The sequence below is a fragment of the Mytilus californianus genome, unplaced genomic scaffold, assembly GCF_021869535.1.
Source record: "Mytilus californianus isolate M0D057914Y unplaced genomic scaffold, xbMytCali1.0.p SCAF_2, whole genome shotgun sequence".
In the NCBI taxonomy this organism is placed as follows: Eukaryota; Metazoa; Mollusca; class Bivalvia; order Mytilida; family Mytilidae; genus Mytilus; species Mytilus californianus.
In genome coordinates, this window is record NW_026262668.1 from 49,384,544 (window position 1) to 49,528,722 (window position 144,179).

The window sequence follows — 144,179 nt, forward strand, 5'->3', positions numbered from 1 at the left end:
CGATAACTCTGCATGGGAGATTGAACGTTTTGCGGGAAAATATGAATGCCTACTCAAATCCAATCTATTAGAAAATCGAATTACAGAAGAATGTCCACCATGCACTTGCACTGCACTATTATTAATATAGTAGAATAGAATGATATACAAATGGATGAAAATTATATATAAATGTAACTGTAATATACAAATATTAATATAATATATAACAATAAACCAGAGTATACTGATTTGTATCACTATATGTCATTTATTTATCATCCACTCACGAACTTGTCTCAGAATTGTTTTTTTTATATTTGTACATTAACCTCACTTTCAGGTATAGAGATGTGATTTTTTTTTCTGAGACAAGTGATTGTGATCATCCACAAGAACTTGCGGTCATCCGATGTTCAGTACTTCAGTACTTTAATTAATTATATTTATGGTTATTCGGGCAGTATGTTCTTCCGCTTTTTTCCGGTCAGTAGTTTTGTTAAGAATAGCAAAAATAGATTTAAAGTTCTAACTTTTGATTTATGGGTCACGTAAAAGATATCTTGTCGTCGGTATAAGTTACTTATGTTCAGAATTAAGCTGTTCATGTAAGTACCTTGTTGTTGTAGTTTGATAACACTGAATTATCTATTATAATATACTGATGTATTTATCGTTCTACTAATGTGAAGGCGATCAGTAGATCATTTCAAAAGTTAGTTATGATGGTGTGAATTTAATATAGTAACAAGAAATTGTGTTACCCATCAAGTATTGATATTTATCAGTGACAGATATATATAATTTCATTTTCATTATGAATTATATGCACAATGTGTATTCCATTATGTTTGATATGTTTCCACCAACATGGCTGTATATAGGAGTAACTTTCATTTGACATTGACGTATTTCAACTGATCTTAGTATATAGTTTGTTCCTGTCATGTGCTGTAACTCCACTCTCCCAGGCCAAATGGGGGGGGGGGGGGGGACTTTCTTCAACATGTTTACCCCCGCCATAGTCTGTATGTTCCAGTCAGGAGCCTGTAGTTGGTTGTCGTTTATTTTATATTTGACAAATAATCTTTGTTTTTCGTTTATGGTTTTGTACATAAATCAGGCCGTATTTTTTTCGTTTGAATTGTCCTGCATTTGTCATGTCGGGTCCTTTTATAGACGACTATACGACTTGAGTTTTGTTCATTGTTGAAGGCCGTACACATCAGTTGGTCTCTGGTGGAAAGTTGTCTCAATGACGATTATAACACATCTTCTTATTTTTATATCAAACCTTATTCGCATTCTTTTTCTCTCTCGCAGGATTCTTTCACTCACGAAACTGAACCAAAAATCATAGCTTACATTGTAACACGAATTTTACAAAATTAAATTAATAAATCATTAATAAAATGCAAAAATCTGAAAGAAAAATGGTTGTTATTTGAAATATTTTTAAAATATTTGAATCTTTTTATTCAAATGTTGTTTTATATGCATGTTTAGAAGATAGGCTGATTTAAACTACATTATGTAAACAAATGGTACTCAGTTATACAACATAAAATAAGTAAATAAAATACTCCTTTTAAAATCTTGGCTATATCATTTTTTGTCAAATAACTAGATTTTTAAATAGGTATATATGTATTAAGATTCCATTGTAATTACGTCTTTGTGCTAAATATAATAATTCGTGATTTAAAGAAAATACGTAAACATGCTATAAAAAGAATGAAATAAATTTCAACCAATCGTTGCCTGATGAAAATTGTTATTCTTAGTAATCGAATGACAAGGAACAATACTTTTTGTTTTGTTATTTAGAGACTAAAAGAACATTAAATAGACCATGAAACATAAAATTTTTCAATATTTAGCCGATTAAATTCTTAATTTACGTGATTGAATTTCGTGAAGTACGAATGCTATAAAGAAATACAAATAACAATGCTTGACAAAAGGGACGATTTTTCTTTCCCTATTGTTAATTTTTCTTTTTTGGATGGTGATGTTCCTGGCACCATCTTACTTTTTTATCACAACTCGTTTGTTACGCCCTTGTCTGTAGTGACGTTTTCAATGAAAGTAATATATGTACTACTGGTAAATTATTGAGTCAAGGATTTCGTTACCACAAATTACTAAAAGCCTTTACTAAATTCTTCCATAGATATAAAGATTTGGTTTTGCAGTTCGGCTGTATCTGTAGAAGACTTATTTCAAACTGGACAATTCATCCTAATTTTTACGGAAATATCGTTTAGCGAGCCCGGAAATTTAGATACTATATATGGGTTAATTCATCGATCCTTTAAATAAACTTATTCTAAAAGGTCACCAATTCAACACTGTAATTTGATCGTTGAATACTGTTTTTATTGGTATAAATATTGATTTTGTTATCAGTAAATTAAAACCAAACTAATATTATTGTATATACATAAATAAATCGTTTAAATTGTTTTTTTGTTTTTTTTAATTTCGGGGCCTTTTATAGCTGACTTTGCGATATCGGTTTTGCTCATTGTTGAAGGCCGTACTGTGACGTATAGTTGTTAACTTCTACATCATTTAGTCTCTGGTGGAGAGTTGTCTAATTGGCAATCATACCACATCTTCTTATTATTGTAATTATTTGTTTGTTATGTAATTCTACTTCCGGATAACGGTCCGCATCATTTACCAGTTTCCCTGTCTCTGAAAACTGTTATTTTTGATTTTTGCAATTGACTATTAATAGCCATTTTATCATCAAAATTTGGAACGCATTCATGAAATTGAAAACATTATAACAATATAAATTTCCAAAAGTCCATATGACAGCTGTAAAAGACCGAGACTTTCCAAAGGAACGAAAACTTGCACATAATGAGACAGTCTGCAATAATCATGTGAATTGGAACAGTTTTATGGTTTAAAATATAAAACCCTTAATTGTCTATGCATGATTATTAAATAACATTTAAATAGCAAAGAAGCTGGAATAATTAATACTTAAACTGAATAACAGAGTTATTTAATTGTTATTCCTTAACCATAATTGATATACACACCCGTGAACAATGAACATTTAATGATAAACCTTAGACAACCCAAGACGGTCGATAAAATCAGGGTATATTATTATTTCCATACGGTGGATGTAGCCCTGTGTATAGACCGAAAGTAATTTGTAATATCCGGAAATGAAACTTTGAAAATGGGAGTCATATGAGAAATAGGTCTCCAAGCACATTCTATACACTTCCAATATATCATGTTCAACAAATCCTTGACGGCAACTTTTTAACTTTTTTTTCTGCATAAGATCCAGACTTGAAAGTTTCTAATACAGCAATTATGGACAGTTTTGCACTATAAATGTACCAATGAAGTCAACGTATTCAACACGTGCTCTTTAATACCGATACATGTAAATATCAGACACAGGAACCGCCTGGGTCTTTACCATTAGCAATCCCCGAGGGTGTCATCCGACAGGTATTACAATATTTCAGCACTGAAATGACAATAACATTATAATTTATTTTCGCAACTTATATTTTATGAAAAAAAGAGTCGAAGGGAAATTCAAACTCATAAGTCGAAAAATAAACTGACAACGCCATGGCGTATATTTTATGTACATATACAAATAAGTTATAGCTAAATTAAGTGACTACAGAGTCAATAATGTCTGCTTCATATCTAGAACTTTTACTTTAAAAAATGACGCTAATGGAACAAGCAACATGTGGAACAATCACCAACGCGATGATTTCAGTTTTCATATTGTTAACTTCCCATTCTTGAGACGTAACATACAACCTGTCCAATGCAATGGCGTTTACATATCTCAGTTGATTCGATTTATCCTGGATTATTATCGTTATTGCGATTTCACTTAACAGGTAAACTCTTACAAAAACAGTAATCAAGCATGTGTATGAAGAAAACCATAACATTTCACGTGTTCCATGGAAAAATTGGTTGAACTTTTGCATAACAACCATCGAGGACTTAAAAGCCTAAAAGAGGTAGATTTGATGATTAAAAAAACGCATTTTCGAATACGAAAATTAGAGAAAAAAGGCAATACGTCTTTTAAGGCATGCATTTTATTTAATAAAAAAATATGTAAACGTCTGAAATATATATACTAATTACTATCAAAATTCATTTTTACGTGTTATTGTATATGCATGCATAGAAGATACTGACTCTTACATTTCAAACCATATTCTGTAAACAAAGGAGTATGGCCACGAAGTCCCGATATTGGCCCTGTGAGGTGACAAAAAATAAAAGAGAAATAAGGTGGATCCATTATAGCTAAAACATATCTACGTATATTGTTATTTGTTATTATAGTATAAAATCATATTTTTGTGACGTCATTTATGTGACGTAATACCCGGAATCAAACCGGAACGCTCAAAATGTCCAAATTCTTAAAGAATTTCACACTTCCTGGTTAAATTTCGCATTGGCCACAGGCCTCGACCAAAGTAATTTTACTCTTATTTTGATTGTTTGACACTTTGACTCAGTTTGCAACAATATTTAGCGTGGTCGAGGCCTGTGGCCACATCGAAAATTTTAACTTTTGCAAACAAGCAAATCCTGATTCAACGCCGCCATTTCCGAGGTACGATAGATTCTGTGACGAAATAATTAACTGTACCAAGAACTTGTACAATTGCTACAAATAGAATAAATTCTATAATTTATTATTCTCTTATTTATAACAAACAAAAAAGAAGAAAATGGAATAACATGTCTTTTTTAGCGAAGCTTCGTTAACCGCCGATCTGGCGAGGTTTTTTACGTCCTCATAACTGATGTGATTTCCGAGTATTATCACTCAATACTAATACTTCTAATACAATGAAATGCTCCTAATTGTACTAACTTACCAAATATCCTATGATATGCTCTGGTAATATATTATTCGTTGCGTCCTTATTCCCGCCAATACGCCAACTCTCGTTACCTGGTAACTATCTGAGATCTTATCCTGAGCTGGGTAGTTTACCATGGATCATTCCGGGAACCGGGCTATGCGGTATATCTAACTACCGTACTATCTACATAGTAATGTCACGTCCATTATACCATATTACACAACACTCCCCCCCACTTTGAAAGGAGTGAGTTAACTTTCTATTCGAATATTCACTATCTTCATTTAGTCCACCCCGTCTGTTCGCACCACGGGGATACAAATAAATCTCCAAATATATCCAACGTTGACATTTCAACGACACACATATATTTTTCAAAATTCAACAATTGTTCCGTCTTCGCTCTGCGGAGTTATTTTAAAACTAACATATCATTCCTTGATATATATATATTACACACAATCTTCACTGTAATGTCCAATCAAAATTTACAACTGATTTCCTTCTGCTCTATATGTACATCATAGTATCCTGTCTTATATTTTAAATTACCTTGCGGTACTAGAGTCCTGGCACCGTGGACATCTAAACTTTACCATAGTGTCCGCCAGCTCTGGTGTCAAATCTACACAAGCTCCATGGTACCACTCATGACAAAAATCACACTGTATCATAAACAGTCCATCATCTGGTTTTCTGCACAAACAGTACAAGTCTGGGTTAGTCGCCTTGGTCACATCTTCACCGTCCTGTAACCGGTGCTGGCACTGTTTTAACCAGGGTGGTACTTCTCTGTCTTTACATGGCTTTAAACGGTCATGATTTATTGTCAGTACAGTTTTTTGTAATTTTATCTTGTACACATACGAAGATAATTTGGCACATACAAGTCCTGGACCTTTCCAAGGTGGGTCCAATTTCTTCGCTCTACCTTTAATTTTTGCCGTGTCTAAAACATAAACTAAATCTCCTATTTTGTATTCTCTCTCCAGAATACGTACATCATAATCACGTTTCATGGTATTCTGTGTAGTTTTTAGCGTGTTGCGCGCTATTTCATGTGCAGATGTTATGGCATCTCTGAGTCTTATCACATACTCATCTTGTGACTCGTCTGTTTTAGCACCAGGTACGCTGTACAATAAATCAACAGGCTGGTTAACCTCTCTCCCAAGCATCAGCATGTTTGGCGTAAAACCAGTACTTCTGTTCACCGACGATCGAACAGCTCCTGCCAACTGTGCCAAGTGTTCATCCCAATTGTCTTGTTGTTTAGACACGAAGCAACGGACGGCGTCCATTAAGGTTCTGTTGCAACGTTCTGCTTGTCCGTTTGATGATGGTCTGTACGGAGTAGTTCTCGCTTTGTGCATTTGCAAGATTTTACAGATGGATTTGAAAAGCTTACTTTCAAAATTGCGTCCTTGGTCTGTAAAAACCTGAAATGGGAATCCAAAACGAGAGAAAAACTCGTTCACAGCAGCTCTTGCTGTATGTTCTGCAGTTTGTGCTGGTAACGGAATACATTCCATCCATTTTGAAAACTGATCAACCATAACTAGTACATGTGCATTCCCAAATTTCGTCTCTGGCAGTGGTCCTAGAAAATCTAAGTGGACACGCTCCATTGGTGCACCTGCATGAAACTGGGTAAGCGGACATTTAGCCTTCCTGTTTGGCTTCTTGTGTAAATTGCATGTACTGCATGTTTTGACAAAGTCTCTTATTCGTTGTGTCATACCATACCATTGATATTTCGCCTTGATTCTTAGTGTGGTCCTATTCATACCTTGGTGACCTGCAGCAGGAATATCATGACATAATGATATCACTTGTTCTACAAGATCTCTTGGTACCACAAGTCTTGGTGTTCTGTCTTTCTTGTCCAAATTTCTCAATATTCCATTATCATCTAGATAGAACATATCTTTGTTTATCCAATATTTCTTGGCTATTGGACTGCATCTGAATATTGTAGCCTCTGATGGTTCTGTTTTGTCCCTGAACCATACCAGTATTAACTCCAAGTCTGGGTCTTTAGACTGATAATCTCGTAATTGCTCTGGTGAATAAGTACTAGCTTCTATACCTGTCTCAGTAATGGCATTTACATTTGGAAGGTCCAAATATGTCGCGTAAACTGACATACCAAGTGGTGTAGTGATTATTTCCACTGAACTGTGACAAACATTGTGGTTCTGGTTTACTGTATCTTGATTGGTACTGTCAAATACTTGTGGCTGGACCGGAGATGTACCTAAATTCTCATTCACGTGACTTGTCACGTTCTGGTCCCCGTCTTGGGATACTAGTATTGAACTATCTGGTCTAGCATTGTCCTCTATAATTACATTTGTATGTTGTGTAATGTCCTGTTTCATTAATTTGTTCTCAGAAATCAAAGAACTCGGTAGTACTGTAAGTGGTCCTGTATTGTATGGTTGCTCATAAGTTTTACAGTCTTGATGTGAAGCTAAAGGAATACCGTTATCTACGTCTTCTTGAAAACCAAGCCAACTTTGGTGAGCACGAGTACAATAATCGCATGCTCCACAGGGTAGATTGTGTTTTAGCACGTTCCCAGCTGCTAATCTATTCTGTGAACAAGCTAAATCTGGCAGACGTGATAATGCGTCCGCATTTTGGTGTCTTTTACCTGGCCTGTGCTTTACTGTCATGTGATACTGGCTTAGCTCCTCTAACCATCGAGCTAGTTGTCCTTGTGGCTCTTTAAAGTGCAATAACCACGTTAAACTACTATGGTCTGTACGGACTATAAACTCTCTTCCTAAAAGGTAATGTCTATAATGTCTGGTGAATTTCACTACTGCAAGCAATTCTTTCCGTGTCGTGCAGTATCGTTTTTGCTCATGGGTTAATGAAAAACTTCCGTAGGCAACGGGACGCTCTACACCATCTTGTACTTGTATTAATTCTGCGCCAATTGCGAAATTGGAAGCATCTGTGTCCAAAATAAACGGATCTTTATTGTTGGGTAATGCCAATAACGGAGTTGTTGTCAATGCCTCTACAAGTTTGTCAAAAGCCTCTTGCTCTGAATCTCCCCATTTGTACGGTTTCTTACCGGTCAATTGATACAAAGGGTAGGATAAATCCGCAAAATTCTTGATGAAAGTTCTATGATAATTAGCAAAGCCAAGAAATTGTTCAACCTCTCTTGTTGTCGTAGGTACTTTCCATTTCTTAACAACTTCAACATATTCACTGCCAATTGCCATACCATCGCTATTGATTGTTCTGCCTAAAAAGTCTATTTCCTTTTTAAAGAAATCACATTTCCTGGGTTTCAATTTGAGCCCATACTCTCTGAAACGTTCAAAAACTGATCTTAAATTCTGTAAATGGTCTTCAAATGTCTTTCCCATTACTAGAATATCGTCCAGGAAGGCGAGTACAACATTCCATGTTAAACCTCTGAGAACGAGATTCATTACTCGTGAATATGTTCCAGGGGCATTGCAAAGTCCAAAACTCATTCGGACAAAGTGGAATAATCCATATTTAGTGATGAAGGCAGTCTTTTCCTTGTCTGAGTCCTTCACTTTTATCTGATAATACGCACTATTTGCGTCCAATTTTGAAAACCATTCGTTTTCCGCCAAAGTGTCCAAACATTCGTCTATCAAGGGAAGCGGATAGACATCTTTTTTCGTCACGGAATTCAACTTCCGGTAATCAATGCACCAGCGCACGTTGCCATCGCGCTTGCGCACTAGTACTGGGGCAGATGCCCATTCTGATATAGATGGTTCTATTATACCTGCATCTAACATTTTCCTTAAATGGTTTTCTTCTTCGTGTGCAAAACACATGGGTGTTCGTCTTATTCGTTGTTTGATAGGGCGCGCATCACCTGTATCAATCTCGTGTTCAATGTGGTTAAATGTTCCCAAGTCAAAATCATCTAGTGCAAAAACATCAGCAAATTCATGAAGTAAATTTGCAACTTTGGACTTTTGGTCTTCAGCAAGTGTACTGGATTTATCCAATATGTTCTGCAACTGTTCCGGTAGTGTATTGTTATCTCTGGCTATTCCAGTTGTTGCTACTGACGGGGCTGGCCCCGTTTCAACAACGTCAGCTTCAATTGCTTCGCCTAATAGAGTTCCCTTTTGCAAAACTATCTTGTTGTTCGTTACATTAAGTAAACTGACACATGGCAAAGAACAAGCATTGTAATAACCACGTGGGATTAACAAATCTATCTCTTTGTTAGGTTCAATTATAAAATCAGCTAACTCTGCTGACAAATCTGACTCTAATTGTACAACTGAATTAGGAGGTATGACTGTTCTATGTTGAACGGTAATTTTAGCTACTCTTGCTATAACGTTCACAGGCGGTACCAGTCCAATATGTCCATGTACCATAGGTAGTGCCTCTCCATTGATGAAGAAGATTAATTTTCTGCAGTCTAAAATTACTTTTGCTTTGACTAGAAAATCAAGTCCTAATAGCATGTCATTATCAATAGGCGCAACATAAATATCTGTCCGATATGTTCTTTCACCAATTTGTAATTCAACTGGTCCCACTACAAATGCATCCATGTGCATACCACGCCCTGCTGCATGCATTGTTGTTTTTCTTTTCATGGGTGGTTTTTTGCTAAGAGATTCATAAACTTTGTCAGAAATGATTGTAACTTCTGCTGCGGTGTCTACTACCGAAATTACAGGCTGTCCATGCACTTTTAAAGTGAATCGAAGCATAGATGCTGAGCCTAACTGGCAAATAGTTCCCCCTAAGTGTACGGGATCTTGCAACTGAAGGTCAATTACTTTCTGTAAATCATTATCAGGCTCCGTTGTGTGCAATGATGAATTAGACAGAGTATCTGTGGATGTTGACATGTCACATGTTTTCAACGGGGTAATCCCCGAAACAGGTGTCTTGTTTCTTTCGTTTGAAATGGTGTTTAACGTTAGGCGGTTAGGTGTGGTCTGAGTCAGGGTTCCGCCCTTTAGCCCGACTCTTTCTAGTTTAAATGGTCTGTGTAATTTTTTCCTGTTGATGAATGCAAGTCAGGACAGTCCCGTTGTATATGGCCAAACTGGTGACAGAAATAGCAAGCCATATTTGCTAATTTTTTAGGTGGAATAGGTCCCCAGCGCCTTTTAAATTGTGATTGTCGCTGATTATCTTGCCTATTTTCCCTGTTACGCCATTGTTGGCGATTACCTTGATTTTGTTGGCTGAATGGTTGGGTTGCTGGCTGGACTTCATTTTGTGCAGGAAACTGTTTTGCCTGCTGTTGTTTTTGAAGCTGCTGTTTAATGTCTCCAATTTCCTGCTTATGAAATGCTTCCATAGCAGTCATTTTTTCTAGCAGTGTGTCCATTTGTTTAGACAATTCGGACTTTGTGTCCGTCTTACCCATAGCGTGAACAGCTAGGTCGCTATCATAATCACTTGGTTCATCCTGATTTGGTGTTGGGTCACGTCTACCAGTTGGTTTACCAAATATAGCTGTGTGGTTATGTTGGAACCATTTTATCTGGTCAATTGCTGCTTCAACAGATGTTGGTCTGGCTGTGGCTCCATGTTGACCAGCTTCTTTATCTGAGCATCCCTGGCATATTTTCCAGATAGCTTGTGTATACATATAACTGTCGGGAAGATTTCTAAAGGCTTTACAGGCTAACGAGAGAACTCGGTCTGCCCAATCTTCCAATTTCTCATTTGTATTTTGTCGTGCACTCATGAACTGAACTTGCAACGTCTCTGGTAAGTCTTGAAAATTGAACCTTTTCTCTAATTTGTGAATTAATTCAAAGTAATCTACACCTTGGTCTCTATCCAGTAAATTTGCGTAGTAATCACCTGCTTTACCATGTAAACACCAACACAGTTGGTCTTTTCGTTCCGTGGTAGTCCACGATAAACGATCAGCATACCTATGAAACTTGGTGTAAAACGTTTTCCAACTTGAGGAACCATCATACTTCAGTCCTTTAGGTATTTCTAGGTTCTTTGATTTTGGCTTTGCTGGAGGCATTAATTGCGGCGACTCCCCATAACTTAAATATGGTCTTGGAGGGTACATATTTCTGTTTATTGGAGAAGAGTATGTTGGATTTGGTGTTCTCAAGGAATATACTGGTTCCCTAAATATTTCTGGTGAAGGTATTCTGCGACGGATTTCAGGTGTAGGTAAATGTGATTCTACCTGTTGACGACGTCTTGGGACTGGAACTGGCCTTTCTGATCTAGGTTCATGCTCGTTGGGTCCTTGCTGCCATCCCAATTTTGATGTCTGCTGTTGTGTATGTTGGTTACGTGAATAATCACGTTTTTCAATGTGCTCATTGGGACCTTGCTGCCATCCCAATTGTGATGTCTGCTGCTGTGTATTTTGGTTACGTGAATAATCACGTTTTTCAATGTTTTCCTCAACATTTAATCTGATACTTGGTTTCGTGTACCCTAATTCATCTGTTCTATGAATTTTGTCTGGCTTAAACTGGCGATCAATTGAAAAATCTTGAACTTTATCCTGGTCATCATACTTGGTTTGTAGTGGTTTTCTTTCATCAGGTCTTGACAATTTTGTTGAATACTGGTGGTCCCCATACTGCAAAGTGTAATTTAATGGCTTGCTCATCGCTGAACTGGGACGTGATAACTCACGTTTGACTTCCTCAGGCTCAGGTTTAAGCAAACATTCATCAGAAGGTGCGTCAGAATCTGAAAAGTCATTGATTTCTGCTTCTCGTCTTGCATATTCCGAATGAAATCCAGATGTTTTAACTTCACCATAATCAACATAGTCTTGTAAATCATAACTTGACTGAGTCCGTGATTTGTATTCTTGTTGCTGTGTAACTGGTGAAAAATCTATCAAATCCATCAAGGCTTCAGTAATTCTTAGTCTTGGTATTTCAGAAAGATGCTCAGGCTGAATATTACCAAATGTCTCTCTCATAGACATAATCTTGTCAGCTATGACATTTCCCACACCAGGTAACAACCTTAATTCTTCATAAGAACAGCTGTTAATTTTTACACATTGCTGCTGAAAAGCTAATGTTGTCATAATGTTATATTAACACAAATACAATTCAATTTAATCACTGGTTGCTGAACCAGAAAAAAAAAAAATTAATGTGTATGTGCTATGTGGCTAACCACACAAAAAACGGCTAATTTTTCCGAAAGTGGCTAATTTTCTCCAAATTGCTCTGACAACGGCTAATTTGTCTAATTTCTACATAAAACGGCTAATTTTAGCAAAACGTAAAACAATTTTCGAAAATAAATTTGCAAACACTGTAATTAACGCAAGTTTTTATGCTTATATTATCTCCGTGTTCAAACACTTCATAATATACCAAATGTAGCAATATGAACTTCGCAATTACACGTGACGTACTCACTTCTGTGTCTCGATTCAAATCGTACTTTTTAACACAGGAAACCCTGCTCGCCAAGCGCCAGTGATGTGATTTCCGAGTATTATCACTCAATACTAATACTTCTAATACAATGAAATGCTCCTAATTGTACTAACTTACCAAATATCCTATGATATGCTCTGGTAATATATTATTCGTTGCGTCCTTATTCCCGCCAATACGCCAACTCTCGTTACCTGGTAACTATCTGAGATCTTATCCTGAGCTGGGTAGTTTACCATGGATCATTCCGGGAACCGGGCTATGCGGTATATCTAACTACCGTACTATCTACATAGTAATGTCACGTCCATTATACCATATTACACAACATAACTGTTTTTATTAGAAAACAAGACCAATTAGTGGAAATAAAAATTATGAATTTGCAAATTATTTTAAAGTTCATTTCCACGTTATTTTGTAATAATTAGCCCGGTCTGTGCTATGCAAACAAAAATATGACAGTTTTAAATTAGAGCAGTAGTTTTTTTCCGTAAAATTCTTCATCCAGCAGATCGACATGGGTGTCAACATAACAATTTAATACAAATTTCCTTTTAGATTCACGTATTTTGTTTTTTTAAAGATGAAATCGCCGAAATATAACCTCCGCCGAATGTAATCTCATGTTGACGCTTTGATGAATAGCTTTCTTTCACGTCCGCATTTTCTATCATGTATGGCATGCCAAGTTAACATTTTACATAATTACTACGGATGGTGTAAATAGATTACAGAACTTTGAACAATAACATACATAGAAAATCGTAGGACATAAGAAGAAACTACGTGAGAATTTTGATATCATATTGCACAGTGATTAAATAAGCTTTTCAATATTTCTTTAATTAAAATAAAAATTACGACGCCATGAGAGGGCATGGTGTATACTGTCCGTGACATTCAACCAGAACAAATATTTGTTTTCAATGAAAACTGAAATAAAGATGAAACAAAACTATCCGCACAATCATATAGCTTGGGTCACTTCAAATAAATATCTGATATTCACGCGGGATAGCGTGCATAATTGGTCAGAATGCATACAAGGAGCAATTGTTTATTTGGTCCCTTTTTGGTGGTTTCTTTTAAATTTGAGTGAGACTATGTTACAAGCGATCAACAAAAATGGCTGCTTACTATGAATGAATTATCTATGAGATAACTTTATATTTCTGATTTTTCGTTTCTTGTGGTGGCCCGAGGTTCGTGTTCAAACTGTAGTTACCTGTTTTTATATTTTTTTATTGCTGTTTTTTTTTTGTCGCCTCTATATATTCATGGTGTTGTATGATCTTATTAGTGTTATGATTCTTAATCCCCCCCTTTGGGGAATTTTCTCTTATGTTCAATGACAACACATGCAATTTCTTGTTTCCTGTTTGAAATAGATTCTCTAAATTGCTCTCCGTCATAAATATGCATGAAGTATTTGCCACTGGACGTTCGTCAAACAACTATCAATCATATCTCCTCTAAGATTACAGTACAATAATGACCTTTAACATAATTAAATAAAGATTAAAGATTTTAAAATCTTTTGAGAAGATATTTACGCATCTATTATTTCACTTTTTGGGAAAAAACCATTTTACTACACGAGTTGTTTGTTTCATGATGATGAATGACTGTTTAACGTCCAGCGGCAAGTTAGATGCATATTCTGGACGAGAACATGTAATTTGCGCACATCGCCTCTATACTCTGGTATCTAGGGTATACAAGACAAAATCTGGACATCACACATGGAGTCCAGAATTGATGAGCTTCTCATGAAGATGCAGCATTTATCCCACATACCATGGACGAAAGTGGCAGTGAGCAGAGTGTAGTTGAAGAATAGAATATTAATTTTATCATTGTTAGGTAGCTGTCACATTGACGTTTATCTCAGAATTCCTCTTGCTCATCTTTTTGAAACCTATTTGTTTATATCGTACTTTTTGCAACTAAGCAAACTTTTTGAAAACTCTTAAAACATTTTTGTTGAAAAATAGTTCACATTTCATTTCCCTTTAAAGAAAACAAACATTGTGGAGAGTTGTCTCATTGGCAATCATACCACATCTCCTTTTTATATAGAGACGAAAATAATTGATCTTGTATATTAATTATAGTTAGAGATAATACATTACTTGAATGGATGCAGCTTACATACACTTATATCGTTACAATCAACGCCAAATAAAAAAAAAACCCTGATATTCATGGATTTCTATTAGTTTTTAAATGAATCCATGCACATCATTCGGTATCTGGGTTGAAAGTTGTCTTCTTTGCAATAATATCACATCTTCTTTTTTTCATACGGATTGAGGCATGAATCTGTTTGATTTGACCAAATGATAATAAAATTAATAACAAAATTCACTCGAACTTTTTTCGAGATAAGAATGATAGTTGTATGTGGAATACCGGAACACTTTAACCACGAGCAAGACTAGTTAAGATTACAAGATAAAAGCTAATTAAGAATAAATTGACAATTGTGAAAACCTTAAAAAAGAATTTCAGTTTAAAACTTAAAGGGGCATTAGCTGTCAAATTCATGTTCACCGATTTGACTCATATTCGACTTATAACATACTTAAACGTATATCCAAATTAAAAAAAAGTATAGAATAAACAATTTACGGTGCATAGACTCGATAGTATGTCTCAGCATTTCGTGTGTATTTTAGTCTAGACGCCATCTAATTAACCATCGAGGCGACCTTCTGAAGACTGCCGACGGTCATCTTACCCGATATAAACATAAACAAAGATATAAATAGATAGCAAACTCGTGCAATTGGATTTTTCTAGGTCTGTTTGATTTGATATTATAGGTTAAATCAATATGTTAATAATCGTTTTTACCTGTATAAGAATAAGTTTTTGTAGATCGAATCAGTCAACCAAATGGTTTACCCTTGTTTCACTTCCAATGTTGACATTCTTTTTCTTTTAATACATGAACACGCCTATTTCATGCGTAATCCATCTCTAGCTAAGGGGTTCAATTGAACTTCACATGAATACGCATTTAATGAGGTCGAATTATCCACTTGCAAGTGAATAATTCATAAGCGATGTTTCTTTGCTTATTTTGACAAAACTGAACCTAGCAGCCTAAAAGCGAATTATTATTTCACTTTCATTAATGGAGGAAACAAACAAAAAATCTTTTTTTTCTGTATCTCGTAGCTAATGCCCCTTTAAAATATTTAACGAGAACACGAATCATAAAATAATAAAAGTATTTGTTCTTTTAAAACGTAATTGATAGAAACATGCATAAGTCGGATAGATTTAATTGAAAATAGCTAAATCGCTAAATGAAATCGTCCACAGCGGACAACTGAGAATGAGTATTCTGTCAAATTTTTTAGTTTTTTAAACTAGGCAGTGGCTATTTTGCCGCCGCCGGCAAAATAGAAAATATGCTATTTTGTCGTCTTTGATTAAAATATCTTAATTAAAACAAGCAAAATAGCATATTTCGATAGCAATGACTATTTTGCCGGCGCCGGCAATATAATGAATTTGTTATTTTGCCGGTTCTTTGTAAAGAGTGAATTTTAATATTTACTTGTGAAAAATACTACGAAAATGTGCATTGTCAACATAAAAGAATCAAACTATTATTCGACATATAGCTGAATAAGATAAATGTCACAATATTTGAGATACATATAATCGTTTATAAACATGTATGAGTCCAAGTGAAAATAAGAATTTGTAAAAAGGAATAAAAATAAAAACTATTGAGCATCCATTTGAAGCAATGAAATCATATAAAAAATGTAGTTGAAACTACTTCTAATATCAGTCTAATGCTACATATATGCATAAGAATAAAATCTGAGATTTTTAAACTATGCTGTAAAAAAATGAAAGACAAAATCTCATGGCATATCGGTTTGATAAAAACGTTATACAGTCTTTAAAAAAATCAATCACATAGCTTCAAAATCAAAAATGTTTAAATTTAACTTAGTTTTGAAATAATAGTCAGTTTTGAATTGCATATCTGTAAACATAATCTTTTTTACTGGCATGCTGGCTTCCACTTACCGAGAATGGCAAAATAGCATATTTTCAATTTTGGCGGCGCCGGCAAAATAGCCACTGCCTTTAAACTATTACTTTTTCTAGTAAAAAATGTTTATCTTTATCTGTGTTTTCATCTTTTACTTCTTTACTAGAAAATAAACTTTTCTGTGTTTAAGTGAATCACGGTTTTCTTTACATATACAAATAAGATGATGTGGTGTGATCAACTATCCTCATATTTTTTTACGACTGTACTTCGCTCGCCAAGATATTTTACAGCTGTCAATCTAAATTCCTTCTGCCCAATAGGAGACATTCATTGCTTATGTTTTAAAATCCTTTATGACTTTTAATTTAATCTATGCTATAGAATGATGTTTGTTTACATAGTCTCTGCAACTTCTATTTCGAGAATATCAATACAGAAAACGAGTATTCGGGCCACTTATAAAAAATTTAATTGAAGCGCTTATGTGCAGCTTAAGCCTTAATATTAGTAAATTTCTGTTAATAGAGTTAAAACAAAAACAAGATATATGGACGAGATTCAAGAAATAGTTTGGAAAACAATTCTTGTGGTAAAATGATTATAAAGTTACTAGAACGTTCATGAAACAATTTTAACGTTACGCGCAAATGGCTAAAGTACCATTGTACCATGGTCTTTTCTGGCGCCCTGGAAAATTATACAAACACAGTTACAAGTCTAATGGTTATCGTTTTATGAACTACACTAGTTAGTGATCCTTCTGCAGTAATTACGTCAATTTCTGAGTCAGGGCCGTTTTTAACCCTTCGTAGCCTTACTCCAAATCACACAGTTATACAACAAACAACTATTATTGGTAAAAAACACTATTTTGTTAAAGATCTTATCCACCCTATTATTATGCATATCATTTTAGCCAAATCGATAAAAATATCAAATAACTACATTTTTAAATAGGTAAATGTAATCAGATTGGAATTATATGTTAATGCTAAATTTTCATAGTAATATAAATAAAATTCTAAAAATTTTATCCCTGGAAATTATATCAAATCTCCCTCGTCTTCGTGCAACAGAGTTGTATAGTGATCGTTCGTCCGTCAGCGGATTCAGTCTGAAACTCCCATTAAATCAGTGACTGGTGTAAAAACAAACGTTGGAGAATATTTCGTACCTAATTACATTTTGCATCTACTATTCTATCTTTTGAAATGGATAGGCTTTAGTTTCCTATCCCGTATAATAATTTGCTTTCTATTTTATTAATTTAAAAGACGTTTGTGTAGAACTGCCACGTTTACTGAATATCATTTGAAAAAAAAAACATTAAGTGGTCCTATATAGAATTTAACTGATATATCAACAAATAAACAACATCCAAAGAATATGAATATGAACGCTGAACTGTCATTCAACTAGAAATAAATAAATAAACTAAAAATGTTCTATTTTCATAATAACATTTACGTCACGAGTTCAGAGTAATTAGGTCATTGACAGTTTCTGTATAGTATATTTCTGTAATGTATGGATCTCGGTATAGATAGACTAGTCATGGATGGAAATCTTTGTTTTAGTTTAAAACATCCTATTGCATGATTGAACAAAATAGGTTTAATGTTCGTATGCAACTTAATATATATATATTATCAAATAAATCAGTTACACATGCGATGTTTTCAATGTACTTTAAGTTTAATACTTGCAAAGTCATTCATACGTATGACATTCATAATATTCATTTGAAGCAGATTGATGTGATATTTGAATACGAGTACTGCGATGGATGTGAACCAGCAACATCGACAGATATTTCTGATCCTGTGCCTTTTTAGTTGCATGAAATTGTTTTATTCATCAAGTAAGTCATTATGTATTTATTTCCTTTTAGAGCTCCCAAAATAAGAGTTTTCATTCTTTTCCTTCTTATTTTTTTTAATATAATCTGATTGATAATAATACGAACATATTTTCTTTCGCTTGCATTTACGAAGGAACAACAAACCTTTTGCACACAAATTGTTGGACTTGGACCCACCTAATTATAATTGATTGTTGTTTGCTAAACATCCAGTGGCAAATATATCAAGCATATTCAGGACTAGAACAAGTTAGAAATAAATACAATATGGTAGGTTCTCTAGAGTTAGATGGCCGGGATGAAGGGCGGGAATTTTATAATGTCACTGGAGGGGAGCAGAAATTAATAATACCTCCCCATTTCGACAGGACATTGCTTCCTGTCTATTAATTACTCACAGACGAACGGATGCCCCTCCTTAACATGGGTTGTACTGCAGGTTTAGAGAAGACCTGGGCCCGTATGCATTAAGCTACTTAAGGTAAGATTTTCCTTAGTAAGCTCTAAGCTAAGGAAACTGCGCCTTATTCACCTAAGTGGTATGCATAAAAAATCTTGAACTAAGTATTTCCTCAGTAAAATCTTAGTTGGCTTAAGTTACGCTCACAAAACTTAAGTGGTATGCATAAAACCCCTTAAACTAAGAAAACGTCTAAGATTTTACTTAAATTAAATGTACCTGTAAAGCTACCCAAAAGTTTCATTTCATTCTTCACTTTGTCTCAATCTCGCTATTTGAGTATTCCGAAAAGTACTCTCAATTTTATCACGCATGGAAGTCATGCTATTATTTTTCTTTTAGTTCATCTGTTCGTCCATGCTTACATAAATAACATTGAATGTTTATATTGTTACAATATAAATCAGAGAATGAGGTTTTTAGTAAAGAAATGTCCCTGTTTTCATATGAATTTGTGGGAAATTTGTCCTCCCCCTTTTTGTTGTTGTAAGAGGTAAGTTATAAAAAAGTAAATCAAAATAGATTAAAAAAAATGAAAAATCTTTATTCTGTATTGTTCGATATGAAAAATATAGGGTTGTCTTTCGAAAAAAAAAACATGTCCCTCTATCCAGCAAGACCTATGAAAGATGATTGGTCGGTGCCTTAGAGATGGGACAAATCTGATGATTTGGAACTTTTTCACTAGATTTTACTAACATATACCATTCATCTGGATGATATGCTACAAGTTATGTTGAAAATCTTTTTAGCGACTCCTAATGCAAGTGATTAAAGTTTTGTTTGCTATTTGAAAAAATGCTAGTGGATGATTTTGAAATATTTAAAAATTTTACATTTATCACTCCATGCACGAACTGTCTCACTTCTTTTGAGTCTCTTCGTCATCTCTCCACGTGGAATTTTCTGTACTTATTATATTGTTACACATTTGTTATTTCCTTCCATCCCCAAGGGTGACTGGAAGTAGAAATACGGTCAATTTTGTCTTCTTCCTACCGGCAGTAAAAACCCTTGCTAAAGTAGGGCGTCCGTTTGGCTGTGCGGGATGTATAAGTACGCGACCACAACTGGTCATAATGGAGACGTGAAATCGGATGCCTCATGAAGAGAAAGTACGCGACCACAACTGGTCATAATGGAGACGTGAAATCGGATGCCTCATGAAGAGAGAGTGCCACGCACTCTGTACGTTTTAAACCATAGCAACAACTCTTTGAGGGGATCCGAAGGGGCCTTTTGTATCGCAAAATTTCTTTCCCTATCCAATATAACTTCATTCTTTAGTGGCAGTCCAAGTTTCCTTGACCTTCATCCCGAACAGCCTCTATAACAGTATAACAGGATATACCTATTGTATTTATTGTTAATTTTTTCTCGTCATGAACATGCATGAAATATTTGCCACTGGACGTAAAGCAACCATCAATTTGCATCCAAGCCCCGTTCATCTCTCCTGTTGCAACACGTGGGGGAAGTTTTGCATTACAAATATTGTTTTCTTCACATGCTTATCTTTCAAAACAACATTTTCTCTAATGCGCAAATATGGCATTTGTTTGGACATTTTGTTTAGTTAGTTACGTATTTTTAAATAGTTTTATACACCAACATCAATTTAACTCCAGTTCTGAATCAAATTTTGTATTGTTCAATCAATGTAAATAATCAAATTGAAAACAACCTTTTGCACGGATGAGTACATGCGATTAGCTAACATATATCATACGGTAATTAAAGAAAGGTTCCGACTTAAGTATTCCTTAGTTAAGAGAAGACTTAAGTAAGTTTATGCATACTACTAAAGAATTTTACTTAACTAGGACAATTCTTAGTGAAATATAAGTTTAAGGAGCACTTAAGTTAACTAAAGATGTTTTATGCATACGGACCCAGACGACCATATTTAAATACCTCTAGTCATGCCTTGGCGTTTCCAAATACTGGTATTGGAAACCAGGATATTTGAAACCCGGTAGTATCAAAAGCATTTTAATTGACAAATGTTTCTTTTTTTTATATCAATTTGAAATGTTTTTAATGTTAGTTCATTATAATAATTATAAACTCATCTAAGATGCAAGGCTCATATTTTAGCACGACAGAGGCGCGTTTCGTCTACGTATGGATCATCAATGGCGATCGTTTCAATCCAGTGTAAAGGCCAAATGAATTAGTCATTGAAAACCAAAAGTTCAAAAAAGTTTTGGCAAATATAAAAATAAGAAGATGTGGTATGATTGCCAATGAGACAACTATCCACAAGAGACCAAATGACACAGAAATTAACAACTATAGGTCACCGTACGGCCTTCAACAATGATCAAAAACCATACCGCATAGTCAGCTATAAAAGGCCCTGCAATGACAAATGTAAAACAATTCAAACGAGAAAACTAACGGCCTAATTTATGTACAAAATAATGATCGAAAAAAAAAATATGTTACACAGCAACAAACGACAACATTCGAACTACAGGCTCCTGACTTGGGATAGGCACATACAGAATGTGGCGGGGTTAAACTAGTTTGTTGGCATGTCAACACTGAATTTTGCTTTGGCAGTCAGAATATTGATACCCCTATATATTTGTTTGACTATTATGTTCACACTTATATATAGTTACATCAACTGAAAATATTATGAACTAAACTAATCTGTTTAAAAAAAAAAGGTTTATAATCCCTTTTAAAAACCAGTATCACTTTTTAACGAAAACTGTTTGATTTTAGTGGTAAAAGATCATCATTAAAAGTTATTTTGAATAAATAATGCGTCTTATAATTCTCAAGTTATTTACACAAGAACTAAGATGTCCATAAGTCCATACAAATCCAGAATAAGACAAACAAATACAAACGAAGACATGCCTTAATAACATACATTAGAATATAGCAAAGTGCTCTTGACCAATGAAAATGTAGTATTTGATGTTCCTTAATTGTTAAGAATGAATGTAAATCGTGTTCTTAGTAAGGAATTATCCTATTCTTTATGCCTATTTACAGTTCAAAACAAAAAAATCTATAAATGAGTTACAACTGCCTCGAAGAACATTTATCAGATTGAACGGATTATTGATTGAAAGCTGAATTTTGAAACAAACTCAAACATCAAAATGAGTATGAAGTATTGGTGCATTAAAATTGATACGTTTATGTTATTATGGGAATATTCAGAACTTTAAAATTATAAAAAAAATCAGTACCAAAGCAATTGCAAAAATGATGAAAAAAAAACATTTGAAATTAAATATAACATAAATCTTTAGCTTATACGCTTAAATAACTGTATCCGCAGTTAGTAAGCATAGTAATTTCCAATATACCGATACAGAAAATAGATTAACTTTAAAGCATTTTACTTGAACATTTTAATTTTAGGTGATTGAATGTTTTTGATGAAAAGAGGAGGAATACATTAACTGTGAAAAACTATTTAGTTGTAACTCAGATTTTGAATTAATTAAAATGAACTGTAAATAAACAAAATAATGATTCCCCACTAAAATATTTCATAATTTTACATGTCTAAAACACAATTTATCAAAATTTCCTAAATCATAAGTAAGTCCTTTCATTACTAAGTCTAAACCATAAATGAACTGCAAAAAAAAAAAGGATGTCATGCATTAATTATAAACATTGCACTTACAAAGAAAGGAATTTTTTATTAAACCCAATCAAAGAGGTCATTTGAACCTTGAGCACTTTACAATATTCTAAGTTTGTAAGAGAAAGATAATCTTTCTTCATGATAAGTACTCGCTAACGTTCGTACTTAAATATGAAGAAAGGGATTATCATTCTCTTACTCGCTAACGCTCGTACTTAATCATAAAGAAAGGGATTATCATTCTCTTACATATACTTTGTTCTGTTTCCGCCATTTCACTAAACTTGCTAAATTGATCTTTATAAAAGATTGAATAAGTCAAAGCTTGACTGGATATTGAAGTCCGTAAGGCATTACATACATGACATACATCCGATATTTATCTTCATTTGTATCAAAAAAAGTTACTCATCAAGATAAATACACGGATTTAAATTGGACATTTCTAGGTTATTATCACATAGGTATCATATCGCCTTTCTATAAACAAATGTGTCACTTTCGATTGCCTAATTACTATAAGCATGATGAATGATCCCAAAAAACAGTCATTTCTTGTGTGACATTGGACCTCCTGATGTAGTTTCGTTTGTTGTATCGTTTGGTTTATGTCTAATTGACCCCCCCCCCCAATTATTTATATTTGGTATCTGAACATTTGGAAGGAGAGTTGTCTCATTGGCACTAATACCACATCTTCTTATATCTATAAACTTTCATTTCCATATTTTTTGAATTTATTAACCGGATTGAAAATCAATAAAGTTGAAGTTTTTTCTGGCGCCATAATTTTTGAATAATTATGAAAAGTATATGTCACAATTGACCACATACATGTTCCATTTGTTATACCCACAATCCCGTCCTCCTTTTCCTAGGTTAGTGCGGAACTGCTGGAAATTGAACTGTACTACAGAAGACGTGACATGGGTATAGAAGAAAGTTCCTATGCAGCAGTAAACCCAACTCTTGTCAATTTGGATGTAGGATTTCTCGTATATTTACACAGACACGACTGGTCGGCGTAGAAACGTTACGGAATCATTACAATAACTGTTTGAGGTGTTCATGGGTGGCATTTTTCAATGCAAATTTTTTACCTCATCAAGTATACCCACAATTTTCAATGGCTATTAAGACTTCTTGTCCTTCATCCTTATCGGCCAACTTTGCAAAATCTGCAGATTGTTATAAATGTTAATTTGTACTTGAATATTCGACTCATGCCGATACAAATAAGTCTATCAATTAATTTTACCATTGTGAACTTTCCATTTCTATGTAGCAACATTCCAGCAGCACCTGCATCAGGAGTATATCACTCCAAGTTGAAACATCAATGATGAAAGATATATTTCAAAGAATTTATTTGAAAATAATATAATATTTGAGTTGATCACTAACTTTTGAGTTTGGGATCTGAAGAGACAATAAGATCTGCTTCTTGAAAATTGACACCTATGGAATAATTCAAACAAGGGTTTATTAAACAGTGATGGTTGTAGAGGAAAGTGAATGAATTTGAACTGAGTGATTACTTTTGGACATAATATTGTTACACGTGCCTTATATATTTTTATATGAGTCTTAAGAAAACAACCATCCTGCAACTTAATGGGTATCGGATCGGCGTAAACTGACGATAAAAGAATATTCAAGTCTAAATATTTGTCAAAGGTTCCGATAAAACATACGAATCAATATATAACGTATAATTAACAACAATTTGATTGTTATACTAGTACATAAATATAACGTCATATTTTTTGCCTTTCAGATGTGGTGATTAACGACCGAAATTGTATGACCAATAACAGTGTGTTTGTCAATAAAAGCAGCCCTTCAATCAATTTCAGTTCCAGCATATCTGCTACTTTACTTCGTTCGAGTTGTCTTATTCATATCCAATATACAGACTTCCAACCCATATTAAAATACAATGCTACAGTTAAACTAATCGGCAATAAAACATTGTATGGAATGATTGTTGTTCATGTGTTTGCTGGGCATCCGAATCTAAGTAAACCTGTTGAGGTAAATGTATTTTTTAGATAGAACATATTTCTCGTAATATGGGTGTAAATGAGATAACATAACTCAGAAGAAATGCAGAGTGGAATCCCTTTGTTATATAAACGTACACTACCGATCGTGTTTCTGGAATATCTTCTAAGAGTTCCTGCTGAAGGTAAATCCAGAAAATCGCTTTGGACGCATGAATTTTATAAAGTGTTGTTTTCATTTTTTGACTTGTACGCACAAAATCAAAAGTTGGGAAAGGCTAAATTATAAACTATGTTATAAATATGCACGGTTCTTCCATTTTTTCTTATTGATTGTCGTCTTTAATTGTGTCGATGTTTGCATCTTAAAAAACAAACTTGTTCCGATTTAATAGTGTCAAGGTATAAAATTACTCTGCTAAATATATATTGTCATAGTATTACTTGTCCAAGGAAGGTAACTTGATTACAAATTTACGAAACTGTTTGGAATTAATCATGGTTCTTAGTTTTAAACGATTATACATAATATAATCATTTTATATTGGTTGTGTTGTCTTATGATGTTGACCTTTGCATCTCAAAAGCATGCTTTTCCCTTTATCTTAGAGTATATAGGCTATGACATAACACTGGCTAAAACATGTTTAAATATTTTAATTTCAGACGTTTTATGCACCAAATAAAGAATGGTCTGGACATTTACCATCGAGTGATATGTATATAAAATTTGTCAGTCTCGTTAAGACAGAGTTTACTATCAGTATTTCTGTGAAAGAGTGTTTGAAAAACTGTTATGAGCTCAACATGCACAGTATTATACCCACAACTATTGGCAAGTAAAGTATGAGTTCATTGGAAGTAACTTAAGTTACACGTACTTGATTTTTATCTTTACTAAATCACAAGCAATCACATGAAACGATTGAAGTTGATAACTCATATTAGATTATAATTCGAAAACCACTTTACAATAAAAAAAAAAACACAGCATAATAACGAACTCTGTTACACAAAATTGATATAACTATAAAATGAACACCTAATTTGTTAACACATAGTTAAGGAAAACATTTCAAAATGGAAATTCTAGCATCAAAACTAAAAAATTGATTGTATGTGTGGAATTTCTTATGTCATGCCTCTAAATTTATTAATGCAAGGACCAGCACCAAAAGGGGTATAAGACGACAAAACACGAATGTTCTTCCCAATACCGGGTTAGAAATCATGTCGGTGTCGAAATAATTAAGACTTAACCCATCCAAGTACACAAAAGATATAAATATGAATAATCTCCTTTTAAAAAAAATACAAGTGATGTGGTAAGAATGGAGAAGGTTAATATATGTATACAAAGTTTGCCTCTTATTATCAAATCTGTCTTAAAGGGCATTTCAAATAGTTATTGTATTAAACACGACACATGAAAATCTCCTGAAGAAGGTTAATTATGTGGGATGTAGGAGTAAAAAAGTTGGATCTGGAAAAAAGAAAGAAAAAAGTGGAAGTTGGAAGGAAATTACAAAAAAGCGGGATTTTGGAAATAAGCACCCCTCACTGAATTGAGTATTATGAATTCTGTATTCAATATGTCGTTCTAATTACTACATATTAGCAGTCCTAGTATTGAAAAATACATTTTTCTTCCAAATCACTAAACTAATTGAAATAACACTTGATATGATTGATCCTTAGAGTGTCTGAATAATATTTGTAAAATGTGTTACGGTTCATCAACCAACATGACCGTAATGGGTAAAATGCTAAGAATAGAACATGAAGATAAGATGTAAGTACTTGTCTCAAATTTAAAAAAAAACCAACATTATTAGTACAGAAATATGACAAGACAAAATTGTTCAGAATGTCACTTTCTATATATGTACCCTTAATTCTCCAATAAATTACCAGACGACTCCTTGTGGGAGTATCTGCAGTTGAATGGCGATTTTTTACCACCTTTAGCGATTTTGTCTTTTATCTTGAAAACAATAGACGTTAGGCAAATTTTTAAAGAGACAAAAACGATAAAATAGATGGACACAAACTGATCAGTGTTATCAGAGGTACAGGTATACATGTATTATGTGAATGAACCTTTTAAGGGTCATTACACTTAAACCAGTCAATCCAAGCAATTGTACCTAATACAATAGTGAAAGTTTTTATAGATACAGTGCCCTTTAATGACAATGTTGTCTAGTTGTAGCTTTTTTGCATGTCATCTTGAAAACTTTATTAGATAGAAGCAGAAAGGGTCCGTAATACATGCTATTTACTTGTTTTTGTGTATTGTCTTTTTGATTGAGTTAAGCCATTTCAATTGATATTTTATTGTGTGTCTTTTTATGTTGTAATGTTATACCACTGTTTCAGGTTAGGGTGAAGGTTGGCGCCTGTTAAAACGTTTAAACAAGCTGCATTTTTATGCACCTGTCCTGAGTCAGGAGCCTGTTGTTAAGTGGTTGTTGTTTGTTGGTGTGGTTCATAAGTGTTTCTTGTTTTTTTATATAGATTAGACCGTTGGTTTTCCTGTTTGAATTGTTTTACCCTTGTCTTTTTGAGGTCCTTTATAGCTTGCTGTTCGACGTGAGCCAAGGCTTCGTGTTGAAGACCGTACTTTGAACTATAATTGTTTACTTTTTACACATTGTGACATGGATGGATAGTTGTCTCATTGGCACTCATACCACATCTTCTTATTTATATCTACAAGTTTGTTTCATGGCAAACAAATTTTTCACACGTAAACATATTGACTGTTTGTGAAACGTTTACATCGTTAAGTTAGACCAATATGTAGTGATAAATACAGCTAAGGTAATCTATTCCTGGGATAGAACATCTTTAGTATTTCGAAAAATTCAAAGTTTTGAAAACAGTTCATTCATAATTATGACCATGTCAATGATAATGCCTGACAACACGGAAGTGCTGACTACTGGGCTGGTATTTGTCGTTCTGTATGCAATTTAAAAACTTTTGCACTACAAGAAAAAATACAGCCCTTTACGATTACAATTGGGCGAACACACATTGTCTCGCTTTGTATAATATCTGCTTTTTAACTTCCTAACCACGTTAATAACACTAGTTAAATATCTTATGATTCATAAAAAAATGATTTTTACAGTTGAATTGCCAAGTCAATGCAGTACAACTCACTGTTTGGACAATTACGCTGTCAGCTATGTTATTAGAGCATCTTCACAGTTACATATAGAACCTTGCAACTTATATTTTCCGGTAACCAGCAACCCGACGATCTGTATAACAGTCAGTAGTTACTGTTGTGGAGATGCAAACAATTGTCATATTGCAACAATCAGTGTTGATCATGCGGTGTATTTTGTAAGTACAATTTACAATAAGTTTCTCTAATAATTTTTACTGAAAAAATAAAATAAAAATAAAAATAAAGTGTTCTTCCACATTGTAATTCGTAATAGTAAATAACTATTCTTTGTGTGTATGATATGCACTTTTTACGATTTATTCACTTAATATTGTGTGTCATTTTACTGACTCTGAAACATTTGCACTCTTTTACATAATAAAAAATAGCCATTTTGACAGTTAAAATTGTATTGTAGGTTTCAAATTTGTTTAATAACGGATAGCTTAAGTTACTTAATGGTTACACATGACTATTTTATAACCCATTTTATTCTTACAAGGATAAACGTGTAACATTTTTCTCGGATTAGTTATTACGTTTTCTGGTCTGTACGTTCAGTTGGCTGAACGTTGTCTCAATGGCAATCATACCACATCTCCTTTTTATATAGCAAACAAAATAAAAACGGGAAAAAAGACCGAAAAGACGAAAAAATGTGCCTATACGCTGCATAGAAAGTAAAAGATGAAGTAAAATAAACTCGACAAAAAATAATTATAATCGAAAAAAATTGGATACAAATAACCTTTGTTTCCTTTGAGTAAGAACTAATAACTTTTTTTTAATTCCATATGAATCGTATTTTACTATTGAAAAGTCTCTTTTTATACTAAGTTCTACTACCTAAATTTATTTTCTCGCCTAATCGTTATCGCCTTTAAACTTTTCTTTTTGGCCGACTTTGTGATTATTTATTTCCCCGATTTTTGAACTTTGCAACAACCATGTGGAGAAGGAACTGCTTACCTTTCCGGAGCACACGAGTCCATTCCCAGTTTTTTTTCGGTTCGTGTTGCTCAATCTTAAGTTTTCCGTGTAATGTTTTGTTATCATCGTTTGTCATTTCGACGTTTTTATTTTTCGCCATGCTGATGTCCGTTTTTATTGGATTATGATGATGGATGGCTGCTTAACGTCCAGCGGCAAATTAATATGCACATTCAGGACGAGAAAATTTTAATGTAATATGAATATAAGCCCTGCTTTGTAGTACTAGACCGACACGCTGAGTCGGATTTTTACCGTGCTAGTTCACAAGGTAACAGTCCGCAGGAAGACATGTCACCTTACCCGGACACATTATTCTGACTCCGCACCGACCAGTCTTTGCTCTTACGCCTTAATGCCGCGTGCTTAGCAAAGAAGCAGCAAATACCTATTTTATAGTCTTTGGTTTAACCCGGCCGGGGTTCTAACCTACGACCTCCCGCACTCTAGGCGAACAGGCTACCACGAGACTAACGAGGCGCTTTCGTTTTTATTGGACTTATGATTTCTCACACTCTTGGTTGATACATTTAAATGTGAGGAAATCCAAAATTAAAGTATTCTCAACGATTTAATTCGCATAATTTGCCTCCCTGTAAAAGTCGAGTAAATAATCGCTCGCCAAAATTAGTTGGTGTGCAATATTCAATCTTGTAAAATTAGTAGCAACTGCTGGTAGAATACACGACCCCATGAACATTCTTATGATGTGTTTTTTTTCTGATCTATTTCACCTTTTTTTCAAATCATTATGTTTTCATGCTTCACAGACTTTAGACAGGGAAATATTAAGACCTTGGTGTCTTCCTTGGACAATATCAGGAAGAACTTTAACATTTAACTGGAAAAATAAAGGTGTGATCGAGCACACCGTCTGCACTGTGACAATATACACAAACACAAGCAATCACGGGAAGTGCTCCTTAACAACAACGACAGTGTCCTCAAATAGTGAGTATTCTGTACAATGCATGCAGTTTTCATGAAATTTAAAGTCTTTGTTTCATCTTAATATATGTACCATAAGAAACAAGCAAACAACGAGCAAAAGTGCAAGAAGCAAAAAAATAACAAAAGTATACGTTAATAAAAGAGTTAAACAAGAGGCTGTCAGAGTGACAGCAAACCGGATTTTCCTGCATGAAAATGATATTTTCAAATCTGGACCCCCAAACAGGATCAAGTAAAAATTAAACATTAAACATTAACACACCCAACAAAAATAAAATACCACATAACAACTGTGACATCTACCTTCAAAACACACATGACTTAAAAAATAGCTATCAAGAAATTTTTGACAACTCCTGATTAGTGTGTGGTTGATTGTTGTCTCATTGGCAACTATACCACATATCCTAATTGATATAAAACTATGAATGTATTGATCACAATACATGTTTCTACAATGATTATCATTATGTTCGCTCGTTACAAACACTTTGGAAAGCCAAAAAAGTATGGATATAACAGTTAAAATCTTGTAAGGTCAGCTGCAACCTCAGTTTTAGCAGAATTTCACATTGCTGAGCAAACAGAAACCGTTTTTATCTTATAATCTAGATTATTTTTGACAATGCCGTTTAAATCAATGTGGTACCGAAGTTCTGGCTCCTGTTCGGATGAAATATTTGAATAAAAAACCGTAACCGACAGATGCTTTCACATTAATAATATTGTTTTCTTTTTACATAGGTGTTGGAAAAGAACATAATAGTGTGCTTATAGCCACAGTTGCTGTTGCAGTAGTAGCTATACTCGTCCTATCGACAATAATCGTAGGATACTTCATAATAAGCAATAGGCGTCAAACAGCTGAATCTGGACAAATTGTTAACTACTTCCACCATCAATCATCAGTTCAAGGTAAAAATTGCTCAGACATAAGTTAATAATTTGTTATAAAATATGATGTAGATTCAAGTTCAATTTTTATTATCATTAGGTCTTTCCACTTTTCGTGGAAAGACCTTTTGTTTTTCTTCTGATTATTTTGTTTTTCTTCTGCCGTCTGAGATGCATTTTTGTTTTTCAACATATCGAAAGGATTTTTTGGCCAATGATGTTGTACAGTAATGGGGATTTCAAAACTCACCCTGTGTAACTGAACACTAATTCTTATAGGAGGTATCTCCCCGCGTCCCCCTTTTCTTGTTATCTTTATATCTCTGAAACCGTAAAATATTTTAACAAACTGTTTTCCCCAAATTGTTTGTCTGCTCTTAAGAATGGTTTGGTTTAATTTAACTGATGTGATTGGATGACATCTTATGGGAGTTATTTCCCTTTGAAAATTTCACATAGGTGATATGTTGGATAAATTCATACATTATAAGTCACAGAGGCCTAAACTCTTTTGATATGAAGTCCTTGGTCCAATTGGAGGAAATTAAGGTCAAGGTCAAAGGTCAAGGTCATGTTCTAAATTTTAAAATTTGCTTGTTATCTTTATTCAAAAGAAACCGTTAAGGTTAATGATATGATGTGTTTGCCATGTAATTGTTTACAATAGGGCGCAACTTCAACCCGTTTAAGTCGAAGTGTTTTGGTCAACCCTTATAGGAGTTTTTCTCCCCTTATGTATTTGAAATCAGCATAACACATAAACCATACAAGTGAATGACCTGGGATCTTTCGATTTGAGATCACTGACTTATGACCTCGTAATTGAGATCAAGGTCAAAGGTCAAGGTCATGTTCTAAATTTTGGCTTGTTATCACTTATTTTCAGAAATCTTGTAAGATATCGACAAAATATTTTTTACAGAATTGTTAGTTGCGACAGTCGAACACATAAATTTTAGTTGAAAGGGTACGTAGACATTTGATGGGAGTTTACGCCCCTTTTATATCTAATATTAGTAGTATGGTAATATAACTCATTAGCAATATATAGTAGAGGCCTAGAGTCTTTTGATTTGAGACCCTTGTTTCATGACCTTGAAATTGGGGTCAAGGTCAAAGTTTGATTTGACGTTCTAGATTTTGACCTTCGCTTTAACTTTTGACTTATACATAATAAACTTATGGGACTTTGTGCATTAAGTTGCAAGTCATATGACCTTGATGAAATCAACTGGAAATGACCTTTTGTAAACCGGAAATAGCAATTTTTTGTACTTATTTAATGTAAAAGTACATAGAACCATATATTTTTGGAATCAGTGTCAAGTAAACTATCAGATGAGACCAAATTTGACATTTTTCAAACCGGAAGTAACAACTTATCTCCCTTATTTCAAACAAAAATGCGTAGAAACCATGTATTTATATATTCAACGTACAATAAGCTATCATTTGGCGTTGAAAATTACATTTCTAACCGAGTTTTATTATTTTTAATATCAAAATATATTGTATCGGGTGGAAAGACCTTCAATTTTTCTCTGAACAATTGGTTTTTAATTATTATTATTATTATTATTATTATTATTATTATTATTATTATTATTATTATTATTTATTAAAAGTAGTACACCGAAACCAATTTATTGCGCCATATGTGAGGTTCAAAAATTTAATTTTTGGTCAATGGTGATATAAATCAAATATTGACACCAATATTATGAGTCAAGCCCTTTCCAACTGATTTTTAAGGTTAGTTCTTATGATGTGCTGTTATGATTACTTCACTGTCCCAGATTAGGTGGATGGTTGAGCGTTTTTTTTTATAAACATGTTTAACCCCACCTCCAGTAATTGTCATTGGTTGCTCACTGCCATAACAGTTTTTTATTAGTTGTTTTTGCATACATTCTCTTTTGAATTGTTTTACATGTTGCAATACCGGAGCCTTCTACAGCTACTGTACGGTATGGGTTTTGCTCATTGCCAAAGGCCAACTGTGACTTGTAGCTGTTACACTCTCATCCTTTTGGTCACTGGCGGATAGGTGTCTCAATGACATCGATACCACATCTTCTTATTTGGTAATGATATCCTGTGGAATTTAAAGTCCACCATCGTGGTAAAAAAAAAAATGCGTACTGCCGAAATTTATGTGATATACCATGTCAGCAAAAAATGTCATTTGGGTTAGTTTATGAGGTTTTTTATTTGTCGTTGTGTTGATATCTCATTGATGTCTAACCCAAATCTTCTTTTCACCATACTCGTTGCTGTATATCGTATTTATTTCGTTTATTGTTTTATGCATAAATCAAACCGCTACTATTCTCGTTTGAATTGTTTTACATTAGTCATTTTGGGGGCCTTTATAGATTACTATGCGATATGGGTTTTGCTCATTGTGGAAGGCCGTATGGTGACCTAAAGTTGTTAACTTCAACGTCATTTGGTCCCTGGTGGAGAGTTGTCTCATAGGCAATCATGTCACATCTTCTTATTGTTATACATATTATGTAGTAACTACGTACTTGTTTTATTGTTTTCCATTTAGATTCTATAATTAACTATATTTATATATGTACTAAAAATCATTTATTCATCTTTAAAAAAAAACAAGAATTTAAAGCAAATATACAGTAAAAAAAATCTCCTTCTTTGAAGTATTGATTTTTTTTTTCATTTGCAACTTCTTGTGTCAAATACACATAAGAATCTAGCGCATCAATTAGGTTAGAGCTGACATGATATTTATGCATGCATAGCGGGAGGCGCTAATCCTGTCGACACACTTGCTCTCGTTCCTTTTAGTTCATGCGTCTTCCTCGGTTTTAGTGTTTACTCTGACTTGGATCTTTTTAAAAAACGTTAAACTATTGTGATCTCTAATTGATTGTCTTTTATCATATTTTCTTATAACTAATTATATATAAACCTTTGTAGGTCAACGAATAGTTTCCAGATGTACAAGTACGTCGGTTACTTTTTGTTTTGATTTATATATAGCGAAGCTAAATGTATTAACACATTAACCTCACAAATATTATTATGACAAACAAAACGAACTATTTATATTTTTTACTAATTAGGTCTTTCCACTTTTCCGTGGAAAGACCTATTGGTTTTCTTCTGATTATTATTATTATTTTTTTTCTTCCGCCTAATTTGTTTTCCTTCGCTGTTTTTTTGTTTCGCAAGATGTCGCTTAGACATATGGTATATGATATCGAACAGTTAATACGCTTTTGAAACTGACACCGCGTAACCAAAAACTTTTCGATGTAAGAGTTACCTCCCCGAACACTGTTTTTCTTGTTATTACTTATATGTCGCAACCGCATAAGAAACCGACTAATTTATTTTACCAAATTGCTCGTTATATCCTCAGAATGATTTGGTTAATTTTGACCGAAGCTATCCGGAGACTCCATATGAGAGTTATTTCCCCTTATGCATTTGATATAAGTGATGTGCATTTGTAACTGAAAAACCATAACTTATAGAGACCAGAGGTCTTTTAATTTGAGGTCCTCGGTCCAAAAAAAAAGAAAATAAGGTCAAGGTCAAAGGTCAAGGTCATATTCTAAATTTTGATTTTGGCTTGTTATCACTTATTTTCAGAGATTGTATAAGATATCGACAAAATATTTTTACAGAATTGTTAGTTGCGACATGTCGTAACACGTAAATTTTAGTTGAAAGGGTACGTATACATTTAATGGGAGTTTTCACCCCTTTTATATCTAATATTAGCTGTATGGTAATATAACTCATTAACAATATATAGTAGAGACCTAGAGTGTTTTGATTTGAGGCCCTTGTTTCATGACCTTGAAATTGGGGTCAAGGTCAAAGTTTGATTTGACGTTCTAGATTTTGACCTTTGCTTTAACTTTTAATGTATGCCTGATAAAGCTATGGTACTTTGTGCATTAAGTTGCAAGCCATATGACCTTGAAAATATCAACCGGAAATGACCTTTTGTAAACTGGAAGTAGCTATTTCTTGTCCATATTTAATGTAAAATTACATAGAACCATATATTTTTGGAATCAGTGTCAAGTAAACTATCAAATGATACCGGAAGTGACCTTTTTCAAACCGGAAGTAACAAATTATCTCCCTTATTTCAAACAAAAATGTATAGAAAACTGAAACCATATATTTTTAAATTCAGCGTATAATAAGCTATCATTTGCCGCTGAAAATTACATTTCTAACCAAGTTTTAATATTTTTTCACATCAAAATATATCGTTTCGGGTGGAAAGACCTTCAATTGTTCTCTGAACAATTGGTTTTTAATATATATAGGAATGCATTAAAACGTCTGACATGGCACTACTTTTAAATCTAAGGCGGGTTTTAGTGACGTTCGTGTTAAGTGCACGGCGCATTTTTATTTAGAAGAATCGATCAATGATAGAAACACACAACAGTTACCAATCAATTCAAAAGAAGGGGTATATATGAAACTAAGAAGATGTAGTATGATTGACAATGATACAACTATCCATCAGCGAATAATGATGTAGAAGTATAGCCTTTTATCAATGATAAATCAAATATTCTTCCATATCAAATATGATAGTACCAGCTTTTATGTTACTCTTTTTAAAAAAATTATATATCGTTCTCTGGCTTGTTGATTATTTTCAAATCGTTTGAATTCCACTTGGTAAATTGGAGATATCATTTTCACAACATTTAAACGGAAATATCAGATTTTAATTAATTGTTATATTAAATATACACTACTCAACAAATGCTCTCTGTTTAATGCTAAACAAGACTCAAAAGTATATTATAGTAATACAGTGGCAATACTTATCCGGTTGGCCAAATGAGCATACCCCCTAATCATTTTTTGCTATCCAAACTTTTGGTCCCGAGCGTGCCGTGGTGACACACGTGATGTGCGCACAGAAAACTACTTTTTACATTTAACTCCGAAACAGCGGTGACGTTGCTTTGGCTAACTTTCAATGTGGCGTAGTAAAGACGACAGTAACAAAAGACGACAGTAACACTGTTTCGGAGTTTGCTTTTACACAAAATGCACTAAATATACTTGGTTTTGAACAGAATTGAAGTAATGTAAATCCAAAAATTATTGCGATGTGTTAATTAATGCGAATAATGCGAATGAGTGGATATTGCAACAATGAGAACTCGCATTCTTTCACATATATCTGTATGTTGCTTTTCCAAAATTGGCAATATTTTATGTGGCATTTTTGTCCATTCCTCAAAAATCGCAATAACAAATGCACACAAACATTTCTGAATCTACTTCTTTTATAGTAGTTGTGGAACTTTAAATTTATTATCTTCAATAAAAATGATTATAGTCATGTCTTTCAGTGCTAATTGTAATGTTTTACTGTATATTACTTATTAAATACACTGTATACTTTTTTGTAGTTGTGACACCACCACCTTATAGCATTGCAATAAGAGATAGTCCTTTGTCCAATTCAAACGATACTAACAACAACCCTGCTGAATCGGGGTATGTTTCAGAAGTATCATTGACCAGAAGTGATCCATCAGAGAACATAATACGGAATATTGATGATTTAGATCCAGACATGGACTGCCCACCGCCTTATTGCGTGTCTTCAAACGACAACACAACATGATAGGAAATTTGATTGGTTTATATCTGATAATTATAAAGGTTTTATTCGAAAACTGGTAACTGATATCTCTCAAAAACAAGAAGAACGCAAATTTTGGGGGTAATTGCCTCAAAATTTTAGGAATTAGGGGCCACAAAGGGGAAAAAAAACCAAACATTTTTCTAGTTTCAGGACAATAACTTGTGTGTAAGTGTATGGATCTTTCTGAAATTGTACTACAAGGTTCCATATCACAAAGGGAAAGCTTGAATTGAGTTTGGGGGTAATTGCCCTAAACGTTTAGGAATAAGGGGCCAAAAATAAGCATTTTTATAGTTTCCAGACAATAACTTGTGTTCAAGTGTATGGATCGCTCTGAAATTGTACTGCAAGGTACAATACCACAAAGGGAAGGGTGGGATTGATTTTGGGGGTAATTGCCTCAAAATTTTAGGAATTAGGGGCCAAAAAGGAGCAAAAAACAAGCATTTTTCTAATTTGAGGACAATAACTTGTGTGTAAGTGTATGGATCTTTCTGAAATTGTACTACAAGGTTCCATATCACAAAGAAAAAGCTGGGTTTGAGTTTGGGAGTAATTGCCCTAAACGTTTAGGAATTTGGGGCCAAAAAGGGGCCTAAAAACAAGCATTTTTCTAGTTTCCAGACAATAACTTGTGTTCAAGTGTATGGATCTCTGAAATTGTACTGCAAGGTACCATACCACAAAGGGAAGGCTGGGATTGAGTTTGGGGGTGATGAATCATAAGGGGGTTCAAAAAATTTGGGGGAGGGATTTATTTTCCTTTTTTTTTTCTTTAAAATTTTCCATTTTAAATTGGTTATTTCTGATTTATATATAAAAGCAAATAATAATGATATGGTTTGAATAGGTAAATTAAAAATTTTTAAGTTCTTAGACCACATTCATTCTGTGTCAGAAACCTATGCTGTGTCAAATATTTAATCACAATTCAAATTCAGTGCTGTATCAAGCTTGAATGTTGTGTCCATACTTGCCCCAACTGTTCAGGGTTCGACCTCTGCGGTCGTATCAAGCTGCGCCCAGAGGAGCATTTTATTTTATTTCAATATGCTCTTAAACTTCGTAATTGATTTTTGCTTTTCAACTTTTTTGATTCGAGCGCCACTTATTAGTCTAATGTAGACTAAACGCACATATGGCTAACAAATTATAAACCTGGTATCTTTAATGAGTGGTTCTTACTATGTAAGAATCAACCTGGTTAAAGCGATATGCATCAAGATAAACTACGAGACATTAACATCACCTTAAGACTGTTTGAGATTGGATTATCAATTAAAAATACATAGCTGCTTATTTTATCAACTTAAACATGTAAACTGTACCTATTTATTTTTAAGCTGTCTCAAAAAATTTGTAGTTACTTCTAATTCACAACATTTGTAGTCACAGTCACAAACATTTGCCATGGCGTCAGTTTCTCTCGACTTATGAACGTGTCCATTACGTGTTTGTTATTTTTTTATTTCTACTGAAACATGTTCTTGTAACTTTTTTTCTTCAAGCTTTGAACAACAGTCCCTCCCAAAAAGAGATATCAATTATTGATTTTAACGATTGCATAAGCGGTATTTGACACAACTTTTGAAAATTATCAGTTTTGCATGCTCGTCAACTTCGTATTTGATTTGACCTTCCAACTGTTTGTATTCGAATATCACTGATGAGTCTGATATAGGCTAAATGCGCGTCTGGTGTACCAAATTGTAAGCCTGGTATCTTTGATTAGTTTTAAAACCATTTGTCAATGAATTATACATTAATGTATCATCAACAGTAAATGTTGGTGTCATATTTTAGTAATATAACTTCATATCGAGTAACATTATGTATCACGTATGCAAATTACTCTTGCTATGACTTTTTGTATCTTTTGTTTCATTACGTCATTGCAAATAAAGGGAGACGATCGATTTTTTTTTAATAATTGGTCTATGATTAATACAGTACTGTTCCATAAAACTTTTGATAGTGTCTGATATTGGTAAAGCATTATGTAATATGTATTTAAATTATGTAAGTTAATTTATTCTTGCCATAAAACATGAGTGAATAACATGATTTGATAGACATTAAGAGAGCGTTCACGAGAGAGAATAATAAGTGGGAAAATATTACTAGTAACCTACCTTTTTAAATAAATAAATAAATTTACTTAATATGTTATCTATTCGATTATCCGTATTTATTAAAAATAAACTTAACATTATATATTTATAGTTGTAAAATTGTGGTCGTACACTCACCAGGTTCTGAAAGCACTGGTTTTGATTGTAACTCATGCTTGCACATCAAAGGCAATACCTCCTGCTTATAACCAAACGCTACAGCCCACTCGCACACATCAACATTGAGAACAACAGGCTTATACAATCGATTGTCTTCACTATGTCATTTTACTAGAGATTCGAATAAATACCGTTTTCATTATTAACAATAGTGTATGATCATACGTGTCATCATTAATTAGACAGTATTATAAATTGGACCGTAATCTAATTCTGCATTTCGTAAAGATCATCTTCCAATCGTGTCACACCAAATGTAGTATTTGAAAGTACATCTTGATATATGACAAACCTTCCAAAGTATCCTCCTTTTGGTTAACCGAAACTAATGATTCTGTTATACAAAGTTAGTACTACTAGTAACTATATACATAAATGCAGAGACATATAATACAATGTATTATACGTCTCTGATAAATGGTATTTGATTTTGAAAGAATTATATTTTTAGTAATAGATAATCATAGTTAAAACTTAAGCGGATCTCCAAAAGACATCGTCGGGATTCATACTGCTGTGTCTAGGGATTTCGATAGTAGCAGCACCTGGATACAATTATGCGCTCTAAACAACATAAACCTAAGTCAGGAGCCTGTTGTTCAGTGGTTGTCGTTTGTTAGTGTGGTTCATAAGTGTTGCTCGTTTCTCGTTTTTAAATAGATTAGACCCTTAGTTTTCCTGTTTGAATTGTTTTACACTAGTTTTTTGGGGTCCTTTATAGCTTGCTGTTCGGTGTGAGCCAAGGCTCCGTGTTGAAGGCCGTACTTTGACCTATAATTGTTTACCTTTTACACATTGTGACTTGGAAGGATAGTTGTCTCATTGGCACTCATACCACATCTTCTTATTTATATAAACGTCGTGACTATCCTGTGTCATATAACTAGAGATGATAAACAATATACGATGCATTGTCATCATGAAGATCTTTGGTTTTATAACCCTTTATGTTCTCGTTCGTTGACGTCTGGATCGTTTTCTATGAACATAAAATTAGAAATGCACATCAAATGCAGTGAAATCTTACGTCTGACTTTGATTTATAACTACCACTGTGCCAATACCAATGTTTATTTCCGAAGTTCTCACTCGCTCAGAAATTAAAGTCTCGGTTTTGACCATGGTTGATTGTGTATATTTTCATAATTGGTAGTTTCTATCTTTGAATTTTCAACTAAAGTTAAGAACTCAAAGGCAAAATTGATCTGTAATTGTTTCTGCTATACTTTTCCGGATTAAATTTCATCAGCAGATTTCAAATCTAAACATTTGAAAGTCAGGGATGTAAAAATACGTAGAAACTTTAGGATCTATATGCCCAAAAGAGACCTAATAGCCAAATTCATTTAAGGTCATCTATTGTTCCCTGGTGCCATGTCGACTGGGAGCGTTCTGAATAAGGGTTAGCAAGGAAAGCACCCAACAGAGCAAACGAAGAATCTTTCTCTGATAGCACTTTTAAAGATTTATTTCTATTGATATTGACAATTGCGGTCTCGCTCTTCATTGTTCGTTCATTTGTTTAACGTGTTGTTTTTCAGTTTTTTGTAACTGAGCTTTTGAAATTTCAATAAATGTATACCAACTCCTTTTATATGGCGAGCATTTATACTTGAAAACCTGACGGTGATATCAAATTAGTTAAGTAGGCGATAGTAAATCCTATTCTCCTCTACAACATTGAGAAAAAAACCAGGTACAAGTAATTTATCTTTAAAGACACATACCTCTCTTTTGGTTCTTACAACCAATTGAAAACATGGATGATATTGCCGATGTTTGAATCTTTCTTTACATGAGTCAACCTAAATTTCTAAAACAGACGATTTTTCCAAAATATTTGCACAATTTGACTCTTTACTCAATTTCGTTGATATTTTACCGAAATTCTTTTTTTTTTTGCGTTTTCATAAGCTATATGGGTATACATATCAATGCATCTATTTGGATTGAATTTCAGTCACCTATAACATTTTTACTTATTTTTTATGCTTTTTTCTCTGGTGGTGAGTCTTACATTTAGCATTATTATTGGCCATATTGGGTTAACAGATCTAGTCATACATTTTGTAGTAAAATAATTCCACCCATTCAACGCATACTGGTCCTTAATTTATAAATTACAATCTTGTTAGAGGATTCACTATGAAAATGACAGAATATGTTTTTTACCACTGCTCACATACCGTTTTTCGTCCTCTTGAAATGGAATGTTACAAGTATCGTTCATTTGTTTGGTCATTACGCGTTTTTCGTCCTTCCGCACATTGTTTAGGAAATATCGTATTTAATGAGTAACTGGATTCCAAATGAATCTTTGTATTAACCAGAGTCGAAATACCGTTAGCCTTAATCCACAAACTTGAAACAAAAACAAAATATATTTGTGGATCCAATTGAGGATTATGCAAGACAATGATGTAAACGTGAACAGGAAGGTATAGATACATTTCTAAATGAATAAAGTCTGTAATGTCGTTGATACAAACCATAATTTTAAAAACTTAATGGGTTATATTAAGACTTATGCTACATTGATCTGCAAAGATCCGAATGTTGCTACACACAGAACCTTTTCATACCAAATATTGTATGTCCTGAACCCCTCCAATAATATCGGCTTTGTTTGTAAATATCATCGCATAAACTGCCTGCTTAGAGAATAACATATAGACAATTCACTTGCAAACCAAGAATATACTTCCATGACTGTTACCAAAGAGGAAATCCTGTACAAGTATAGATCTATGGTCCTTTGTAATTTCAACAAAATTTTAAGGACTTGTTCTTCCATTACTGTATTAAATACAAAATTAAATAAGAATCCTTACAAAACAACCTTATAATGCTGGGTATGCCTAATGCTCCATAACACCTTTCCAAATTATTAAAATCCATGTTATCAGCAATCAATCATGATAAAGTTATGGATAAAATACCTACTTTAGTATTGGTAAGAATCAGATATGGATTCTACTTTAAATCCGTTAGAGTAAAACCTATCCAAAAAAAAGTTAAAAAAAAACTATACCGAACTCCAAGGTATATTCATCCAATGAACCAGACAAATTCAAACATTAGTCTATATCAACCAACGGAACGAATAGAAAATAATTGTCATATTCCTGACTTGGTACAGACATTTTCCAAAAGAAAATGGTGATTTAAACATGGTTAAATAGCTAGCTAAACCTCCCACTTGTATGACAGCTGTATATAGTTCCGTTGTTGTGAACAAAGTGGGTGTGCAACCAAAACAGACATAATTGGATAATGTGACAATAACTGGGATCCAGCAGCATAAATTGTGCAAACATACTTAAAGAGAGACGAAACTAACCAAAGGGATATTCAAACTCGCAAGCCGAAAACAAACTGATAATGCCATGGAAAAAAAAGAAAAACCGTTTCAAAAAACGAACTACAATATAAAAGTACAACATTGAAAAGTAAAGACTAAGCAACACGAACCCCACAAAAACCGGTATTTCAGGTGATCAGGGTTGGTAAGCTGATTGGTTGGTATGTGGCACCGGAAGTGTTCTGATGTAAGTTCAAACCCGGTGATAAGTCAAATTCGATAGGTTACATTCGGTGAAAATAGGACGGTATTGTGGTTACGACGATTGGATTATATCCGTCGTAATCTGTGATACAGATATTCCATAACGGTCAACGAACTCTGATGGCGTTCGTAAACTTTTCTATGGGGTGATTTTGACTTCATATTTAGTAACTGTTAGATTAATGGCTTCCTTGTAAGCAGCAAACCTCTTTCAAGATAATCGTGATTGGAAATGCAAGCTCTAGAATATCGTATCAATTGGGAGATATATGCTCTTTTTGCAGGCGCTGCTAAAATGTGGCCAAATAGAAATAGATAGTTCACAATTGGGATCGAAATCATCTCTTTCGTCGTAAGTTTTGTTCTCAACCTACCCTCATTGTCCATTTTCTAGTTGTAAAAATCAAGATATGAGGCGTGACGTAAAAAGATAATGCTAGCTTCTTTTCATTCTTCATAAGAAATTCCTGTATGAAGTCAGCCTCATATGAATAAACAAGTCGACAAGAAGAGGAGCATAGATTGTTGGAATTCCGATTGTTGGTTGAAAAACACGTCAGAGATTTGTGATTTTTACCAAATACGATTTATGTTTTAGTTTGATATGGGAAGTACTTGTGTAAAGGGTAGAAAAGCCATATATTTAGTACTATTGCAAGAGTAAAGAGACTCAGATTGTATGTATTTTTTTAGCATCTACTTCTGAATCAATAATTTTGAAACCCAGCTTTGATTGCTGTTAAAAGTGATGTTAATAATTTAGAAAGATGTTTCATGGAGCACTTGGAAGATCCAGCCATATAACGTGGTTTATAAGAACACTTATGTAATTTAGGTATCCAATACAGTTAAGGAAGATCCAGTTCTTCATCTTTGGTTGAAATTCCACAGAACAGATTATTCAGGATATTCTCATTGGTTAATGTCGTAGGGGTATATGTTGAGTTTCCAAGTGAATTGTCCATACCTTATTCTTTTATCAAACAGTTTATGTAATGTGATTAACACAGAAAAACGATGTTGTTTGTGGCTTTATCTGTGGGGACAACAACATATTTTTCATTGAGGTAAGACAGGTGCTAAGTAGCATTTGGGTCTTTAAAGATCGACGTAGCTTGTGTATTCATAGACCCATTCAGTTTTTTAAAATTCTAATATGAATCCACGACCTTACAACCTTAACCCATTCGGAAAGAGAGTATACGCTTTCGTTCGTGCGTTTATCATATTGCCTGCAAAGTCCTCGATTGAATCAATCAGTATTTTGAAGTTGTGTTTCCAATTGAAGATTTCAGGATCACGATTTTTCGGGTCTTGGATAACACATTTTGCAGCGAAGTGTCATTGTTATAACAATGTTCATGTCATCATAACAAAAAGACTAACTGGATAATATATGAATGGGGAACGAACACAGGTGCAATTTAGAGGTTTAGACACGAAGTCGTCAATATTGATATCCTACTACACGTGTTTGTAAATTTAGTCGCAATTGGTTCGGTATAGGTGTAGGAGATGATATGTATAGTCTGACCATGAAATAGGTCGGTATTTTGAAAATAATAGATTTATGATGAAGGATATTCCCAAGTTGGTGGCATTGAGGTCTTTGTTGGCAAAGGAAACTTTACGAAATGATCTGTTCTTCTTTTCATCTTTTCCAGTGCGAACTGGTCTGAAAAGTCTGTGACTGGCAATACCCGAGATGATAGCTGTATTTTTTATTGGTTTGAATGGGGGTTGCTAGTGTGGCTTCAAAATATTAGATGTAGAGAGACTTGAGTTTTGAAAGGGATAGTGAATAAAGCTTTGTGTGCATGTAAGCGACGAATATAATGACGATAGCTATGACTGAATCTACGTCCAAGAGCAGACTTGAAAATAATTATCACATTTACCGAGCTACAAAAAGGACTAGACAGAATACCTATACCATCAATTGATCTTTCCTCGTGCAATAATTTGAAAAAAAAGTTTTGAAATCTCTACCCTTGCACGATATTACTAATTCTATAAGTTGACTTCTGAATTGACACAGGCATATAAAGAATTTGGCGGGATTAAACATGTTTGAAAGCGCAAGTTTAAACTATCTAAAATTGTATGGGTACTTCGGAGTATCATAAATTGACGTCGTTTTTTTGTGTGTGTGTGTGTTTTGTGTTTTTTTAATAGGGAAGACGAGGTTTCATTTGAATTTCGTACTTATTTCTTAGTTTTATTTATTTCAATTCGGATACATTGGGATTCAGTCACATTACATAATGTGCGACGTTTCCATGAACAGGCTTGTGAGGAAAAAATTAGCGTTATCCTGTATGAAGGTCACGAATAGGGGGATATAAAATGAAAATATAACTTTAAACTGTTCTTGATTAGTCTGACACGCGATACCATTACTTCTGAAATATTTTTATCCTGTGTAATTAATTAGACTGTTTCAGGTAGAAGTCCATTGAAACCGTTGACTTCATCGTGTTGCTTTGATTTAAAAAAAATTACGTGAACGTTTTAGACCCGTATACTTTTTGAAATTATTACATGATAGTTTAACATATTACTTATAACAAATAATTTCCTTATAACTATTTTGAGTCAGCACTGAGTAAATGAATCAGTGAACATTGTTATTTATATCTGGTTATTTGTTGTTTAACATCTATGCATACGAATCGTGTATTACTAATTGAGGTGGGGACACTTGCTATGTAGTGAGTGGTAGGGATAAGCCGCTAAAATTGGTCACCACTTTTTCAAGCTTCATGATGTTTTATGAGAAGGTTGAGAATTAAGGTGAAATGTATGACAAGGTTGCTTACTGGATCATATATATCTGACACTAATCAGATTTCCATTATTTTAGATGCGATTTAAACTGCAGTCATAACTGCATCAGATATTTGTCAAATCTATCTATCTCTATATTAAATAGCGTAAGCATGATAGCTATAGGTATATATCTTGTAAAAAATATATGATAGGGAATATATTAAAAAAACTCATTATAGATACCAGGATTAAAATATTGTATGCCAGACGCGCGTTTCGTTAACAGAAGACATTTGTGTTATTTAAGATATTTGAAACGGGTGGGGTAATCAATCTCTATGCTACTCAATCCTACCACTAAATGGTCAAAGTACCCAACCCCCTCTCTAGTCAGAGACATGGTTTTATAGGTTACTGATGGACCCGACGCGATAGCAATATTTGCAACGATCGGGTTTGAAATACTCATTCTGCTATCTTATTCAATCCCGATTCCGATCTTCTGAATTTCCTTTCGTCTCCTCTCCGTAACGTATTTCCAATTCAACCTCCTTCAGGCCAAGAAAAGATTAGCCAAATCATTAGAGCATCAATCAGAATAAACTTTTGTGAAGTAATAATTTCAAGATGGCAGGCATATGATATGAAAGTATTAGCTTCGCACCGGAGCAATTATTGAATTCAGGCCGCCAAATAACATCATTACAAAACTATGAAAACTTTAGCTGAATAATGAAAATCAGTTCATGGCTGGGGTCATTGTAAGACATTAATTCATTCATATTCTGTCTAATACAAATGCAAAACACAACATAGAAAACCAAAGACTGAGTAACACGAACACCACAAAAACCTTTTCATCTCAGGTGCTCCGGAAGGGTAGGCCGATCCTGCTCCACATGTGGCACCCGTCGTGTTGCTCATGTTAGTTCAAACGCGCTGATCAATCTAATTCGGTAGGTCACATTCCGTTGTCATCTGTGAAACAGATATTCCATGACGGTCAATTAACTCGTTGGCGTTCGTAAAATTTACGAAGGGATGCTTTCAACATCACCACTTGTAACTCTTGGTTTAATAGATTCCTTCTGAGCAGCTACCCTCTATCAAAAAAATCATGATAGGAAATACAAGCCCCTGGATTATCGTATCAACTGGAAAATATACTCTGTATGTAAGCACTACTGGAATGTTGCTACATAGACCTGGAAAGTTCACAATTGGGAAGCTGAAATCATCTCTTTTGTCGTAAAGTTATGTTTTCTAGATAGAAGTCAAGATGCATCGTCAATATAACGGAAAGCGTAATAAAAGGATACTACTAACTTCTTTTCTTTCTTCCTAAGAAGTTCCTGTATGAAGTCAACCTCATATGAATAAAGGAACACAGTTGGTTCCCATGGGAATGCCGATTCTTTGTTGAAAATCACGTCCTCCAAGCGTAAGAAATATGTTGTTAATCAAGAAATCAAGCATCTTGCTAATGTCAGTTTCAGAGAATTTTTTTGTTTTAATCAGAGTGATTTTTTACAAAATACGATTTATCCCTCCCTAAGACAAGATACTTGTAAACCTGAAATTCCTAATAACATGTATTTCACGAGTAAGGGCTTGGAATGAACTGTTTTTTCTAGTTTTATTAATGATGATGTCGTAATAAATAACAATTTTACTGATTTTGTAGTTGTTTTTTTTTAATTTGTTTTTGTTTGTTTGTTTGTTCAATGCGGTAATTCAATAAATAATTAAGGTTAACTTATACTACTCTTGAAATATTATCTTAATATCTCTTTTTCTAATAAAATTTATCTGACCATTATATTAAAACAAGTTTTATAGTTTTATTACCAAAAAAAAATCGATAAAAAATGATAGTAAGCCTGTTAGAACAATTTAATGAAATTCCCCTAAAATAAATTCCCTTGGTTTTTCGAAAACGACAATGCAATGTTGCTGAAGCGTAAGTAAGACAGTCACGTCTTCTTTATCTAAATATATATGCATCTAAATATATATATATATGTCAGTTATATATGGGTGCTCATGGGTGAAAATTTCGTATGCATTTCATTCATATATAATTACTTGCTATACATTGTATTATCTGTATCAGTTACGGATGCGACATTTTCTTAATATTTTCAAGTCATACAGACGTGTTAAATACAACACTTTATTATTTGCAGTACATTTATAAGGAAACGAAATAAAGTCGAACTTAAATGCGATTTTTATTCATTTTATGATAATGGATTCGCACAAGCAACATCAACAGATATATCTGATCATGTGTCTTATTAGTTTCATGAAGTTGTATGATTCCTCATGTAAGTCATACGTATTTATTTACTTTTTATATTATTTGAAATAGGTATTGTTAAACTTGACGTTCTTTATTCATCATCTATTTAGAACAATCAAGTTGAATATAAAACAATTTATCAAATATTTTTAAGCATTTACGAAAGTTGCACGACATGCTTTTCCTCTTAAAATATAATAAGCTTTTTGTAAATAATATTTTATACAATGTGTGTTTAAAAAAAGGAATTTAGAACTGATGGAATTCAGCCGATTATAATTTCAGTTATCAATATTCATAATTTGAATAATCGTATTTCTGGTAAGACAGAACTTTATCAAGAATTAAGAATACTTGTCAATGAATAGTTTTATACTCCCATTTACATAATAAAGCACAAATGGCGCAAATAACGCAATATAAAACAAAAACCAGAAATATCAATATTAATGCTCCACATTTCGATAATTTATTTTACATCAGCACGGATCAAAGACATTTTTTGAAAAATGAATTTAATCAGTAAACGACAAATTGGCAATTGTTACTTTCATAAAACATGGTATTCATATCTAATCAAACAGTTTGAAGTCTTGTGTTTGATAAAGTTTTGTTTTGGCAAATACAAATTATTGTTAAATTGAGTAATACTTTGTCAGGGAGTTACTTGTATTTACTATATCGTCGCTGGGCATCCAAATGTAGTAAATTACTAATTTTCCCACAACAAAAGAAATCTCGGAAAAAAGCACTGATAATTTGGTTAAAATGTTTGCTTCCAAAATGTCGTATGTGAATTTAGATATTTTTGTAAATTGCTGTGAAAGAAAAAATTGGATATTTCTGGATAACACAAAAACGGCAAAAAAATAACTTTATTTTCACAGAAATAAAGAAATGTATAAGTTTTTGATTCCCAAAGCCTTTATACAACTATTTTCAAGTTTACATACATCATTTTGAAGGAAAACTGTACAAACCACTGAGATTGACAATTTTATAACATGTCTTATTTCAAATATTTTAATTGGTCTAAATGTGTGATATTTTGGAAAATCAGAGATTTCCTCCCGCCAAACCGGTTTGTGTGAAAAAGAAGTTTTAGCAAAAAAAGTTTAATACGACACTTTGGAAGCCCAGCGACGATATCGTGACTATATCTTCTAATTATTTTTCTAAAATGTTGCTTTTACATTATTTGATAATATTTATATCTTATCTGCTTCTTCAAACTTGAAAAATGTTAGGATTTATTAAATTATAAAATCACTAAGCACCTTTCGATTAAACTTACAGTTTTTTTATGCTAAAACAAAGTATCATTTAAATAATCTTAATTTTAATAATGAGCACTTAAAGTGCGTTTTGGTATTTATAAAAGAACTCTTTAAATGTGCAACATAAGCGTATTAGCAATATTTCCAAATTTGTTACCGTCAGTAAACGTACAAAGATGATTTTTTTTACACCTTTAATCGTTTTTTTTTTCTGCTATGCAAATACCTGTGTGAAGAGTATGGTGAAAATAATAAAAACCAACATGTCAAAAGTCAATCCGGTAAATCTCGTATGAGACAAAAAAAAATGCACATAATGGCAGATATCAGTTATTTTTCACGGATACCATTACACTTGTTTTTGCTAAAATGATCATTATAAGAACAACCTTGTAATTAAGATTACATTGCCATTGATGTATTTAACCCAATACCTACATCAGATTTTTATCCACACGTATATCTCCATAAGTGTTTGAACGCATAACATATTTTTATTATTAAATGGAACAATTCTACTTAAGGTAGATGGGGGGTCTAAATTTAAATCCAAAGATTGTTTTAATAATTAGTCAAAATGTAGTTTATATTATGCTTTTTTTCAAAAATATAATAAAACGTATGGGTCACGGGGATTCTTTTCAAGCTACAGGTTGTGCAAAATTGTCAGATTTTATATAATTTATGCATGGAAACTCCTATTTTGTGTAATTAAAAGAAAACTAAACCATAGAATATAAAGATAAAATATAAGAAGATAGTTCTGATAATGTGCTTTCAGGAAATTAAAAAATAAATTGGGGTCACCGGACTCGTTTTCTTGCTACAAAATAAAATAGGTAAATTCATGACACATTCCTTTATAAAAGTAACTTTATTTGAGTTTTCTCCCCTTAAAAGGCAAGGTTGAAAAAATATGAATCAAACAAAATATATTCTGTATTTGAAGAAACAGTGGTAAACATATTATAAAACACATTAGTTTCCTAATTTAGTTGAAAATTTTACAAATGAATTACATCCTTCTCTTGAAATTTGCCCACTTCATTAAAGATCTAGACCGAGAGTTTGTTGTGTTTGATCTATTGATTTTGCCTTTGATAAGGGACTTTCCTTTTTGAATTTTCCTTGGAGTTAGGTATTTTTCATATTTTACTTTTTTTTTAAACTTCATACTTTATTTGGTCTTTTTTTGTGTGTGTCGAGCTTCACTGTTGAGTCTATTATAGACAAATTGCGCGTCTGGAGTTCATAATTTCTAATCCTGTTATCTATGATGAGCTAACCTTACTTATTTTGATAACATGGCTTTGCATCAAACTTTATTTATTACTTACTGATGAAACGTTAATTTTAAATTCAATTTTAAAAAATAAATCAGTAGTGAGAAATTTTTGTTTATAACTAAATCATGGAAACATACCATAATCTATCGGGGTATTGTTATAAAATCTATAAATATTTGCAATCAGAAAACTTGAGGCCCCGGGAACATGAATATTTTCAATTATTTTCGAACCTTAAAATGCAAATGATTCATTTTGGACCAAATTTAAAATAGGCAGTTGTTTCACATTCCAGGCTTATCCTTGATTTTGTTGTTGTCGATGGTTGATGTCTACTATAATTTTTATTGGTGTATTATGAATCAGGCCGTTGATTTTCTCTCGTGCATCGTTTTACACTTTTACATTCCGGGACCATGTGTCGGATCAAATACAACAAAATCATAGGTCAACTGTTATAACTTATCGCTCAACTATATGCATAATATGGATATATTCCAATTGTTTTAAAAATAAACTAAGCATTTCCTGAGACGGCCTTGTTTTTTTTTTTAACCACTATATTCTTTTTTAAAATATCAAAACAGTTCTTGTGTTGATTGTTCGTAGGTTTGATCTAATCAAATTATGAAATTACAATTAATCAAGGCAAAATCGAATTCCAATTGACCACGAGGTCTTCAAGAAGATTTCGGATATATTCAACGCTGAAACCAGAGTACGGACCCCGACTGAATGTATAATCGGATCTGGTGAAAGACTATTGATAAAGATTTTTTTCACCTTTTAAGATTCTTGAGGCAATCCCACTTTGCACATGTGACTGAAAGGTTGATGGCCTATTTGAAAAGGTCTTTCACAAAATAGTTCAAAATGCTATCAGGACAGCCTTTGTTTGTTATTTTATATTGGTTTTTTCTTTCTTTTTTTTTTGGGGGGGGGGGAGGGGGGGGGTAATCCTTATTTTTAGCTTTTAAAAAGGATTTATTTTTTGTTCTTGCTGCAAAATACATAGAAAAACAACTTATCAAAGATACCAGGATAAGCGGAGCTCTGATTTAAAGAAAACATAACGCAGTGTATGCTACTACTAACTTATATATACAGCTGATTTTGGAAAATTTGTTATAAGTCCATCAACATATATACATTTGTGCTGCAAACAGAAAGTAGACAAGTGATCATGGATTCTAAAAATGTATCATTATATCAGGAAACTCTGATTTGTAGTTGCTGAGAACAAAAACGACAAAAAATGTGTTACCGACGGACGGACGGACCCTCCAATGGGCGGACAGACGGAAGGAAAGAGATAAATCGTGTACCCTCCACCTTTGGAGCGGGTAATAAGAAAAATATGGAACAAAATATGTCTTAGTGCTTATCACATCTAAACCATTGAATTTGTAATCACTTTTGTTTTTAAACTTAAACGTTGTGCAAGTTGATGTCTGTTTTAAATAGAAAATATTTGTTCCTTATATAATACATTAAACATCAAATCTATTATACTGATATTTTTGTAGATAGAAACAGAAATTGAAATTCCCCTATTCGGACCTCTTTATATGTGCAAAAACATAGTCTTAGAACTTTTTGATCTTGGTCTATTGTATCAGACAAAATATACAGCTTTTATCTTTTTCATAAAAGGAAGATATCTAGTGAATTTATAAAAAAAAAAAAAACATCATCCCTTCGAAGGAATTTAAGTTGATCTCTTACCTAATAAAACAAAAATAGCATACACCTAGGGATACTGACCCTACTTTCATCCTTTTCTGCTTCCGTGAAAAACCGTTCTGGGGTTTCGAAGAGGAAGTAAACAATAACTTAAACAATGCTGAATGTGATAAAATAAACTTCCGTAATAAGGTCCGCTGTCACGAAGACATAACTTATCTTACTAATAACAAGAAATAAAGACGGCCAGTTTTCTTGTGTTTTATTGCAAATGCATATTGTGTTACTAAACAAGGTCTGTAAAAATGATACATAAATTACTGAAAGATGATCATTATGTCATGACACTGAAACAAATTGAAAGAACGAAACTGCACAGATCGATGTCAACGAAAGTATCTGTTACATTTTAATAGTGAAGCATTAATCCACACATTTTATAAGGTCAAAATATTGTTTTCAATAACTATACATGAAGTGTAAATAGCAGGACCACTGAGAGTGTTTGTATTAATTTCCTTCGCGGGAGAACGATTTCATTGTCGTTATGAACTTAAAATACAATATGTGTATACAATATCGCTATAATATAGAAACAATAAAAACCAACATATAAAAAGGTTATCATATAATCAAAAATATCAGCCTTCAAATCAAATATAAATCCAGAAATTGTACGGAGGATTTGCATAAAGAGCATCGTTGGATAGTTCAAAGGGCCCATAAACCACTTAACTATAGAACAGGTGCAACAAGAATCATTCTTTTTTTCATTTCTAATAATTCAATTACTCACACTCGACCAAACTATTCAACATCAATTTCAATTATATTTTTTTCTTCAAAATTTGAAGAAAAAATTATTTTATTGCTGTTGAAGTGCCTTTTTTGCAATAGTTATTCAAATGATATTTGATCTTGAGATCTAGCATTACTCTCCAGAAACTATTACTTTTTCTTAAATGTTCATGTTATAGTATAAAATTGCTTTTAAAATGTATATGATATCTTAACAATAAATCGTTGAATGTGCACTGACTAATATTTAGGTCTGTAAAAACCTGATTTATATAAAAGAGGGACGAAAGATACCAGAGGGACAGTCAAACTCATAGATCGAAAACAAACTGACAACGCAATGGCCAAAAATAAAAAGACAAACAGACAAATAATAGTACAGATGACACAACATAGAAAACCAAAGACTAAGCAACACGAACCCCACCAAAAACTGGGGGTGATCTCAGGTGCTCCGGAAGGATAAGCAGATCCTGCTCCACATGTGGCACCCGCCGTGTTGCTTATGTTATTACAAATACGGTTTATAGTCTAATTCGGTAAGTAACATTTAATTGTAATGAACCTTGCCCCTGCTTTAAATAAATGCCGGTACTTTTAGGTCGGTACTGTTTGTCCTTTGCCTTTCACTGGATTTTTATTTTTTTCTCATGTTATGCTGTTACACCATGCAGATAGAGAAAAGGTTGAGCCAAGCAAACATACTTAACCCCGCCACACTCTCTTTGCTCTTGTAAAATTTAGTTGTTGTCGTGGGTTGCTGTCTGTCATATTTGGCAATCGTTAATTGTTTTATCTTGATATTGTATTCAAATCCTGCAAGTGTCATCATACTTATGCAATAAATCTCTATATTTGTAATGAATGTAAATTAAAGTTATACTAATTTACGACATTCATCCCTGATGTATAGATTTATAAAGTATTACAAAATGCGTTCTTTTACTACAAACACGTGCATATTGAACCAACTTAGAATTATATACTTCAAACGAAAGAGACAATGGAACAACCCCCATCAAGAAATATAAACGGAAAATAAATTTTGCGTGAAGATTACCTTGAGAAATTTTGAAACACAGATAATATGGAAGAAATCAGTCCAGTCAGGTGATCTTCAAATGTTATACAATGACAAAAGAGGAGGAATTTATTTTATTTGTATATGTATCATGTAAAAGAAAATACAATAGATTACACAATAAGAGAGAGTAACGTGACGAATGAAAAGACCCTAAGGTATTACTTTATTTGAGATATCAACTTTTAAAGTATCGAGATAAAGAGAAAAATTGAGTGAGAAATGTTAGCTTTGCACGCAACCACCATATCAATCTACTATATCTATTTTTACAGATGAGTTATACAACGAGTAAAAATATAGTTATTATGTTATCTAACAAACGTTTCATCATGCCCCATAAAAATCACCTAATTTGAGTTGGCAACATTTAAAACATCTAGAATAATTTCATCTCTCACAGAGGAACAGTTGGTGTCTAAGAGCATTTCTTTGTAAAACTTTGATGCATTCATTTTCATTTGCCTTGAGGTAAATTTGATGATTCATCCATATGAAGAAATATCTTTGTACTGAAATACAGTCTTGTATACGAGAGGAAAGATCCATAACTGTCAAAACATAGAAACCTTACAACAAACGCTAATCAAAGCAAACAACTACAACTTCCTTCTTTTCTCTCTATACGTTGTAATATATCAATATATTCTGTTAATACATAAAGAAATCACTTTAATGATAGTATGATTGTAATATAACATTTTATTTACCTTTCAGACGTGATGATTAACGAGTTAAACTGTGCACGCAATAACATTGTGTCTGTCAACAAAACCAGCTCCTCAATTGATTTCAATGCCGTCATATCCACTTCTTTACTTCGTTCCAATTGTCTCATTCATATTCATAATACAGACTTCCAACCCAGATTTAAATATAATGCTACAGTTCAACTAATCGGTAATACAATGTTGTCTGGAATGATTGTAATTCATGTATTTGCTGGACATCCGAATCTAAGTAAACCTGTTGAGGTAAATATGCATTATTATATATCGTAGTTGATATTCTTTGTATAATAAACTGTGAGTGATGTTACATATCGCTTGGTCCTCACTCAAGGGGAAATGCAGATAAATATAAAAATAAGGAGATGTAGTATGATTGCCAATGAGACAACTCTCAACAAGAGACCAAATGACATAGAAGATAACAATTATAGGTCACCGTACGGCTTTAAACACAACAGAGTTTACTTTCATATTAATAAAAACGTGACTGATTTCAAAGCACATGACGGTATTTTTGGAATAACCCTAATTTATCAACAACAAAAAATACGTACAAAATTATAAACTGGTATCTTTGGTGAGCTTGTTTAGAGGTGGTTGAAACCTTAATTGTAGTACATTCAATAAACCTATAGACTAAAATTTACAATGACAATGTATCAAATAAAGCTTAGAAGTAATGAGGTATTAGCTATTGGTCGGATACTCTATCCTCGGTGATGATTGACATCAGCACGTAACTGTAACGACTCTGTGGTAGTTATGTAGAATAAGGCAACAGTAGTTTACCGATTTAGAAATCACTTATATCGATTAAAGAGACACGAATCAAGGTAACAAACAAAAACTTAGGTAAGTGGCATAAAATAAGGCATCATTAGTTTAACGATTTAGAAATCTCTTAAATCGATGAAAGCGATAAGAATCAAGATAACAGACAAAAACCTTGGCAAATCGCATAAAATAAGGCAACAGTAGTTTATCGATTTGGAAATCCCTTTGATCGATCATGGAGATACGAATCAAGGTAATAAACAAAAATTGAGGTAAATTGCATAAACTCCAAAAGGAGCAAAAACATGCCTTAAAGTCATAAAACTTTTGAGTAGATTATCATACTAAGTCTCAGAAATAAACCATTCAAAATACTGGATTTGATATTTCGGGCACTCACTTTATACTCCGAGTACTGAGTAAATTTGTATGACTGATACGCCGGGTGCGTCGACAGGTTGAGCGTTAAGGCATAATATCGATTTCAGATCGAATGACTCCTGCTTCTAGAATAAACTCCAGTTGGAACCTTCGAGAAAAAAGAGGCGAAAGATACCAAAGGGACATTCAAACTCGAAAGTGAAATGACAACGCTATGGCAAAAAAAAAACCCAAAAAAAACAAAAAACCAAAAAACAGTACTCAAAACACAACATAGAAAACTAAAGACTGAGCAATACGAACCCCACCGAAACCCGGGTGTGATATCAGGTGCTCGATGCAAAATGTGTAGGCAGTCAACATACAAAAGACATTAACGAGCATGCGAGGCTTGAACAGAATAGCCAAAATTTTAAAATGTTCATAATTTCTGAGCCTTGGCAGTCACAAATATTTTTGTCTACAATTACATTATTTTTAAAATGAAAATTTACAATCAAATATTTTTTTAATTGACAAAGAAAGATTATCTTATGCTTTGTTTTCAATCATCTCCATACTTTTAAATGATTTAAGAAACCATTCATATTGGTTTATTCTCTTTAATAATGTTGATTGCCAGTTCCATCTTAATATGTTTATTTGGTCTTACTAGTAGTTTATATAATGCAAAATATAATATTAACCTTATCAAACGATATCTACAATTTCAGACATTTTATGCACCACAAAAGTGGTCTGGACATTTACAATCGAGTGATATGTATATTACATTTGTCAGTTTTGTGGTGGCAAATTTTACTATCAGTGTTTCTGTAAAGGAGTGCATGGACAATTGCTATGAGCTCAAAATGCCCAGCATGATACCAACAACTATTAGTAAGTAATTCTGTTGATCATAGAAATATATAAGAGTACTTGATTTGCTTCCTCAATGAATATATAACCAATCATATTGAAAACAAATGTTAATTATTTTGGCCCCTTTAGTTCGAAATAAAAAAATGTTAGTATATTTGTTAAATGACATCCTTCAGATTTTCAAGAGACATCAGTCTGTCAGACAGATATATCCGTTTTTATATTTTTAGATTGAGTCTTATATTTTGATTTAAAGACTCAACAAAAATGCTACAATGTGTCTTGTAAAAAGATGTTAATGTTGATGTTGATATCATACATTTTTGGGTGAGTCCTTGTCTCAGGGTCAATTGCACTAAAAATACTTAGTAACATATCAATTACACGTAAATTGTGTCAATTTCAACATGCTATGACGTCATAGTAACATCTCAACTAAAATGTCCTGATTATATCATCCTAAATGTGTATTAATAAAACTAACATAAATGTGATAGGATTGAAGCAGTTCAATACACTATTTTTTAATTTAAGGGACCAGTTATTGGCTCTTTTAATAACTCATCGTTATGTGTTAGGCAGGTGAAAAATCTTCTCAATGCTATCTTTGTTTAGTAGCTATTGAAGAAGTATCAACCTAAGTTATTTCTAACCTATCAAATTAAGGAAATTAAAGGATGACTAGATTACCTTTTTCTTTTTGCTCTATATTTACATTAGTTTATAATGAACTTATGGACACCTCGAAAAACCAGCAAACTTAGTTTTTTTGTATCAATTATACATTCCAATGATTTGGAGAACCGTTAAGGATACCGTGTACAGATGACCACGGATTAGTTTCAACTGTCATAACAACAATCCCGTCCTCTCTTCCACGATTGTGACTAATCACCGCATTTGTTCATGACATGACAACACTTTGTTCACCTTCGGGAGCATCTGCAATCACACCCGGTATTAGTGGGGCTCGTGTTGCTCGGTCTTAAGTTTTCTTTGTTCTGTTTTGTAGACTGTTGGTTGTCTTTTTGTAGTTTTTCGTTCATTGCCATTGCGTGGTCGGTTTTTTTCTTCTAACTTGGATTTTTTATTGTCCCTTTGGTACCTTTTCAATTTTACGAATATTTCAACATTAAAAACAGAATGAAATAGATATAAGAAGATGTAGTATGAGTGCCAATGAGACAACTCTCCATCCAAGTCACAATTTATAAAAGTAAACCATTATAGGTCAAAGTACGGTCTTCAACACGGAGCCTTGGCTCACACCGCAAAGCAAGGTATAAAGGGCCCCAGAAATTACTAGTGTAAAACCATTCAAACGGGAAAACCAACGGTCTAATCTATATAAAAAGCGAGAAACGGGGACACTTATGAACCACATCAACAAACGACAACTACTGAACATCAGATTCCTGACTTAGGACATATGCAAACAATTGCAGCGGGTTTAAACGTTTTAATGGTACCAAACCTTCACCCTTATCTGAAACAATAGCGTAACATCACAACATAGAAAGACACACTATAAAATATCAATTGAAATTGCTTAACTCAATCAAAAGACATATTAACACAAGTGAACATACACTGAACGAATAAATTTGATCTATGATACAGTGTGAATACAAAATCAATAAAATGAGGGATGAATAATAGAGTAACAGTATTATACCGCATTGAAATGTAAAACAATTTCAGATAAACAACAATAACCTTGAACAAAAATCTGCCATTTACAATAATATTATACACAGGTAAATGAAAATAATTTTGTTGTTAGATATACAGTTTAAAAGGAGAAAGGAAATATTTTACAAAATAAATAATTTTGATGTTCATAGTTCGAAGAAGTGAAAATTTATAGTAATACCAAACACTTATCAAAGCTGGTATATAGACCAGATATAACCCTGAATAAGTAAACATTAAATAACAAAAAAACATTACAAATAGTATCAACATGTCAATTTAACAAGAAAGTACGATTTGAGAGTACTCGCAGTTACTGACAGCTAGTTAAAAGCCAAAAACAATTAATAGTAAAAAATCATGCATCAGAGACTAAAATCAACTAAAACACATCCCAGAGATTAAGTATTTTAACGTCATGGACAATCAAAGAAGACATGACTTGTGCAATGCCAAAAATAAATGTATCGACAGGCAGTAGGATAGTTAGGAGTTAACCTCTTAATAGATAAAAATGAACTTGTGTGTGTCTTTATACATCCCGTTTGAAAAGAATACAAATTTAGTCATGGTTTAATTTGCTGATGAAAAAATCGATATTAGTGCCAGCCAAATTTACTGATCAAATCTTTGTATCTATGAAAGAATTTAGTAAAAGTTTTAAGTAATTTATGGTAACGAAATCCCTGACTTAATAATTTACCAGTGATGCATTGATTACGTTCGTTATAATCTATCACTACACACACGGGCATAACGAACGAGTTGGGATATATAAACACCGTATGATGGAGCCAAAGAAAGATCGCCGTCTAAAAAAGAAAATTAACAATAGGGAATGAAAAATCGTCTCTTTTGTCGTAAATTTTAGTATGGAGTTTCCCTTTAGAAATTGAAATGTCTAAATTTAGAAAAGGACAACTACTGCTGTTTATGTTAGATTTAGTTAAAGTAAGTTCTTTTGGGTAAATTTCGGTAGTATATTTAGAGAACTCTGGATTATTTAACGAAAAAATATCATCCAGATGACGGTAGGTATTGTTGAATGTATCAACCAAATGTAACAATGACGTTTCTTTACTGAGTTTGGTCATAAACTGAGATTCATAGCAATACAGGAATAAATCTGCTATTAAAAGGGGCGCAGTTAGTGCCCATAGGAATACCTATTACTTGTTGATACACTTTATCGCCGAAACGTACATATATGTTGTCCAGGAGAAAATTTAGAGCTTCAATCATATCTTCACATTTCCAGTAAGTGTGTCTAGCATACTTTCCTTTTTCGTTACAGAAAAAGGCTTTAAACGAGTTACAGCAAATAAATGTGCATTGAGATTTCTCAAAAGACCATTCAATTAAATATGAAAACTTTTTCTTGATAAGATTGTGTGGAAGTGTAGTGTAGAGAGTAGAAAAATCATAACTGTCAACAGAATTAAAAGGACCATCAAAAGCACGTATTTTATCCAAAACTTCTAAAGAATTTTTAACACTCCAAAAATAATTAATACCATTATTTTCATAAGCTTTATTACAAAAGTTAATAACAAGTACTTTGATAGTAGTAAGGGGGGTAGTTATAAGCACTGATAGATTAGTAGTAGAACACTTACTAGATGCGGAGATGAAACGGAATTTAAATGGTTTTTTGTGCAAAGAAAGCATTAAAATAAAATAAGAATGCAAAGTCATTTGTTATAGTACTAAGTCCGGGTTTACTTTCGCACAAAAACATTCTTAAGATAAAAATTGATCGTACTATGTTTCTCTTAACTGTTCATATCTTTTTATATGAGCCAGACAACCTAATTTTTGTACATGGAAAAAACCATAATATATTTTTTTTCTTAATTTGAAGATATTGCCTCTGAATATTTTGAATGGTTCAAAAGCATCATTTTGGTGCGCTTAGATGAAATATATTGAAAAAAATACCCTAACATGTAGGCAAAGATGGACATGTGTATATGTACATGTAGTAATTATGCATATCCCCATTGAGATGTTACTGATATACTGCAATTGCGTGAAATCATTTTGAGAAAACTGCGACCTCGTGCGTTTTAATGTCCATTGTAAAAAAAAACAACGTAATAAGTAGGCTTAACGGACACAATATGTCAATGCATTGTCATTTCTAAGCTGTTATAGGTTTGATAACAGTAAACAGAAAACTTGAGCAATTATTTATTGAGATGAAGAACAGCAATAAAAGCGACGTTCCTTTACGTTTTGTGTTTTTTTTTCTGTCCATGTACTGATTTTGTGTCATGGATGGATATCTCATATCCTTTGTTTGTTTTTTTCTATTCTATTATAAGTTTGCGATCTATAATTACGAGGAATTACAGAACGTAGAGTTGTGGTTTTCGCCAAAGCAAAGATTATAGAACATAAAGGTCTATCTTTTAGCGAAAAGATGTTCATGCTGTAGGTCGTTTATGATTCTAACGTTGAATAATATAGTTTACTTCAATAATATATGGTGTAAATAGAACTAGTACTTTTGAAAGAAAACAGGGACAAAAATCATGGATTTTTGTTTTAACCTGCCATTTCAGAGAAAACTTAACCACCTTCTTAAAATAGAAGTTGTACACCTTCTTGTTCGAATAAGAGGATTTACACCTTAATTGCTTTTCAGTTGATTTGCCAGACGAATGTGGTACAAATTACTGTTTGGACAATTACGCTATCAGCTATCAAATGAGAGCATCTTCACAGTTCAACAGAGATTCGTGTTACTTATATTTCCCGGTAACTAACAATCCGACGATTTGTATAACAGTCAGTAGTTACTGCTGTGGAGATGCAAACAGTTGTCATATTGCAGAAATCCGTGTCGGTTCCGAATTGTATTTTGTAAGTACAATTAATAATAATTCAAAGTTCAAAATTTTTTATTTTGATATTTATTGTACTATGTATGATGCAGATTTTAAAAAAACTTTTTATATGATATATATTATTTCACTAACGACAACTTTTTTTTTGAAATTCAAATAAAGTCTTATATTCAGTTCATTTGATTTGATTTCAGATATATTTACAAAAAATTAAAAAAAAAAAGGTGTGAGATATCAAAAGATCAATCAAAATTCATAAGTCGAAGGAAAACCCCATGGCCAAAATAGAAACACAACGCAAAAAATCCAAAAAGTTGATAAAAACACTACATATAAAACTAAAGCAACATGAACCCCACACAAAGGGGAATGATCACAGGTGCTTCAGAAACTAGTTTATGCCAAAGGGAATGAAAGAAGTATAAGTCATATCGAAAAGAAAAAAACAATGAAAAGACAAACAGCTGCAGTTCATCAAACACTAGACGTAAAACTACAGATTGGGTTACACGGACACTACCAAAATATGGGGTTATCTCGGGTGCACCAAAAGACTTACAGTGCTCCACAACAAAGTTAAAGATATGAGGATCTTCGAAAAGTACTAGTTTTATGATGACGCCATACATGATAATTGGTATTGTCTAATTTCCCAGTTTAAAAATGAAGGTCTGGAAACTAAAATGAAAATTACTTTTCATGGATTTAATACTCAAAATCTTTATATGAAATAAAATATATGAAACTCTTTGAGGATTTTGCAAATTAAAGAAAATATATGTTTAGTTATTATCAAACTATTGATAATAAATTGAATTATGTTAGTTCATATAACGTTATATTCAAAGACTTTACTTTTAAAAACAATGGTGATATCCTTTAATGAATAAGTTTTTTTAAACAAATAAGTTTACATTAATTGAAAATAGATTTGAAAGCCTTATACACAAATCATTATAACAATAATGATGTGATATCTTATTGAATAGGATTACAACAGGTACAGACAAATTTTCTGTATCTATGAAAGAATTATGTAAAGGTTACTAGTAACTTGTGGTAAAAAAACCCTGAATAAATAAAATACCAATAGTGCATAGGTAACGTACATTGAAATCACAGATGTCACTTCAGCAAATGCCACAGTGAGCGATTTGTAAAATATACACATAGCAAAAAGGGACCAAACAAACATCACTATATATATATATATATATATATATATAACCAAAACCCAAAATAACTATAGGTAACGAGAAACTGTTAAGTGAATTTTTGTATGACGTTTAACTTGTGAAATAGAAATATTTAAATAATTAAAAGGAAAATGTTTTTGATCATGTTAGATTTATTTAATAGTCTATAGGCGGAAGATGCCAAGAGGACGTTCACAGCTCACAAGTCGAAAGCAAACTAAAAAAGACATGTCATAAAAACCAAAGACGACGAAAAGACAAACAAGTTCACAAAACAAAACACAGAAAACTAAAGACTGAGCTACACGAACCTTACTAGAACCTTGAGGCCATCTATGATGTTCCGGAAGGGTGGGCAGATCCTGCTCCACTAGTGAAACCCGTAATATTGTTAAATCGGTCGATAATTCTCATTCGGTGGTGCACATATATCCGTGGTCATCTGTGACACAGATATTCCTTAATGGTCAGTTATGTGCAATACCTTGAAGGGATGTTAACAATTTTTCAAGTAAATGGATTTCATAATTTTTACTGCCACTTTGTGTGTGTGTGTAAGATACTAAACAAAGCTTAGGTGTACTCAAATGTATCATTTAAACTAAATCTAATTTTATTTTTATTTTCAACCAATAAATTGACTTTTTAAGTTGTAAAAATTTTCTGAAAAATCTATTCATCAAAAAATCATATGTACCGCAAAACATGGTTAAATCTTATGCTCTTTTTTGAAAATTTGAATGAATATGCGGTGTACAGATTTTTTTTTACAATTTGGCTCATTCTTAAAAACGATAAAAGATCATAACTAAAAACAACTCAAACAAAAAGTCTTTTGGGATTTTCTAAGAACAAGATACTTTTTTTAAATCTTATATTATTGTTATTTACCAATTAAATTATTTAATCATATTACGTATTCAATATTGTACTGCCAACAACATCTTTCAAAATACAGTATTACATGAACCTTCTTATGACATTCTAAAGATCGTTTTCTCTTTTGATTTACACAATTTTATTTTCATGCTTTTACAGACTTTGGACAGGGCAATACACACACCTTGGTGTCTTCCTTGGAATATAGCAGGAAAAACTTTGAAATTGAATTTGAAAAATAAAGGCGTGATCGAGCACACCGTCTGCACTGTTAAAATATTCACAAACACAAGCAATCACGGGAAGTGCTCCTTAACAACAACGACAGAGTCGGATGGTGATTATTCTATTTTATGATTGTTATTTTATCAGAATTTAAAAACGCAGCTCATGAAATAATAACAATAACTTCTAACAACAAGGCTAAATCTTAAAAAAAGTTATAAAAAGATATGGATCATCTTTAAAGTATTTAAACTGGAAATAAGAAAAAGAGGGACGTGGGATTGCTGGTTATGATACAACAATCTATTTAATATCATCAAACATTATAGTTGCATTGGTATTTTGAATTTGTTTTTTTTCACTTCCAGTAATATAAGCTTTAATATTCCCGTTATGAACTTTGCGTTTTTTGAAGCAACATTTCAACAGAACCTGCATATGAAGTATATATTTCTCAATTGATATGATATTTTAATGCTGGTGTTTCATGAATATGTTATGCGTCCGAAGCGCTTTATTGGATTTACCTTCATCTGGAACGCTCAAAGCCGACTATTTGAGAGCCAGTGATGTATAAGAACCGAAACAGTTGAAGAGCTATATGACAAAAAAGGACCCAAAAATAGAAAATTCCATTAAAGGTCAGCTTTCCCATAGGGAGTTGAAACCTTTGTTTCTAAATAACTACTAAATTTATAATTGTACACATTTAGATAGGTTTGTTATAAATCATGTCAATACCGAAGTACGGACTACTGAGCTGATGATACCTTCGGGGACTGATAATCCACCACAAGCGGTATCGACCAAATGCTGTTAAAATTTAGAACTTCATTCGTCCAAATCTCTATCCATATCATAAATTCCATAGATATTGATTTTTCATACAGTCAAGACAAAACTTTAAAGTTTAAAATCTTGGTAGTGCAAACAAACAACTGAGTTTTATTTGATATGATTCGTGGGTGATCTCATGTGCACCGGAAGGATGTGCAGATCCTGTTACACATGTGGAACCTGCCGTGTTGCTCATGTAAGTACAAACCCAGTGATAAGTCTAATTCGGTGGATCGAATTCCAGGAAAAGAGAACAGGATTGGGTTTTATCACAATTAGAATATATCCGTCGCCACCTGTGAAACAGATATTTCAAAACGGTCAACCAACTCGTGGTGGCGTCAGTAAAATTTTATAAGGGATGATTTCAATATTACAACTTGGAACTCTTGGTTTAATAGCTTCCTTGTAAGCAACCCTCTTATCAAGGAAATCATGATCGGAAATGCAAGCCCCAGAATTTCGTATCAATTGGGAGATATATACTACATATGCAGGCGCTGCAGGAATGTTGCTACATAGAAATAGAAAGTTTGGGAAGCTGAAATTATCTCTTTTGTTTTTGTTTTCAGTCGACCCACATTGTCAATTTCTAGATGTAAGTCAAGATATGAGACAGACTTAAAAATTCTATCTGTTGTATCTTTAATTTCAAGTTCGACGGAAAAGATGCGTTCAACATTTCTAGTAACTAAATTTTATTTATACAATTTATTGCTCATAAAAAATTTTGTTGTGTAAAAGCAGCCATTTTTTGTCAACTAGTAATTACGAATCTTAGCGAAGCCACAATCGCGTCCTCTATTCCTCCGTCATGACTCTTCACTCAATACTAATTGTCACAAAAATTATTCTTGTGAGCAACACAACGGATTGCACTTTTGAAGCATAAACTGCTAACTTATGCAACCCACATGATTTCATCACTATAAGTTGGGTTCATGTTATTCAATCTTTACACTATTCAGTGTGGTCTTTTTTCTGCTGTCCATGATGTTGTCTGATTTTCTCTGGTTTAAAAGATTTGATGGCCTTGTTGGTATCTTCTAATTTTTCAATCTGTGTATTCATTAAATGACAAAAGAGAGGCAAAAAATACCAAATGGACATTCAAACTTATTAGTCGAAAATACAGTGACAACGCCATGGCTAAAAACAAAAAAGACCAAACGACAAACAACACTATACACAGCACAACACAGAATTGAATAGAAAACAAGTTAAAATTTTCACATACATTATTATATTTGTTTCTTAATAGGTGTCAATAAAGAAAATAATCCTGTGCCCATAGCAATCTCTGCAGCAGGAGGAGTTTTTATCATCTTATTGCTAGTTCTCATTGGGTACTTAATAAAGAGCAAAAAATGTCAGCCAACCCAGTCTGGTCAAGTCGTTAACTACATCCACCATCAATCATCAGTTCAAGGTAAAAATTAAAAAGTCCAATATTTGTTATAGTTTATTATCATGTATTTCAAATTAATTTTTATCATTGTGGGTATATTGATCATTATTATCGTGTGTAGAAATGCAAATTCAATGATGCCAAATTGATGCACCAAATGCGCATTTTGTATTATTTTCCCGGTCAGTAAGCACGGGACCAATTATTGGAGATTGAAAAGTATTAAACAATGAAAATCATTACTTTCAAAACAGCATAAAAAAGTATAAAAAAAATATCAAACTCCAAGATAAATTAAAAAAAAAGTCCATAAAAACTGACAAAATCAAACGTGAGACTTTATCGACCAACGGAACGAATGGAAAACAACCGTCATATTCCTGATTTGGTACATGCATTCACCAAAGAAAAATTCAAAAAGGGGAAACCTAGTTCAACTGATACTATTGGATTAAACATGTTTTTTTTTCTGGAGGTTATTGATGTGTAAACGGGGGCGATTAACTCACAAACTGAATAAAAGTCCTTATGTAAAGTTTGTGAGTCAGCGACCCAGTTCACACCTAGAAAAAGTGTATTTGGTTCTTATAATTCTTAACCCAAACATTTGCAACTTTTGATAAACATTTTATTTTCATTGGCGTCTATTTACCGTTAAATCCACAGTTGACTTGTTGAACTAAGGAGTGAGCCGCCATATTGACTGGCTGGAATCCATAAATGTTCGAATAATGCAGTAAAGTCGAAAATGAATCAAAACCTACCTCAAGAACTCCACGAGCTTTTCAGTTTACCATCAGTAAAATTTTAAATTGCAAAATACCGATATCAATACTACGTATCATAAAAACAAATATTGCTTAAGCATTCACATGTATTAAGTTAAGTTAATTATTAAAGCTGTTATCCTAATGCTTGTAGTGTAATGGTTTGGTTGGCTTGCTTGCTTTGTTTGTATAAATGTTTGCTCAAGCATTGTAATTAAGATTGGCATCTGCAATCAATAGATAGGCGGGGCTTCAGACAATGCTTGAGCAAACAGTTATACAAACAAAGCAAGCAAGCCAACCAAACCTTTAAATTGCTAGCATTAGGATAGCAGCTTTAGTTATATTATATTATCAAATATGCATTATTACAAAGTTCTATTTTTTCAAATTCTTGTTTAAACTACTCAATTGACTCTATTCCACAAACTAAATAAAATAGTCATTAAGAGCTAATTGATAACTTATAGGACTTAATCTGTAAATAATCCTTTATCTACGTTTATCTTTTATTTTCAAAATAAATTAAAAAAAACATTGCAGGTCGACGTTTAGTTTCTAGATGCAGAAGTACGTCTATAATTGTTAGTTTGTTTATATAGCTATATATAAACTAATTAAATTGATTTACTAACCTTGCATATATTATCATAACTAACTGGTATTTGATGGATTTTGCAATCAAAATTTAAGTCCAATTTTATTTACTGGGTTTTAACCACTATCTTTAACAACAAACCCTGACTAATTGATTAAAAAGAAGTGCCACAGTCCGTCAATGCGATTATAGATTTGAATGGTACAGAAATAATATAAAAATACAGACTGGCATAATGTACGAAGCTTTCGAAAAAATAGAAATAAAAAATATTAATGGATTGCTTGTTCACATTGCAAGCAATTCTACAATGATAAAAGATAAATGGATAAAGTCATTGGACAATCAAAATTCATCAGTTGCAGAAGGACAGAAAACACTTGAAAAGACATAAAAACATAAAACTGAGCAACAAAAACCCAATCACAAATCGGAATGAACTCAGATGCTCTTGACTGGAAACTGTTCCTGCTCCTTTATTTGCTCCGTCACTTTGCGCATGACGAATAAAATCTTATTATTTAGAACCTCTATGTCCACGCCAATGCTGGTGAAGTTTTATTCCCCGAGGGTATCACAATCCCAGCAGTCACCACTTCTGTATTGACATAAATTATCATTGATCTGGTCATGATTATAAATTTACTGTTTGCAAAACATTGATTTTTTCGAAATAATCAGGATTTTCTATCTCGGGAATAGATTACCTTAGCTGTATTTGGTAAAACCTTTCTGAATTTTGGGTCCTCAATGATCTTCAACTTCGTACTTTATTTGGTCTTCTGGACTTTTTATTTGAGGGTCAATGATGAGTTTTTGTACACGAAACGCGCGTCTGGCGTACAAAAATTTAAGCCTAGAATCTATGATGAGTATTTTGGTAAGTTGTATTGAGTGAAAGCAATAAAGGAGAATCAGGACTTGATTGTGACTGGATTTATGTACATTAAAAACTGAAAATACAATACATGTATATGCATGTCGCATCATTTCTTACTTGCAATTAACACAGCCATTTGTTATTGTATCTAATAAGTTTAACAATTTGTTGTATGTATTATTGGCGACATATGCCCAAAATATGTAATGGTATCCAAGACAATTGAATGTCCTAAACTTTTTTTATTGATACAAGTCTTTCTGAGATATTAAAATGTTTACATATTAATTTATCAATATGTGCAATCTCCATGAAGCAGTTTATCTCTGATCATTTTTTTTTTTATTTAAACTTAGAAATGGGGAAACTACAAGACGCCATGATTTCATATCCGCCGGTTTAGCACTTTGAGCTTACTTTTAGTAACTGTGTGTATTTTTAAGAATATTTAAGAATTAAGTGTTTTTCCTTAAACCGATTTGTGTATGTTCTTTTATGGACTTTTTTTTACTCCGCTCAAAGGAGGGACGAAAGATACCAGAGGGATAGTCAAACTCATAGATCGAAAACAAACTGACAACGCCATGGCCAAAAATAAAAAGACAAACAGACAAATAATAGTACAGATGACACAACCTAGAAAACTAAGGACTAAGCAACACGAACGGTTACAAGCGGTTACTCATGTCAAATTTTCATGTTTTGTTATTTTGGAAAATTTTGTATTGATATTGGTTTTGGTATTTTCTGTTTAATCTATTTAAACTTGTGTTTTGGGGCTTCACATACTGCATAGAATTTAAGAAAACTGTGTATTGTCGAAGATTTATATTGACGACTGTATGTTGACCTCAATTGAAATTGTCTTTTAGCTACTGTGAATTTACTGTGTATAACTAATACCATTTGTTTTTACTGCAGTTGTGACACCACCGCCTTATAGCATTGCGGTGAGAGACAGTCCTTTAACGAATTCAAACCACACTAACAACAACCCTGCTGAATCGGGATATGTTTCAGAAGTATCATCGACCAGAAGTGATCCATCGGAAAACATAATGCGAAACAATGGTAATTCAAATCCATGTTTGGGAGCACCGCCGCCTTATAGCGTGTCTTCATACGATAACACAACGTCAGAGGAAATTTGATTGTTACAGCTGACAATTGTTCTAAATCTGAAAAATGGTGTCTAAATCGCAAGCAACAAGCTCAGCTCAGAATTCAAAAATGATTGAAAAGAGATCAATAATTGTTCCAAGACAAAATTAACCAAACTTGTTGAAAATGGCAAAACATTTGTCAATTGCCAGAAAACTTGCCTGTGAACAAATGAAAAAAATATATACTGTAAATGTCGAGAGAAAGAGAAGTGGGGAAGTTATTACTTCATTTATTAACAGATATTTAAATAAATAAATATACTAACAATTATGTTACTTTTACTTACGAGTGTCATTAAATAAGATCGAAATACATGTGAAGAAATAACATTTTTTCTCCAAAATCATATGTTCGTTCCCTTCTCGATTAACGCTCTCTGGTCGTTTTCATGTTCGTCTGCTTATAGAAGTTTTATTAACACCATTATGATTAGACTGGCCGTTATGGAATATGTGTGTGTGTGTGTGTGTATGTTTAAGTTTATTTTGCTCTGTGCTCATCGTATTAAATCTTGTTATACAGTCAAATCAAATGAAGTACTGTAAATAGGCGAGTGACATTTTTCAAAAAGACGCTTAGTTAACGACTTTAATGCACCAACCTAACATACGGCTATAGTATGTGTCATTCGAAAGCTTATTGACTGTATGTTCTGTTCTGTCCGGTCGTCAATAATTCGAACGGTGCCATTTTTGTAAAATCAATGTCAAAGGTCAAGAATGAACATTCCTAAATTTCGCAAGAATAAAACAAAAAGCCCTTTGTTGGTTCTTGTAGGATTTTTTTTTCTAACATGAACACAATGGAATAGAATACCATAATTCCAAATCAAATGCATATTAAAATTTTAATTACGCAATATTTACGGAAAATTGCAATTCTCTATGAATCTTTCAAAAATGATAAAATTGCGCTAAACGCAAAATATTTCGTTATGAATCAATATGTATACTAGTATGTCACAAATAAAATAAATTTATCGCTAATTATAGGAGAAGGGATTTTATTTTCGTCATTTTAAACTGCAATTGATATAATAATGGCCAGGAATCAGCCTTCTAATGAACCGTTTGCAGTTGCCCTAATTAAATACCACCATCTGCTAATAGGGATCAATTTGCTTTTCATTGTTTAGATTAAACATCGATTGTTGTCAATATCATGAAAAAGTAATTTAGCATATTAAAAAATGGGTAATAAAAGTGATTAAGGAGTATACAAGGTATATACAATAAAACTATGTTTTTTATGTCGAAAGTGTAAGACAAGTTAAGAAGTTTATTCTCGTTCATTATTTGAATAAATACTGTTTGCACCACGCGCTGAACAATCACCAATCTGTCAAGTTTGTGTTTATGTTAGCACATTATTACATACTATATTCGTTGTTTTATCAAATATGAATGACATTGGATATCGTTGAAGATTGAATACGTTTCCTGGGCAATTTCAATCACCGGTTTAAGGTAGTGTTCGTACATTTCGGTGTAGTGTTTTCGGGACTGTTATTTGTCTGTCCTACTTTAATCGCGTTGGTCTTGGTGTCATATGTGTGTTTATCGGAAATGAAGGGATAATCTTGTCCTTACGCTTATACGTTTTTGTTCTTTCCATTCATATATCCATCCGTTAGTCTAAAAAAAACTTTATAATGAGCAATACTCCACCTACGTAAACATAGCTTGGTAAATATTAGTGAGGTTCAACGTTGTGAAGTGTACATATGAAGATTGTACATGAAATGATTGTATTCATGATAAATACATTCAAAAAGAAATCAATAGCAAGCAATTCAAATTCACCATTACTGACCTGCTTTTTAGTTATTTCATTTTGACCCTTGTTTTTCTCATAAACATACCATTTCGTATGGTTTTTTTTTTGTGTCAACTAATATCAGACACTTATTGCAGTTATGGGAACTTATCACCATTACAAAACCAAACGAACAGATTATAGCTTGCAAAACATTGGCATGTAATAAAAAAAATAATGTTACTTATTCATGTCTTTGTTTGGATAAAGTTGTAAGGGTTTCTTTATCATTTAGTTTTGGAAAAAATATTACTTCAAACCAACTAGTTTTGGGAACGACTGTTCTTCTCTAGTATTATAATAAAATGTGAAAATCGCCAAAATATCCTTGCCAGGTCAACAACTAAGGGCTTAACGCAGAATCGTAAAAAGTGCTTAATATGTTTTGTCACAGTTTGCCTACTTTTATAAAACGTTCTTAGTGATGATTGGTTGAATTGTTGTTGTGACACCTACACAGTAATTTCCTTCTTTATAGCTTTTATTCTTTTTGTAATAATTTAACTATTTAAGAAGTCGAATTATAACTATAACTCGTTATTGCAAATTGCTAGAATTTTCAAATCATAACATATAGACTGTAAGCATGGTAAGATGGTGTAGATAAACTCCTCATAGATACTAGGCTCAAAATGTTGTACGCCAGATGATTGTTTCGTCTACAAAAGACTCATCAGTGACACTCGAATCAAAAAAGTTAAAAAGGTCAAAATAGCACGAAGCAGATGGTGGTATTTTGCATGGGTTGCTATAATTGGCAATGTAATTAACAAGAAGCATTATTGCAGTAATTGTAAGATGTCAAAAACTTCCGTAACACTTAATGAAATATGTCATTGGTTTTAAGGTGTTTAACAATTCAAATACAGACAAATGTTTTGGTTTTAACTCATTTTTATCCTTTTCATCGGAATTTCAGGAAAAGGGCGTTATTAATTAAAAATACGTCATTAATATTTTAAAGTGCGTTTGACAATTGACTATTAGTCTCTGTTTTAAAAAAAATTCATCTTTTCATACAAAATTTTATTATCTAAAAGACAGAATATGCAGAAATTTTGACGTCTTGTAAAATAAGAAATTGTTCGTCCTTGACCTTTCATCGTGATTTGACAGAAATTGCACCGTACGAATATTTGACGACCGGGCAAAAAAGATAGTACAGATGAATTGCTTTCGGATGATATATGATTTATCAGTATGTTAGGTAGGTGCATTAAAAATGAAATTTTATGGTGAATGTCACTCGACTAAAACAAAATGTTCGGTATTTTATAAAATGTTACAATTAATACATTTGACCAAATTACAGACAGCCATTTCAAAAGGATAGTCGTACCGGTCAACTTATTTAAATTTTAATTTATGATGTCCATACAATTTATGTACATGTCGATTCCAGTTGTTCTGCCTCGTATATCTTATTAAACATTTATTTTTCAAATTCATATCCTTCAAAGCAACGAAATGTCAAAAATCGATTATATGTTTTGTATGAATCTGAAACGGGAATAGATTATCAATGGACAACACTGGAACTTGACAAATAAAAAGCAACGTTAACATAGGTGTACAGAAGATAAGAAGAATGAGGATAATAATCATGTCACAGTAAAAAATGAAGATATACCACTTTAGCAATTGGAAGTCGACGTAAATAAAACAGCACCATGACTATACACGGAAAACTAAACATTGAGCAACACTAACCCATCACAAATTAGGGTGAACTCATGTACGTGTCCAAGAAGTGTCGACATGGCCTGTTTTAGTGGGCACACTCGTCACTGGTAGATTAATTCATAAGATGAAGTGATAGGCTGTAGATTGAATATATTGAGGTGACTTACTCGGGTTTTCTGCAGATACTATGTATGTTTTCATTTTAAAATCACAATCCTTTCTCTTCTTAACCTTTCAAATGTTTTCGTCTTCATTAATTTACGTTGGAAGTAATTTGTAATGGAGGAATAAAATAAAAAAGGGAAACAAGGCAGATAAAATCATCCGTTATTTCTGACAATTGTCATATTACCTATTTTGCAAATTGGATATTTCAAAAATATATCCATAAAAAGGCAATGAACTCATCATAGATACCTGGCTTAAAACTTTGTACGCCAGACAAGCGTTTCTTCTACAAAAGACACATCAGTGACGCTCGAATCAAAAATAGTTAAATAGGTCAAATGAAATATGAGCTCTGAAAACCCGTGGTAGATGTCGGCTGCAACAGAGGAATTTGAAAATAAAAACGGGGAATGCGTCAAAGAGACAACTCGACCAAAGAGCAGAAAACAGCTCAAGGCCACCAATGGGTCTTCAACACAGCGGGAAAATCCTGCACCCGGAGGCGGGCTTCAGCTGGCCTCTAAACAATAAAGTATACTAGTTCAGCGAAAATGGACATCACACTAAACTCTGAAACATATAAATGAACCAAAATTCAAAAAACATACAAGACTAACAAAGGCCAGAGGTTATATAACATGTATTTTGTAATGTCCTAGTTGCGAAATAGGAAATATATAGCACAAATACTCTTTTAGTGTTAATTTATATTTATACCATTTAAAGCGAGAATGAAAATAGCAAGCTGATTTCGGTACAAATCACTTTAAGTTTACAGCGTTTTTTTAATCTTCAGCCCCTTTTTTTAAATACAAGTTTGATGTCCACTTTTATGTCACATCCTTTTCTTAATGCCGGACCATTGTTGATAAACCCGCAATTACTGAATTTCCTTTATAAGTTGTAGAATGGTTTTTCTTTCTTTATTGAGAAATCTTACCATTGTGAAGGGTCATCCCAATGACTCTTCAAAGAATTGTTGCACCTGAAAAAGATATAGTCATTGTTTGTAGAATGTCCACGTCGTAGATTTCTCATTGGGAACTAGTACTTTTAAGAAGATGCAACAAAAGAGATATTCGTATGATTTTGAAACTGGTTTGAAAATTTGATCAAAAAAGTATTAAATAGTTCTAGTTATATTTAAACGCATGTTAAAGTCAACAAAATAACAATATGGAATACAAGAAGTAACACAAATCATAAAACAGGATACTAGCAATCGTTACGATTTCAATATCCGTTTACTTTCGGCTACTAGCAATCGTTACGATTTCCATATTCGTTTACTTTCGGCTACTAGCAATCGTTACGATTTCCATATCCGTTTACTTTCGGCTACTAGCAATCGTTACGATTTCCATATCCGTTTACTTTCGGCTACTAGCAATCGTTACGACTTCCATATCCGTTTACTTTCGGCTACTAGCAATCGTTACGATTTCCATATCCGTTTACTTTCGGCTACTGATAACAACAATAAATTCTGAGAGGGAAATATAATATGTCTTTTGGATTAAGACACTCGGAAAATTTTCAAATAACAAACTTTTGACTACGTTAAAATGTTAAATTATTTTTTCTAACTGATATACCAGAAGATGTAAATCATGATTCCAACAATACATCGTTGAATGTTATGTTAATGTCTGAGTTAAGTCTTTATCAATATAAAGGTGATGTGGTATGAATGTCCATGAGACTGAAGACCAAAGGTCGAGGATTTAAATAAATATGCATTAGGTCACCGTAAAGCCTTCAACAATGAGCTTTAGAGAACAATTTAATTATACTGCCTTCAGGTTGGTTGGAATATAGTTTAATGGCCATTCCTAAACTTCTCCCACACATTAAAAATGTGTTCAGGGCCTAAACATAAACATTTACATGGCTCATGTGATGCACACGTTGTTATCCTAAATACGTTCTTCTCCTAAACATGTTGAGTTAAGGGTTTTAAACTTTAAAATGTTTAACCCCCTTTGTATTCATCCTTATAACATATTTCAGATAACCATGTTTAAGTCCTCCCTGAAACATTTAAAGGAATTCAAATCACAACTTAAATTAGGCTAAAACCTAAATATCACATGAATTTAGTGACATATAAAAAACTATAATCATCGTATGATGAAATTTATTTAAAATCATGACAGCACGGTATCCGACAGTAAAATCAAAGTGTTAAAAGAGGTGTATCCGTTTGGCTGTAATGAATTTATAAATACACAGCCATGTCTAATCGGAATTGGGACATTAAATCCGATGCCTCTGTAGAGAGTATACCACGCTCTCTGCACGTTTCGATGATTCTTTCAGGGGTCCCTGTCTAACATGCCATCCTTTTCTAGTTGCAGTTGACATAATCAAATCTCCAGAACCAATATATTGTTAAATTGTTCTCGTCCTGAATATGCATGAACTATTTATCACTGGAAGCAAAAAACTATCAATCAATCAAACATTAAACAAATATTTCGCCTTAGTATATGATAAAAAAAAACTCTTTGGTGACGCCGTTTTCGGCTTTTAACCACCAACTCTCAAAAGTGCATCCAGTCTTTGAAATTGTACAGAGGCTTTGGATCTCAAGCTTCAAAACGTCAGTTTGCCTCATTAAATCATTGAAACACAACATATGACTATCTTATGCGAATTCACCCAGTATAATTACTCCACCCTAAACAGTCACAGAAGAGTGCTCAAAGTTTAATTAAAAATTCGAAAAAAAGAAAAAATGTAAACAATCCGGATTTGATAAGGGTGTTGTACTTTCGCTTTGCTTGATTTGTTTGAAATTCTTTATTTGTATAGTTCATATAGGTTTTCCCAGTGGACGCATGTACAATGAAATGTAATTCTCCGAATGAAAAAATATACTATATATATGTTTTGGGAACCGGACATCCTGAAATAAAAACTGTATATCTTTTTGTTTAAATGACACTATGAAAACTAAACTTCACAATTGATTAACACGCCCGATCGGATAGTTTTACTTTGTCTTCCACGAATAAAATATCATATATCTCAGTACATTTACAAACAAGTACTTAGAAATAAACACAACTAAACGAGGACTAGGGCTAAACAACGTGGTGCTATGGCGTGAAAAAAAAATCCAACATAAACTCTTTGTCAAAAGAATATTCAAAGAATATTAAAACTAGAGACTCCAAGGAGCTTAAATAACTCACACTGGACACCAGATAAAATGACGAAGAAGTTTTATTGTTGTCTACTTACAGTTTCACAGATTTTAGTTTTTAAGATAATAGGCAAAACAAGGATTCGATTTTTTATTTGGTCAGGTTTGACCTTTGAAGATCGTGTCTGACATGCGGATACAGCCGCTGCTAACATTTCCCTTTATCTACTATACTTTTCAAGATAATGGCTTAAAAAGAGGGAGGGTAAAATGTAGAATAGTCATTTAATAAGCAAACCATAAGGAGCTTGTGGATATTTCAGTCATGATTATCTGTTTGTACGTCTTGTTTTGATGATCATCATTGCTCTTTGAAGTTTCCAGGCTTCTTTTATTATTTCCGAGACTACCTAAAACGCAGAAAATGCCCTTTCATTCTTATTGATCCTACCTGCCAACTTTTCAAAATCTCCATGGGGGATTTAAAGCACAAGAGGACCTAATGCTTCTCTTATATTGTCATACGTGTTCTTAATCTACTACTATATTGTTTGAATGAGTATATGTGTGCTTAAATACCCTTTTAACTCATTTGAATGCCGTTTTGACGTCTTTAGTTTATAAAATAAAGAATTTCCAAATTCAGGTGAACAACTCTCATACCATAGTATGGTGGCCGGTTTAGGCCATTTCGCGTTTTCGCGTTTTCGCCCTTCATATTCTATAGGGCGAAAACGCGAAAACGCGAAATCGCGAAGTCGAAAACGCGAAAACGCAAAGTCGAAAACGCGAAATATTTTTTCTTTCCGATTTCGCTTTTCCGACTTCGCGTTTTCGCCCTATAGAATATGAAGGGCGAATACGCGAAAACGCTAAAACGCGAAATGGCCTTAACCGGCCAACATACATGGGGGATATCCCCCATAAATCAGGATAGTTGGCAGATCTGTTGATAATTGTCTCATTGGCAATATTACCACAACTTGTTTTTGTGATCTTTTTTGATAACTCGATCTAATAAGGATTCCATTGAAATTTTTGTCATATGACTTTTGTAGAACTTGTTTTGCAAATCCTTATTGGTGGTTATAATTCTTCAATTATTCTCAAGATATCAGATAAAAATGAAAATGAAAAAAGATATTGCCATTTAAGGGCAATAACTCTTATGTCATGTATCAACTAACAATTTTGGTGACACAGTCGTATTTTCTATCATATCTTGTTTTTTTTTGTTTGTTTGTTTGTTTGGTTTAATTTCCCAGTTTCTCTAAGTTTTAAGAAAACAACCAAAAACGCAAAAGAATGGATAAGAAAATCGTTTTAAAGCCATTACTTTTATAAAGGAGTCATTGAAGATTAATGCCAAAATGAGTATACATATACAGACCATGTTCATTGCTGATCATATTAGCTATAATTTATTATTTCTGTATATTTAGTATATATATAGTTTCTTAATGATGGCAAAAAAGCCAAAAATGAAAAAAAAAAAATCGTACTATATAAAGGGCAACAACTCCGATCAGGGATTGATGTACGATTTCAATAAGATTGACTTATTTCATAATTTTTGCTGCTAAAAAAAATTCTTTCTTTCTATTAAATTTCATGAAATTATTTAAAATCACTAAAATTTATAAAAATTATCATTTATTATTATCCCATACAAGGAGTCAAAGGATGCTCTCAAATATTAAACATACAATATATTTATAGGTCTTATAACAATACGAAAATGTGCTATGATTGCCAATGAGACAACTCTCTACCAGAGACCAAATGGCGAAGAAGGTTAGCAACTATAGGTCACTGTACTGCCTTCGACAATGAGCAATTCTTATACCACATAGCAAGCTGTAAAAGGTCCCGAAATGACAAATAATTCAAACGAGACAACAAACGACCTGATTTATGTGTGTTTGGTTGATTATTTTCTATAAAAAAATTTCCAAGTGAGTTTGGGTGTTCCACGTCCTACAAATGTAGCAGCATAATGTTCGGACGGGAACAATTTCTGTCTATCATTTATATTTTTCAATTCAAGATGTTAGGTAAAAACGAAGAAATCGGCCAAAAAACGTCGTATTTTGTCCCTTTGTTGTTAACAGTTTGTATATCTATTACTTTTTCAAGATACATGTAATAGAAAAAAATCAAAATGGGTAAATATCATTATTTAGGAAAAATAACTCCTTTAATAAGTCGATATGCGATTGGAATTATTGAATAATTTGCAGATATTGTGCTACTGATAACTTTTGTTGTATATAGTTTCTATCCATCTATGATACTTGTAAGATAAAAAAACATACAACAATGAGTCACATCTCACAAATTTAGTCTGAATGGAAGGAACAATGTAAACTACTTTGTAGGTAGACTCTTACATTCTGGTTATTTTTGCTTCAGATTTTTTTCTATCTAAAGATTTAAGATTTCTTGCATCCCCCTTTGTTCTTTACTTAACCATGATGGTAATGTTTTGGGTCGCAAGCATAATCCCACACATTTTTTTAAGTAGACATCTTAAGATTGCGGCTAAATTTGGTGTTAAAATTGCTCAGTGAATTCAGAAAAGAAGGAGAGGGTATCAAGGGAGTATTCAATAACCATAAGTCGAATAGAAGTCGAATAAAAACAGACAATAGGTTGGCGAGAAGAAAAATCGACGAGGAAACGACCAACAACAGTCCACTAAACACTACACAGAAAGCTAAAACTGTTTTTAGATCACCTGGCCCACATGTCCAGTGTGAGCTTTTCTCATCTCTTGGCGTCCATCGTCACCACAAGGGTGACGGGGAAAAATAGAAATATGGTCACTTAAGTCTTCTTCCGACCGGCAGTGAAACTCTTGCCAAAGTTGGTCGTCTGTTAGGCTGTGCGGATGTACAAGTACATAGCCTCGCCGGTCAGAATGGGGACATTAAATCCGATGCCTTGTGTAGAGAGAGTGCCGAGTGCACGTGCTCTAAAATACCCTTGCAACGACTCTTTTAGGGGTCCGTAGGTGGCCTGTTTCCAGGCAACATTTCTTTCCCTGTACAATATACCCTCATTTTCCAGTAGCTGTCCAAATTTCCCCGACCTTCATCCGACGGCCTCTATTACTGGGCCTACCTATTGTATTTGTTGTTTATTTGTTCTCGTCCTGAACATGCATGAAATTTTTGGCACTGGACGTTAATCCACCAACAACCAATCAATCAATCTGTCATCGCCCGTCGTCTGTCCTCCGTTAACTTTTATAAAAAATCTTCTTTTCTGAAACTTCTGAACCAAATTTAACCACACTTGTTTTCAGTTTTGACCACAATCATCACTGGGTATCTAGTTTTGAAATGTGTCCAATGACCCTGCCTGCCAATTAAAAATGGAACATAGGGTCAAAACACTATTTTTGTCTATAATTTTCTTGAAGAGCGCTAATAATAGAGAAAATCTGACAGCGCAAAAATGTTCAGAATGTTGAGCTCTACCTTCTGTTTATTACTTCAAAAACTGCCAGATGATTTCTTATGGAGTTATTGCCCTTTAATGACGATTTTGAACCATTTGTTACGTTTTTTCCTATTGAAAACTATAATAGATCGATAACAATTTTAAAAGACAACCAAGAGCAGCAAGACGAGATATATCAAGAAGTCATTTGCTGAAATTACCTAGTCGACTCCTTATAAGATTTATTGCCCTTAAATAATATTTAAACAGTTTTTGCGTTTTCCCTATTATCTTAAAAACAATAATAGATAGCTGGAAGTGTGAATGGCTAAACAGATCAGCCTGTCAAGATCTACGTTTTAGTCATTTTGGTCGAAATCGTCAGACGACTCCTTATATGAGTTGTTGCCCTTAAATGACAATTCAAACTTTTTTGTTTGTTTTGCCTATATCATCTTGAAAAACTATATAAGATAGTTAGAAACTTCAAGCAGCAAATATGATCAGCAAGACAAGATCTGTAAATAAGTCAGCATAAATGAAATTGTTAGTTGTCTTATTATAGGATTCATTGCACTGAAATGACGATTTTTTTAAATCCTTTTTGTGTTTTGGGAAAAAAACAATAGAAGTTAGAAAGAAGCTGTTAACTGAAAAAAAAAATATCACTAATACAAGATCAACAAAACAGAGATTTTAGCCATTTATTAAATTCTAGTCAACAATGTTGGAGAGTGTTCATCATGTTCATTGTGTCCATTGCATATAGACCTATATGAGCGACACATGCTCTTTAGAACCTCTAGTTTGAAATGTTAACGACGATGACAGACGATGACGATGACGGACGCCAAATGGTTGAAAAAGGTAAGTTAAAGATCAGATGGGCTTAAAGAACAAGCACGATTTTTTTCAAGTCCTAGTACAAAAGGAGATAAATGTACTAAAACGTTTTCCTGTGTAACAAGTGCCGTATAATCATTTTCATTTTAATATTCCGATTTTTATCATTTTCAGCATGTTCCTATTGTATTTTTTAATTTTTTTATATCACAGCAGGAAATTTAGGTTATCAATGAGAAAAAATATATATTGAGACGTTTTATTTCAATACAAATGAAATGATTTGCCTCTTGTTTACCACAGGCGTATGCAGTGTACAGGATTCAGGTGATGATCCAGGATCTTGAAAAAAGGGGCGCTGCCTGGTTAACGTTTGGAGTGATACTTGTAAAAAGTCTATGCATTTATCATACATGAAGCTCCGTAAGGGGGCCAGGCAAGCTGTAACCCCCCTCCCCTGAAATCCGCCTCTGGGGTTTGAATTTTGTTTTGTTTTTTTTATTGATTGTTCAATTTAACGCCACATACGCGACTACATGACTACCTAGGCTATGTGTGTAAGATGGTGATATACATAGTCTAGCATTGACAAAAAAAGATACATGATCCTTGATATAATTAGAGACATATAATACATGTATGAGGGCCTAGATGGGCTCCTTAGTTTGTGTATTCTTTAAATTTTTATGCCACTTTTCTTTATCTATAAAAATAATGCTTATTCTGTAACATTCTCATGCAAATGATTTTACAATTAAAATTTTCTGTAATCAGCTGATTTCTTTATACTGTACATCATTCATTTCTCAGTGTAACATAATGATAATATAATAATAAATAATAAATACTTTATTTACAGAATAGAGAATAATATTAATGAATTTATTAACTTTATTTATTAATCTCTCTTATGCCCATTACAGTGAAAGAGACAGTGAGTTACACTTTTTTTCGAAGTAACTTAGTTTACTTGCAAAAAATAATAACCAGTCTTTTATTACCTTATTCTTTTATTTCCCCCTATTATTCTTTACATTTTTGCACCCATTATTCCATGTCTTTTCTTTATATTTTTTGTTGTTGCCATTATTCTCTTTCTGTACCATCCAGACCCTCATGTTCTATCATTTTATGTCTCTGGTAAAGTTAAGAGAACTTTGATCACCTAAGAAAGTGCAATTCCAAATAATAACTCTTATACAGTTAATAAATTTATTATTTTTTGGGCCATATATTGATATAAGATAACAAATCATTCAAAATTTGTCATTTCGAATTTTAAAATTGTAATTCTTCAGATATATATCGTGATTTCTTTCTAGGTTTTTGCTCAATTAGTCCTTTCTTTTCTCCTTCCTAATTTTTTTAACTTGGTTTACTTTTAATAATTTTGTCTGAACTGGAACATATCAAATTATTGTACAGAATCGATCAATACCATTCATTTTAAATAGTTCAAAGGGAAATAATCATACCTTTCTTTTCACCTTTCACCTGCGTATTTGGTCACGTGACTGATGACTAAGGGAAGCAACTGTTTTGAAATGCATTAGGAATGGCGATGTGGAGAAGCAAATTAGTACTATTTATAGTGTTCCATTTCTCTTATGCCCAATACAGTGAAAGAGACAGTGAGTTACACTTTTTTTCGAAGTTTACTTGCAAAAAATAAAAACACTAACTTACCTGTTCCAGGTAGAAATTACAGGTGTGATATCCATAACATGGCGGTTGTTTTCATAATAAGTTTACGGAAGTGACTTGATTTGAGAGTCAGTGACTAATATTAATAATAAATCTATTGTTTGCACAAAAAAAAAAAGTATTTGGTTTTCTTTCTTTTGGCTTTTACCACTGTGCCTAGTCTGTGGGCAAGTTATATGCATTTCTGTAATAAAAAACATGATTCAGGCTGTTAATGAAGGGATGGCACAATCATAATTTGGCCAGGTTGGGACCACTCAAATTCGGGTTTGATACATGTACTATGTCACATAATAAAATTAATATGTATATTGGGAAACAGTATTGACACAGAAATTATTTTTTAACAGGTTGGGAAAGATCTTCATAAATGGGTCCTATCCTGAAAATGTCGGTTTTAAAAGCTCACTAGAGCTTGTGTTACTTTGTTTGCAATGTATCGACAATGAATTAAACTTTGATTTTGTTTGATCCCCAAGTTACAAGTCAAATTGCCACCTGGTGAATTCGGCACCTATCGGGGCTCACGCTAGCAGGTGACTGGGGCCACAAATGACTTTCCCTCCATCACTTTGCTTTGCCCGACCGTCAAAAGCGAAATTTAGTCGCCATGTTGTTCACGATACTCGCTTTCAGTCGCTTTCAGCATCGGCAATATTCAATATTTACTAAGTCGATGAAACAGCAATCTGGCAATTTTTCGTTTAAAAGTAGAGAAATTCAAAGACATAAACAGACTACACGAAATACGTCGGACAAATCCGGTGAATAATGGATCGGTCTGGTAAAATTTTGTTGAATTCCGGTCCGAATGTCCGGTGTTATATTTTTCGTGGATTTTTTTAAAAACCCTACATTTTTCCCAATTTTGGGGGCAAAATTCCCAAACGATCTCAAAATTCATTCTCATCTTTATTATTCATGACAGCGATGTTTATTTTGTTCAACCGCTAGCTTTATGCCAAAAATCGCATACAAGTAATGTGTAAATCCGAGTAAAAACATATCTGACTGACAAAAACAACAATGGCTGCCATCAACCGGAAATATAAACAATACCGGATCAGATTCCGGGAACGGATAAGGTCAATTTCCGGGTTTGCCGATCAAATACAATAGAAACATAAAAAAAATCCAAGCAGGTTCACAAAATACAGCTATGAAATATAAACACTAGAATTGAAAACCAAAAGATATATGAAAATGAAAGAAGATACAGGAAATATTTTATACAGAAACTCAAAATTTTTAGTTCACAAATAATTTTCATGTCAAAATCCAATAAAATGTGACATTACTTTTCTTTATCACTGAAATGCATTCAAGCAATTGTGCACAACTTTCATCAAAATACATGTATACACTCTTTGTCACATGATTTTGTTTTTGTGCATTTTGGAGAGGAGTAGGGCACAATAAGTCATAAGATTGTTGTATTTTGTCGGATAATATACAATTAGATGTAAAAAAAATTGGTCTGGTAAAATTTCATTCGGTCTGGTAAAGCTAGGTTGTTTACCAGACCGAATGTCCTGTAAAAATAAAATTCATTCGTGTAGTCTGCATAAACGATTTATTTTCTTTAGAAAAGAGGTTAAAGCATTGATTTTAAAGTTGATTGCATGTTGTTTTCATAAAGACAACTCTTTTATCACTTCCGGTACTTGTTACTCAAGAGCGTACATCAAATCATTCTAACATTCGGCAAAATAACTTTGTTACTTCATTACAACTTGATGAAATTTGCCTGAAGTAAATTTGTTATTCATATATTGCCTTGAAAACATCATATTCCATTCCAAATAGCTTGTCAAACATCGTTTATTTTTGTAAATTTTCTTCGTCCGCCATTTAAATTATTGGGCAAATTATTGTACAACTACGGATCGGAGTCGGGATTCATCAGAAACGCACCAGCTATGACTGAAATCCGGATCCTTACGATAATGACTAGGGATGCATGATAGATGACACAGCTGACAGAAGAAAATTGATCCCAAAAGGAAAAAATTACGCATTCCACACGCATTAACATACTTTTGGTTAGATCTACTTGATTAACATGATTAATGTATATATTTCCATGTATATGCATTGTTTCAATTTATAAATTAAAGTTGCTCAACTCTTGGACTATTACACTAATATAATTATATTATGTCCAGGTTTAATTGTGTTAAATAAAACTGTTAAATTTATATATCTTTTAAATGAGAAATACTTAATTTCATAAACATGATAACAGAGTAGTTTTTTAATTGAATTTTAATTGATATACAACTTTCTTTTCCTTTTTGATATAAAAAAAAATCTTTTCTATTATTGCCAGATATTTAATTGTTTTTTTCTGACAAGAGGACTAATATGATTGTGGAACTAGATATGATAAAATTAAACAACTTTGAATTTGAACTGTTACTGTAATTGTATACCCAGGTACAAATTTAACAATATAAAAAAAAGATACATATAGCCCTTTGTATTATAGTAAAAACCAAACATTGTAGCGCTTTGAGTGAGCACTTCTCTTTCAAATCTCACCACTTCTCCCTCTCAGTTTCAAAAAGAGAAGTCACTTCTCCCTATGATTCTGAAGTAGTGTGAGCCCTGCCTACAGAAAAAGTCAAATTGGCACCTACATGCATTTAAAGTCATTTCATCATTTGGTTATTCAACTGGCACCTTATATTATTTTTACGGTTTTCTTTCCTTTTTATTTGAGCATGTTGAGAATAGTTTTTTTTTTATTACTATTTATATATTTTTTTGCAAAACTTATAATTTCAGAGGTTCATTTCGTACATTGTTAAAAATTCAGCACATGAATGCAAACCTGCCAACTATCCCATGAGAGGTCTCAATCTGAATTTTAAAATTCTTTATTTTATAACTTGAATATATTTATTTTATAACTCAAAACAGATCAGACATTCAAATGAGTTAAAAGGATTTTTAAGAACATTCATACTCATTCAAACAATATAGAAGTAGATTAAAAACACAATGTACAATGTATGACAATAACAGACAAAAATGACAAAGGAGCATAAGTTCCTCTTTCACTTAAAAATCCCCCATGGAGATTTTGAAAAGTTGGCAGGTATGGTAATTGTCACTAATTAAGCAGTAAGAATACACAATAAACAATAATCAGTTGGCTTTCTGTTTGAAGTTTTCTCAATACTCTATTAATAATATTTTGATTGGTAATCACTTTAAAAACTTATCAATTTATATCAATTACAAATTAATATTGAATAACCCTTAACTGTATTCAGGTTGTTTTTGATCTTTTATAATAAAAAAATAAACAAAAACAAAGAAGCCATTACGCAAGCTGTTGTTCAAAATCCACAGATGAAGATAAAAACTAATTTAATCATTGTAATTTAAATTGATTTTTTTCTGCATTTCCTTTCTACTTAAAATATAAAGTGAATAACGTTGGCACCAATCTTGTAGCCAATGTTTACTAGTAATGTGCAGACCCGTTGTCATGAAATACAGGTTCATTATGTCCCCATTGTTTATAACAAAGTTTCGATTGGAACTTCTGTTACACGCAACAAATAGACGTCGACAACTTGAGTGAAAATATTTAAAAAAAATTATGGGGAAAATAGGAGTCTTCAATAGTTTACTTATAAAACATAATGTTAACTTTGGGTGCCGAATTAACCAGATCCTGTATGACTAGGTGCCAAATTGACTATAACGGGTGCCGACTTAACCAGGTGCCAAAGTGACTAGAATTCAAATCGGGTATCAATTTACAGTGATAGAAAAAATCAAATTTTGTATTTCATCATGATAGCTGTCATGGCGCAAATATTCATATAAATGGCAACATTTTTCCCTTTAAGACCATAGTTCAAATGAGAACTGAATACAAAGATAATTGCCTCCAAAAATCCTATTTTTTGAAGGCTGTGAACTTTTATCCTGATGATATTTCTGTCATGGTGTCTTCAGGCAAAATGTTGTCTGCTGATAGTTAACGTGTACAATTGCAAGCTCATAGCAACTTAGTTTATTGCACTCAAATGGTGTTAAATGTTGAACATGTTGAATATATATTTAAATTTACTTGAAAACTCATAAGTCTGTAAAAGGCAAAATGAAAGGTATATAATTATAGACTGTAACAATGACCAATTTGTAGCTGATTGTTCCTTGGTTAATTGTATGACAAAAACAGATCCCAAATAACCAATTTAATTTCTTCCCCTCTAACTCTATGTGTCCAAGCAGCTCAGTTATTTCAACTGGAAGTAGAGTTGTGGCCATGGAGCAATGTTCACTGCTGTTAGATGAAATCAAATAACAATGATTATAAGGAATGTCTCATTTTTGTCTCGCCTTGATGGAGTCAAAAAGCGAGACATAGGTATGCTGTTTACGGCGTCTGTGGCAGCGGCGGCGGCGTCAACAATGTATTAGTTTGTGATTAGGTCTAGTTCATGGTGAACCACTAGTGGTAGGTCAATGATATTTGGTGTGCAGTTGTATTAGCATTGGCACATCTCATTATTATGGAGATTATTTGGCCCTGCCCCCTCAGTCAAGGTCTATTGACTTTGAAACTTTGCTTAGTTTACATGTATTAGTTTGTGATTAGGTCTGTTTATGGCGAACCACTAGTGGAAGGTCACTGATATTTGGTATGCAGTTGTCATTAGTTAGCATTGGCACATCTTATTACCATTGAAACTTTTGCTTAGTTTTCATGTATTAGTTTGTGATTAGGTCAGTTCAAGGGGAACCATTAGTGGTAGATCAACGATAATTGGTATGCAGTTTTATAAGCATTAGCACATCTCATTTCCATGGAGAATATTTGGTCCTTACCCCTCAGTCATGGTCTATTGACTTTGAAACTTTTGCTTAGTTTACATGTATTAGGTCAGTTTAAGATGAACCATTTAAACATGATAAAGGAAATCAAATTGAACCTGTCGTTAGTCAGGTTACAAAACATTCCATTAAAATTTCAGTTCATTGTGGTTCGATCTCTTATCATTACCTGGAAACCAAAAGTGACCAAAATGAACAGAAAGATGTACATGAGGATTCCTATCTAAAAACTAATTCCATCCTGAAATAGTCCATAAGACTATTCCAAAGGGATAGCTTTGGCATATCTGACTGATTTTTATACGACCGCAAAAATTAAAAAATTTTTGGTCGTATATTGGTATGACGTTGGCGTCGTCGTCGTCCTGCGTCGTCCGAAGACACATTGGTTTTCGCACTCTAACTTTAGTTTAAGCGAATGGATCTCCATGAAATTTTACCATAAGGTTCAATACCACAAAAGGAAGGTTGGGATTGATCTTGGGGGTTATGGTACCAACAGTTAAGGAATTAGGGGCCAAAAAGGGGCAAAAAAATAAGCATTTTTGTAACTTCCAGACAATAACTTGTGTGTAAGTGTATGGATCTCTCTGACATTGTACCACAAGGTTCCATATCACAAAGGGAAGGCTGTAATTGATTTTGGGGGTAATTGCCTCAAAATTTTAGGAATTAGGGGCCAAAAAAGGGGCAAAAAAACAAGCATTTTTCTAGTTTCATGACAATAACTTGTGTGTAAGTGTTTGGATATTTCTGAAATTGTACTACAAGGTTTCATATCACAAAGGAAAAGCTGGAATTGAGTTTGGGGGTAATTGCCCGAAACGTTTAGGAATTGGGGGCCACAAAGGGGCCAAAAATAAGCATTTTTCTAGTTTCCAGACAATAACTTGTGTTCAAGTGTATGGATCTCTCTGAAATTGTACTGCAAGGTACCATACCACAAAGGGAAGGCTGGGATTGAGTTTGGGGGTGATGAATCATAAGGGGGTTCAAAGAATTGGGGGGGGGGGGGTTTCTTTTTTTTTCTTTTTTCCCTTTTTTTTTCTTCCAAAATTTTCCATTTTAAGTTGGTTATTTCTGATTTATATTTAAAAGCAAATTATAATGATATGGTAGGAGATACACACCAAACAGGGTGTATAAATTATTATATAATAAGTATTGTGCAATAGCAAGAAATTTTCAATTGCACAGTATTGCACAATAGCAAGAAATCTTCAATTGCACAGTATTGCGCAATAGCAAGAAATCTTCAATTGCACAGTATTGCGCAATAGCAAGAAATATCCAATAGCACAATATTGCGCAATAGCAAGAAATTGTCAATTGTACAGTATTGCGCATTAGCAAGAAATATTCAATTGCACAGTATTGTGCAAAAGAAGATACTTCCTATAAATTGCTTATTTCTTGATCAATTTCAATGGGGTTTTATTCTTGAATTCTTGAGGTCTTTAATATGCTGAATCTAACCATGTATTAAGTTTTTGGATTTTGGGCCCCAATTTTAAATTGGTCCACATTGAGGTCCAAAGGGTCCAAAATTTAACTTTGTTTGATTTCATCAAAAATTGAATTATTGGGGTTCTTTGATATGCCGAATCTAACAGTGTATTTAGATTCTTAATTTTTGGTTCCGTTTTCAAATTGGTCTACATTAAGGTCCAAAGGGTCCAAAATTAAACTTAGTTTGATTTTAACAAAAATTGAATATATGGGGTTCTTTGATATGCTGAATCTAACCATGTATTTAGATTTTTTGATTTTTGGGCCCCGTTATCAACTTTGTCCACATTGAGGTCAAAAGGGTCCAAAATTAAACTTTGTTTGATTTCATCAAAAATTGAATTCTTGGGGTTCTTTGATATGCTGAATCTAAGCATGTATTTAGATTTTGGATATTGGACCATAATAGGTGAATGTCCAATTTAAAATTTTTCAGTTCTTAGACCACATTCATTCTGTGTCAGAAACCTATGCTGTGTCAAGTATTTAATCACAATCCAATTTCAGAGCTGTATCAAGCTTGAATGTTGTGTCCATACTTGCCCCAACTGTTCAGGGTTCAGCCTCTGCGGTCGTATCAAGCTGCACCCTGCGGAGCATTTTATTAACTTAGTAGTTTGTTGTTATTACATGTGCAAACATGAGGGAGCTATATTATTTACAATCTTGAAAGTTGCTTCAGCATACATGTAGTCCTGATTCTGTGCCCCAAAAGAAACCTCATCCCTTTCTCATTGTCTCTACAAGCTGTAAATGTGATGAATTTAAACATTTAAAATTATTTTCTGAATAAAAAATGTTTGAATTAATAATAATTTGCGAGATCATGGAGATTGCTACATGTACAGTACTACATGTGACATTATCTTATTGATGGTGGCCCTAAAAATAATGTTCACCATGATGGCCCTATATGTCTATCATTATACCCCCCTGTTGCTTAATTAATACACAATGTATTAATCAAAAACTAGTCAAGGATAAAGGGAAATCATGACTGCATTGAAGTGTTAAAATTATATAACTTACAGGTAAAGTGTCTCAGGTAAAATATATGTGTTTGTCAAATTTAGTTAATGTGATTATGAAATGAAAATTCAAAAATAAAATGAAATAATAAAACTAGTTGAACATATTGCTTAAAAAAAAAATATTGAAAAAATTGTCATGACTGTTTGTTTTTGATGTTATACCTTTTAAATAATTCTATCAATGTAAGTAATTTTTTACATGTATTTTTTTGGCAAGTGAAGAATAAATGAATATCAGTCTATCATCTTCTGATATAACAGTCAGGGGAGTTACTTGTACAAGTGATTTTTAAAATCACTTTCTCAAGTGATTTTTTCAACAAAACTAGAGTTAATTCCCTTTCATTACTTTTTAAAAATCACTTCTACCAGTGATTAGAAATATTTTTTAAAATCACTCATTCAAGTGATTATTATGTTTGGAAAAGTTTCAATAAGAAACCAGGGTTATCTCCCTCTTTCAGAGGACAACATCACAACAGGGGTCATTTTGACATTAGCTAATAGAAGACACCTGTTTAAAAGGTGAAAATAAATAAAAACTAACTTGTAAGGAGAAAAATTTATTTTCTGAACAAACAATAGCATTAGAAATGATTAGTAGCAATCTGTTCAAATGTTCTTTCAAATAAACTGCTTGCATATACTGTAATAAAGGGACATAACTCACAAACTGTAAAACTGATGCTACCATATTTGTACTCGTGCTGAGTTTGGCGGTAATAAGCATTGTCTATAAGGTTCATTACATTTGGTTGAGGCAAAGTTAAGTTAGAGAACGGAAACCAATTTTGGGATGTACAGACAACATGGACAAGGGTAAAACTTAATGCCCCTACGCTACAGCTGGGGCATAAAAAGGAACAATAAAAACTCATAAACTGAAAATGCTATATATATATATATGACCAAAAAAAATCACAAACATTTTTACATACATTTGTAGAAAACTAAAGACTCAAACAGTAATAAATAAGATTTTCAGGTCATAATTATAATTTGTAGTGATAATGGAACATAATCATTCATTAAAAAAAAAAGTATTGATCACTGGTATAAATAAAAATAAAACACTTCAAAGGGTGTCTTTCATCACATACATTTTGAAATAATGTAAATCACTGGTACAAATGATTTTAAATCACAGCACAGAGTGATTTTCATTCAATTAGAATGTTAATCACTTGTACAAATGACTTAAAAACACTGCACAGAGTGAATTAAAATGTGTGTTTATCTCCGATACCAGCAGTATTTCCAATTAACTTCTATGGTGAAAAACAGATATGTTTTTTTTTTAATTCAAATTAAAAAAATAACTATATTTATCAATCAAATCAAATCTGTTGTAAATTGTATAATTTCAGAGGGCTGAAACAAAATGTGTGCAACAGCAATTGAATCTTAATAAACAAGAGGCTCTCAAGAGCCTGAATCACCTACCTGTTATTTTTTGCTTAAATCTTTCATCAATGATTATTTTTGCTTTTCAATATATATTAATAATGAGTGGCTTAAAAATACCATTTAAATGTTCTTTAATGAATTGGTGCACGTGGCCATGTTTGTTGGTGGATCAAAACTTCGGATACAATTTATAAACTAGATACCCTAATGAACATTCTTTTAAAGTTTGAAGGTATTTGGCTCAGTAGTTTCAGTGGATAAGTTTTTGAAATAGTTTATGACGACAGACGCCAAGTGATGACATAAGCTCACATAGGGCACTTCCGGCCTCAGTCAGCTAAAAAGGGGGGATGACTTGAGTGACTTTTATTTAATGTTCAAAGTGATTTCAACAGAACACTGGTAAAAGTGATTTCCAATTAGAAACCCCTCCCCTATTAGAAATCCAGTACCAGAATATTAATCTTTATTTAATGACCAGGACTAATCATCAATGATTGAACTCTGTTGCAGATTTTAGTCTTTGTAAGGGTTGAAACAGAATGCAGAGGTCATAAAAGTTGTCAAATTTTGCAGTCCTAGGTCATTTGAATCTTTTTGTCAGAATATAACTATTTCTATAAATTTAAATTCAGATAACATTTTTGTTGTAATCTGGTTCAGCAAGGGGTCCTGACTGTCCAGCACAAGATCATTCATGAAGAAAAAATTGATTCATCCAGGTGCTTAAAACCCAAATCATTTCAAATTGCAATTAAAATTTATCTGTAAAAAGGTTACATGAACTTGTTTCCATATTTACCATTATACATGGATGAAAGCAGGGTTCAATTCTAAAAAAATGTTTATTCCTCTCACATTGTCATGTCCCTGGTCAGGATCCTTAAATTAATTTCAAATTACCTTCAAAAACTGACTTACTAAAGTAACATCTTTTCATTGATTACAAAAAAATTATCAATCAGATCAAATCTATATTTTTTTAAGAATATTTCATAGGGCAAAAACACGATAACTGCCAAACCATTTATCAATTGAAAAAAGGGAGGGTGCTATGCTTTCTTTTTTATTTTTTTTGCTCACTTATTTGAAAGGTCAGACAAACTAACAAATTAATGTTAGGCCAGGTCTAAATTTAAATAAGGTCGTTAGTTTTCTCGTTTGAATTGTTTTACATTTTTATTTCGGGGCCTTTTATAGCTGACTATGAGGTATGGGCTTTGCTCATTGTTGAAGGCCGTACAGTGACCTGTAGTTGTTAATTTCTGTGTCATTTGATCTCTTGTGGAGAGTTGTCTCATTGACAATCATACCACATCTTCTTTTTTATATCTATTACAAGTATTAGCTACATTGTACTACTACAAGTATTTTCAAATGTATTTTTTTCTTTAATGTGCACGATGTGTTCTTTATTTCAATAAATTTGAAAATAGGTGTAGCTTGAAGGAAACTGATGGTTTTTTTTTTTTTGGGGGGGGGGGGGGACAAAAGTACAATTATCTCAAATTTTCACAATCGGTTTTTTTAGTATGTTTAGTTGTTTAGTTATAATAACTTTAACTAATGTAGTGAATTTGAATCTTAATCACTGTGTAGAGTGATTTTACTGTAAATTCAGAAATTATTGCGAGGTTTTTATTAATGCGAATAATGCGATTGAGTGAGTATCGCAATAATAAGAACTCGCATTCTGATATCTGATATAAATAACTGTATGCAGATTTTTCTGCAATCGCAATAATTAATCTCGCATTTTTGTCCTTTCCACAAAAATCGCAATAATAAATGCACGCAATAGTTTCTGAATTTACAGTAATTAATTTTTCTACATGCATCACTTTTACCAGTGATTTTTTTTACTTTAGCTTCAAAATGCCACAGATCAGCTTGATCATTATGATGATGATGATGTACAAATGCTTTTTAAGTGTATTGGTTTGGGGGGGAGGGGGTATTTGAGTGCACATGAAAGGTTTTCCTGACAATTACACCACAAAGTATTGACGCCAGAAGGAGATAATATATATAATACAGCTTTTGACAAGAATATTTTGTAGTATTTGTGATTATTGTTACGCCTTGAATGTTTTAATTGATAAGAAATATTTATAGCACACAAGGTATTTATAGCCAATTGACCCAATTTATTTATTGAACTTGTCAGTGATCATGGTGATATTTACCAACTAATGTATAAGGGGTGTTCAACCATATTTTCTCATTCAAATGCATTGATCGTCCAAAACTTGGCTATCATGTGTAAAACGATACAAGTGTTCGGTAAACAGGAAGTAACTTTAGTTGTTGAGTGATGAATCTGAAAACGCATCACAGGGTATGTATATGTGCAAATGAGCAAATATTTATATTATTTGAAGAAACTTTTCCCAAAGAACTGTAAATCTATCTTGTATTAAATGGTCAAAACATGTCCAAGAATTTTGTAATATTTCTGGACTTACATGTATACATGTATCTTCTTTATTATTAAAAATAAGTGTACCCGTCTTTTAGAAAAGTTGTTCCAAATTATGAAATACATGTATAATAATTTTTTCCCTTTTAACAGTCTATGCCAAACAGTTTTAGAGTTTGTCTGACTGAAAAAGAAATTTGACCTTTTCGTCTATATTTTCAACTAAAAAAATCTGAAAATTTCTGTCTGACCGAATGACTTTTTGTCTGACATTTTGTTGGTCAGTCAAAGTTTGGGATAAACTGTTTTTAAGTTAAAAAATATAAGTTTTACGTTTTACAACAGTAAAATGACCCCTTGTCTGAGGGACAGTCCCTCATTAAAGGGATATCCCTCATTTGGGGGTTGTTCCCAACCTGTTATAATAGTTAAGAAAACCCATAAGACCACGCAGTCCAGGATAAATAATAATGTAAATCACTTGTACAAATGATTTCAAATCTGATCACTGCACAGAGTGATTTACATTAAATAATATAAATCACTTGTACAAATTAAATGATTTCAAATCACTACACAGTGATTTTCATTATGGTCAGATCATATATTTCTTACCTCATATGAATTTGTACTATGCATGCTTTTTTAATGGACATTGTGACATCAAAATGCATTCTTAATAGTAAGACAAGGGTGCAAACGCTGAAATGTCTCGCCTTCTTTACTAATCATTGATATCATGTTGATAGTCACAAATATAAAGCTTAACTACAACTATCACATAAACTGAACATGATCCAATAAAATGAGGTCAAGGTCATATAAACCAAACAAGAAATACATTTACACCTTACAATCATTCAATACACTTAATATAGTTGACCTATTGCTTATAGTTTCTAAGAAACAGACTTAATCAAGAAAACTAAACATTGACCAATGAACCATGAAAATGAGGTCAATGTCATATCAGTGTTCTAGCTTGAATCTCAGGGCAGAAGGGTGCTAGTTGTCTGAAAGGGCACTTTAGCGTTATAACCCAGATTTTAAGGGCAATGTTGGACAGTGTATAAATTACCTTGAATATTGCTAGGCTCAGCTGGAGAACATTAGTTGTATGATATGAACCATGCCAGGCAGACATGTACAGCTTACAATTCTTCCATACAACAAGTATAGTCGACCTATTGCTTATAGTTTAAGAAAAACAGACCAAAACTCAAAAACTTAATACTAAGTAATGAACCATGAAAATGAGGTCAAGTTCAGATGGCATCTGCCAGTTGGACATGTACACCTTACAGTCCTTCCATATACCGAATATACTAGACCTATTGCTTATAGTATCCGAGATATAGACTTGACCACCAAAACTTAACCTTGTTCACTGATCCATGAAATGAGGTTGAGGTCAAGTGAAAACTGTCTGATGGGCATGAGGACCTTGCAAGCTACGCACATACCAAATATAGTTATTCTATTACTCATAATAAGAGAGAAATTAACTTCACAAAAAATCTTTACTTTTTTTTCAAGTAGTCACTAAACCATGAAAATGAGGTCAAGGACAATGGACATGTGACAGATGGAAACATTGTAACATAAGGCATCTATATACAAAGTATGAAGCATCCAGGTCTTCCAGCTTCTAAAATATAAAGCTTTTAAGAAGTTAGCTAACGCCGCCTGATCACTATCCCTATGTCGAGCTTTCAGCGACAAAAGTCGCAGGCTCGACAAAAAACCCATAAGACCAGGATAAATAACAATGTAAATCACTTGTACAAATGATTTTAAATCACTGCACACAGTGATTTACATTAATAATATAAATCACTTGTACAAATGATTTTAAATCACTGCACAGAGTGATTTTTATGATGGTACAAATGATCTTACTGCACAGTGATTTTTAATAATTTCATATAACATGCATAAATCTGAATGTTAGATTGTTAGATCAACAAGCATTCTGGGAGTATTGCATGGCAATATATAGTCCCCTACCTGTTAAAAAATCATTGTACTGTAACAAAATGCTAACTTGATCTGTAACTTGTCATGATAAAACTATATAACAATTATCAAATCAATATCTTCAAGCATGACGAAACAAAGTGAGGAAAACTGATTATTTGAGTGAATTTTCCAAGTCCAAGGACCATAACTCTGCAAGAAATCTTCAGATTGGAACAAAATTCAAAATTATCTGTGACTTGTCAGGATAAAACTATATACCAATTATCAAATCAATATCTTCAAGCTTGACCGAAAAAAGTGTGGAAACCTGATTATTTGAGTGAAATTTCTAAGTTCAAGGACCATAACTCTGCACAAAATCATCAGACCGGAACAATATGAAAACTTGATCTGTAACTTGTCATAATAAAACGATATACCAAATATCAAATCAATATCTTCAAGCATGAAGAAAAAAAGTGTGGAAAACTGATTTGTCGGACTGACGGATGGACAGACAGACGGACGGAGTGCAAACCTAAAGTCCCCTTCGACTTTGTCGGTAGTTAGGGGACTTATAAAAACAACAAATATGAAATATGCATGATAATGTGATAGAACATTTAATGCCTAATGCAGTAATGGTTAATCACATAGTCTATATATGCAACTGTTTATCGGTTTATTTTCCTGAAACACATAGTACATGATATGCACAATTTATACAACTGCATGTACAAATGTAATAAACTATATAAAAAATACACTTGGAGATAAATATGCAAGTTATTTGTTTACCATTTCTGGCAAAAAAAAATTATCTTTGCATGTTAGTTGTTACGAAGTTTGGTAAAAAAGATCTGCTTTATTAAGTCTGTATTTATCAAATAAATATTTAATATTTCCGTTTGCAGTGTGAAATTATAATAAAAAAAGAAAACGCACAATGATTTCATATTTAAATATCGTGCCAAAATTAATTTCTGACATTCTGACAAACATGCACGGGGAAATTGTTTAAACTTTTTAAGTCGTCAGGAGTTAATCCCCTTTAAGTTAATACCATTCCCAAAAATCACTTGCTGAAATGATCTTTTGTACCTGAATAAAAAATATCACTCATTGGCGTGATTTCTAATCTTCAGAAGGTCCAAATTTCTGACCACGCGAGTACTTGCATTTCAATCGAGAGTACGTATATTTTTCAACGTCAAAACGTAGTTTAAATGTTGAAGTTTATCGGAAAAATATTCACAGTATCAGCAAAAATCTTATAAAATCCCCAGACTATTTATATTTCGAGGCTATTTTTAGTCATTTTCAATCAATTTTTGTAAACTCCTTATCTTGTCAATGTTTACAGTATTTTCCCACCATATCTTTGGAAAATCACGTGGTTTCCGCAAAATCTCGCGAGATTACAACGAGCTACAAATTGCGGGAAATTCAAATTTTCAATTTTCTTTACCGATCGCTATGTTTCTATGCAAAAATAAAAAATCACGCAAATAAGTGATTTTAAAAATCACTTGTACAAGTAACTCCCCTGACTGTATAATGCAAACATAGATCTGCCTTTTTCTATTGAAAAGGTGCTTCTTAAATTAATTTCTAAAAATCAAAATTGTTTATTCTTAGAGAGACTGATCTGCATTCAACATTGTTTAACAAATGTTTAAGATTATCTTTAGGACTTATTCTAAATAAAATTTAGGTAATTCATTATTTCTCTATTTAATAATTATGTTCAGAATAATCATTACAGCAAAATTTGATAATATTTTTGTCATATAAACATATTATAATTAGTTTGTGACAAAAAAATACAAAACCGAACAATATATGCGAAGAAATAACAATTCTATAAGAAATCAAAACACATGGAAAAAAAATATTATGTTTCTGCCCTCAGTTCTAATGACTATTTGATAATGGAGCCAATATTTTAAACATGTTCCATGTTATAGAAGTTTAGCATTTCTTTTACTTTTTGTTCTTTGTTAAGATTTTATAAGATGTAAGATTTTATTCATAACCTGGTTAAGAGACATTATCATGAGAAGGTAAACAATTTTCAAATAGATTGTCTCTAAGTTATTATGTTAATTTTACAATCAAGGAGGAAGTGTTCTTCATCTTCCAGCAAGAGGCACAGTTTACATATATATTCTATCCTTTCTAGACATTTTATCCACTAATTTCTATTTCTAAATTATGACCACTAATTCTTACATTTGAGTTTACTGTTTTCATCATAGGTTTTTATTTTATTTTCAAAAATATTCTTAGTTTTGTTCTTAAAATTCATTTTTAATCAAAGGCTTCAAAGAGTCTAATTCATTCAAGTCCCTGCAATTATTAACTTTATCTAAAAGGCCTGGGTTGAGTGAAATATTCTTTGCAAATGTATACCAAGAATATGTATCATGCCAGTCCTGCACTTTTGATAATATAATACACAGAACAAAAAGTGATTAAATTAATAGACCCTAAAAATGCCACAATCTATAGAAGTGTACTTTATTTTTTCTGGAGACAGAAATTAGCCAAACTGAAGATAACATATTTGATAAGTAAACAATTGTTTCAAAAAGCAAGACATTTTTTTCTTTAAATAACTTCTTGTCATAAGATTTACTTTATTTAGAAATAAGAACATATCTCATTGTGATTAGCATTTTTGATGATAACTAGGTAGCCATTTGGAAAATTGAAGTCTCCAGTTTTGAGATTTGAAAAATATAAAAGATAAACAAAAAAAGTGTTTTCCTATAGCATATGATGATATTTGTAGTTTTGCTGAATAATAATAAACTGTACAACTTTGTTAACAAAATTTATTGTAAAAAGATTGATATTGATAATTTTAATTTGTTAAGAAACAGGCTTTTTAAATAACTTGCTTCTTGGTTCTTGGTTCCTTTAAACTTATAATTAATAATACATTTTGTAATTCATTTAATAATGCAAATGAACAATTGAATACAATGTAATGTACATCATGTACAATAACTTTTTTTTTACTGAAAAATAATTATTTATGGATTCTCTGTTTTGTTTTCACATGCTAGTCAATAACTTGACTTTTTGTCATTTCTACTCAAGATTCTTACCAAGAAGCAATTAAAAGAATAAAATGCAAAAAAAATAAAAAAATAAAAAAAAATAAAAACATTAGAAAGAAAGGAAAATATATTAATATTTAAAAAATCAACAAATAATATGAATTAACAAAGACTAAAACAACATTCTAATCTACTTTTTCAAGAAAAGGTTTAATGTCAATTTTAGAATCTGAGTTACCTGTACAGGTAAATTTTAATGAAACATACAAGCTGAAAACTTCAACCCTGATTGATTTCAACAGGTAACATAATTAGATAAAACATCAACCTATGTTTTATGACCCCAATAAATGGCCAACACCTCAAGATTGAATACCCCAATAAATGGCCACCATTTGATTTCAAGATTCAAGATTTATTGATAACGCTCAGACACATAAATGTGTAACATGAGGTCAAAGTATAATACATAAACAATTGAATGACGAAATGAGCATGCAGTACTATTTAAACACATAGAAATATATATTAAGAAAATTGCTTGTTTATTCTAAAATATTTACAAATGTATTTATTATTTAAATATTTTAGAATAAACAAGCAATTTTCTTAATAAATAATGATAGTCGTTTGTAGACTTCCATATTACATATGGACAATAATCCCTCCATTTTAATGTATTGCGGATTAATAGTATAATATCTAGGTAAGTATTGGTTTCTATAATTAACAATAGAATCATGTTGACATACAAATAAAATATGAAATTCATCACCAACAAATTTATGACATAATGTACATATTCTCTCTGGTCTAGGTATATTTTGCCAACGGCCTGTCTCGATTGGAATACGTAAGTTCGATGTCCTTAATTTAGTTACCCACCCTCTGTTCTGTTCAGATAGTCTGATCAGATATTTTTCTAATCCAAAGTCCTTTTTAAATGTCCCATAAAATTGTCCCCGAGATGAATTTTCTATATCGCCAAACCATGAGGTAATAAACTGATCACTCAATATTCGGTCGAGATAATTTTTATCACAAAAGCCAATTTGATTCATGAAAATGTATCCTAGACCAGTGTTGTTAAATATTGATTCTACAGAATCAATCCATTTGAAAGCATAATGACCATGATTCTTCAATGATAACATCAGCCTGTACAAAGCACTACTAAGTTTACTACTATTGTTTACAACTTTACACCAATACGAAATCATTCTACATTTAACTCGAATTTGCAGAGGAAATCTTCCCAATTCTCCATACACCATAAAATTGGGTGTAGTATTTCGAACTTTTAAAATTCTTTTGCAATATTTCAAATGCATCTGTTCAATAATTTTCAAATTCTCAAAACCCCAAACTTCAGAACCATATAAAAGAATTGGTTCTATCATGGAATCAAATAATTTCAGTTGCAAATCTATAGGAATGTTTTCGTTTCTAACAATTCTTTGTATAAAATGCATCGATTTTTGTGCTTGATCAATAAGTTGCTTTTTGGTATCTAAAAAAGTACCGTTATATTTAAAGATAACACCTAAATAAGAAAATTTTTCAACAATCTCAAGTTCTTTGTCTTGTAATAAAAATTTAAATTTCTTTTTACTTTTCCTCTTTCTAAAAATCATAACCTTTGTTTTATTTAAATGGTGGTGACCATACAAGAGGGTGGACATAATTAAGAGGAAGTCACAGGTTGTACTGTATCTACCGGACAATTCAAGTTCATGTGTAAAATCTATTTTTAATTGTTTGGTGCTTTTACCTTTTAAATTTGGTGTTTGAACTTTCTACCTACATATACATGTATGAATAGTTCATAATGTACATGTACCAAACTGTTTTCACTTGACTTTTTGTTTTATATGTACCCTGCAAGTCTTGACATCTTGTGACTTTCAGTAGCTATTTCCAATAAAATGAATAAAGAAAAGACAGTTTTATGATCAATCTACACATAAAAATAATTTCCCAATTCTATTTGTAGGAACACGATATCAAGACAGTGATTGTTTACAAGGTACAGCCCTTGGTGTTAGTAGTCGAGGAGGTAATCGAATACCCAACAGTAATTTCTGGGCATCGTCTTCCAGCAGTGATGTCAGACAGCCATATAAAGCACGATTAGAGGATTCTACAGGTATATTTTATTATTTGATATCAAATAAGGATATGTGGTATGAGTGCCAATGAGACAACTATCCAACAAAGTCCAAATGAAGTGGATTAAAGAAGCTATAGGTCACCGTACAGTCTTCAATATTGAGCAAAACCCATACAGTATCATCAGCTCTAAAAAGCCCAGACATGACAAAATGTGAAACAATTAAAAAAAAAAAGACCAAGGATCTGATTTACTACAAAACAAAGATTGTTCATTACTTTCCGTTTTTATTCAGCAATGAATTAAATAATGTTTTGCCTTAATCTAAATTTGATGAACATAACTTTTACCAATATACAAAAAAATCATACATTCTTTGAATGATTGCCGCCTTAATTTAACTTAGAGAATAAATGAACATAACAATGTGTGTGGTTTATGAAAATATTTTGCAGTTTTTTCAGAATGAAATGAAACTTGATGGACTTACTCTCTATATTGTGTGCAGATCTCATTTTTATGAAGATCACTAAATGTCTGCTAGAGTTACAGCCCTTTTTACATGTTTTATATAGTTTACAACTATTTGAAGTTACTTTTTGAATATATCTACAATATACATGTATTTTGTTCAAAACATTATTTCTCCTACAGTTTTCTTAAGAACTAGTTAACACTGTTTCTACATTCAGGCTTCTGGTCAGGTTTTAAAATATAATTTATGCTACAATATAACCCATTATATACTGAAAGGTGGATTTAGGGGGTGTGGGGCAGGTTGCCCGGTCCGTCCTTATGTGGGAAAAATTTGGTTGATTGTTTAGGGACCACTGAAGCATGACTAGAGCAGGCCCCCCTTATGGCAGTCAGCAGGGATCTCCATGACCTGCTTTATGATAGCGCACGCCATCGTTAAAATATCTTTTGCCACCGTCAATTGATCCCTGCCATCGTTGAAATATCTTCCGCCATTGTCAAAATTTGTTTTTGTTTCTCTAGCTGTCGTCATTTTTGTTAGCAATTATAATCAATTAACCCCTAGGCCTTTTGTATTATAATCCAAAGGGTCCTGATTACAGTTTTCAAGCCCTGAGGGATATCCGGCTAAAGATCACTAATCACTTGTACAGGTAGATCGACACACCTGACAGGAGAACTCTGTAATAGTTATCCCATGAGGACGCACTGCCAGAGGCCGGAGGGTGATCTTACACTGACACACCATGTCGGAATGGGATAACTATTTTACATCCCAGCTGTTCTAGATTATATAAAAAAACTTTTACTCTTCATAACATCTAGTTTTAGAATGCCACACAATCATTATAATATACTTTATATATTACTGTATATAGTATATACCCATTATGAGCCCCAGAGACAAATTTTAAATAAGCTCAATTAACTGAGAGTTTATATCCAGTCATCCTGGTGTAGGGGTATGAATCGTGGGTCTATATGCTAAAGGTCTTGAGTTCGATTCCCAGCATAGACACTGGATTTTTTCTACATAAATTTTGATAGTTAGTCGTTTCCACATGAATATTGCTAAGTTTTATTGTGGATTTGACATTTCCGCCAAAATGTTACAGAACAAAGGAAATCATGCAGAACAAAGAAACGCAAGCTAGGGTGATCTGGTAGGGGTGATCCGGCTCAGATGGAGCTGGGATGTAATGATCAAGATAGACGATTAATTGCATTATTTAATTACGTTTCAGCAAATACTAATGAAAATTTGATTAAAAAATAAATGTTGAATCCAGTAATAAAGAAAAATGTTTTAAAAGTCGAACATGTGCTTGTATATTGACCTACGCAATCAGCATCCCCCTTTTTAAACGAGTACAAAATACGACCTAAAACTGAACCTGATTTCATGCCATATAACACGAGTACAGCATTTATCGATAATATTTAATCACTTTACAAGTTTAAAAGTAAATAGATGAATATTAACTGCAACTTGATAACCTTCAAAGAAATTTCATATCGTAATTCCGAATTCATTTTGTAGTTTACAATCAAATTGATACATCTGGTTTTCCGGTTTACATTCAGAATTGAAAGATGAATGTTTCACAGTACATTGTATATTCCTATGAAATTAGCTATTTAAAGTCATTAAAACTTTTTAAGTTGTAAACGTTTGCCCTCCAAATCTTTTCTTTATTAATTGTTACAAATGGCAATTAATGAAAATATTTGTTTTTCTATAATGAAATAAATATAATAAGCAATATATTAGCCTGTTCACCATTCCTTACATTGAAATGAAGGAATGAAATATTTTCGATCATGCCACGCAAAAGACGTGGGGTTTTTGTCATGGTGAAAGTTCCTACATCGTTAAATTTTCATCCATGGAGATCCCTGAGTCAGTTGGCCCCCCTTTATAAAAATTTCTGGATTCGCCAATGATACATGTAGCATTATTAAAGAGATACCTTATAGATTTTTAAAAATAAGAAAAATCTTTAGATCCTGATATGAAGATCCTTAAATGTTTTATGAAATAAAAACTCTTTTTTTTGTTTTGTTTTTTGCTATTTGAAGAAATTTTTAAATGATACAAATACCAAAGCAACATTTGTCTCTTCACAGGTGCATGGACTGCAAGTATTTTAGATACAAATCAATACTTAGGAATAGATCTTGGAGGAGAATACATCCTAACGGATATATGGACGCAAGGTCGACAAGGGTCAGGGGAATTTGTGACAGAATTTTATATTGCATTCTCCAGTGACAAAACAACATGGCGGGAGTATACAAATGAATATGGTATTAGACAGGTTAGTATAGCTTATATTTGCATTCTCTACAACTTCAGAAGATTTTTATGTTTCGCTGCAGCGGAGGGGCATCAAGTGTTACGCTTGTCCGTCTGTACGTCAAATGTTATGAAACTTACACACAATGCTTATTACCACAAAACTCAGATAAAGTTCAAATTTGTGGGGCGTCACTTTTACCCTTCTTGAGTTATGTCCTTTATAGCAAGTATATTCAATCGAGGGCATTATCTGTGTTCTCCATTTATTTTATAAAGTTGTAAATCTATCTTTTGGTGATGATCTCTATCATAATGGCAAGTTAAATAGCATGATAAGAACATATGCAATTATTATGGATAAATGTCGTCTTCATGATCTTTTACTTTGTGATCATTTTAAGTATACGAATACCAAAACTTTATTTAGATTCAGTATAGTTATCAACTACGAAACATAAGCTCTAGAGAGCTTTTGATCGAATACATACAAACATATACAACAGTATAAAAAACTAAACATCTAAACTGATACTTTGATAAAGAGATGGCACAATTGTTCCACCATCCACTTTCTGTAAATGGTTTTTATACAACCGCAAAAAAAATTTTGTGGTTGTATATTGGTATGACGTTGGCGTTACCATAAGGTTCAATACCACAAAAGGAAGGTGGGGATTGATTTTGGGGGTTATGGAACCAACAGTTAAGGAATTAGGGGCCAAAAATAAGCATTTTTATACGACCGCAAAAAAATTTTTGTGGTCGTATATTGGTATGACGTTGGCGTCGTCGTCGTCCGGCGTCGTCGTCCGAATACGCATTAGTTTTCGCACTCTAACTTTAGTTTAAGTGAATGGATCTCTATGAAATTTTACCATAAGATTCAATACAACAAAAGGAAGGTGGGGATTGATTTTGGGGGTTATGGTACCAACAGTTAAGGAATTAGGGGCCAAAAATAAGCATTTTCTAGTTTCCAGACAATAACTGTGGAACGGTGTATGGATCTCTCTGAAATTATACTACAAGTTTCCATACCACAAAGGGATGGTTAGGATTTGCTTTGAGGGGTTATGGCTCAAACCGTTTAAGAATTAGGGGCAAAAAAGGGGGAAAAACAAGGTTGTCCTGGTTAATGGACAAATACTTTAGTACAAAACATAATTTAAAGCAGTGTAAGGGAGATAAATCAAATACATCATTGAAATTATCTCCCTTACACTGCTTTTAAATTATGTATAAAGTAATGGTTAATGAACAATTAAGATAATTTAAAACAGTGTAAGGGAGGTAATCCAAATACAACGTTTTGGTTACTTCCCTTACACTGCTTTTAAATTATGTTTAAAGAAATGCATATTTATAAAGGAAGACCAGTAAAAATATCTGCAAATGTTGCATCTTTTTTTTTTACAAAAAAATCCATATGAAAGATTTGACACTATATTTTAAATTCTATTATAAAATAGATTAAGTTAGCACTATGGTAAATTTAAATGGGTAATTATGGTTTGGGGGAAAAAATGGGGGGGGGGGGTAAAAAGAAATTGTGGGGGGTCAATTTTTTCTCATTTCAGATTTCAGAAATTAAAAAGAATTATTCTTCAAATATTATTTTTTTTTCAAATTTCAAATATTGAAAAATTTCAAGAAGTAATCTTTAATTGCACAGTATGGCGCATTAGATTTGTAAAATCTTTGACCACATTTATTTATTTGTTATGCCGAATCTAACGATGTATTTAGATTTTTAATTTTGGATCCAGTTTTCAAATTGGTCTACATTAAGGTCCAAAGGGTCCAAAATTAAAATTTGTTTGATTTTAACAAAAATTGAATATATGGGGTTCTTTGATATGCTGAATCTAAACATGTTTTTAGATTTTTGATGTTTGGCCCAGTTTTCAAGTTGGTCCAAATTGGGGTCCAAAATTAAACTTTGTTTGATTTCAACAAAAATTGAATATATGGGGTTCTTTGATATGCTGAATCTAACCATGTATTTAGATTTTTTATTTGTGGACCCCGCTATCAAATTGGTTCATATTGAGGTCAAAAGGGTCCAAAATTAAACTTTGTTTGATTTCATCAAAAATTGAATTATTGGGGTTCTTTGATATGCCAAATCTAACCGTGTATTTAGATTTTTAATTTTTGGGTCCTGTTTTTTAAATTGGTCTACATTAAGGTCCAAATGGTCAACATTAAAATTAGTTTGATTTTAACAAAAATTGAATTCTTGGGGTTCTTTGATATGCTGTATCTAAACATGTGTTTAGATTTTTGATTATGGGCCCAGTTTTCAAGTTGGTCCAAGTTGGGGTCCAAAATTAAACTTTGTTTGATTTCAACAAAAATTGAATATATGGGGTTCTTTGATATGCTGAATCTAAACATGTATTTAGATTTTTGGCCCAGTTTTCAAGTTGGTCCAAACTGGGGTCCAAAATTAAACTTTGTTTGATTTCAACAAAAATTGAATATATGGGGTTCTTTGATATGCTGAATCTTACCATGTATTTAGATTTTTTATTTGTGGGCCCGCTATCAAATTGGTTCATATTGAGGTCAAAAGGGTCCAAAATTAAACTTTGTTTGATTTCATCAAAAATTTAATTATTGGGGTTCTTTGATATGCCAAATCTAACCGTGTATTTAGATTTTTAATTTTGGGTCCCGTTTTTTTAAATTGGTCTACATTAAGGTCCAAAGGGTCCAAAATTAAACTTAGTTTGATTTTAACAAAAATTGAATTTTTGGGGTTCTTTGATATGCTGAATCTAAACATGTGTTTAGATTTTTGATTATGAGCCCAGTTTTCAAGTTGGTCCAAGTTCTTAGACCACATTCTTTCTGTGTCAGAAACCTATGCTGTGTCAAATATTTAATCACAATCCAAATTCAGAGCTGTATCAAGCTTGAATGTTGTGTCCATACTTGCCCCAACTGTTCAGGGTTCGACCTCTGCGGTCGTATCAAGCTGCGCCCAGCGAAGCATTTTATTGTAACTTCCAGACATAACTTGTGTGTAAGTGTATGGATCTCTCTGACATTGTACCACAAGGTTCCATATCACAAAGGGAATGCTGGGATTGATTTTGGGGGTAATTGCCTTCAAATAATAGGAAATTGGGGCCAAAAAGGGCCAAAAAACAAGCATTTTTCTAGTTTCATGACAATAACTTGTGTGTAAGTGTATGGATCTCTCTGACATTGTATCACAAGGTTCCATATCACAAAGGGAATGCTGGGATTGATTTTGGGGGTAATTGCCTCCAATTTAAGAAATAGGGGCCAAAAAGGGGCAAAAAACAAGCATTTTTCTAGTTTCATGACAATAACTTGTGTGTAAGTGTATGGATCTTTATGAAATTGTACTGCAAGGTTCCATATCACAAAGGGAAAGCTGGGTTTGAGTTTGGGGGTAATTGACCTAAAAGCTTAGGAAGAAGGGGCCAAAAAGGGGCAAAAAATAAGCATTTTTCTAGTTTCCAGACAATAACTTGTGTTCAAGTGTATGGATCTCTCTGAAATTGTACTGCAAGGTACCATACCAAAAAGGGAAGGCTGGGATTGATTTTGGGGGTAATTCCCTCGAAATTTTAGGAATTAGGGGCCATAAAAGGGCAAAAAAACAAGCATTTTTCTAGTTTCAGGACAATAACTTGTGTGTAAGTGTATGGATCTTTATGAAATTGTACTGCAAGGTTCCATATCACAAAGGGAAAGCTGGGTTTGAGTTTGGGGGTGATTGCCCTAAAAGTTTAGGAATTAGGGGCCAAAAAACAAGCATTTTTCTAGTTTCCAGACAATAACTTGTGTTCAAGTGTATGGATCTTTCTGAAATTGTACTGCAAGGTACCATACCACAAAGGGAAGGCTGGGATTGAGTTTGGGGGGTATGAATCATAAGGGGGTTCAAAAAATTTGGGGGGGGGGGATTTTTTTTTCCCTTTTTTTACTTTTAAATTTTCCATTTTAAATTGGTTATTTCTGATTTATATATAAAAGCAAATAATAATGATATGGTTTGAATAGGTAAATTAAAATTTTTTTAAGTTCTTAGACCACTTTCATTCTGTGTCAGAAACCTATGCTGTGTCAAATATTTAATTACAATCCAAATTCAGTGCTGTATCAAGCTTGAATGTTGTGATTTTTAACAATAAGACTATTTTAGGTTACATATAAATTGTATTTGATTAATCTCTCTCTCTCTGTGACTTTCTCACATACAACATTAATAATTTTCACTCATCTGTTTTGCTACATTATGTATCATGACTTGCTTTTTAATACAACTATTTTTAAGACAAACATCTATTTGCTCATAGTATATAACTTATTTCTTAATGTACATTATTATGTAAGAATATGTTGTGATAAATCCATGGATAAAATTATTATATAATACTATCATTAAACATCATATCAGAATTAATGATAATTGATTTTCAGATGTTTGGTGGGAATACAAACTCTGACATGATTGCCAAGAACTACCTGAAATATCCAGTTGTTGCTAGATATATAATGTTCCACCCACAGAGATGGGTTGGTGTAATATCAATGAGATTAGAAATTTTTGGTTGTAAATACAGTAAGTGTACATGTAGTACTGTAGGTTTGTTAATTTTTATGGGTACCAATTTTCTTTGATTTCAGAAAAATTTGAATATGAAATATGAATTTGTGGTTCAAATGAACACATCAAATCCATTAAAATTGGCATCCTATGAATAATTATGAATCCACAAAAAATGTTTGAAACTGGACTTTTTGTATCGCCTGAAACAAAGGCATGACATAGCTCTCCTACATTTCGTTGTCTTGCTTGTTATCAGCATTTAGATTCAGTCTATTGTTTAAATTATTGAGGTATCAATAAAATTTGTCAAAACTTCACGGAATTTTACAAAACTTGGACAGAAGCTTATTCAAAATCAAAAGATTAATTCATTCTCAATATTTTACTGATAAGGGGACTTAGTTTTTGGCAATGACCATTACACTTTTAGCATTGACAACAGGAATCCATGTGACACACAGGGTTCTAAGGTACTCTTTGAATTTTTTTTTAAACAAATCTTCAGCGATATTTTTATCCATTTTCTAAGATAAAATGGTCTATAGGTAAAAAGGTGTTCTGAGGCTTAGACAGTACACAAATTAGACAAACTCAAATATTTTTTGAATATTGCAACATTGTGCAATATTGAGTTTTTTTTATATCAGTTCTAAAAGTCCTCTGTTTTGTCTGAAATTATGTGTCTCCTTAAGTAAACATTCTCATAATATAATAATGTAACTGATGTTTTTAGAAATTTGCTAAAAAAATATAATACATTAACGAAACAAGGAACAATCATCTGTGTTTCAATTTAGATTTTCTCATAAAACTGAAATAATCATGATATAAAAATATAAATACTTAATGACAAAGAAAAGTAGTCTGTAAAAAAATAAGAAGATGTGTTATGATTGTCAATGAGACAAATCTCCACCAGAGACCAAATGACGTAGAAGGTTAGCAACTATAGGTCACTGTATGGCCTTAATCAATGAGCAAAATCCATACTGTATGTGTTACATTTGTTGGTCAATCAATTTTTTATGCCCCACCTAGTTGCATTATGTTTTTCAGTCTGTGCATCTGTTCATCCGTTTGTCCGTCTTTATGTTCCACTTCAGGTTAAAGTTTTTGGTCAAGGTAGTTTTTGCTGAAGTTGAAGTCCAATCAACTTGAAACTTAGTACACATGTTCCCTATGATACGATCTTTCTAATTTTAATGCCAAATTAGAGCTTTGACCCCAATTTCACGGTCCACTGAACATAGAAAATGCGAGTGGGGCATCCGTGTACTATGGACACATTCTTGTTTTGTAATAAATTCTGAACAGTTTATGAGTTTTGATCATGCATTGTATATAGATAAAGATACATTATTATTTGATTTTTTTAGCCTCTGAAGTAGCAACCTTTGATGGGAAGTCCAGCATTAGCTATGATTTATCAGTTGGTAACACTGGTCCCATGCCATCTAATAATATCAAATTAAGATTTAAAACTAAAGAACAGAATGGTGTCCTGTTTTATGCCTCTGGAAACCAAAGGGATTACCTATCATTAGAGCTTGTACAGGGAAGACTAGTTATGCATATTGATTTAGGTTTGTATAAAAACTAGATGTCAAATCTGTGAGGAATTACTAAACTAATGCTAGTTGGTTTTATCGAGTGATACTTAAGTACTCACTCTGGAAAACAATAATATACATTTTACTCTTGATTTATAAAAATAACAACAACAAAAAACCTTGGGACAAGCACATACAGAATGTTGTGGGGTTAAGCATGTCTCAATAATATACAAATAAATCATTATGAAGGGAGGCCTAGGTGATCTTGCATTTAAAAAGTTTCACTTGGCATGCCAAACCAAGGTCTATTTATATCATATTAACATGCTATTGTCCAAACTATAGGTTTAATACTGCTGCTGGACATGGAGACACCATCAGTCAATTATTTGGTTTATTCATACTGTTAGTATCAAAGGTATTTCAGGGTGGCATAGAGACTATTTTGGAAATATTAATATATTTTATTGAGAGAAAAAAAAAACATGTATTTTTAAAAACAAAATATGTTTGCACAAGTAAGCACAAGCATCTTTAAGAATGTATTTAAAATGTTAAAAAAATATAATGTATATAATTTGAAAAATTAAAAAAAATTGGTTTGAATACATCTTGATGTTGTATTTTTAATATTTTCTTATTAAAGGATCTACAGCAAATAATCCTGGTGCCACTAATCAGACTGGTGGTAATCTCCTTGACGACAGCCAATGGCACGATGTAATTATATGGAGAAATCGTACAGATGTTCGTCTGGTTGTTGATAGACTGGAAACATACTTTAAGACAAATGGTCTTTTCTACAGATTAAATTTAGACAGAACTGTAAGCAAAATATATATGAAAAACTTTGCATAGTACATTAGTTATGTTATTAGGGTAACATTGTTATTGTTTCATATTAAAGGATGAAATTTTATTAGTCCCCTACCGACGAAGTCAAAGGGGACTTTAGGTTTGCACTCCGTCTGTCTGTCCGTCTGTCTGTCTGTCCATCTGTCAGTCCGGCAAATTAGTTTTCCAGACTTTTTTTCTTCGTGCTTGAAGATATTGATTTGATATTTGGTTTATTGATTTATCATGAAAAGTTACAGGTCAAGTTCAATTTTCACAATTTTAGCTATTCTCTTTGTTCAGTTAAAGCCCTTTCCCTAGAATTAAATTTTTGATGAAATACTTATTAATTAGTAGATTTCTGTTCAAAGGGAAATAACTCATTTTCTAAAAGATTTTTAAAAGACAAAATGACATTTTGGATTTTTTTCCTTTTCTTTGGTAAATTATTTCAAGAATTTAGTGATAGGTTTGTTTGTCATTCATGAAGATATTGATTTGATAATTAGTATATAGTTTTATCATGACAAGTTACAGATCAAGTTGGAATTTTGTTCCAGGTCTGATAATTTTGTGCAGAGTTATTGTCCTTGGACTTAGAAAATTCACTTAAATAATCAGTTTTCAACTCTTTTTTTCGTCATGCTTGAAGATATTGACTTGGTATTTGTAATATAGGTTACACCATGACAAGTTACAGATCAAGTTAGCATTTGTTCCAATACAATGAATTTGTAACTGGTAGGGGACTATGTATTGCCATGCAATACTCACAGAATGCTTGTTCATATACATGTATGATTGGTACTCCCATGGAAGTAATATTTAAAAGGAATAACAACGTCGTCACTTCAAAGGTTTCATCTGCGTTACCGCCCATCTTTCGATAACTCGTTAATTGGTTTAATATCTGGCATGGAAGTTGATTCTCCGCATGTGATCGATCAAATCACTGACACTTTTCGGTCATTTTCTTGTTCACGGAAAACTACGAACAGACAAGTTTTTGTCGTATATACGTGCGAAGTAACCCGAATAGTCCATTCGTTACATTCCGTTGATGTACGCTGCCTAATAGAGTCATTCGTTCAATTTTTATTTTAGTCCAATTTTCCAATTTCTGGTTAGTTCGATCTTAATAGTACCAACAGCTATCACATATGAAATTAGAGAACAAGGCTGGGTCATTTTTAATTTTAATATTTACAGACAGTTAAAAAGCCATTTCCGTAAGTTAAGAAGATGATTTAACAAAAAATACGTTTGGACCCCCTTTTAAATATGAATAATCTAAGTCTTTCGTGTATTAGTCAATTAAAATATTCACAATTCTAAACGGTTCTATCCTTTAATTTATAGTTCTTGATACATAAACTAATTTGTGTAAAACTGAATTTGCCGTAAGACAGATATTGTCAAGCTCATTTTGTCGGTTTGTTTTAATTTTTGCTGTAGCTTGTTATATTAATACAAGTATTCCACAATAAACACTTTTTCAAAATGTATATGTTTACGAACATATTATCCCTTTTTTAGCTGTCCAGTTTCAATAATGTTATCAATGACATTTATGACATATACATAAATTTAGAATACTTGTCGATAAACTTTGCACATTTCAACAGTAAAAAAATCTATGTCTAAATTTGTCTACATTATTTTGTTAAACATCATGTGAAACCTGATCAATTCATCGGTATTTAACTGTTTTACTCGGGATCCGCTTTTAACCGGAAAATACTTTTAGCACAGTTTAAACCAAACGGTAAAAAGCAAAAATATGCTAAATAAAATACAATTTTCCATGCTAAACTGTTGTAGGTTGAACAATTCTCGTCCGTTTTTCAAGTTTTTTACATCATACGACTTCTTTCTGAAGGTAGAGGTTTTATATGATACAGCGCCACCTTCTTATTAATAAACCTCGGATTTCACACAGGTGCTTTATAATTACCGGACTCGCTAACATCACGTGACTGATAAGAAATTCCAGATGCCATTTTACAACCGCGGTATCACAGATAGTAACCAAAGGGGTCTTGCCGCTGAGACTATAATTGGATAAAATCATATGACTTTGAGTACAGAGCTCTGCAGGCTGTTAATACATGCTAATTAGTCGTTGTGATTCCTTTTAAATATTACTTCCATGGTACTCCTAACTTTGTCCTTTAGATTCATCTACTCAGTTCAGGGGTTTATGATATCAAATATCAAGGAGTTAATTACCTCTGCTGTGAATGTCAATCTTCCTAAGAGATACTGTGGATTCGTTTTTATTCGTGGGATAATAATTTCTGTGGATTTTGTGGGTCAAGGTGAACCACGAATTAAAATGTTCAACAAAGTATAGATTTTATATAGGGGTGTATTCAGACTTTGGTAAATCCACAAAAAAACAACTTTTTCCTCAATCCAAGAAAATTGGTATCCATAAAAAATGCTCTTAAAGGGGTAGATAACTCATTAAAGTGGCACCATTTTGAAAGAATCTTAAAATTTGTGTATGAATTAGTGGTTTTATTCCATCAGTAACAGATCTCTGAAAATATTTACCTCTGACCAAAAAATAACATTTTTTTTCAAAACATAATCAAAATTCTGTGATTTTGTGCTGTTGAATTAGTGTATACTAAGGAATTATATTTCTGTTGTGTGACAGGGCTCAAAAATATGGGAACCCAATCTCATCCATGGCTCTGAAGAAGTATTTAGTGGGTTTAATACTAAAAACATATCTGGAAATATTGTTACACAGTTTACCATTAAACAGGAAATAGACAGTTTGATGACTCAAAACAGGTCTTTATTAAAAAAAAAAAGAACTTTTATGAACACATGTACATTTGTAGTTTAAAATTAAAATAATGTTAGTAGGCTTTTATTTGTGGTTTTGAATAAATGTACTGGCAATGAGTTCTACTTCAGCTATCGTTTTGGTAATTTTCTATCTAACATTGGTATATTTGCCTAACATCCAGTGGCTAATGTTTCATGCATATTCATGATGATATACAATAACAAATTAGATTTAAATAGTTTGATGAATAAATCCTTACCCATATCAGAGCTGAGGTAATGATTTGATGAATTTATATCTAAAGGATGGTGAAGGTTGTAAAATTTCTGATGTTGGAGATTACCCTAAACATCATAGAATAAATTTATCATATATATAGCATTCAACATTGAAATCCACTTATCACATGATACTGAGCACATTTAAGGTTAAAAATCTTGAAACTTTATAAAAAATATTTGCCTAAATTTTCATATTGCTCTTTATCATGTTAATGTTATGACAACTACATGCAGTGAAGTTGTTTTCATTGATAGAGTAACATAAATGTCATATTTATTGTGTTTTTGCTGTAGATTTATTTAGGAGGTGTTCCTACATTTAATGTAGAAGGCATCACAGTTCGTCATAATTTTACTGGTTGCCTTGAGAATGTTGTATTTGAAGGAAGTAAGATGATAAGTGATGCTAAGAACAGAATACCAGGTTACACAGTTGGTAACAGTCAAATAGCAACAATGTTTTCTTGTAAGGTAATAATTGTTTGTTTCCTGTTTTTCAGAAAGAATACCATATCTGTCCGTCATGTAAAAGTAAAAGTAGATTTCATTGATGATTTATTTGTAAAAGTTTATCCAAAGTATAAATTTGTTTTACTGTAATTAATTTTATGACTTGTCATATGCCCTTAAGAAATTTTCGTAACAAAATCAGCTGTGAAGAAATATTTAGGGAATTTACTCTCATGGAAGAGGATCAGATAGTTTTCCAAAATCATCTCTTCTCTGTATACAAAAGGTTTCAACTTATGTCTGTAGAATCAAACAATCTTATAAAGTTTCTTCATTCCGTGTTAAAAAATGGAGATGATGAAAAAATTGTGTCTTTAAGGGCAGTTTCCCATTCTATTGTCATTTTTATGATTTTTTGAAAAATGATGTAAATTGAGATATCTCTCCAAAATCCCAAAATAAAACATGTGGTTTCCATGATTTTTTCGCGGGAAAATGAGGTATAAAAATGGGGAATTTAAGTAAGTTCAGCAAAATTTACTGACATACCTCAAAATTTTTAAAAACTGGTAATTTATTCAATGGAAGGATTCCTCTTGTCATCGATAACAAATGATTCTCAATTTATGAAACCACAAGAAGCCTTTGTAATTTGAAGAAATCCTATTGTAGATACTTACACATTGCTGAGGGGCCTGATGGGTTATTTTCGTTCTTCGTGATCGGCGCATTTTCGCTATCGTGATCCGTTTTTCTACAGATTTTTTTTTTTTTTATATTTTCGTGATCTGTGATCATGGAAATTTATTTTCTGTGAATCGTGATTGACAAAAAAATCAACTCGTGAATAGTGATGAGACCCCCCCATCAGGCCCCTCATTGCTGAGTGACATTTTAATTTCTTTTAGATTGATGCTCCATCACCAGCAACTTTCCCTTCTATTGGATCCTATGTGAAATACACAAGTAGTGAAATTGGATTGGCTGTGAGAATAAACTTTGATTTCCGAACGCACGATCCTGATGGAATACTGTTATTTCATAAATTAGATAGTACAAAGGGTGGAGGATTTATACAGGTAATATATATCAGTGTTAGTCCTCAGGGTTTATCATAGCACTATGGTTAAATGGTATACATGTATGTTATTTAAAGCAGTCAAAAAAATATTTTCATGTTTTGTATACAGGTAACTAAACTGACAGCTTATTGCACAATTGGTCTTATAAAGACTACATTTCAGATTCTACTTGTTTTTGTCTCGCCTTGACGGAGTATAAAGCGAGACATAGGTATGCTGTTTCCGGTATCGACATCAACAATGTATTAGTTTGTGATTAGGTCTAGTTTAAGGTGAACCACTAGTGGTAGGTCAATGATATTTGGTATGCAGTTGTATAAGCATTGGCATATCTCATTTCCATGGAGATTATTTGGCCCCAGCCCCTCAGTCATGGTCTATTGACTTTGAAACTTTTTCTTGGTTTATCTCATTTCCATGGAGATTATTTGGCCCCAGCCCCTCAGTCATGGTCTATTGACTTTGAAACTTTTTCTTGGTTTTTATACGACTGCAAAAATATTTTGCAGTAGTATATTGGTATCACGTTGTCGTCGTCGTCCGAAGACTCTTGGTTTCCGGACAATAACTTAAGTGTAAATAAATAGAAATCTATGAAATTTAAACACAAGGTTTATAACCACAAAAGCAAGGTTCAGATAGATTTTGGGGGTTAAGGTCCTAACAGTTTAGGAATTAGGGGCCAAAAAGAGGCCCAAATAAGCATCTATTTAGTTTCCTGACAATAACTTGTGTTTAAGTGTATGGATCTCTCTGAAATTATACACAAGTTTCTATACCACAAAGGGATGGTTAGGATTGGCTTTGGGGGGTTATGGCTCAAACCGTTTAGGAATTAGGGGCAAAAAAGGGGGAAAAACAAGGGTTTCCTGGTTAATGTACAATTAAGACAATTTAAAAGCAGTGTAAGGTATGTAATCCAAACACAAACAATGTTTTAAATTATGTATAAAGGAATGTTGTATTGTCTTGAGGTGTTTAGCTGTCAATTTACTTAAAGAAGTTACTTTTAAATTTATGATGATTAAGGAAAATTGATTTTAGCCATGGTTATGTATGTCATTTTCTATTTTAAGACTTTTATGATGTATTTATATGGGTAATTATGGTTGCAAACTCCAATGGAAATTTGAATTGAGATTATGACCCTATCTTGAGGAAAAGAATTTTTTGTTTGGAAAAAGGGGGGGGGGGGGGGGGGTAAAAAGAAATTGTTTTTCTCATTTCAGATTTTAGAAATTAAAAAGAAAATTTCTTCATATATATAATTTTTTTTCAAAAAAATGGGGGAAAATTTTTTTTTTTAAAAGGGGGGGGGGGGGGGGGGGGGGGCGGGGGGTAAATTTTTGTTTTTGTTTTGGGGTTGTTGTTTGGAAAAGGGGGGGGGTAAAAAAGAGACATTTTTTTCTCATTACAGATTTCAGAAATTAAAAAGAAAATTTCTTCACATTTCATTTTTTTTGCAAAAAAATGAGGGGGGGGGGGGGGGGGGGGGGGGGTAAGGTGTTGTGTTTAGGTTTGTTCAAATGGAACAACTAATGATAAATCAATGGTATTTGGTATGCAGTTGTATTAGTATTGGCATATCTCATTTCCATGAAGATTGTTCAGCCCTTTACCTTAAGTCATGGTTCATAGACTTTGAATTTATGCATTACTTACATGATAAACGTATTGCTATTTTAATTTCAATACTTGCATTATCAAAATAACAAAAAGGCGAGACATATCTCTGTGTTAACAGTTTATTATGAATTATAGATATAATGTCTGTAAAGCATAGAAAACTCCATATTTATTGAAGGAATTCTGAAAAAAAATATCAGGTTGCCCTGTTGTAAAATTATAGCACTGTTTTAGATTTAGTGTACATGTACTACCTCTTCTATTTCTCTATCTTGTGGATATGCATGTATGTGAACTTTGATAGATAAGTGGAAAATGATGACATACAGGTTAAATTTGCATTTCTGTTCAATTGACTGACTTTTCCTGGAATTTAAAATTTTAGATTTGGAAAATTGAAAACTTATAATTTTTATATACTATGTATTTTCTGTTGTAGCCTGAAAAGATTTCCACAGATGTTTTACTTATTAAGTTCATTTCAATAAAATGTTAAAGAATGTATGATTTATACCTTCCAGGTGCAATTCTTGAAAGGAATAACTGGCTTTGTACAGTACAAGTTACAGACCTCAGACCAGGAATCTACTGCAGACACTATAGAAGATGTTGTTAGAAATAGTATGTAAAGCTTAACATATATTTTGACCTTTTGAGGTGGTATGGGTGTCCATGCAAATTACAGACCACTGACAGGAAATCTACAAAAATATCGTCTTACAGGAATAACGAGGGAAATTGAATATTAATATAAACATGACATTTGGAGGTTTATGATTAGGGCTATTCCATTAAAATGTATGTGGGAGGGTAGGAAGGGAAGTTTAATTATTGAATGTGGGTCATGGGTCTTTTTTCAGTATGCGTCTATTACCATCATGCAAAATTATCTAAAAAATGGATCTTGGTTGTAGGGATATTTTGAAAGTCCCTTCCTACCCTCCCACATACATTTTAATGGAATAGCCCTTACAAATAACAGCCCTTATTAGACCAGGAATGCACACAACTATATATTAAGAAAAATGTCAACTAGGAAAATGCATTTATGGTATTCATAAAGGCTTAATACACACAATGTCATTTTGATAAACGTAGATTTTTTTTAAAAGTATTTAGATGTGCAGTTATTAATGTAGAATAGCCAATGATCTTGAACATTATATATTTAAATGAAAAATTGAATTTAAATTGATTTGATGTGATCAGCAAATCATTAGTATGATTTACTGGAAGCATCTTATTATACCCCCCTCTAAAAGTGTGGGCTATATTGCAGTCACCTTGTCTGTCCATTCATTTATCTGTCTGAACATCAGACGATTATTTTTGTCACACATTTTTCTGACAGGTACTACTTACACGACTTAACAGAATGACTTCATATTTGGACAGCAGCTTCAAAGTGAAGAGTTGTAACATGTGAGCACTTTTCTGACTAGTCAGACGCCTACTTCCAGTTTTCCAATACTTTGTATTACGATTTGGGGTATGCCTAGGATGACAAAGTACATGTACTATTGTTATTATTCTTGTTAAATATTAGACTAACTATAAATATTCCTTTTTATAGTAACACTGCATATAATTGCATTACAGCTGCAGGAGATTTAACCAGTGGATTTGCAGATGGATTGTGGCACAAGTTTACACTTCTACTCAATAATGAGAAACTGAATGTAACAATAGATAGAAATTCCAAGGTCTCTATAAGAACCATGTCTATTGGAGCTGGGACTATATTCTATTTAGGTAAGTGCTGTTTAGGATAAATCAAGGCAGGGCAAGATATAGTTAGACTGCCAGATGCATTGTTTACCCCAGAAATTAATGAAAGTATCTTTGTAAATATGAATGTGTCACCAAAGCACAACATAGATTTAAACTTAATATTCACTGAGTTAAATGTGTGATGTAGTTTATAATGTGAAGAAGATTATGAATTTATTCCATTTAAAAAAACCTTTGTGAGGGCTGCATTGACCTGTATAAAAAAAAATTGAAGTATACTAGTTTTCATCTATCACAGCTTAAATTTGGAATGACTTTATACTAGAAAGATGATGTTTCTAAGACAATTTTCGAAGTACTTGCTAAACATACTATGTCCATCATAGTTAAAATATGAAAAAAATGCATACTATCATGATTTTTATTTATGTTCAAGTTAGTATGTGTATGTACATACACCAAAGGATTGCATGTTAACATAATTTTGATTTTTTTTCCTGTTTGATAAAAACAGTTGGTTGAGGAAAATGTTTTTTTTAATGACCTTTTGCATACAAGGTACAGGGTTTGCTATGCAAATGCATCAGAAAAGTTTTATTTATAAGTCATAAAAAGATATGGTGTATATTGTGTAATTGATAAAGCATAATGTATAAGTTGGTATTTTAGGTGGTGCTGGTAATATTAAAGGTAGAGTATTTGGAGGGATAATAAAGTGTGGTTTCTTTAAATCCCTTTTGTTCTCCTCTGCATTGTCTCACATGTATGATATATGTTTATATGTTGTGAAATTTCACCATGATATAATATTAATGATGATAAAACTATTAATGATGATAAGACTAATGAAGCTCCCATTTACGTTGTACTGAAAGCATTAAGCAATTCACTACATGTATTTAGGGCTTTTTTCTGGTTTTTTTCTCCTGATTTAAACTGTCTTAATAATAAACATAACAATTTGCAAAAAGGGGGAATAATTAATTTTTAAGGGCCCCATGTGAGCTTATGCCACCACTTGGCGTCCGTAGTCGTTTGTCGTCGTCCGTCGTAAACTATTTCAAGAATCTTCTCCTCTGAAAACTACTGGGCCAAATACCTTCAAACTTTAACTGAATGTTCCTTAGGGTATTTAGTTTATAAATTGTATCCGAAATTTTGGTCCAGCGACAAACATGGCCGCCATCGCTAAAAATAGAACATAGGGGTCAAATGCAGTTTTTGGCTTATATCTCAAAAACTAAAGCATTTAGAGCAAATCTGACGGGGTAAAAATGTGCAAGCTCAAGATCTATCAGCCCTGAAATTTTCAGATGAACCGAACAACCCATTGTTGGGTTGCTGCCACTAAATTGGTAATTTTAAGGAAATTTTGCAGTTTTTTTTGGTTATTATTTTGAATATTATTATAGATAGAGATAAACTGTAACAGCAATAATGTTCATCAAAGTAAGATCTACAAAAAAGTTTGATATGACCAAAATTGTCAATTGACCCCTTAAGGAGTTATTGCTCTTTAAAGACAATTTTACACAAGTTGTTCATCATGTTTGCTAACATTTAAAAATATTCTCCTCTGAAACTGCTGGGCCTAATACTTCTAAACTTAAACTGAATGTTCCTTAAGGTATCTAGTTAATAAATTGTATCCGAAATTTTGATCCATCAACAAACATGGCTGCCATGGCTAAAAATAGAACACAGGGGTCAAATGCAGTTTTTGGCTTATATCTCAAAAACTAAAGCATTTAGAGCAAATCTGACAGGGATAAATATGTTCAATAGGTCAAGATCTATCAGCCCTGAAATTTTCCGAAGAACTGAACAACCCATTGTTGGGTTGCTGCCACTAAATTGTTTATTTTAAGGAAATTTTGTAGTTTTTATATGGCCATTTACAGGACGTATTATGGTATACCATTGTCCGCCCATCTGTCTGTCCGTCTGTCTGTCCGTCATGTGGGACAATAACTCAAAAACACTTTCACGAATTTGCAAGAAACTTTGGTGAATTGTTTATACCTATTGACATGAGCTCCCTTTCGATTTTTATAAATTTTAGATTTTATGTTTCCGAGGTATGGGGTTTTATTCATTAAAAAAAGGGGGATTTTCCCGTTTTCTGACAACTCAAAAATGCTTTCAGCAGTTTTCATGCAACTTTGGTGAATTGTTTATATCTATTGACGTAAGCTCCCTTTCGATTTTTATAAATTTTAGATTTTATGTTTCCGAGTTATGGGATTTTATTCATAAAAAAGAGGTGATTTTTGAGTTTTCGGACAATATCATTAAAGTGCTTTGAGCAGTTATCATGAAACTTTGAATGACTTGTTTATATCTATTAAAAAAAAATCCTTTTGTTTTTCATGAATTTCTAATATGACATTGAGAAGTTATTGAACTTTATTCTTTGAAAAAGCGACTGGCGTATCATGTGCTCATGGCGCAGCTGTTTATTGGTTATTATCTTGAATATTATTGAAGATAAAGATAAACTGTAAACAGCAAAAATGTTCAGCGAAGTAAGATCTACAAAAAAAGTTATATGACCAAAATTGTCAATTGACCTCTTAACGGAGTTGTTGCCCTTTAAAGACAATTTTTCACAATTTGTTCATCTAGTTTGCTTGCCTTACTTTAAAAAATCTTCTCCTTTGACACTGCTGAATCAATTTCAGCCAAACTTGGACTGAATGAGTTTCAGAGTATCTAGTATAAATTTTGTATTTTATTTTCTTGTATGTCAAGAAACATAGCCACTATGGCTATAATGGAACATATGGGTAAAATGATTTTTTTTGATTTTGAAGAAAATATGACAGATACAAAAACATTTTTAGAAATGGCATTTTTAAGCCACTCATTAATATATATTGAAAAGCAAAAATAATCATTGATGAAAGATTTAAGCAAAAAATTACTGGTGAGCGATTCAGGCTTTTGAGAGCCTCTTGTTTTTATACACAGAGGTAAAAATTCTTTGGAAAAAGATGGGTTTGATGGGGTCATCAGTTCAGCAACATCATTTTTGGTTGCAAATTTTAAAGAAAGTTTAGTTTTATCTAAACCTTGGATAGGTTTGATCATCAGAAAGTGAGAAAGAGGGAACTTCTTATTTTATGGCTAGGGATTTCTGTCGTTTATTTGTAGTCTTGGAGGAGTACATGAGCTTGGTCACAAAGGTTCTTTCATTTTGTTTATACTGAGAGCATTAAAGAAACCTTTATCTTCTCTTATTTTTAACCATCCTGCCATTCTTTAGATTATCTTTCAGGCTGGTTTCTGTGTGATTTTTGCATGATTAAGGTGGGAAAATCAATATTGTAAATAAATGAATAGACAAATAATTTTTTATTTATTGGCATGCTTGTGACATCTGAAAACTAGCAAAAAATCTTACGATAAAAAATACGCGTAAGTCATGAACATTTCAGTATAGCTTATGATAATTTTTAGTTGTAATATTATTTGTGAAAAGAGCCACTGTCTATTATAGTTTGTTAATTATTTGTGCATGTATGTAAGAATAAAAGTGTATATCACTGTTTGTGAATTATTCTGTTTGCATTTTTGAAAGCTATAAATAAAATTGAAAATGGAAATGGGGAATATGTCAAAGAGAAAACAACCCGACCAAAGAGCAGATAACAGCCGAAGGCCACCAATGGATCTTCAACACAGCGAGAAAATCCTGCACCCAGAGGTGGTCCTCAGCTGGCCCCTAAATAAAATTGTGTACTGGTTCAGTGAAAATGGGCGTCACACTAAACTCTAAAACATATAACATGTAAAAAGGAACTAAAATTAAAAAAACATACAAGACTAACAAAGGCCACAGGCTCCTGACTTGGGACAGGCGCAAAAATGCGGCGGGGTTAAACATGTTTTGTGAGATCTCAACCCTCCCCCTATACCTCTAGTCAATGTAGAATAAAGAAACACATAGCAATACGCACAGTAAAACTCAGTTTAAAAGAAGTCCGATGTCAGAATAGTATGTTGAATGTTGACGTATAAAACTTTTGTAATTAGATTTTAAACAGGGAAAGTATTTTTACAAATGTAATTTTATTAACTTATTCACAAGCAAGTAAACAAATTGTAGTAAGAATCAACATGTTTAAGTATGGGGTTTTCAAGAAATAAATATAAATGAAGAATATAATCAGGTAGACAGAAAATGATAAGGTCTATTGAAAGTTGACATTTATTTATAAGTCCTTATAAAGTGACCAGATTGTCATTTCACCTCAATAATTATCAGTGTCAGAATTTTAGCTGAACTATTTTATATTTCGGACAGTACATAAAAACCAGGTTGCCTATGAAGATCTAGAGTCTATTTGATTTTATCCAGATTATTTCCAGGGTTCTCCCTTAGATGATTCCTGGAAAATTAGACTTACCCAACATTACGTTTGAAATGTCCATGATGATTTTTATATAACCTGGTAAATTTTGTAGGAGGTTACATCTAAAATGTTCATGATAATTTGATTTACCTTGGTAATTTTGTAGGAGGTTACATCTAAAATGTCCATGATAATTTGAATTACCGTGGTAATTTTGTAGGAGGTTACATCTAAAATGTCCTTGATAATTTGATTTACCTTGGTAATTTAGTCGGAGGTTACATATAAAATGTCCATGATAATTTGATTTACCTTGGTAATTTTGAAGGAGGTTACATCTAAACTGTCCATGATAATTTGAATTACCTTGGTAATTTTGTAGGAGGTTACATTTGAAGTGTCCATGATAATTTGATTTACCTTGGTAATTTTGTAGGAGGTTACATCTAAACTGTCCATGATAATTTGAATTACCTTGGTAATTTAGTTGGAGGTAACATCTAAAATGTCCATGATAATTTGATTTACCTTGGTAATTTTGTAGGAGGTAACATCTAAAATGTCCATGATAATTTGAATTACCTTGGTAATTTTGTAGGAGGTTACATCTAAAATGTCCATGATAATTTGATTTACCTTGGTAATTTTGTTGGAGGTTACATATAAAATGTCCATGATAATTTGATTTACCTTGGTAATTTTGTAGGAGGTTACATCTAAACTGTCCATGATAATTTGAATTACCTTGGTAATTTTGTAGGAGGTTACATTTGAAATGTCCATGATAATTTGATTTACCTTGGTAATTTTGTAGGAGGTTACATCTTAAATGTCCATGATAATTTGATTTACCTTACCTTGGTAATTTTGTAGGATGTTACTCATTTTATTTAACTTGGTAATTTTGTAGGATGTTACTCATTTTATTTAACCTGGTAATTTTGTAGGAGGTTACATTTTTGGTAATGGATTCAGAGGATGCATGAGAAGTGTAAGCATATCATCACAACCTGTTGATTTTGCTGCTATCTCGGAAATTAACAGACCATCTGTTTTAACAGGAAGTTGTGGATTGATTGACAGGTACAAACAACAACTTGAGTATTTAGTGTTATACTGGTAATATTACTCTGCTACTGATGGCCACAGATAGTGTCGAAAGCAAAAAACGATATCTTCTGTTGATAAAGTTTCAGCTTGAGTGATGTTGCTTGAAGGAGACAATTTTGAAATATTCAGTTAAAAATGAAGTATCCAGTCACAGAATGATGTTGATTTTTTTAGTCCCCTACCGACGAAGTCGAAGGGAACTTTAGGTTTGCACTCTGTCCATCCCTCAGTCCGGCAAATCAGTTTTCCACACTATTTTTCTTCATGCTTTAAGATGTTGATTTGATTTTTGATGTATTGTTTTATCATGACAAGTTACAGATCAAGTTCAAATTTTGTTCCGGTCTGATGATTTTGTGCAGAGTTATGGTCCTTTGAATTAGAAAAATCACTAAAATAATCAGTTTTCCGCACTTTTTTTGGTCATTCTTGAAGATATTGATTTGAAAATTGGTATATAGTTTTATCATGACAAGTTACAGATCAAGATAGAAATTTGTTCCGGTCTGATGATTTTGTACAGAGTTATGGTCCTTGGACTTAAAAAATTCACTTATATAATCAGTTTTCAACACTTTTTTTCGTCATGCTTGAAGATATTGACTTGATATTTGTTATATAGTTTACACCATGACAAGTTATAGATCAAGTTAGAATATTGTTCAATTGCAATGAATTTTTAACCGGTAGGGGACTTTGTATTGCCATGCAATACTCACAGAATGCTTGTTTTTATAAGATTTGGCATGTACATAAAACTGGAATAGCTTAAAGCTGTAAAGTTCAGTCAGTAAAACATTACATGACTAATTATGACAAAGTCAAACCTAATGACACAGTAGCAATAATTTTAAAGGCATGAATATTCATTTGAGGGGTCTTTGTAGTCCAATTATTGTATCACTAGCCTATCAACAATGAGGTTGTGAGTTCGACTCTAATCTGAATTGACTTAGGATTGTCAGTTTTCCTGCTTAAGGTCGTCGTTTTTCTTCGGGCACTCCAGCTTCCTCCACCAATAAAAACTGACCACCACAAAAAAGCCAATAGTGCTGTAAGTGGCAATAAACACCAATAAATCAATCAAACTATATATCAATTTGAATTTAGCATTAAGTACTATTCTTTTGTAGTTGTATAACTTCCATTAATTATTTGATTTAAGTTGGTAATCCAATCGATTTTCAAAACAAAAATAAATTAATGGAGCATAGCTATGGTTCCAACATACATTTTGGACATGCATGCAACAAAAATAGAGAAGAGTGTAGTAAACTATGAGAAAACATATTCAAAGATTAAATTTTAAACCATTTCTATGAAAGTTTCATGCGAAAAATCTATGTGTGTTTAAAAATTTACTGTTAAAATTACATATCATGGAAAAGGTCTTTGGTTTTTATGTATGAATGTATTTTGTAGATGTACCCCCAATCCATGTGAACATTATGGTGTATGTACACAGACATGGGATAGTTTTGTATGTGACTGCAGTAATACAGGATACAAAGGGGAAGTTTGTCATGTTTGTAAGTATGAACAAACTTGTATTTATTCTTGTTTTTTAACAGAAACAGCCTGATATGTAATTACTTAAGGCAATATCAGAAAAAAGTGCTCCCCCCCTCCCACCATCTCCCTTATGGGAAGGCACTTTTAATTTACCCCAACCACCCACAGAAATTTATTGAAATTTAAAACAACCACTTATGAAATTTGAATTGTGTTCAGACCAACAACTCATTGAAAAAAAAGAGATATATTGATATTAAACCTGTAGATTACCAAACATAAAGATGCAGATAAGGACATTAAATGCAGAAACTTGTGTCAGACAATTAATTTAACATGACTTTTAAAATGTTCTACTTTTGTTTCAGTAGATCATGTTTATTCTTCTCAATTTTTATGCCCCACCTACGATAGTAGTAGGGGCATTATGTTTTCTGGTCTGTGCGTCCGTTTGTCCGTCCGTCTGTCCGTCTGTCCTGCTTCAGGGTAAAGTTTTTGGTCAAGGTAGTTTTTGATGAAGTTGAAGTCCAATCAACTTGAAACTTAGTGCACATGTTCCCTATGATATTATCTTTCTAATTTTAATGCCTAATTAGAGTTTTGACCCCAATATCACGGTCCACTGAACATAGAAAATGATAGTGTGAGTGGGGCATCTGTGTACTATGTACACTTTCTTGTTTCTTCTTTAAATTATTATAATAAAATTAGACAGATCATACCAGTTATTTACTACTGTGTTCAAATTATGCCATTTATATAGTGTGCATCCCATGCCCTTTTTTCCAAAGGCCTTGTCTCTTGTAATAAACCACCCTTCCTTTTTTACATCAACAGAATTTACAGTTATTGACCAATAATTTACTTCAGGTTTTGTGGTAAATTTAAAGACTTGGCCAAATTTAATTTGGAAACTTTAATTGTATTGTATGACAGCTTGGTACACCCTACTATTGCCAAATATTTGATTTGGAAACTTTAATTGTTTTGTATGACAGCTTGGTACACCCCACTACTGCCAAATATTTAATTTGGAAACTTTAATTGTATTGTATGACAGCTTGGTACACCCTACTATTGCCAAATATTTGATTTGGAAACTTTAATTGTATTCTATGACAGCTTGGTACACCCCACTACTGCCAAATATTTGGTTTGGAAACTTTAATTGTTTTGTATGACAGCTTGGTACACCCGACTACTGCCAAATATTTGATTTGGAAACTTTAATTGTTTTGTATGACAGCTTGGTACACCCCACTATTGCCAAATATTTGATTTGGAAACTTTAATTGTTTTGTATGACAGCTTGGTACACCCCACTATTGCCAAATATTTGGTTTGGAAACTTTAATTGTTTTGTATGACAGCTTGGTATAGACTACACGAAATTCGTCGGACCGTCGGACAAACCTGGTGAATAATGGATTGATCTGGTAAAATTTTGATGAATTCCAGTCCGAATGTCCGGTGTTGTTTTTTTCATGGATTTTTCTAAAAACCCTACATTTTTCCCAATTTTGGGAGCAAAATTCCCAAACGATCTCAAAATTCGTTTTCATCTTTATTATTCATGACAGCAATGTTTATTTTGTTCAACCGTTAGCTTTATGCCAAAAATCGCCAACAAGTAATGTGTAAATCTGAGTAAAAACATATCTGACTGACAAAACAACAATGGCTGCCATCAACCGGAAATATAGACAATACCGGATCAGATTCCGAGAACAGATAAGGCCAATTCGGGTTTGCAGACCAAATACAATAGATAAATAAAAAAAAAAACCAAGCAGGTTCACAAAATACAGCTATGAAATATAAACACTAGAATTCAAAAACCAAAAGATATATGAAAAAGAAAGAAGATACAGGAAATATTTTTTACAGAAACTCTAAATTATATTTAGTTCACAAATAATTTTCATTTCAAAATCCAATAAAATGTCACATTACTTTTCTTCATCACTGAAATGCTTTCAAGCAATTGTGCACAACTTTCATCAAAATATACACTTTTGTCACATAATTTTGTTTTTGTGCATTTTGGAGAGGAGTAGGGCACAACAAGTCGTAAGTTTTTTGTATTTCGTCGGATAATATACAATTAGATGTAAACAAAAAATTGGTCTGGTAAAATTTCATTCGGTCTGGTAAAGCTAGGTTGTTTACCAGACCGAATGTCCTGTAAAAATTAAATTCATTCGTGTAGTCTGTTGGTAGTTAACCCCACTACTGCCAAAATGAGTTTTCTAAATAACAATAACCACTTCATTTTTTCCTGATTTTCAATAGCTTTCCTGTTAAAATTCTTGTTTTAAAAAAAAAAATTATAGCCTGGCAATTTGTTTTTCTTTTCAGCTGCATATTATTTATCATGTGAAATGTTTAAGATGTACAGTAATGACGACGGATTAGTGAATACACACATTGATCCAGATGGTTCTGGTCCATTGCCTCCTTTCCCAGTAGGATGTGATGGAAAAAGTAAGAGGAGTGTAGAATGAGTTTTTGCTGAATGTATAAATTCTAGTTGTAAAATTGTGTAATATTTTCAAAAGCAAACACCATGCATTTTGATTGGCTAATGACTTAACTTACTTACACTATGTATCTTCCCAATTGCAATGATGTGAGGAATTCTCAGTTAGATACAGTATATGAGAAGTGAAAAATATAATACATGTGTTTTTTTTTTTAGATTTTTAAATGAAGAATTTTTACCTGATACATGTATGAAGTCGGCATGTTAAAATATTGTAATGATAAGCATGAAATATAATTGCTTCTCACATCTGTAGTCATGCAGCTTAGATTAGATTAAAAAGTTCAAACTTGTATCTGATCTGGTTGGTTTTTCAATGTGACAACATTTGCTGGCATATGTGTAACCAATGTTCAGCATAATGTAGATTAATATTACAAGTTAAGGGGCTACAGAACACCTAAGGGAGTTAATTCTTTTAAAATCAACTGAATGCTTGAATCACAAACTATTAGTTTAGAGAAATCAAGCTTCTCAATGATCTAAATTAATGTTTGTCAAACTATGTATCCAATGAAATTATTCCTGTAAATTGTGTGGTTCAAATTTCTTGAAATCTTTATATTTATGTCATGTATGTCAACAGGTCAAAGTTAATATTTATGAATTAAACGAGCCAATCTTTTTTCAAATGATTTTAGTCAAAGTGTTGGGGTACCCCCTTAAGTACAGCTAATTGAAAGCAGACATGTTATTTTAAAGAAAGACAATAAGAAATTCCAGGTTTTCTTACACCTATGCAAGATCCACTTATTTTTCTGAACAAATGTCTATTGAAATAGAACTTACTCTATAATTGAGGTCATATATATTGTGGTCAGAAACATTGAAATGAAATAAATGTTTATTATATCTTTCACAGAGGAAAGAGGAAAAATAGTAAAGACAGTAGTCTACCATGATGCCATGGAGCAAACAACAGTCGATGGCTTCCAATCACCAAACTTTTATAAGAAGGTCATACAGTATTCTGGTGATATTGAATCACTGACAAATATTATCGAAAGATCAGCTTCCTGTTACCAGAACTTAGAATACAGATGTAACAATTCTAGACTTCTTGGGGAAGCAGGTGAGATACTATATATTTCATATGAATTTAAGTAGATGTGGGGTTTATCTCAATTAGAAAGCAACCTAATGACACATATAAATAATACATGTCTAGAGGTCAAGGTCAAGTTATCAACAACATTATGTCATGCTCTTAAATGGACTTGAGTCTAGAAAAGTTGTGAATGATTCATCGTTTCTCAATCTAATGCATTCTGGGTAATATTATGAATGTGCCTGTCCAAAATCATGTCGCATTACTGAAAGTCTACTTTATACAAGGGACATGCAATTGAATAAACAAAGGGTACAGATTTGAGTTTCATGACATCACATGACACAGATCTGAGGAAAGGACATCAGTTTGAGGCTGGACAAAAGGCAAAAGATTTGAGTGTCATGATGTAATGGGACATAGATTTGAGGAAGTTCATGGATTTGAATTTTTCATATATGTATATATATATATACCGTAGAAAGGCTTGTATAGTTCGCAGTGGTACATAGTCCGCACCCCCTTCTCCCCACGAAATTTTAGGTAAAAAAACTTTTTGTAACTGTTAGAAAAGGTCTAATGAAACTCCAGTAATTTCAAATCCTGTGCGGTCGTTTGCGGTATTTTCTTGGAAAAACCTGTTTTCCATCATCAAACAGAAGCTGAAACTGCTTGTTAATGATTCTAGAACGCTTCATGATTGTTAAAATAAGTTTAATTTACTTAATAAACAATTTAGAAACTTGTGTATGTTTAAACAGGAAGTTTAAAAAGCACGTGTAAAAGAAGAAATTAACCGGTGAGAGTCGAAATCCGTACATAACAGATATCACTATAATACGACTTTGAAAGTAAAACAGTTCCATCCTTTTGTAAAACAGTCTTTAATATATCTATCACATTAATGTTTGAAGGGTCTTAAGCTAATACAAACCATATTAGTCAGTATGAAACACCAAAACGGAACGAACAATAACCGATTTCGTTTTGTAGTTTACAAATTCTAAGCTGGTTTACGGTTGTCTTTTTCACTATGTTTGTATCGTTTCAATCGAGCAGATACCAGTTTATTTCAACCAATGCATTGAAAAGAAACGAGAAATTTGTAATGAAAGGTTTAGTTTTTATATTTATCAGTATTAATTTGATATTGAATAGAAATAACTTATTAATATGGATGAGTTAAAATTATTAGTTTGAAAAATGATAAGAGCGCCCTCTACAATAGAAATAACAAAGATGGCGGAACGTAAACAAACCACCTCGACCACGAAATTGAAATTTTTCTCTTATTTCTTGCTTATTGTACTCTATAGTCCGCACCCCGTCTGGAAGGTCCAATTTTGGAGAATAAAACTGCGGACTATACAAGCCTTTCTACGGTACATATGCATTACTCGACTTACTAAAGCTATATTTTTATATAGTCTAGTTGGTAAAGTGGTCTATAAGGGCACATGACACAGAGCAGGCAGTTTTGCCATTTCAGAAGCAGAGTTCGAATTTATTAGTCCCCTACCGAAGAAGTCGAAGGGGACTTTAGGTTTGCACTCCGTCCGTCTGTCCGTCTGTCCATCCATCAGTCCGGCAAATCAACTTTCCACACTTTTTTTCTTCATTCTTGAAGATACTGATTTGATATTTGGTATATAGTTTTATCATGACAAGTTATAGATCAAGTTCGAATTTTGTTCCGGTCTGATGATTTAGTCCAGAGTTATGGACCACGACTCTGGACCATATCTAATGTTAGAGTACTATGTTAAACCATATTTCTGTACAAAGGGAGATAACTCATTTTTTAAAATACATTCCTTGTTAAATTATTTGAAGAATTTTTTGGCAGGTTTGTTTGTTATTTAGTATAAACTAATTTTCTGAATGCTATATATATATAAAAAAAATATGAAGAGAAATCCTTTATTTAGATAATAATCTATTTTTATTAATGTATATATTTCAATACATAACATTGTGTAGATAAAGTTGTTGACATTTTATAGATAAGTTACAAATTTATATTAGTTTGTGACAGATGAAAGAAAAAATATTTGGAACTATTAATTATATTTGATTATAATTTGAAAATAGATATACACTGTATTACATCATATCTAATTTTAGAGAACTATTAATCACATCTAATGTTTTTTTTCACTCATATAATCAGTTTTCCACACTGTTTTTAGTCATGCTTGTTGTTTTACATCTTTATTTTCAGCAACTAATGCTGATTATTTTGCATGGTGGGTAGGAAGGACCAACCAGCCCATGTATTATTGGGGAGGTGCTGCCCCAGGGTCAAATAAATGTTTTTGTGGTCTGCAGGAGAAAGGCTGCACTGGGCAAAAAACAACATGCAACTGTGATGCTCAGACAATGAATGAGTTTGACGGTGGAAATATTGTACATAAGGATTACCTCCCCATTATGGAGTTATATTTTGGTGATACTGGTACTCTAATGGATGATAAGATCGGGAAATATAAAGTTGGAGAATTAAGTTGTGAAGGAGATTGTAAGTAGATTTATGTTTGAGTGATAATAATTAATGAGATGGCTTATTTTCATGCGTTTCACGAATAATGATAAATGTTGTGTAGAGTTGTAGACCAAACAAAGAAATAAAAATTGCATTACTACAAGCAAATGAGAGAAAGAGGAAATGACATTTTATGGAAAATGTTCTCATAGAAAATATGTACCATATTTTATTCTCAGCCATTTGCAAAAACTAACCAAGCAGCAGATACAGATTATTGATGACCAGAGTCTATATTTGAATGTTGATAACAAGGGATATATGTATAAACAGAACTGAGCTGTCAAAGGAATGATCCTTTTGTTTTCAGCATATAATATGTTATTCAGGTCTCAGACAGAGTATATAATGTGACATTCCCAGCTTAGATTTTATATTCCCTGTGCCGAAGGGGAAGGGATTATAAACCCTAAGCCGGGAATGTCACATTATATACCCTGTCTGAAACCTGAATTACAAATATATTACAGATTACCTTGCCTTAATGTTTTTTCCAGTAACAGATATTCGTTAAACATTCACCATGCAGTATATATATTCAGTATATGTTTATTGTTTTTAAGATTTTGAGTAATTCTTTTAAATGCAAGTTTTTCATCTTGACAGATATTTTTTTTATTGTTAAGAATATTTTTATGCTCCCGCCGTAGGGGTGGGGGCATTAAGTTTTACCCTTGTCTGTCTGTATGTACGTACGTAGGTATGTCCCAAAATTGGTTTCTGTTCTCCAACTTGAGTTTGCCTCAACCTAATGTTATGAAACTTATACACAATGCTTATTACCACAAAACACAGATCAAGTTTGAAATTGGGTGCCGTTGTTGAGGTTTCAATTGGGACAAAACATATACTCCGGCAGTTTCCTGATTATATACTGACATCTCTGTGTTGTTATCTAATCACAAAACTTGATACATTTGTAATGCATAATATATGTAAATGTAAGTGCATTTTGTTTCAGTTCATGAAATACTCCTTTATTAGTCCCCTACCGAAGAAGTCGAAGGGGACTTTAGGTTTGCACTCCTTCCGTCTGTCGGTCTGTTCTCAGTTTTCCACACTTTTTTTCTTCATGCTTGAAGATATTGATTTGATATTTGGTGTATTGTTTTATCATGACAAGTTACAGATCAAAATCGAATTTTGTTCCGGTCTGATGATTTTTAGCTCACCGGGGCCCCATGTGAGCTTATGTCATCACTTGGCGTCCGTCATCATCTGTTGTCGTCGTCTGTCGTTTGCTAACATTTAAAAATCTTCTCCTCTGAAACTACTGGGCCAATTACCTTCAAACTTTAACTAAATGTCCCTTTGGGTATCTAATTTATAAATTGTATCCGAAGTTTGGATCCATCGACAATCATGGCCGCCACGGCTAAAAATAGAACATAAGGGTCAAATGCAGTTTTTGGCTTATATCTCAAAAACTAAATCTTTTAGAGCAAATGTGACGAGGTAAAATTGTTAAATTGGTCAAGATCTATTGGCCCTGAAATTTTCAGACGAATCTAACAACCCATTATTGGGTTGCTGCCACCGAATTGGTAGTTTTAACAAAATTTAGCAATTTTTTGTTATTATTTTGAATATTATTATAGATATATATAAACTGTAAGCAGCAATAATGTTCAGCAAAGTAAGATCTACAAAAAAGTTAATATGACCAAAATTGTCAATTGACCCCTTAAGGAGTTATTGCCCTTTAAAGACAATTTTACACAATTTGTTCATCAAGTTTGCTAAGATTTAAAAATCTTCTCCTATGAAATACAGGTGAACGATTCAGGCTCTTGAGAGCCTCTTGTTTGTAGAGTTATGGTCTTAGAAAATTCACTAAAATAATCAGTTTTCCGCACTTTTTATGCCCCCGCCGTAGCGGAGGGGGCATTAAGTTTTACCCTTGTCCGTCTGTACGTACGTACATCCCAAAGTTGGTTTCTGTTCTCTAACTTTAGTTTGCCTCAACCAAATGTTATGAAACTTATACACAATGCTATGTACCACATAACACAGATCAAGTTTGAAATTGGGTGCCGTCATGATAATGGTTTTTGAGTTATGCCCCTTTATAAACATAAAAATTGCTGAATTTTTCATTTCCGTTCACTAACTTTAGTTTGCCTCAACAAAATAATATGAAACTTTTACACAAAGCTTATTACCACTTAATACAGATCAAGTTTTAAATTGGTTGGTGTCACTTTTACTGTTCTTGAGTTATGCCCCTTTATAAACATAAAAATTGCTGAATTTTTCATTTCCGTTCACTTACTTTAGTTTGCCTCAACCAAATGTTATGAAACTTATACACAATGCTTATTACCACAAAACTCAGATCAAGTACAAATTTGGGTAGCATCACTTTTACCTTTCTTCAGTAATGTCCCTTTATATCTTTATATGATATGCAAGCAGGGGCATCATCTGTGTCCCATGGACACATTCCACATTTTTTTTGTCATTCTTGAAGATATTGATTTGATAATTGGTATATAGTTTTATCATGACAAGTTACAGATCAAGTTCGAATTTTGTTCCGCACTGATGATTTTGTTCAGAGATATGTCATTGGACTTAGAAAATTCACTTAAATAATCAGTTTTCAACTCTTTTTTTTCATCATGCTTGAAGATATTGACTTGATATTTGTTATATAGTTTACACCATGACAAGTTATAGATCAAGTTAGAATTTTTTTCCAATACAATGAATTTTTAACCGGTAGGGGACTGTATTGCAATGCAATACTCACAGAATGCTTGTTTATCTTTATTTGTTTATCAACATCCACAATGTTAATTACATGCAATAACTTCTTAAGTTAAAGAATAATATTCATCTATAAAACGCATAAATTTGTATATTTCCAGCTGTGTTGGACAGTATTGTAACATTCCGTAAGGCTGATGCGACCATTAAGATCGACACATGGGAAGCAGATCCTGCAGGGGATATCTGGTTCCAATTTAAGACTACTACCACTGATGGAACTATCTTACATAACATAGGGGATCCGGATTACATCAAGGTTGCCTTGTTCAGTAAGTGCATATTCAATCATGTTAAGGAAGTATGAAATAGTTTTTTTATTAATGGAAAAAAGGATATAGAGTCAGGGTTGGCAAAGTATTACCCGGGCGGGAAAACCGGGCTGGGCAATACTCCCAGAAACGGGAAAACTGGGCAATACTGGGCAATATGATTTTTGTCACAGAAAGCTTGACATAGGTATAGTTATCTGGTGGCGGTGGTGGCATTAACTAACTTCTTAAAAGCTTTATATTTTAGAAGGTGGAAGACCTGGATGCTTCATACTTTGGATATAGATGCCTTATGTTACGAAGTTTCCGTCTGTCACATGTACATTGTCCTTGACCTCATTTTCATGGTTCAGTGACTACTTGAAAAAAAAGTTAAGATTTTTTGTAATGTTAATTTCTCTCTTATTATGAGTAATAGGATAACTATATTTGGTATGTGTGTACCTTGCAAGGTCCTCATGCCTGTCAGACAGTTTTCACTTGACCTCGACCTCATTTCATGGATCAGTGAACAAGGTTAAGTTTTGGTGGTCAAGTCCATTTCTCGAATACTATAAGCAATAGGTCTAGTATATTTGGTGTATTGAAGGATTGTAAGGTGTACATGTCCAACTGGCAGATGTCATCTGACCTTGACCTCATTTTCATGATTCAGTGGTTATAGTAAAGTTTTTGTGTTTTGGTCTGTTTTTCTTTTACTGTATGCAATAGGTCTACTATATTTGGTGTATGGAATGATTGTAATGTGTACATGTCCAACTGGCAGGTGTCATCTGACCTTGACCTCATTTTCATGGTTCAGTGGTCAAAGTTAAGTTTTTGTGTTTTGGTCTTTTTTCTAATACTATATGCAAAAGGTCAACTATATTTGGTGTATGGAAATATTTTATGATGCACATGTCAGTCTCGCAGGCTTTATTTGACCTTGACCTCATTTTAACGGTTCATTGCTCAGTGTTTAGTTTTTGTGTTTTGGTCTGTTTTTCTTAAACTATAAGCAATAGGTCAACTGTATTTTTTGTATAGAAGGATTGTAAGCTGTATATGTCTGTCTGGCAGGTATCATCTGACCTTGACCTCATTTTGTTGGTTCATTGGTCAATGTTAAGTTTTCATGGTTAAGTTTGTTTCTTAGGTACTATAAGCAATAGGTCAACTATATTTAATGCATAGGTTGATTGTAAGGTGTACATGTCTGCCTGGCATGGTTCATCTGACCTTGACCTCATTTTCATGGTTCATTGGTCAATGTTTAGTTTTCTTTGTTGAGTCTGTTTATAAGAAACTATAAGCAGTAGGTCAACTATAGTTAGTGTATTGAATGATTGTAAGGTTGATAGTTGTAGTAAAGCTTTATATTTAGGACTATCAACATAATATCAATGGTTAGTAAAGAAGGCGAGACATTTCGGCGTGTTCACTCTTGTTGGTTAAAGTTTTTGGTCAAGGTAGTTTTTTGATGAAGTTGAAGTCCAATCAATTTGAATCTTAGTACACATGTTCCCTATGATATGATCTTTCTAATTTTAATGCCAAATTAGAGTCTTGACCCCAATTTCATGGTCCACTAAACATAGAAAATGATAGTGCGAGTAGGGCATCCACGAAAATACAGGCATTCCTCAATCCACGAATATTGGTACCCACGAAAATAATCGAATCCACAGTACCACAAAATACAGATCAAGTTTGAATTTGGGTAGCGTCACTTTTACTGTTCTAGAGTTATACTCCTTTACAAATGGAAAATTGCTGAATTTTTCATTTCGGTTCTCTAACTTAAGATTGCCTCAACCAAATGTTATAAAATTTATACACAATACTTATTACCACAAAACTCAGATCAAGTACAAATATGGGTAGCGTCACTTTTACCTTTCTTCAGTTATGTCCCTTTATAACTTTATATGATATGCAAGCGGGGGCATCATTTGTGTCCCATGGACACATTCCCCATTTATTTATGAATGAGTTACACCTGTTGACGAGAGGTCAATCTGCATAAAAGTCATCAATGAACAATAACTGTGACTTTATAACATTTAAGAATTGTGACATAGGAAATGTACAGGAAAAGGTACAAATTTGAAAGTCGTCTACATATTTATTAAAGAAAATTAAATAAAATTTTGTTAAGGAAGTCCAGTGTTACTTACTAGATGCTAAATTTATTTCTTAATAATTTCAGATGGTGACACAATACAGTTCAGTTATGACACAGGAAATGGTGCAAAGGTTGTTGATTTCAAGACAACAAATGCCCTCAATGATGACCAGTGGCATACAGTTCATGTGGAAAAGAACAGGAAACAGGCATGGTTACGTGTCGACAATTTCCCAGAAAAATACATAACAGAATCTTCTGACGAAATGTCTAGAACGCTTGATCTAAAGGAAGGACTTGTCATAGGTAAACCCTAACATGATTTCCCCTGGGGCAATTTTATTTTATCGCCAATCCTTACATCAAAACAAATTTTTATGCCCCCGATGTAGCGGAGGGAGTATTAAGCTTTACCCTTGTCAGTCTGTACATCCTTACGTCCGTACGTCCCACAAATTAGTTTCTGTTCTCTAACTTTAGTTTGCCTCAACCAAATGTGATGAAACTTAAACAATACTTATTACCACTAAACACAGATCAAGTTTGCATTTTGGTGGCCTCACTTTTACTGTCCTAGAGTTATGCCCCTTTTCAAATGGAAAATTTGCTTAATTTTTTGTTTCCGTTCTCTAACTTAAGTTTGCTTCAACCAAATGTTATGAAACTTATACACAATGCTTATTACCAAAAAACACAGATCAAGTACGAATTTGGGTAGCGTCACTTTTACCTTTCTAGAGTTATGTCCCTTTAAAAATGGAAAAGTTGCTGACTTTTTTTGTTTCAGTTCTCTAACTTTACTTTGCCTCAACCAAATGTTATGAATCTTTCATACAATGCTTATTACCACAAAACACAGATCAAGTTCGAATTTTGGTGGCGTCATTTTTACTGTTCAAGAGTTATGCCCCTTTACAAATGGACAAATTGCTGAATTTTCGTTTCTGTTCTCTAATTAAAGTTTGCCTCAACCAAATGTTATGAAACTTATATGTCCCTTTATAACGTTATATGCAAGCAGGGGCATCATCTGTGTCACATGGACACATTCTCCATTTATTTTTCATCACTTTCATTTTTTTTCACCAAATTATTTTACTCTTTGCAAACAAGGTAAACACTGAATAGACCACTTTCGAGTTCGTCAAAAAGTTCGGTTTTAACATTATTTGTGCGTTTAGGGGCATCGTCACTTCCTTCCCACGTTGAGCGAGCAGTTGAAAAAATATGATGCTATATTGCACGAATAATTCGGCAAATTAACTTATAATTGATAATCAGCGCTGCTGTCATTAGGGAATTGTGATTAAGTACCTTCGGAACAAAGATTATTTCTAAATTATCCTGCATTTTGACGATCTCGAAGATGATCTTTAATAGTGCAGGGATACAGGCGGCCCCTCTTTCTGGTAAATGTAGTCATAAATGCGTGCATAATTGACGACGTTTTCTGATGAAGGACATCACTCGAAAGTGGTCTAGATCTATTAGAACAAAAATTTATATTTACATTTATGAATTCTGTAAAATATAACTTTCCTACTGTGCCCTTTTCATGGTTATTGGAGTATCCTTTGGACCTAATGTGGACCAATTTGAAAACTGGCCCAAAATCAAAAACCTAAATACACGGTTAGATTCAGCATATCAAAGAACCTCTAGAATTCAATTTTTGTTGAAATCAAACTAAGTGTAATTTTGGACCCGTTCGACCTTAATGTGGACCAATTCGAAAATTGGGACCAAAATCCAAAATCTAAATACATGGTTGGATTCGGCATATCAAAGAAACCCAAGAATTCAATTTTTTGTCTCGCCTTAACAGAGTCAAAAAGCGAGACATACGTATGCTGTTTCCGGCGTTGGTGTTAACAATGTATGAGTTTGTGATAAGGTTTAGTTTATGGTGAACCAATATAGCTAGTGGTAGGTCAATGATATTTTGTATTAGCATTGGCACATCTCATTACCATGGAGATTATTTGGCCCTGGCCCCCTCAGTAATGGTATATTGACTTTGAAACTTTGCTTAGTTTACATGTATTAGTTTGTGATTAGGTCAGTTTATGGGGAACCAATATAGCTAGTGGTAGGTCAATGATATTTGGTATGCAGTTGTATTAGCATTGGCACATCTCATTACCATGGAGATTATTTGGCCCTGGCCCCCTGAGTCATGGTATATTGACTTTGAAACTTTTGCTTAGGTTTCATGTACTGTAAATTCAGAAATTAATGTGAGGTTTTCATTAGTGCGAATAATACGACTGAGTTAGAATTGCAATAAGAAGAACTCGCATTCTGATATCTGACAGATGTATCTGTATGCAGCTTTTCCACAAATCGCAATAATTAATCTCACATTTGTGTCCATTCCCCATAAAATCGCAATAATAAATGCACACAATAATTTCCTAATTTACAGTATTAGTTTGTGATTAGGTCAGTTTAAGGGGAACAGTTCATGGAAGATCAATTGATAATTAGTATGCAGTTGTATAAGCAATAGCACATCTCATTTCCATGCAGAATATTTGGTCCTTACCCCTCAGTCATGGTCTATTGACTTTGAAACTTTCCTTAGTTTACATGTATTAGTTTGTGATTAGGTCAGTTTAAGATGAACCACTAATGCTAAGTCAATGATATTTGGTATGCAAATGTATTGGCATTGGCATTTGCAAGTTTCATTTCCATGGAGATTATATAACCCCACACCCTCATTATGGTACTTTGACTTTGAAACTTTTACATAGTTTACAAAGTTAATGTTTGTGTTTAGGTTTGTTAAAAGGGAACAACTTATGAAAAGTCAATGGTATTTGGTATGCAGTTGTATTAGCATTGGCACATCTCATTTCCATGGAGATTGTTTAGCCCTGTATCTTCAGTCATGGTTTATTGACTTTGAATATTTGCATAACTTACATGTTAAATTATTGCTATTTTAATTTTAACATTTGTCTTATCAAAATAACAAATAGGCGAGACATATCTCTGTGTTAACAGTTTATGTTAAAATCAAACAAAGTTTAATTTTGAACCTTTGGACCTTTAATAAATGTAGACCAATTTGAAAACTGGCCCCAAAATTAAAAATCTAAATACACAGTTAGATTTGGCATATCAAAGAACCCCAAGAATTCAAGACTTTGAATTTAACCCCATTGAAATTGGTCAAGAAATAAGCAATTCATACAAATTATTAGAAAAGTATTGTTTTTTTGCCCCTTATTCCTAAACGGTTAGGGCCATAACCCCAAAAATAAGTCCATACCTACCTTTTTTGTAATGAAACCTTGTTGTACAATTTCATAGAGATCCATAGACTTATACTCAAGTTATTGTCTGAAAACCAGAAAATCCTTGTATTTTGGCCCCAAATTCCTATATGGTTTGGACCATAACCTCTAAAATCAATCACAACCTTCATTTTGAGGTATGGAACCTTGTGGTACAATTACATAGAGATCCATACACTTAAACACAATTTATTGTCCTGAAACAAGAAAAATGCTTGTTTTTGGCCCCTAATACTTAAACAGTTTGAACAATTACCCCCAAAATCAATCCCAACCTTCCTTTTGTGGTATGTAACCATGTGGTACAATTTCATAGAGATCCATACACTTATACTCAAGTTGTTGTCTGTAAACTAAATGTATTCCGACAAAGATAACGTCATACCATTATACGACTGCAAAATTTTGTGGTCGTACAAAAAGTCAGAGAGTTCCAAAAATATAATCGAGATGGACGATGTCCAACTACTATAATTCTTTCGCAAAAAAACTTTCACCATTATTTTTTTTCATAACAATTTTAATATTTGTCGCAAAATGCAAAGATAGCAGTGGAAACCCTGTCCTATTATTAACCTTTAATTAAATATAGCTGAAACTTGACACAATAAAGATTGAATCCTCTGTGGGCTACAATTGACAGATAGTCTCCATTGTATTGTTGCCTTTCATCAATTATTATATAAGTTTAAACTTTTACTCATTCCTTTTGCCAAGTTGCTTGCATTATTGTAATTTGTTTATAAAGAATAAAACTTACTGAAATGCTAAGCATTTAAGATATTCATGATATTGGTGATTTCATTAAATATTGTTTTAAGAAATTATATGACAGTGGAGTTAAACACTAGTGACTACCTTTGCTTTTATGTTGAGTTATGCTTATAAATATTTTTTTTCAGGTGCCACTGTTGAATTCAAAGCAGGATATGTTGGATGCTTAAGAGGCTTGAGAGTAAATGGGGTTTTAGTGGACCTAAGGGGCCTAATCCAGCGTGGACAAGTATCTTATGGTGTTACTGAGGGGTGTATTGGTAAATGTAGCAGTAATCCTTGCTTTAATGGTGGTACCTGTATCGAAGGATACTCTGGCTACACATGTGACTGTTCCTACACTCCATGGAGAGGATGGATGTGTGGTAGAGGTATGTAAATGTATATATTACAGAAAAACTTGATCATAACCAATTTCTGGGGACCATTGGTAAAACTTATATTACCGTAGAAAGGCTTGTATAGTTCGCAGTTGTACATAGTCCGCACCCCCTTCTCCCCACGAAATTTTAGGTAAAAAAACTTTTTGTAACTGTTAGAAAAGGTCTAATGAAACTCCGGTAATTTCAAATCCTGTGCGGTCCTTTTGCAGAATTTTCTTGGAAGAACCTGTTTTCCATCATCAAACAGAAGCTGAAACTGCTTGTAAATGATTCTAGAACGCTTCATGATTGTTAAAATAAGTTTAATTCACTTAAAAAACAATTTAGAAACTTGTGTATGTTTAAACAGGAAGTTTAAAAAGCATGTGTAAAAGAAGAAATTAACCGGTGAGAGTCGAAATCCGTACATAACAGATATCACTATAATACGACTTTGAAAGTAAAACAGTTCCATCCTTTTGTAAAACAGTCTTTAATATATCTATCACATTAATGTTTGAAGGGTCTTAAGCTAATACAAACCATATTAGTCAGTATGAAACACCAAAACGGAACGAACAATAACCGATTACGTTTTGTAGTTTACAAATTCTAAGCTGATTTACGGTTGTCTTTTTCACTATGTTTGTATCGTTTCAATCAAGCAGATACCAGTTTATTTCAACCAATGCATTGAAAAGAAACATGAAATTTGTAATGAAAGGTTTAGTTTTTATTTTTTTCAATATTAATTTGATATTGAATAGAAATAACTTATTAATATGGATGAGTTAAAGTTATTCGTTTAAAAAATGATAAGAGCGCCCTCTACAATAGAAATAACAAAGATGGCAGAACGTAAACAAACCACCTCACCCGCGAAATTGAAATTTTTCTCTTATTTCTTGCTTATTGTACTCTATAGTCCGCACCCCTTCTGGAAGGTCCAATTTTGGAGAATAAAACCGCGGACTATACAAGCCTTTCTACGGTAGCTATAAACATAATTCGTTATATTGATATAACAAAATTCGTTATACAATATAACAGATTTGTTTTAAGGGGAAAATTGGGAACTAGACAAGGCAGTTTGGCCAATGAATCAATAAATGTATTGCTACACAAACAATCAAATTATATTATATTTACAACCTCTGATAAGGTTATGATGTCAAGATAGTTGTAGCTACCTTTAAAATATTTTTTCAATTTCCGCGTGTGCCAAAAAATAAATTTTAACCACTGTTTTCATGTGCAATAAAAACAACTCGCCTCCAGTAATAAGATATTATGTGGATAATAGCTTGTCAGATTATTAATCAAATAACTTGTCTGCGGGGCCATTTAAACTTCACAATATTACTGCATGTCATTACATGTTAATATTGATCAGGGGGATTAAGAAATGATTTGTTATATTAAAAAGCTGTAAGCGAATTGGTTATATCCTGACATATTGCTATGCATTTTTGATAGATTTGGTCGTGGATTATTGAAATGTTGGTAATAACCGAAAATTCGCTATAAACGTGAACGCTATAACCAAGTTGTGTAAAAATCGAATTTTACTGTTTATTTGTTGCTCAGATTTATTGATGGTAATTGTATGAGGACACTCCATGAGGAAGATGGATGTGCAAACATCCTTCTGGTAATAAATTACCTTAATGTCTAGTATATTAGAGGATAAAAATTTTGCATCTCAATTGGAAACTAATGTCAGATCACGCTCTAATTTGAGAAACAGACTTTGTTAGAGACCTGACGTCGAACTGAGTAAATTTATAAGAAAAAGGATTCCGTAAGACTTCTTTTTAAATAAATGTGAACACAGAATCTGTAGTGTGGTGACCCTTGTCAGATATATATCTTGCCTGTGTGACCTTATCACAAACATTAAATTGTTAAATGACTCTAGTGTCAGAAACAGCATGTTGCAGGAGAGACAATAAGCCTTTATCTATATACTTCTTTTTACAGCATTGTACTATGAATTTATCTTAAAATTACAACGGCAGAACATAAAATACTGGAATTTATTATTTTGCAGAGGTTGGTGTGAATTTACAGAAACATTTTATGATTAGATATGAGTTTGATAAAAATCAAGGTCTTTCAACAACTGACTTCAAAGATGTAAAAGTGGGTTTCACTACTAAGACAAAACAGGGAATCCTGATGCAGATACAGTCTCCAAATGGAGAGTACATATCCTTAGAACTGAACAATGCTGGTAAGCTTTATATATTGTTTTAATTGAATTACATATTGTTTTAAAATTTCAATGGGGATTTAATTTTAATCTCCCTTACAGTCATGGAGGCCAAGGTATATAGTTTTTGCTTTTGTTAAAGTTGAAATGTGTGGTTATATTATTGAATAGAAGTTGTTCTATTGGTTGTAAACTATTTAGTTTGAAAAGACACGTTGACAAAAATTAATGTTCACTTTAAAAGTTAAAAAAATAGTTTTAGGGGAGGTGGCATAGTACATCCTTCACATCAATAAAAAAAATGTAAGCCATATTAGTAGCTATATTATATCAAAGAATATCATATAATTTTGCAATTTGAAATGTTAGTTGAAATTAAGAAAGTGAGATGGACAAATGTTGTAACCCTTAATAAAAACATGTCGAAAATCTCAGTAGGTTATCCATTATTATTCGTAGGATATCAATTTTCATGGATGTCATAGGTTAAAGTAAATAATGAATTTAAATGTTCAACAAATTATCAATTTTCTATAGGCTTGTTTCAGAATTTGCCAAAACCATGACATCAAATATCCATGAAAATACAATTTTTCCTCAATTCACGAAAATTGGTACCCACGAAAATAATGAATCCACGGAATTTAAGAAACTTTATATTAAAGAAATGTTTTATGATATCTAAGGTGGTGTTAAATTTGTGGTGAATGTTGGTGAAGCACAGAGATTTGAAATGAACACAAAAAATGATGGTATAGATTATACAAATAACCAACAACATGTAGCTCATTTATGGAGAACCGGTGCTAATAGTGAATTTCTCAACTTACAGGTCAGTAGATTTTGTCACTATATCATTATTTTAGATGTTAACATTTTAACTAAATTCAAATTTTGTGTCACTATATTCAGGCATGCAGCACAGGCATCATCTTTGTCTAGTCTTGAATTATTTGGATAAAAAAGTATAACAAAAATACCAAACTCCAAGGCAAATTAAAAATGGGGAAGTCCAGTTTTACACTAGCTTGATATTTTTAAATCCATTGAAAGTTGTATTCTTTGATTTTATAATATTCAATTTGGTAGAAATACTTTTAAAGGACGTTTTAAAGACTGGACATCAACTCTGTGGTCTCAAAGTAGCATGCTTGCCTCAAGTGTGGGATTTTGTGTGTTTAATCCACAACTGGGTGAAACCTGAGACTTTAAAATTGGTATTTGCCACTTTTCGGCCATGCACACAAAATTTAGGAGTTAAAGCAAAGATGGGTTGGCCCTGAGTTCAGGAGTAGGGTTACAGTCTCTCTGTGAATTGTTCCCTCGTGGTCTAGCAAGATTTTTATGCCCCCGCCGTAGAGGAGGGGGCATTAAGTTTTACCCTTGTCCGTCTGTACGTCCGTACGTATGTCCCAAAATTAGTTTCCATTCTCTAACTTTAGTTTGCCTCAACCAGATGTTATGAAACTTATACACAATGCTTATAACCACAAAACACAGATCAAGTTTGAATTTTGGTGGCGTCACTTTTGCCGTTCTAGAGTTATGCCCCTCTACAAATGGAAAAATTGCTGAATTTTTCATATTCATTCTCTTACTTTAGTTTGCCTCAACCAAATGTTATGAAACTATACACAATTCTTATTACCACAAAACACAGATCAAGTTCGAATTTTGGTGGCATCACTTTTGCTGTTCTAGAGTTATGCTCCTCTACAAATGGAAAAATTGCTGAATTTTTCATATTCATTCTCTTTCTTTAGTTTGCCTCAACCAAATGTTATGAAACGTATACACAATGCTTATTACCACAAAACTCAGATCAAGTACAAATTTGGGTAGTGTCACTTTTACAGTTCTTGAGTTATATCCCTTTATAACATTATATGCAAGCAGGGGCATCATCTGTGTCCCATTGACACATTCCCCATTTATTTTTACTGTTTGTCATTCTCTTACAAAGCAGGATATAGTTAAGTTTCATTAACATTTTTTGTCCTGTATTTGCATGTTATATAACCAGCTCAACATTAAGCAGCTATCAATCTATACTCGAGACAGGGCACTCCTTTTAAGTCGAAATTAATATGTTATATGTTATATGTTATTTGGAAGTTTATTAGTTTATTTAAATGTCAATTAAAGACATACAACAGATAATTTACTTAAAAGAAGAACT

The 144,179-nt window shown here is 32.7% G+C and overlaps 2 protein-coding genes across 11 annotated transcripts in view; both read left to right on the forward strand.

Annotated features, from left to right (window-relative positions):
• Positions 1-515: 515 nt before the first annotated feature.
• Positions 516-68,484, forward strand: LOC127729922 (uncharacterized). 9 transcript variants are annotated; one of them, XM_052237895.1, is made up of 10 exons: positions 537-587; positions 18,059-18,168; positions 24,022-24,278; positions 24,914-25,082; positions 27,384-27,601; positions 29,186-29,270; positions 62,582-62,674; positions 64,661-64,828; positions 66,118-66,144; positions 67,974-68,484. In XM_052237895.1, the coding sequence occupies exons 2-10, from the start codon at positions 18,090-18,092 to the stop codon at positions 68,201-68,203; spliced, it is 1,326 nt and encodes a 441-aa protein (XP_052093855.1). In that variant the 5' UTR covers positions 537-587; positions 18,059-18,089; the 3' UTR covers positions 68,204-68,484. The 9 variants fall into 9 exon arrangements, with proteins under 9 accessions (XP_052093851.1, XP_052093850.1, XP_052093855.1 ...); XM_052237891.1 differs by lacking the exons at positions 62,582-62,674; positions 64,661-64,828; positions 66,118-66,144 and adding exons at positions 30,111-30,281; positions 33,204-33,230 and having other exon boundaries at positions 516-587; positions 29,186-29,366; XM_052237890.1 differs by lacking the exons at positions 62,582-62,674; positions 64,661-64,828; positions 66,118-66,144 and adding exons at positions 30,111-30,281; positions 33,204-33,230 and having other exon boundaries at positions 531-587; positions 18,056-18,168; positions 29,186-29,366.
• Positions 68,485-80,824: 12,340 nt separating this feature from the next.
• LOC127729915 (neurexin-4-like) overlaps positions 80,825-144,179 on the forward strand; it is a 68,434-nt gene continuing 5,079 nt past the window's right edge. The window contains exons 1-21 of one of the 2 annotated variants that reach the window (XM_052237850.1): positions 80,825-80,948; positions 99,259-99,411; positions 101,980-102,170; positions 106,610-106,751; positions 108,116-108,322; positions 108,939-109,117; positions 112,502-112,678; positions 113,566-113,736; positions 115,887-115,986; positions 116,965-117,117; positions 117,766-117,786; positions 122,399-122,534; positions 123,984-124,090; positions 126,432-126,557; positions 127,478-127,687; positions 129,885-130,181; positions 133,076-133,246; positions 135,435-135,656; positions 139,555-139,797; positions 141,839-142,021; positions 142,687-142,832. In XM_052237850.1, the coding sequence (XP_052093810.1) occupies positions 80,873-80,948; positions 99,259-99,411; positions 101,980-102,170; positions 106,610-106,751; positions 108,116-108,322; positions 108,939-109,117; positions 112,502-112,678; positions 113,566-113,736; positions 115,887-115,986; positions 116,965-117,117; positions 117,766-117,786; positions 122,399-122,534; positions 123,984-124,090; positions 126,432-126,557; positions 127,478-127,687; positions 129,885-130,181; positions 133,076-133,246; positions 135,435-135,656; positions 139,555-139,797; positions 141,839-142,021; positions 142,687-142,832 (3,411 nt within the window). In that variant the 5' untranslated portion in view covers positions 80,825-80,872. The remainder of the gene's footprint in view (positions 80,949-99,258; positions 99,412-101,979; positions 102,171-106,609; positions 106,752-108,115; positions 108,323-108,938; positions 109,118-112,501; positions 112,679-113,565; positions 113,737-115,886; positions 115,987-116,964; positions 117,118-117,765; positions 117,787-122,398; positions 122,535-123,983; positions 124,091-126,431; positions 126,558-127,477; positions 127,688-129,884; positions 130,182-133,075; positions 133,247-135,434; positions 135,657-139,554; positions 139,798-141,838; positions 142,022-142,686; positions 142,833-144,179) is intronic. The other variant, XM_052237851.1, reaches the window with a different exon arrangement.

What these genes read in the sequence shown, in the direction of transcription:
- LOC127729922 (XM_052237891.1), top strand. Translation starts at nt 18,090, where the DNA reads ATGGATGTGAACCAGCAACATCGACAGATATTTCTGATCCTGTGCCTT. An exon ending in AACGACAGTGTCCTCAAATA is followed by an intron (nt 29,367 to 30,110) that starts GTGAGTATTCTG and finishes CTTTTTACATAG; the next exon opens with GTGTTGGAAAAGAACATAAT. An exon ending in CCATCAATCATCAGTTCAAG is followed by an intron (nt 30,282 to 33,203) that starts GTAAAAATTGCT and finishes AAACCTTTGTAG; the next exon opens with GTCAACGAATAGTTTCCAGA.